Source organism: Triturus cristatus, chromosome 11 (assembly GCF_964204655.1).
Source record: "Triturus cristatus chromosome 11, aTriCri1.1, whole genome shotgun sequence".
NCBI lineage: Eukaryota > Metazoa > Chordata > Amphibia > Caudata > Salamandridae > Triturus > Triturus cristatus.
Window position 1 is genome coordinate 622,466,026 of NC_140594.1, and position 144,179 is coordinate 622,610,204.

General features: G+C 45.7%; 1 protein-coding gene across 5 annotated transcripts; it reads left to right on the forward strand.

Moving 5' to 3' along the window:
- The first annotated feature begins 12,370 nt into the window (after window positions 1-12,370).
- CHMP7 (charged multivesicular body protein 7) lies at window positions 12,371-108,175 on the forward strand. Of its 5 annotated transcripts, none has more exons than XM_085634026.1 (11): window positions 12,371-12,525; window positions 18,630-18,916; window positions 36,316-36,487; window positions 43,924-44,109; window positions 55,537-55,670; window positions 66,142-66,190; window positions 69,894-70,013; window positions 71,248-71,346; window positions 71,716-71,776; window positions 73,102-73,287; window positions 105,883-108,175. In XM_085634026.1, the coding sequence occupies exons 1-11, from the start codon at window positions 12,421-12,423 to the stop codon at window positions 105,942-105,944; spliced, it is 1,461 nt and encodes a 486-aa protein (XP_085490152.1). In that variant the 5' UTR covers window positions 12,371-12,420; the 3' UTR covers window positions 105,945-108,175. The 5 variants fall into 5 exon arrangements, with proteins under 5 accessions (XP_085490152.1, XP_085490153.1, XP_085490154.1 ...); XM_085634027.1 differs by having other exon boundaries at window positions 73,102-73,242; XM_085634028.1 differs by having other exon boundaries at window positions 12,394-12,532.
- Window positions 108,176-144,179: the final 36,004 nt, after the last annotated feature.

The window sequence follows — 144,179 nt, forward strand, 5'->3', positions numbered from 1 at the left end:
CCGGGTACTCCCACCCCATGTGGTCAAACTCCGCGTCCTCCTGTCTGCATCCGGGGTAAATGGAGGATGCACTGACGAACATCTGACACACGTCTAGGTGTAAGGTAGGTCTGGTGGAGGTAGTTAACCTGGGTGTATTTAAATCTGGGGTTTCTGGGCCCTCTCTTGGCACACTCTAGGGCAGTCCCCATCGTTTCCTGTGTCTCTCACCCACCTGCTCCTGACTTCAAGGTCCCCTGGGTATTGTGCTGTATAAACCATGCGTCGTATAGTGTGGTGATCGCTCTCTTTCCATGTCCCTGCGACAGTAAGCACTGTAGCGGGCCAGAGACTCTTGATTCCGAACTTACCTGCCCCATCTCTGGAGAAGGGGGCGTGCTGGAGCTCTGTACGGGAGAAATCGCCTCATTTTTATTCAATGTGTAATCTGCTCTTCTCATTTCCCTTTCTCTCAGTCAATACTTTATAACATTTTTGTTAAAATCATAAAAGTACAATCACAGAAAAAAACATCATAAAATACATATTTCTAAGTAAAAAGGGTACCTACCACGTAAATGAAAGAAAGAAGTAATCACTTAGACAGAGCATACAGTACTAGATGCATGACAAGCAGTAAGCAAAATAAAATGAGCCATTACAAAAAGCACATCAAATAGCCGAAGGCCTTCTGAGTCGTTGGAAAGGAACCATGCGGCTTTATATGAGGAAAGAACCACCTGTAGTTATATACGGGACAGGTCTCAGAAGAAGAAATTAGGGTTCTACAATTAGAGGCTGTCTAATTCAGACAATATTCTTTATCTAATCAGCCAATGGCTGTGGATGAGGTCTATTCGAAACAGATAAAGTATGTACTTTTAATCATTAAGAGCCATCGCCATATAAAATCGTATAAAATCCCAAAGGATAAGAACAAGAATTAAGACTAGCAGCCCAATCTCTCAACTGCCAAAGCCCACCACGACCCCCTATTCTGTCACAACCCACTCTGTTGTCATGGAAAGCCTCGCCTGTCACTCCTCGTGTCTGCTGGCTGTGGCCCCTCCCCCTTCTCATCACTGCTCACTACTACTCTTCCCTGGCCACCAGTCCAGCCACTGCCAACCTCTAGTCTCTGCTCCCTGATCTCATCACTACACCACTATGGTGTCAGGGCCCACCTCTCCAATCAGTGTCACTTCTCTCAATACTGCCTCCCTCCCTGCCTCTGTCCCTCTTTCAAGTGGCAAGTCTTTCGCCATTGCCCGCCTCAGCTGTCACTATCCACCTCCCCCTTCTCTTGTGTCTACCTCGGTCCTCATTGGCCCTCTCGCGCATCACTTCTCCTTTCACTTTAAACCTCTGCCATTCCTGCCTCTCTGCAGTGACCAAACCCCTCTCCCATCACTGCTTTTTATTTTTACCATTGGTGCTCATCTCCCTTGAAAACTGACCTCCCCAGTATCTGTCCATCTCTCCAGTCCCTTTTCCTGTCAGTGTCCATCTCTCTCATCAATGTCTTGCTGCCCAGCTCTGCCCCATTTTTGTGATTGCCTACCTCATCAGCTGTCACTACCCCCTCTCCTATCATTGTTCTCTGCTCCAGTGAGAGCCTACCTCTGCCGCTGCTACCTCTCTCTCCAGAGACTGGTCCTTTCTCTCATCCCTGCCTAAAGGAGAAAGAGGATGCTGCCTCATGCAAACTAGAAGGAGCAAGGGTCTCTGATATCTAAAAAAAAGTTTTGGCCTTGCATGGATGGGTGGAAACAGGGTGGGTAACACATAGCAGACAGATTGATTCCTATATATCAGCAAAAGCTGGCAAGAGCTTTGTGTCCTATTCTTTTTTTTGATAAACAAGTTTTATTGTTTTAATTGACACAACAGAGAAACATTGAGCCTGTCGAACCACCGGCGTACGACCACACCGCCCAAGACTACTCCCTCTCCCCCCCCACCCCCCAGGCACTCCCCCCGCCCCCCCCAAATAGCATGATCATAATACATTGCCCAGCCATTTCCCCCAGACCCTACGATACTTCTTAAGACAGCCCCTCGCCTGGTAGAGAGTCCGCTCCTGTGCCGCGCACCAGTCCACTCCAGCACTCCATTTGGCCAAGCTAGGCGGCTGTGGGCTCTTCCAGGCTGCTGCAATGTCTCGCTTCGCCACCATGAGCGCCGTCATAAGAAATAGTTTCTCTGCGCGCGTGCCGTCTAGGCCATCCGTAATACCCAGTAGGCTGTGGCGAGGGTTATGTGGCACCGCCCACCCCAAAACTTCCGTGAGGTCAGCTTCTATGCCACTCCAGTAGCCACCCAAGTCCGGGCAAGACCACACCATGTGGATAAAGTCCGCCGGAGCAAAGCCGCAACGGGGGCAAGCTGCGTCAACTGAGAGGCCCGCTCGGTGCAGACGAGCCGGTGTGAGATAGGCAGTGTGGAGGTAATAGATTTGAATAAGCCTCAGTTTAGCAGAGGCCGACACCAGCCTGGGGGCCATGAGGACATCTCGCCAGACGATTGTGTCCTATTCTTATATGTGCATGGTGCCAGCCTGAGTTGGGTTTAAGCCATGACCCGTTTGGGATCCATAAGAAGCATGAGAGAAGCAAACCACTGATCAAAATTCGGTCTCCTTTTGCCGAGGAGTAGGTGAAATCTGGGCCATTGAATGTCATTGTGCTTCAAATAAGGAAGACACCTTTCAGTGTTCATCCACTGATTATGTCGCTCCTGAGGTTTACATACAGGTGTAGGCACTATCTCTGCTGGCTTTTGCTGAGGTTGCCAACTTTGATAGCTGTTCTTCTGGCTGCAAGTTTGCTCATTTGGCATCGTATCACAGATGTGGGTGTATCCCAAACTTGCACATGCAACCTTCTAGATTACTAGGCTTTCTGCAACTACCCGAGTTTTCGACATAGGGCCCAGAGTGCCTCTCTGCCCAAATAGTTAGAAGTGTGCTGTGTAAATGTCTATATATTTTATCTCCTGCCTGCATGACTCACGGCATACAGCAGATCTTAACAAGAAGAATATCTGGACATCCAGCCATCAAAAAGAACCTGTAGACAGAACACCCCTCACACATCCAACATCCTATTCTTACTGGCAGGGCTGAACAAGACTTTCTACCTTAAAACGTTGATTGAAAACATGTTGCAGGATATGTCTATACAATTGTAGAGCTGGGCAGGATGGGACCATGTTGTTTGATTTTTGTAAAAATTCTAAATGTTGGCCCAAAGCCATAGTTCTTAGATGAACAGTGCCCAAAGATGTAGACCTAGAGCCATTTACAGTCTTCTTGCATACCCTAGTAGGTTAACAGGACTGCTACTCACTCGCTCCTTGGTGGGTCCCAATGGTATATATCCTAATAGTTCGACAGTGTCTCCAGAGTTTTGTGTTCTGTTTGCTTCGAAAGACACCCTTTGTGGTATGTATGTATGTACGTAAACATTTGTTGAACAGTGTATCCAGGGGTTTATGGTGGACTACATCTATGCACGTGCTATCCTCTCTATGGCGGTCTTAGCCTTAGGATAACAAGTACTCCAAGGGACAGCTGCACATATTCTCACACTGTCAACATTTGAAACACATCTTTGAACCCCACTCCCATGTAGGTCAAACTACATCCAACAATCAATTAAGCATGGACTCTGAAAGGGTGCGAGGAATTTGATACAAATCAGAGCGCTTCGTGGCCCGGTCAGGAGTATAAGGTGTTAAACAAAAACAATTGGTGACACATCTGTTTCCATCTAAGCTGCTATATATTGGAACTCTCTTTCAGCAAGAATATGTGTCACTGTCTACAGCTTGAATTCAGGAGGAGGTTGAAGACCCGGGGCCTAATTACGACTTTGGCGGTGTGGGAACAAGCCGACACGCAAGCAGCCCGCTCCCACACTGCTAAAGCCATACTGACACTGCCAACCAGATTACAAATGTCCTTGTGTCTGGCAGGCGGTGCTTTGGTAGTCCCATGGCGGAGCCCTTAAAAAAAGGCACTACAATAGGAGCGTCAAAGGCCGTTCCTGCATGGCATTGAATGTACAGTCCATGCGGTGCAGGAAAAGGGGTGCCCCCTACACGCACCCCATGGCCCTGAGAATCTTTGTTTTCGCACCACCACAGTTTATATGGTGGCCTCACCGCCATGACTTCCACAGCGGTGAGAAAATGCCTAAAATGCTCGACGGCACCGCCAGCATATTAGAGCCTCGCACCCCCACGCCACCACTGCGGGAACCACGAACCCAGGCAGTTGCGGCGGGCATGTGACGGTCCCCCTGCCCTAATCGTAATATGGCGGGTGGAGCGCCAGTCTGGCAGGGTTCAGCGGTCCGATGGACCGCCAAACTCGTAATCACCCCCTTGGTTTTCATACACCTGAATCTACTGAAGACAGCAGCCCACTAATGCTCTCCTACCCCATCTTCAAGAGAGGCACCGCAGAATACTATCAGGGCCGAACTGGCCGTAGCGGGCACCGGGCAATCCCCCGGTGCGCCGCACAGGTGGGGGCCGGTTTTGGGTCCCTGGGGGCCGTTTTTGTTACAGGGTGGCCCTGTAACAAAATCGGCCGAAAACCGGCCCTGGCTAAGAGCTTGGCGGCACCCCCAAGCCGGTTTTGGTTCCCAGTCCGGCCCTGAATACTATTAACTACAAGGAATTTATCCAACATGCACAGCTAAGTCCAAATGATAAGCCTAAAGCATAAAACACACAAGACAAAAAAGAACGTCATTCCCGATGACAATATCAACCACAGAAACAACTGAAATAACTATAATTATTCAATAATAAACACAAGTAAATAAAAGAAGTATATCCATTCATCATTCAGAGTTTAATACTGTTCAATTCCAATAAAAAGTTCTTATCGCTATCCAAAAATAATTTAAATCATTATTGAAGAATTTTAAACTCTGTACGTCAGCTGTAAATGAGGTGTAGCTAGAATACGCTTAAACTACAAAATATGCATGAATGTTTTTACCCTAAATCACGAAATTGCTGTACAACCAAATTCAATTTTTATTACAGCTTTAAATGCCCATAAGCATCAGACTAAAATGACATTCTATAAAACAAATCCTAATGGAAAAATAATGGCATGAAAAACTGTGCATGTAAGGCATGACAATGTATTATCTATATGTAAATACACGGGAAAAAAATTCTGACCTACTCCACCCAGCGCCTTTCTTCTCAACCAAAGGACACCACACATCCAACTGGTATCCACATTAATTATACATCATTTTTTTTTCTTAAGAGGATTAAATTATTACTCTTACCACCAAACTATCAATACTAATACAATATTTTATTCAGCTATCAGAAATAAATGCATGTATACAACTTTCAACTGAATTTCGTAGGTTGACAGTCTACATTGTTTTACCGTCTTGAATATGCTCTTCATTTGAAATTAAATAAATGAACATTCATCAACCGTACATCTACTTCAACATTACAATGATGTATTGTTGTTCCTGATCAGTTTCATACAGTTACAGCCAACCTGTTTTGTGGTTAAATCCACTTATTTACGGCTTGTGATCTAGACAAGTGTCTCCCAAACTGTGGGTCATGACCCACTGCTGGGTTGTGAGCTGATTTGTTGTGGGTCACTAAAGTCCAGGCAATGAATTAGGATGCATTTAAATTCTATATTTATCGTGTCACATTTGCTGTGCATCAAAGACAGAGAACAAATGTCAAGCTATGTCTTCTGCTGCTTGTGTTTTTTAACAGGGAGACTGGTGTTTACGAGCACCTCTCACTTTGCAGTGAGAAAGAAAAATGAAGTGAATTATGTGACAGTCCTGCTGGGGTTCATGAAGTGTAAAAGGAAATCTGGAACGTCATTTTTCCTAACACACAACAAAATGCAAATACCTGTAAATGAACTGTACGCATAGTATTGTAAATCCTCAGGCAACTTTATTCTTTACTATAGACATAATTATTCAAACTTAATCACAATTAATTAATAATTTAAACATACAAAAAAGGACAGTAAAACAATTATATTCCAGATCTTGTTCCTGTTTTGTGCTTTGTTGGTACATAGTTCATTCTAAACATAAAACATAACTTGTGAAAATATACATTTTATCAATGATACTCCCATATTAATCTAAAGACACAATATTAAACAGATTCGATGATCCAAAAACATGTAAATATCCGTTAGCTGAAGTGTATACAACACTCAAATACTCTACGCACGTTTCGGCACTAGGCCTTTCTCAGGAGAGTCATGTTACTTTAGGACGGGAGATGCATAATATTTGATACCGAATAATCGATGCGACCCATCCGGCGATGATGTAAAAACTATATATCCTCATTTTATACGAATTTAGTATGTTCTCATCTCGTGTCAACCATGTTCAATTTGCGACAGAAAGGTGAAAATTCATCCATACCATATCGTGTCCCGTTAATTCTCTGGGAGTACAAGAGTTACTGAAATTTTTATCATCTATTCCATGTATAGTTACAACCTCATAAGTTCCCAGGCACGTGACAGCCACGCCAGGTTTTTAGATGTCTTAGATGTCTTAGTCTTAGAACGTCCAAGTCCGCCAGCTTACATTGATCGCTACGCATTCAGTAGTTAGGAAAGCAAAATGAAGCACTTTTTTTGTAATTATGAAGTGTGATGCAAACAAAGATTTTAGTAGGATCAGAACAAATCAAGGCACTTTACTTTGTGATGCACAATTAATAAATATTCATTGATGACTGATTTCCACACATTACTTGTGTGCTATATAGTTTCATCATAAAACTGTACATCGGTGCAAAAGTAGAGACCATTTCAATGGAAAATATGCTGTCTGCAAAAAACAATGCGCTACCATGCCATGTTTTATTACATTAAAAAACACACCCGCCTCATTTCCATTAAAGCTAGGTGAATCACAAAAGTTTGTTGCACTAAAAAGTGGGTCGTGGTTCTGAAAGGTTTTGGAAGCACTGATCTAGACTACTGGGCATGTGCTAAATGCAGGTACCAAAACCATTTAAACTGGGACAATAAAATACCTATTTCATTCCTGTCACTGTCCACCTCATCACTCCTCCTTTCTCCAGTCAATGTACCTCTTTTATTACTAACAATCCCTGCACCTTTCCATACTGACCCAACACTCTCATAAAAGTATCCTAAAGGGTTGTAGTGAGAAGAAAAGGGTAATCGGCCCGATATATTACTGTCTTCTCCTGCACTACTGCCCTTTCAAACGCTTGACGAGGAATAATTACTCTCCTATGTTATGTAGGGTGACCAGGCGTCCCGGATTTGCCCGGAAAGTCTCGGTTTTTCACGAGCTGCCCCGGCAAATTTCAAGAAATTAAGCTCATGTCCTGGTTTTTAGAGAGGGTCAGCTGAAAACGCTGGGAGGTATCTTTTTAGGTTTTGCAAAGCAGGGATAGTTAGCTGTTGTTATAAGAAGTACATTTAATTAACAGGCATGCTACTGCCTTTAAAAATAGCATTTTATGTACGTTCTTACTGCCTCTTCTGTAATTCTACAGCAGGACCGGAGGCGAGGATTATGCATTACTTTCTTCACATTTATTAAACAGCAAGTTCAAAGATAAGGAAAAAACATGTCATTGAACTACGACTCCCATAAACCTCGGTTCAGACAGTCTTCAGCTCACTCCGCCACCCCAGTTCAGAGAGTCTTCAGCTCACTCCGCCACCCCAGTTCAGACATCTTTAGCTCACTCCGCCACCTCAATTCAGACAGTCTTTAGCTCACTCCGCCACCCCAGTTCAGACATCTTCAGCTCACTCTGCCACCCCAGTTTAAACATCTTCAGCTCACTCCGCCACCCCAGTTCAGACATCTTCAGCTCACTCCGCCACCCCAGTTCTTGCAAATTATCAACACATTCCTGCAAAACGTGCAAGTACCCCGTTAGTTAAGATCTATTTTTAGAGCATATTTTCCAAAAATATTGACTAAAACAGAGAAGTTTTAAATCCATTTTTTTAAGTGAAGCTAATTATTTATTCCAATGATTTACGTGTCTGGCTTATTAACCAGAATCATATTTCTCAGCAGTAGCAATTTATCAATGTGCATCAGAGAATACAGAGTGCAGCTCAAAGCTGTTTTCAGGCCAATCGGAGCTTAAAAAAAGACCCAAGGCTTACAGGTGGCCTCATACCATGAGGGACACCATATGCGAATATAATCTGGAAATTTAGTGCAATTTATTCACTTGAGGTGAACTAGGTCTAGTACTACCATTTCCAGAATGTATAGAGTTTTTAGGTCGAGCCTAGAGCAGCGCATGCGCTGCTTGCTCGACTTTTAGTAAAGGGGTAAAAAAAAAGTGCTACCAGATGTTGCCATGGCCTAGAGCTTGAGTGCATGTGCGCGAGCACGCACTTTGCATGCCTCTCTCCACACTTCAATTCCCTCCCCCTCCCCCACCACAGATCTCGTCACTCTGCTGGCCTCATTAAATGCATCGCGATCACGAGCACTTTCACTTTCGCACACAACTCCCGGGCTTCTCTTGCGTTTCTTCCCCCACTGTTCTTCCTTTAATTCCGGCTTCTGCGTCAGCTCTTGTTTTCTCTTTCCTACCATTCCCCGTACTTCTCTTCACCTAGTGCTTCTCCCTCTCACCTTGCGTCTCTTTCACTGCTGGTTTCTCTCGTCCTATACTGTTGCTCTTCCCCGCTATTGCCTCACTAAGGTAATAGGTGCCTCGCTGTCTTGTTCGCCCCTCCCCCACCACAGAACGCGTCTTGCGGCCGCCACTTTCGCGCGCACCACTTTTTTTTATTTCTCACTCCCGGGATTGTTTAAACTTCTGTGCAGACTAATGCGAAGTTGGCTCCGGTTTCGCATCCTCTTACCGACAATCAAAGTTTGAAAGCGTGGCTGATTGCTTTTTGAGTGTTTGCTTGAAGGAATAATCTTCCCACCGCCTATGCAGTAAGCTCAGAGGGGGTCTCCTAAATCCTCCCTCGGCGGTGTGCAGGCTAAACTTCTGAAGGTGTAAACATTGATGGAATTTCATTTATGCAGGTGAAGGGAATGGAAACGCTGGACCCATAGACTCTCTCCTGGCTGTGCTGGCGGAATCAATTAGAGGCAGATGGAAGGGGTCGTATGTGTTTAGTTTTAAATGATAAAATTAAAAACAAGCCTTTGACAGCCAGCTTGTCTCTTCATATAAAAGCAATGCAGCCCCCCTCGTTAGCTAATGTTTTTATGCTGATGCCATTTGCGCAATGGCAAAAAAAAAATGCTTGCTTTCTGATGTTGAAATGCATCGGCAAAGAAAGAAATAAAAAAACACAGTGATGTGTATGCATTCCCATGCGTCACCAAGCATGCATGCAGTTATGGCACGAGGCATCCACCATTTTGTTTTTCATTTAAACTGCTGCTCAAAGCTAACCGGTGTTTATCTTGTTTTTCTCTTCCTGTCAGTTACTTCTTTTACACTATTTATTCAACTTGCTGTATGGATCAGAAATAAGCTATTTAGTCTAGAACCAAATGCCAAGCACAGTTTTATTTATTTTTTTGCTAGCAGAATACACGATTTTCTTTTCTACAAAAGAAGACTCGGTCTATGCTGCAGTAAACTAGCCACCGAGGGTAAGGTTACACCTTGAAAACCAACTGACAGCCAACTTTAGGATCTTGGTTACAAAAAATACACCTACGCCACATTTTATCATGTGAGAAAATGTGCACCTTTTGATCTTGCATGTGCCAAAAACATTCAGCAAGGCATGTACCTGACGGCTGAGGCACAGGTGTTATCAAAACACTTCGAGGAGAGTTAGGCCACAACCAGGACATGTTTCCGGGCCTCCACTACTGCAGTGAAGAAGTGAAGTAGCCTTTATAACCTAGTTTGACTGGCTGACCTAGTCTGATGCCAGCTGCCCCCCTTTTTTTCCTATCCTTCTCTAGACCCTTAAACCCCAGAACACCTCTGCTGCTGTTCATGAATGTCTCTTTCAACTTCCTGCTGAAAGCCCCCACTGAAAGACAGATCTGCCTGATAAGGTGATATTTATTTTAACTAGCCGTGTCAGACTCCCCATTTCCTTGCCCCTGCCCTCCCCTTCCAGGCCTCTCAATCAGTGTCCCTGATCAGCACCTTCCTGGCATTGCGCCTTTCCTGTGTTTATTCAAGACTGCTGTCGAGGGAGCTGCTGGTGATAAGGCATAGGTAGGGGATAACTCCACCACGCAAGTCACCCCTGAAGCCAGACTCAAATCCTAGCAAGAATCTGATCTCCATTGGTGTGGACATTTAATTCACTGTCCTTGCACACAGTTGCGTTGCCACAGCCGCACTATTGATTTTCTGCTCCCTGCTGCTGAGGGGGCAAATGTTGTGTTTCAGGGGGGCTATGTTGTATTTCAGGTTTGTATAGTTATGGGCATGGCTGGAGTTTGCAACAGCACCCAAGTTCTTGATCATGCTACCAGTTGGACTATATGGCTGGAAGTTTGCTAGGCTATAAAAAATTTGCCCCACATTTACTATACTTTGCGTGAGCGCTCACACGTCCTACATACCCATGGAACTGAAAATGATAAGTATATGATGCTGTCTTGCCTCACGCCAGTGCCTGTTCAAATCTTTGGAAAATGGGGGGCACAATGTTTCCCAGAGGGTATTGGGATCAGCTAATACAATTGACATTGATCAACTAATATTTTTATTTTTGGATGGCTTATTTGTATGGTTTTGTCCCTTTGCGACAGCAATGCATCAGGGCCTGCTTTCTGATCTTCTCAAATTATTTGAAGGTATATAAATCATGTGCAGTGGTTTCAACATGCCCTTTAAGTGAACAAGTGTCAGTTTCAAGTATGGTATGAGTCTTTATATAGCGCTTGCTACTGCTGAGGAGGCGCTGAAGTGCTTTGCAGACCGGTACCACGCTACGCTGCTGGGTCCAAGTGTCGTGACTAGTTTGTGCCGCGTGATTACAGTTTGTCAAGCGGTTTATCCTGAGACCGCCGTGCAGTTTTGCAGCTTTATCCCACTCTATTATGCAATTCCTTATGTAAGCTGATTATATATTGTTGTAATGTGCTTGAGCAATGGATGCTGCAGTTGACCTCAGCGTGGCTTCTGCAGTTGTCATGCAGTTTGCTACCTAGGGGTCCTATTATCAAGTGTCATGTGCCTGTCACTAAGTCTGCACAATGGATTCAGTATAATCATCACTCAGCACCACCACAGCATCACTCAAGGCCACCACATGACCACTCACCTTCACCACCGCATCACTCAGGAACACCACAGCATCACTCAGTACCACAAAAGCATCACTATGCGCTACCACAGCATCACTCTGCAAAGCCACAGCATCAATCAGCATCGCCACAGCATCAGTCAGCACCACCACAGCATCACTCAGGGCCAGCACAGCATCACTCTGGGTCACCACAGCATCACTCAGGGTCACCACAGCATCACTCAGGGCCAGCACAGCATCACACAACGCCACCGCTGCATAACTCAGGGCCAGCACAGCATCATTCAACCACAGCATCACTCAGTGCTTCTTACACTTTTTAATTGCAACTTCTCAGCATGCTGCACAGCAGCCACACTTCTCTACAGAACAGCTAAAAAACATTGGCAACGTCAATAGCTCTACCTAAAAACGTATAAGGCCCCCCAAAGCATAGCCAATAGGTCTCGCCTTTGGAACATTAAAAGTGTTTGGTTATCCAGCACAATGTCCTTCATTAAATAACATCAAGTGTTGCATGGCTAATCACTTATAAGGCCCCAAAAGCGAGACATATTGGCTATGCCAATGCCTGTGGTTTTAAAGTTCTGGTCACCCTAACGTTATGCCTTATGCTCCGGTCTCTCCTTTGCCCAGGAACACTGCAAGTGTACAAAGGATGTTCTCAGAGGACAAGCGCAACGGACTACGAAAAGAAATCGTAAACAAGCTCAACCCACACAACGGCGATGATACTGTAAGCACATCACTTGTTTTATTTTATTTGTTAATACAGGCAGCAGTAGTTGCTCGCATAATGTACCAACATAAGCCAACGAGTTTCTTAGTTACGCGACGCCCTTCGCATCTCCACGCATCTGAGACCACGGTCCCAAAGGATTATACGCTAGCCTTATTACCCTTGAGAGAGCCAGGGCACAGAGCAGGGCGCATGAGGCAGCTGCTGTGATACGCACGAACAGCCACAATAGGGTGATCCCGAAAAACTCAAATTGAGGAAGATACACACATCTAGCTAAAAGTATTCGTTTTACATAACACATAACCGCTTTCGGGTACAGCCAGGGTTTCTCGTCGCTGTCTTTAGGGCAGGATTCGGTTTCAGGCTCTCAGCAAAGGCTCAAGGAGAGGGTGGCCAATGAGAGGTTCCCTGTCTGCGCATGCGCTGTGGCGCCTCCGTTAACTATGTACACAACGCTTCCGGGAGGGGAGCAGGGAACACAAAAGCAATAGTCTTGGACAGCGAACTTCCCAGACACTTACAGGTACAGGGTATGTGGATGGTTTAATTCCGAGGCTTATTTGGGAATAGCGAGAGAAGGGGCTGTTAGTACGGATGAACAGTCTGGCCACATAGCTCAGTGTGTGGAACTTAGCCCCTGATCGTCCGTGGCTGCAATAGAAAAGGGTCCAGTTTACTATTGGTGGTGCTGCTGCCTAAGTATCACTAATTGCTAGTGATTTCCACATTTGGAGGTCTCACGCTCCTCAGGCTACTGCTGGGTCAAAAACAGCTTCTGGCAGCTGTAGGAGGTGCTGGAAGCCTTCACACAACAGATGCAGCCCCCCAACAAATTGTTCATTTGATGGGAGGAGTAGTTTTAAGGTACGAGCAGTGCGTCTTCTTTTCTTAGGATGATATATGTTCAACATTTAATATGGACATCAGCATATGCTGGTGGGCAATTGTAATCCTGAAACTCATTCTTTTCAGTAACGTTGTTGTACTATATTGCTTTCCTGTGTCCTATTTTTTTCGTGCTCCAGCCTCAGTATGATGCTGCATGAGTTTCTAATACGTCACATGAAGAGTTGCTCTGACAGTTACACCAGTTTAGACCAAAGGCTGAGGAGGGACTTCCTATGCTCCTGGTGGGGTATCCTATAAATATATATATATGCAACCAACAACAGATCCTGATGTTTCCTAAATGTATCCTGATCTGCGAATAAAGAAGCTACCCGTTTTCATTTCACTGTCCAGGCTGATTACTGAGAGCAAGTGAATTGACAACTGTGATGGTGTCAATTCTATGAATTTTACTTTTTTTAAATCATACAAGTATACACGTCCGGTTGATTCCGCCACTGAGCAACAATCCTAAATCGGCGATTGAGCCGTTCAGAAAACGCATCACCAACTGCCGTCATCCCGTTTGAACTTCCGAACCTACAATCGATGCCGCCATCGCAGCAGCACCCCTGAACCTTCCTTATCATTCCCTCACCGAAATTCAATTAGGCTAATAGGCTCTACCTAACAGGCATGTACTTTATGTCCTGATGATGAACCGCCTATTCCCTCTATGGTTAGAAACGCCGTCGACACTTTGATACACCTTATACGAAAAAACTTTCATTTTCTTCATTGTAAAGGTGTTTCTTGCGATTTGTTCCTCATAATACTGTGTATTATTCGTGTGAAACAAACCAATAAGCTTTGCCTGAGCCTTTTGCTGTTCGCCTTTTTCTTTGTACCTCATGGCTAAGTAGGACACAGGCTTGTGTCCCACTTTTTGTATTGTATGTACTAATTTTTCCTAATTGCTAAGAAGTAAATATTAGACCTCTGTCTGGCTGGACAAGTCAACCCAATATAGTAACAAGTCTATATTCATTCCTTGCTTTTAATTTCTTCCTTCTAGGGACCACTGTTGTCTAGACTAATTAGCTCCCAAGGTCCCTGGTCCACTACCTTTGGGTTCCCTTGTTTAAAAATATATTACTTCCCGTGGTAGCATCGCCTGTGTTAATTATTGTTCACTCCTAAGAATTTAAAATCTTGAAAGCTCTGTGCAGGTGCCTCTCATCCTTGACTTGGTCTTTCTCGGTCTTAATTAAGCATAGGGTCTTTCGGGCCCATTGTTATTTTGAGAGGCAGGTTGGCTGCATCATTCTTCTGTGCCACAGCTTTGGGGTGAGTAGGGAGCTAAGGTTATGAATACGTGACTTTTGGGAACAGTTCAGTGTTTGAGGCAGAGGGGGTCTTGGGAGTCACACAATATTCAATTGGCAGATTACTTTTTGGGGGTGATACTCTGTTTTAGTGCACGCTGGTGTGGTATGCTTATGGGGGTTAGAATACTAAGACTCTATGTTTAGTGGGGGCAGTTGTTGTAGGGGTGATCCTTGAATCTATTAAATGTCCATATAATTCAAAGATAAATGCAGAAGTTGTCTTGAGTTTCTATATCATATATTGTTGTAAGCTGAGATAATAGCTAGTTATCATGTTTGCCGTGAAGGATCATGTTCTGATTAAAGTGCTTGCCTCAAAAGTCACTGAAGTACAACTCCTTGTGAGGGCGAGCAGCTGTTCCCAGATGCAAGGACTTCCTTTTACTCAGTTGATCAAAGGCAATACAGTACTCGGGAGAGAGACCAGAGCCAATAGGAAGAAGAAACCTGTATTTGTATCTGCCTGTGTGGTAACAGTAACTGTATGGGCTATCTAAGGGGTCCGATCACCTGTGCCCCAAAGGGCAGTTTATCAAAACATGGAATAACCAGATTTTATTTGGTTTGCCTTTATTGACCCCTCGTGTACTTGCATTTGGGTTAGATCAGCCTGAGGAGTGGGATCAAAGGTCCCCTTCCCGTGAACTTGGAAGGGCTTAGGAATGTTTTAACCAAGGGTTCGTCATTTCCCACAGCACTGAGTCTGAAGAGTGGGCAGGACAGATGCAAGGGATAATAGACTTCAGAACAGTGAGCAGGCACTGGAGCCAGAACCGGAGGCAGGGTCTTGTTGAACAACCTTCCCCTACAACGCTCTCCTGGCATGACCTCATGCCGTAACTGCTCCACTAGTGAGCATGCACACATCGATATGCCTGCTGTCAATGCAGTCTGGAAAAAAATGGACCGCCTGTGCCAGGGCACAAAACAGAGCCCGTTTCGAGACCCCCTTTAAAAAACTGCCGGTGCTTAGCACCGGTGAGACCTGGTCCACCTAAAGCCCTGGGTAGAAGTATTTCCCCGGACATTTATCTTGGACCACACTTTTAGCATCAAATCAAGGTGCTTGCCCGCAGGCAAATGGAAATAAGCACTTTTTCAAGACTGCTAGCCGTCCATGGGACTGAAGAACCTATGACTTCTTGAACCAAGAGTTGGGTCCATTGGCAGCTGTTTCCCCGCACTGGCAGATGTGTCCCTTTTTAGGGATCCCTCCCCCTATGCTGAAGGTACTTTATTCTGTTTGAATTTCTGTGGACATTCGTAGTGAAGAGTGGGTGAACTTTTGAATGACATGCATGTACAGTAAAGGGTTTTGGATCTGAATTACAGTGGCAGTGCTTTTAACTATTGTAAAAAGAACAATTGATGGACAGAATGCTGAACAATGTCATACATTCACCCCAGTTCAGAGATCTGGGCCAAATCCATTGTTTTTTGGCTCCCCGTGCCATTCCAGTTTGAACCCAGCCATATGCAAATATTATGCAAAAATCAGTCTTGACCCTGCACCCAATGAGCACAGTCCAGCCCGAACTGCCAGGCCAGGTCGTCCCTGGACCGGAAACAAACATCCTAGGACCGAAACTGGTTCCCATGAGGCACAGGGTCAAGACTGATTTGCATATGGCCAGGTCTAAACTGGGGTGGCATGGTGAGCAAAAGAATAATGGATTCAACCCAGATCTCTTGACTGGGGGGTGAATGTTTTGATTTGTTTTGCATTCCATTAATCAGTTGTGTGTCTTTTGTGACAATGGTGCAGGCACTGCTTGAGAATACTTCTGGATGCAGTATGTGGGTACTTTTTCAGGAGTTCCAGGGCAGATAGGAGTTACAATCGGAGCCTTTCACACCTGGTGTCCTGAGGCTTAACCGTACCTTAGTTTTGAGCTCAAAATTGAGCAGCAAGTATACCTTGGGTATGCAATGCTCATACTCAGTCTTGTAACTTGAGTTCTTCCTCGAGCCATTCACAGTACGCACCACCATACTAAGCTGAGCAATAGCAGTGATTACTCAGAAATTGGCACAGGCCTTTCCATCAATGTGGGGTTTTCTGCGGCTCAACGTTTCATCTCGCATGTGGAATGTCGGTTGCAGTCTGGATTCTACTAGCGTCCTGATGCTTCTTCAGTAGGACTTGCAGTGTGGTTCTCGTTCACTGGATTTTGCTCCTGAACCTATGGGAGTTGGTGGTTTGCCAACACTGGAGCAAAGAGAGATTCTCGTTTACCACAAATGTAGTGGCCCCGGATTCTGTTAGAGAAATGTTGGTCCACCGGCTGAAAGTTTGTGTCCATCAGTATACCAAAGTTGACAGTCTGTGTGTTTTCCAACAGTCAGCTCTGAGATTAGTTTTGGAGAGTTTCTGTTCTTTTGCTTATACTGCTCAGACTGGACCAGCCATGGTCTTTGTCAACAGGTTTTAGCAGGAAGATTGGAGGGGGGGGGGGTTGGTGGCGGAGCTGGGAGTCTCTTATCAGGAGAGAAACAAAAAAAAAAGGCAGACAAGAGAAAGCGGCTGTCCCATTTAAGTGTCAACCTGTGCTTCAACGTCTTACGATTCAAATTGGCCCAATGTCTCTTCTCCCCCCACTTTCAAAAGTCTAACTCACTACAAAAAATCCCTTGAATGTCAGAGACAAGTCCTCTAGTGCACATCTGCTCTCAGTAGCTCTCTACAAACCCCCTTCTTAGGTATCACTTGGATGTAGGAAAACAAAATGAATTCCACTATGGGTATAGCCTCAAATGTTACACACCCATGATGACCATCCTTTACCCATAAAAGTAATGTGTACACAGGCAACATCTATGTCCTGCTTGGATTGTTAAGGAACCCATTTGCAGGGGGCTGACAAACCAATTTAAAGATGCTGGCAAGGCCAGTAAGAGACTCTCCCTGGCACACACAGATAAAATGACCTGTCCTGCCTCTAAAATCTTTACCATTATCAGTCATCTACATGCCTCTATAATCTTACGATTGTCAGTCATCTACAGCTGAATGAGCTGTTGATATTCATACTCGATAGGGAAGTTGCACTTAGTGGGAACTTCCAGACCATAGAACCTCGATTTGGGTCACAATTCATGTCACAAAGTCTTCCAGCGCCCACACGTATGTTTGTGCTGAAGTGGGAGCCAAGTCTATAGAACTTGCAATGACGACCTCAAGGTGGGATGCATGCTCACCTTTCTCGATCTCATCACTTCTAAGTGAAACAACCAATGGGCCCCTCCGGACTGCAACAAAACTCACCTCATCTAGGACTTTGTTGTATGGCTGTGCCTGTGGTGTTGTAGAGTTGAGTACAATATAATACCAATCACTTGGTACCTTGCTTCTAGCCCCTTTGTAAAGTAGTTAGGCACCTCAGGACGGTGCCGTTGTACAGTCTTCATGGCATGTCAGGATCAACATTACTGAAGTGTTATATGGAATGCATCACTCAAAGGCTCTGAGAGTTCTTCCCTATAGTTGAGTAGTGAACTGAAGGTAACTAGTTTCTATGCATAGGGATCTGTGTGACAAGCAATCTACTTGGCTTGCTTCTCTACATTTGAAAATTCAAGATCCCTGAAGGTGTGCAGGTGTGAATTGTCATGAAGAAACACCGGTATGAAATTCATGTAAATGAGCAAAAGATCCCCTGCATTAGTTATTACTCTTAAAAATACTTCCTCGTTCTTTGATGTGTTAGTTCTCCCATTAGTGTAGCCATCTTAGTCTCAAAAGCGATCAAACCGATTCCTTTGACTTTTTAAATAGCAAAAGGCATAGAGTGGATCTGCATACATTCCATCTCTAGGAGGAGTGGCAACGCTGAATGTTCTCAGGCTCTCCACTTGGACTAGCGTAAGGTGTATTTGAGATCAGATCTTCCATACTTTGATTACTTTGATCAGTGTTTCAGCAGTTGTGATTATTTCAGAGTACTTAACTAAGGTTTATCCTATTAAGTTTGAAAAAAATCTTAAGCAGGAAAACATTTTGATATAATATCATATTCTGTACTAAAAACACTGAAGGGTCTTTTTTTACAGATTGTATCTCTTTCTAGCATAGGGTTGTCTGTTTACCTGATTGCTTGTGTTGTGCTTTGGCTTGAGGTCTTTGACCTGGATTGATTGTCATACAGTGGAATATAGTAATGAACAATAGAAAGCTTATGGCAAGAGAGGCCATAGTCTGGTGCGAGAGAGGACATCTATCATCTTAGCCAATGTAGATTATTTGATAACGCCTCCGTTACACTTTGTGCCTTGGGTTTCGTAAGCATCATACCATACATGGATATGGTGGAGGTGATCTTCGTGGTGGTCTTTGCATGTATGTGGGCCAGGTGTAAGCCCTTCATTCTTTACGTGGTTCTAATTGACACCACTCAACGTCCTCCTTCCACAGTGTGGGGTTCAGCCGCTCCTAAAAGCAACAATGTCAGTCCCAGTGGACTTGCCCCCAGAGTGGGAGGATGATGAGCGGATGGCCTTCCTCTTCTCAGCTTTCAAGCAGAGCCGGGATGTAAACACCACTGAATGGGACAGCAAGATGGCATTCTGGGTGCCGCTGGTGGTCAGCAGCTTACGCCGCAATGGAGCAGTGTCCCTCACCCTGAAAGAGCTGCAGGAAATATTCAAACGCAAGGGCAGCGCCCCCTTGGGGCTGAGTACAGTGCTGGAGGAGATGATTAGGTAAGCGTGCTAAAGCAATGGGTTTTACATTTGTGAATGTATGATGTTTCTTTAGTTTTTTATATATTTTTTCTGATATTTAGATGTTTTCTGAAAATAAACCATATGTGGTAAATATATTGCTATGTGTAGGTTAATGATAAAGCATATCTTTCCATGAGCATGTAAGTAAGAAAACGAATAAACATCAATACCACGACCTAGTAAAACAGTATTATGTTCGATTTGGGGGTGGTATAATCAAGCGAGAGGGAGGAAAAATGAGGACTAGTTCACTTCATGTGGCACGTAAGTAATTATCAATGAGAACTAGCGAAAGGGTGGAAGCTAAATGTTCATATCTGGGAGAAAAAACATGTTTTTTTATGAAGACCCTCGCCCACCAACCTAGTTGGTGGCATGCTATATCATCGGGTCCCACCCAAGGTGCAGAGTGCACCTCCGGTGTGCTTCAACGCCTGACTACAGCGGAGCGGGTTTTTGTGCAGTGCGAGTGCAGTTAAGTGAACGAGTGTAGATTAAAAACTGTCCAGTGGGATCCGGTCGATGTGGACCGTTAGCTGGGAGGTGGTTTAAGTACGGTTTGGTTTCGCCAGGTGCCGTGTATCAGAGCGGGCGTGCTCTGATACGCGGCACCTGGAGAAACCAAACCGTAATTTTTCAAAAACAAATCATCCATTTAGACACTTATATACCCATTTATTCTTCCATCGACCTTGCGATATACATATATAAAACATATGTAATTTTCAGAAAAACACACATTCACTGGATGATGTCATCAGTGATGTCATCAGTGATGTCATGAGTGATGTCACTGACCATGTCATGAGTGATGTAATATGTGACGTCATCAGCAGTGCATTGCGGGCGCGCAAGTTATAGTTAGCTGAACTAACTATAACGGGGGAATTTCAATGGTTTTGTATGAGTGAAACGTCCAGCTTACTATAACGCCCCTGAAACCTATGGTTTCTTCAGTGAATTTCAAAGGTTTTTTAAATGCTAATTTCTAACTATGCCTACAGAGATAGGACATGTGAAGAAAGAAGAAAAAACGCACAGAAAGAAAAAAAAGAAATGCAGAAAGAAGCAACAGAAGTCCTCAAAGACGAAGAAAAGTGCAGGAAGAAGGATAACATGCAGAAAGAACAAACAGAAGAGCAGAAAGAAGCCTTGTTGCAAAATCATCCTGTACCCTCAACTTTTTCAGACGGATACTGGTGGTAACTGAGTCTGACTATCCAGTCCTAGAGCCAGTGCTATGTTAAAAGACACTCAGAATACAGTGAAAACACCTACATACACTAGGGAACACTATGCATTGGGGTCCCCCTGTGATTAGCATGACCTCCTCTGTAAACCCCTAGTATATAATAGGGCAGGGGATTAAAACTACTTCTTAAAACGCGCCACAGGGCGTGTTTACACATGTTACCTCAGGCCCCGTTCCCGCCCTTCCCCACTGTGTAAACACGCCCTGTGGCCGTTTTAAGTTGGGAGATTAAGTCCCCTTGAATCCTGAGGGTCCCTAGGGTCCAACTAGACCACTAGGTACCTCCAGTAAGCGCCACAGAGCTGCGTTGCAGAGAGATGTAAAAAGGGGCACGGCCTGCACCACCTCTCTGCAACGCAGAGCAGTGGTGCTTAATATAAGCACCTGGTGGGCTAGTTGGCCCCCAGGGTCCCTCAGGATTGAAAGGGAATTATTTCCCCAACTTAAAACGCGCCACAGGGCGTGTTTAGACACGTCACCTCAGGCCCCGTCCCCTCCCTTCACCACTGTGTAAACGCGCCCTGTGGCCGTTCTAAGTTGAGAGATTAAGTCCTCTTGAATCCCAAGGGTCCCTAGGGTCAAACTAGCCCACTAGGTACCTCCAGTAAACGCCACAGAGCTGCGTTGCATAGAGGTGTAAAAAGGGCCGTGGCCTCAGAACACCTGTCTGCAACGCAGCTGCCTGGCGCATACTGGAGATACCTTTTGGGCTAGTTGGCCCTCAGGGACCCTCAGTATTGAAGGGGAATTAATTCCCCAACTTACAACTGGCCAGAGGGCGCGTTTGCAGAGTGCTGCAAGGAGGGGGCATGGCCTCCGGCGCGATGCCGGTCTTTTATTTATTTGATTTTTTTAAGAAGGGGGCTGTGTGCCCCCACCCTTCTTTTTCTGAAAAAAATAAAATTGGGAGGGGGCCGCGTGGCCCCCCTCCTAAGGCCTTCATTGGCCCAACCCCTGGGTCATGGCCTTTTAAAAAAAAAAAAATTCTTTAGGCGGGGGGCTGCGTTGCCCCCCTCCTCTGGCCACTTATTGCCCCGGGGACCCCATCCCCCAGGGCCGGCTTTTGTTTTTTATTATTTAAAAAAAATATATATTTATAGAAACACCTAGGACATGCTGGACAAACCGTATGTTCCTATCACCATGACGATTTGTGTGATATTCATTAAAAGGCGACTATGCATACAATGAATCCACGTGGAATGTATTTACACCGCTAGTGAAGCTCTGACGTGTCTGACGCCCTACCGTGCCTAATCCCCGCGCCCCCGCCGGTGGGTACTCTCCAAGTAGACACCCTTGTCGTTTATTTATACAAACATGGGTAGCTATTGACAGGCACATTTAATACACACGCACACCAAGCTATTCAAAGGGGATTCGACAAAAATTCGACCAAACTATGCAAGAAACCCCCCTCACGGTTAATAAAACACACATCCACTGCCAGATGTGTAATACTTTTTATTTTACTCTCTGGAAAGGAGACGAACCTCACTTGAGAGTCACAGCATGCTCCTGGCTGATCCCAATGCTGTGTTACACCCACCAGTGCCCGCCGAGTGCCACACACCTCTGTGTTGTATTCCACCAGCTAGTGCATATGCTATGACACTCTCTAGCTCATGTACACTGTAACACCACCCCGTAAATATGTCATGCCACACTTGCCTTCCCACGGGTTATATTGCGCCATGTAACGTGCCTTCCTCGATGCCTATGTTATAACGCACAGTGCTATGCCATACATATTACAATCTGGGATCCATATCTTTGTCACAGTGCATATGCAACGTTACACTCCCCAGCACATATTTTATATTACAACTTTAGAGACTAGTTAGGTTACACAACACTGCCCTGTGCATATCACACTCCTAGGCGCATATCGCATAGCACGCGCTAGTGCCTGTGCTATCTCGCGCTCTCCAATGAATCTGTCATTGCGCACAATGTTTTGCATATTATATTTCAAGCCCCGGTTCATCTTATATCAAACGTTTTGGTGCATAGTTTATACCGTATACTATATCTAGTTTTCATTTCCAATCGTGCTCTCAGGACTATGTTCTATATAACACTGAGTCCACCTACCCTTTTCACGGGCATTACATTTTGCGATGGGGGGTGGAGGGTCAGGGGGTGTTTCTGCCAAGTGAGCCCGGAGTCACAGTCACAAACGTCCTCGTCTTCCTGAATAAAAGTGAGATTAAGCTGCATACTTGTTCATATTTTAAGTAGTTCGCACAGACACACATTTTAAAAACAATAAAGTTCCTAATACCGAACTTCTCTGAACAGTTAGCTTGCTGCCCCATCCACTTCCTCCCTATCCTCTGTTGTCTGAATCCATGGACTAGCCTCCTCCCTCCTGCCATGCATGGTCTGATGTGCTGCCACTGCCCTCCATTTAGCATGATGTACCAGTCCACTCCTCCTGCCCTCCATTGCCCAATTCTATGGCCCATCATTGACCTCCTGCTTAGCCTCTGTGCTTAGCTTGCTGCCCCTATTCTCCTTCCCCCTGCCCTCCGATGTCTTTGTGCATGCCCCTGCTCCATCCTTATTGCCCACCATGTTCCATGGACCTGCCACTCCTATCTACTCTGAGTGTTCTGTTGAGCTGCCACTCCCCTCCCACCTGCCTAGCATTGTCAGATGACTGTAACCTGTCCCTTTCACCTCCACCCTGCCTGTCCACATGCCATGCCCCTATCCCCTCCTCCTGTCCTCCATGGTCCATTTTACTACCACACCCTTCTGCCCTCCCTGGTCTGTTGTGCTGCAACTGCTCCTCCTGCCTTCCCCGCGCGGTCTGTTGTGAGGCCCCTTCCCCTCAACTCTCTTGTCAGTGCCCAGGCCCTGACCCTCCCTTCTATCCTCCATGGTCCTTTGTGCATGCCCCTGCACCCTCCTTCTTGCCCATCCTAGCCATTGTGCTGCCACTAACCCTCCCACTTGCCATGCATGGTCTTCTGTGCTGCCATGGCCCCTCCCACCTTCCCTTTGTGGTCAGCTAGCTGCCCCTGACCCCCTCCCACCTTCCCTCCATGGTCTGTGTGTATGCCATCATAGTCTCACTGTTGCTCTCCATGGTGTGTCTTGTTTCTAGTGCCCATCCTGTCTGACTTCCATGGTCATCTTGCTGCTCCTGCCCTGCCCCCTTGCCCCCAGCCCTCTGTTTCCATGTGCAGACCCCTATTCCCTCCCTCCTGGCTTGTCTGTTCCATTGTAATGCCCCTGATCCGTCCCTCCTGCCCTTTATGGTCTGTTATGCTGCAGCTTTCTCTCCTGTCTGTCCATTATGGTCAGCTAGCTACCATTGCCTCTTTCCCCTCTGTTCTCTGTTGTCCATGTGCATGGTCCTGTCCCCTCCCTATTGCTTTCTACGGATTGTTGTGCTGCACTCCTGTCCCGCATGCCCTGTGTGGTGTATTGTGCTGCTGCAAACCCTGATGCCTGCCCTGTAGGGTCAGTTTGGTGCACCTCTCCATGTCCCTCCCATCCATTTGAGCTTAAAAACATTGGACGTTTCCCGGCTGAAACGGGTCTGTTGGCATGTATGGTTGTACTACCACTGCCTCTTCCTTCTACCCACAATGGTCTATTATATTGCCACAGCCTCTCTTGCCAGTCCTGTACTGTTGGTTTGTTGCCCCTGGCCCCCTTTCCACTGCCCTCCATAGTCTGTTGTGCTGCCACTGCCCTTCCTGCCTGCCCAGTGTGGTCAAATTGTTATCTCTGCACTCTCCTACCTGCCTTAAATTTTCAGAGTCCGTGCCCCTGGCCTCTGCCTCTCAGCAGTATCCCAATGAACAACTAGATTGCTAACATTCTATAGTTATTACAAAAGTGTGGAACGCCTGAAGTCATCTTGATGTAATCAAAACTGTAATACCTAGAGCATTTCCTTTAGAAATTACATATATGAGAGGGTCTTATTTGCATCAAAATTATGGTTAGTGCTCTAAAAAACTAAAATGAGCACATATTTTCTGAGTTTTCAAATAGCGACCAAGAACTTTTAAATTATTTGTTATCTTTATGTTTTTTTATCCAGTTGACCACTTGATTAAATGTTGCACTTAGGGGAGAGGATGTGCTGTTACTTCCAGAGCTGCAGACGTTGCAACTGGGGAACCAGGTTGGAGTTTCTGCTTCAGCTCAACATTCTGTGATTCTGGTCAAATCACTTAATCTCCCCATGTCTACAACCAAAATGAATTTGATCTTGTGTGATGTAACCAATGCTCATGTAAAACACTCCAATACCTGACAAGTCTGCACTATATAAAACTGCAAATACACAAAAAATAAGTGTTTTGCACACTTCTGTCATTGGGCTACATGTGGGCTACATCTGGGTGATATTTGTGCTGCATTTGGGCTCTTTTGTCTCTGGTGGCCATCTTGGGAGATTTATTTGTTATGAAGTTTCCTAATTTCCCCATTTACTACAGTCCTCAGTAGGAAATGCTTTCAGTTTTTTACTTTGATTCCATCAAGAAGGCATTCACATGTGTCACACATTCGCCATAAATTCAGAATGTTAGCACTCTAGTTGCTCATTAGATCACTGTAGTAAAGCTACTGCTCATCAGGGAAGTCTGCTGCTGGTATTGAAAGTGCATGTTTCAGTCTGCATGTCAGAATTTTTTAATGAAATAGAAGAGGATTTGAGAAGTCACTCAAAATGTGCCCTAATTTTTCTTTCTGCAGCACTAATCATACTTTCTATGGCAAAATGAACCCCCTCATTTTGTTGCTTTTTAAATGAAATGTTTTAAGAGTTACCACTTTATTCCAATCAAGATTGCTTCAGGTGTGCAATACGTTTGTCATAAGTAGGACTGTTAGCGCTCTAGTTGTTTTTAGAACACTCTGGGAAGCTGCAGTAGAACACAAAGGAATCAACTGACAGTCTCTGCCCTTGTTGGATGTACATGTTTTACTGAGAATGTCAGACTTCATTCTCACATGACTGAGAAAGATAATGTGAATTTACAGAAAATATGCTCTCAGTTTAGCTTATAGATCACCTTCCAAACCTCTGTGGGAAAAGCATGAGAAAATAGTTTTCTCTCAAACATGATTCATGATATCACAGCAGAAGGCTTTTTCACATGGTAAAATCACCTTAGAACATACCACAATTCCTAAAATTAGTATGGTACCATCAACAAATGATTTATAATGTAACTAAAGTCTTAAAACCTTCTATTAACTGCAAAGCTTTTTAATGAGGTGCTATCATGTATGTTGGTCCCAAGATGGCTGCCAACACTTCTTGGATGAAGTGCTGACAGCCAATCAGATCTCACGATGAGATGTGTGGTTAGGCTCCGCCCATATATATCTATCTTTTTAACTCTAATTTTCTCAGGAACTACTGAACGAATTTACACCATTTAAGCAAAAGGCACGAGTCTGAACTGAGGACTACGTCTTTGCCAAATTTGGTGTAATTCCATTCAGCAGTTCGGGCTATAGCTGCGTCAACAGGTCCTATGGGAAAATGTATGGGGAAAACGCGTTTTGGGACCCCCCCTTTTTTCTCGGCCCCCGCTTGATGAATCTCCATGAAATTTTCAGGATAGGAGCGGACTGGAGCTGGCCAAAAGTTTGCGCAGATTCGCAAAGATTCGTCAATCGGCACCAACGTTATTCCAAATAGAATGTTGCGGTTTTCCTTTGGAAAATAGGTCCTAACTATAACTACCTACTGGCGACTGCCAGTAGGTAATAGACATATATATATATATATATATATCCACAATTCAAATCTCTGTGAAGAGGGCCCCCACCCTTGCAGGGCGGTCTCTGCTGACGGGAATAGAGAGACCCGTTAAAGCACAGCAGTGCACAAAAGAAAGTAGCGCAAAAGCCCAATTCCGGATAAAATCCATGCGTTTTATATATTCATGAAGGTGGCTGCAAATTGAAGTGCTTACGCATTTCGGCAATCGTGCCTTGTTCACATGTGAGTAGGGTTGCAGTCTGTAGAATCCAGGTGCTTAAATCCGTGATGTCACGTGGCTTGTGACCTACTCCTATAAATACCAGAATGTACCAGTATTGTTAATCATTCTGTAAACTGTGGTGCAATAATTGATAATTCTTGGCTAGCATCACAACACCATAGTTAAAAAAATCGTATTGTTTTCTTTTTACTTTCAGTGCAATCCATTATTTAAAAATTATTGGATAGCCACGTGCATATCATATAAAGTTATATGGTCTAGTAACCCTTGCTCTTCATTGTTGCTGCCACACTATAGTTTCTCTCACCCACAGAGGTGAATGCCTCTCTCATCTCCCTTTGTCAGCACCGTTAATTACAGGGTAAATCCATTCTCTGGAACCACAAATCAAACCTCCATGAAGTTGGGACTAGGTTTCCATAGAAAATAGATATTTTGGTTTGTTAATAATTTTAGTGCCGTTTGATGAAACTTCACAAAACTTTCCAAAAAAGGTTCATCCACCTCAGCTTCTTCCTGGAAAGTTTCAGGGTAATCCGTCAGGCAGATCGATAAAAAGGGAGGTCCCAAAACTTGTTTTCCCCAAAGCAACATTTCCAACAGGAACTTTAATCAGTGGAAAAGAGGATTCCATTTAAGGCTCTGTGCATAATCCAAAAGGCCCTATATAAAGTTGGCCCGACCTTCTTCCAAAATCAGCTCTCCTGGTAGGAACCTTAGATCGAGATCTGCGCAAATGATCACTATCCTAAGAATTAAGAAAGTAAAATGGGGCGGAAGAATGCTCTCGTACTGTGGGGAAAATTATGAAACTCCTTGCCTTACGCTCGCAATCCGTTTTGCAGCAATCCAGAAAAGAATTGAAGACCTGGTTGTTTTCTCAATAGGCTATAGAGCTACAGCAATGGTGTGTCCCCAGGCAGAAGTTTTCCTGGTTTGATCCGTATAGCGCTAAGACACCTTTGGGTGTTGCGTGCTCTATAAAACTATTTCATTCATTCCATTCCATTCATTCATAATCACAGCTGCAGCCCAAATGGCTGAGCGGAATTAGACCAGATCTGTCAGAAAGCTAGATCTTCACTCAGAAAGCATGATATTTGTGATTTGGTGTAAATCTCTTCAGTAATTTTAGACAAATGAAGGGTAAAAATGTATAGATAACTAGAGATGTGGAAGTACCGTGGGACAGGCAGATCAAAAGATAAGATCTGATTGGCTGACTTACATCAACAAAGCTGCTTGGCAATTATTTTAGGACTCAAGGACTCAGTCCCGGTGTCTTGAAAAGTAAAATAACATATATGGATGCAGGGTAGTGGTACCCACACCTCCTTGGTCCTTGTGGGGTTGTTCCAGAAGGGGCCCAAACAGTATTTTTTTCTTTAGCAGTACCATGGTAAAAAGAAAATGAAATGAGACTCCCTGCCTTTTTCAATTAGAATCCTTCAGGGGTGGGGGTACACTATCTTTTTTAAATATCTGGGAATCGAGTATGTGCTAGGGGACCCACCAACAAAAAAAAAACTGAAAGGAAAGACAGCATGAAAGTGGGTTCCCTGTGATGCTGTAAAACAAAAGATAGGCTGTGGGTGACCTGGGCACACAGAATGTACATTAAATAAATTCAAAAATTGAAAATAGTCGCGACTTCGCCATGTATTGCTTAGGACCTCACTTGACATTACATTTTCACCTAACTATAACGTCACTTTAACCTTTTTCAGTAAATTTCTGAGGGATTTTTAATGTAAAAAGTAAGATATTATTACCAGCTCTATCTATAACTTTCTCTTTAACCTTTGTGTTTTTAGAGGACATTTTTATATATATATAATAAATATTGCAATGCCACACTCCTTGTTTCAGAAACTGAAACATGTATATAGATTGTCCATAAATGTTAGAAGCCCACTCTCAGAACAAGGCACACCGGGCATCTATTACTACCATCCTCTTTTAAATGAGAAATTCTCATGGAAGACATATATGATTGATGTAATATTTCTGATAAAGGCCTCGCAGGGCTGAAACTCATTGTGTGAGCTGGTACAGCTAAAAATAAAAGCTTAAACTGGATCTGGAGTGCGTTGCATCATTGTTTTGAGAAAAAAAAAATATATATATATATATATATATATATATATATATATATATATCCAAAAGTTACACGGTAGTCATAGTTACGCTGACTTGTTACGATACAGAACCAAAGAAATTCAGCAGTTATAGTTATGCTTATGTTAAGAAACTAATACTTGTTGCTGTAAGTTACTTAACGGCACAAGTTATTGTTTCTTCAGATAAGTATAACTTTACTGCTGAATTTCGATGGGTTTGTATGGATAAAAAGTCAGCGTGACTATAACTACCCTGTAACCTTAGGTTTTATCAGTGAATTTCAATGTTTTTTTTTCTGGTGGGGGCAAAGTTCACATTGGATCTGCGGATAGTAAATTTCAGCGAGGAAAGACAAACTACATTTTACGGTCATAAGGGGTCCCTCTATGCATCCTCTGGGGTCAGGATACGTAGTTCCTGCCCCCTTCTGTCTGGTTTGCAGTGTATTCCCCCCTCACTCAGTCTATGCAAGGTAACAGAATTGAGGCCACAACATTTCTTTCAAGCTGCGGCCTGCAATAAGGGCCCTGCTTTCACCTCCAGATTTGCGGATAATTCGCGGGTAGATCCGCAAATTATCTGCATCCCAGATATACAAATTTGTTTTCCATTTACTATCTCCATAACTACTGGATGGATTTATACCAAAGCACACAGAGCACGATCTGTGTCCCAAGATCTAGCTTCCTGCCAAATTTGGTGTAATTCTGTCCAACGGTTCATGCTGTAAGCTCGTTCAAAACTCCTATGGGAATCAACATTGAAAAAACTAGTTTTGTGACCCCACTTTTTTCTCGGCCCCTGCTTGACGAACCACCCCGAAACTTACCAGACAGCGCCTTAAGTACATATATATATATATATATATATATATATATATATATATATATTCACTGAAAAAACCATAGGTTTCACACACGTTATAGTTAGGAATTAGCATTTAAAAAAAACTTCCAAATTCACTTAAAAAACCATAGGTTTCACACATGTTATAGTTAGCTGGGCATTTCACTCGAAAAAAAACAATGAAATTCCCCCGTTATAGTTAGTTCAGGCAACTATAACTCACGCGACCGCAATCCACTGCTGATGACGTCAGATATCACATCACTGTATTTAGACACTTATTTACCCATTTATTCTTCCATTTACCTTTAGCTATACATATATTACAAATATTTATTTTACAGAAAGACACATATGTCATCAGTGATGTAATATCTGACATCATCAGCAGTGGATTGCGGTCGCGTGAGTTATAGTTGCCTAAATAAATGTAATGTAATAAATATAGAATGTTAGCAATCTAGTTGCTCATTGAGATACTGTTGAGAGGCAGAGTCCAGGGGCACGGACTCTGAAAATTGAAAGCAGGTAGGAGAGTGCAGATGCAACAATTTGACCACACTGGGCAGGCAGGAAAGGCAGTGGCAGCACAACAGACTATGGAGGGCAGTGGAAAGGGGGGTAGGGGCAACAAAGCAACAATACAGGACTGGCAAGAGAGTCTGTGGCAATATAATAGACCATTGTGGGCAGAAGGAAGAGGCAGTGGTAGTACAACCATACATGCCAACAGACCCGTTTCAGCCAGGAAACGTCCAATGTTTTTAAGCTCAAATGGGCTTTATTTGATCTGTCTCCTGTCTACAATCTCATCTTTTTCAATGTAACTCAAAGGGGAAAATCAATACCCCAGTTTTTTTTTCAAAATCTCCCTCTTACCAAGGTCAAAATGTTCGCAAGTATGGTACATTGGATCATGGCAGGCAGGAGGAATTGGGGTAGGGACATGGACTCGGATAACAGAGGACAGGAGGGACATGGAGAGGTGCACCAAACTGACCCTACAGGGCAGGCATCAGGGTTTGCAGCAGCACAATACACCACACAGCGCATGCGGGACGGGAGTGCAGCACAACAATCCATAGAAAGCAATAGGTAGGGGACAGGACCATGCACATGGACAACAGAGAACAGAGGGGAAAGAGGCAATGGTAGCTAGCTGACCATAATGGACAGACAGGAGAGAAAGCTGCAGCATAACAGACCATAAAGGGCAGGAGGGATGGATCAGGGGCATTACAATGGAACAGACAAGCCAGGAGGGAGGGAATAGGGGTCTGCACATGGAAACAGAGGGCTGGGGGCAAGGGGGCAGGACAGGAGCAGCAAGATGACCATGGAGGTCAGGCAGGTTGGGCACTAGAAACAAGACACACCATGGAGAGCAACAATGAGACTATGATGGCATACACACAGACCATGGAGGGAAGGTGGGAGGGGGTCAGGGGCAGCTAGCTGACCACACAGGGAAGGTGGGAGGGGCCATTGCAGCACAGAAGACCATGCATGGCAAGCGGGAGGGTTAGTGGCAGCACAATGGCTATGATGGGCAAGAAGGAGGGTGCATTGGCATGCACAAAGGACCATGGAGGATAGAAGGGAGGGTCAGGACCTGGGCACAGACAAGAGAGTTCAGGGGAAGGGGCCTCACAACAGACCGCGCGGGGCAGGCAGGAGGAGCAGTTGCAGCACAACAGACCAGGGAGGGCAGAAGGGTGTGGCAGTAAAATAGACCATGGAGGACAGGAGGAAGGGGATAGGGGCATGGCATGTGGACAGGCAGGGTGGAGGTGGCAGGGACAGGTTACAGTCATCTGACAATGCTAGGCAGGTGGGAGGGGAGTGGCAGCTCAACAGAACACTCAGAGTAGATAGGAGTGGCAGGTCCATGAAACATGGTGGGCAAAAAGGATGGAGCAGGGGCATGCACAAAGACATCGGAGGGCAGGGGGAAGGTGAATAGGGGCAGCAAGCTAAGCACAGAGGCTAAGCAGGAGGTCAATGATGAGCCATAGAATTGGGCAATGGAGGGCAGGAGGAGTGGACTGGTACATCATGCTAAATGGAGGGCAGTGGCTGCACATCAGACCATGCATGGCAGGAGGGAGGAGGCTAGTCCATGGATTCAGACAACCGAGGATAGGGAGGAGGTGGATGGGGCAGCAAGCTAACTGTTCAGAGAAGGTGGGTATTAGGAACTTTATTGTTTTCAAAATGTGTGTCTGTGGAACTACTTAAAATATGAACAAGTATGCAGCATAATCTCACTTTTATTCAGGAAGAAGAGGACGTTTGTGACTGTGGCTCCGGGCTCACTTGGCAGAAACACCTCCTGACCCTCCACTCCCCATCGCAAAATGTAATGCCCGTGAAAAGGGTAGGTGGACGCAGTGTTATATAGAACATAGTCCTGAGAGCACGATTGAAAATGAAAACTAGATATAGTATATGGTATAAACTATGCACCAAAAAGTGTGATATAAGATGAACTGGGGCGTGAAATATAATATGCAATACATTGTGCGCAATGACAGATTCATTGGATAGTGCGATATAGCACAGGCACTAGCGCATGCTATGCGATATGCGCCTTGGAGTGTAATATGCACAGGGCAGTGTTGTGTAACCTAACTAGTCTCTAAAGTTGTAATATAAAATATGTGCTGTGGAGTGTAACATTGCATATGCACTGTGACAAAGATATGGATCCCAGATTGTAATATGTATGGCATAGCGCTGTGTGTTATAACATAGGCATTGAGGAAGGTACGTTAGATGGGGCAATATAACCTGTGCGAAGGCAAGTGTGGCATGACATATTCACGGGGTGGTGTTACTGTGCACATGGGCTAGAGAGTGTCATAGCATACGCACTAGCTGGTGGAATACAACACAGAGGTGTGAGGCACTCGGCGGACACTGGTGGGTGTAACACAGCATTGGGCTCAGCCAGGAGCACGCTGTGACTCTCAAGTGAGGTTCGTCTCCTTTCCAGAGAGTAAAATAAAAAGTATTACACATCCGGCGGTGGATGTGTGTTTTATTAACCGTGAGGGGGGTTTCTTGCATAGTTTGGTCGAATTTTTGTCGAATCCCCTTTGAATGGCTTGGTGTGCGTGTATATTAAATGTGCCCGTCAATAGCTACCCATGTTTGTATAAATAAACAACAAGGGTCTCTACTTGGTGAGTACCCACCGGCGGGGGCGCTGAGATTAGGCACGGTAGGGCTTCAGACACGTCAGAGATTCACTAGCGGTGTAAATACATTCCATGTGGATTCATTCTATACATAGTCGCCTTTTAATGAATATCACGCAAATAGTCATGGTGATAGGTACATACGGTTTGTCCAGCATGTCCTAGGTGTTTCTATAAATATATATATATGTTTTTAATAATAAAAAACTAAGGCCGGCCCCGGGGGATAAGGTCCCCGGGGTCATAAGTGGCCTGAGGAGGGGGACAACGCAGCCCCCTCCTAAAGAATAAAAAAAAAAAAAAGGCCATGACCCGGGGGTTGGGGTCCCCGGGCCGATTAAGGCCTTGGGAGGGCCAAATTTATTTTTTTCAACAAAAAAAATGAGGGTGCAGTCCCTGGGGGATGGGGTCCCCAGGACCAGTAAATTAGAAAAAGAAGGGGGGCCACACAGCCCTCCTTCTTCTTAAAAAAATAAATAAAATAAATAAAAGACCGGCATCGTGCCACGCCCCCTCCTTGCAGCACTCTGCAAACGCGCCCCCTGGCCAGTTGTAAGTTGGGGAATTAATTCCCCTTCAATACTGAGGGTCCCTGAGGGCCAACTAGCCCAACAGGTATCTCCAGTATGCGCCAGGGAGCTGCGTTGCAGACAGGTGTTCTGAGGCCACGCCCCTTTTTACACCTCTATGCAACGCAGCTCTGTGGCACTTACTGGAGGTACCTAGTGGGTTAGTTTGACCCTGGGGACCCTTAGGATTCAAGGGGACTTAATCTCTCAACTTAGAACGGCCACAGGGTGTGTTTACACAGTGGGGAAGGGAGGGGACGGGGCCTGAGGTGACATGTGCAAACACGCCCTATGGCACGTTTTAAGTTGGGGAAATAATTCCCTTTCAATCCTGAGGGACCCTGGGGGCCAACTAGCCCACCAGGTGCTTCCAGTAAGCGCCACTACTCTGCGTTGCAGAGAGGTGGTGCAGGCCGTGCCCCTTTTTACACCTCTCTGCAATGGCGCTTACTGGACGTACCTAGTGGGCTATTTTGCCCCTAGGAATCCTCAGGATTCAAGGGGACTTAATCTCCCAACTTAAAAAACGGCCACAGGGCGTGTTTACACAGTGGGGAAGGGAGGGGACGGGGCCTGAGGTGACGTGTGCAAACACGCCCTATGGCGCGTTTTGAGTTGGGGAAATAATTCCCCTTCAATCCTGAGGGCCCCTGGGGGCTAATTAGCCCACCAGGTGCTTCCAGTAAGCGCCACTGAGCTGCGTTGCAGAGAGGTGGTCCAGGCAGTGCCACTTTTTACACCTCTCTGCAACATAGCTCTGTGACACTTACTGGAGGTACCTAGTGGGCTAGTTGGACACTAGGGGAAGTGAGGGGACGGGGCCTGAGGTGACATGTGCAAACACGCCCTGTGGCGCGTTTTAAGAGGTAGTTTTAATCCCCTGCCCTATTATATACTAGGGGCTTACAGAGGAGGTCATGCTGATCACAGGGGGACCCCAACGCGTAGTGTTCCCTAGTGTATGTAGGTGTTTTCACTGTATTCTGAGTGTCTTTTAACATAGCACTGGCTCTAGGACTGGTTAGTCAGACTCAGTTACCACCAGTATCCGTCTGAAAAAGTTGAGGGTACAGGATGATTTTACAACAAGGCTTCTTTCTGCTCTTCTGTTTGTTCTTTCTGCACGTTTTCCTTCTTCCTGCACTTTTCTTCATCTTTGAGGACTTCTGTTGTTTCTTTCTGCATTTCTTTTTTTTCTTTCTGTGCGTTTTTTCTTCTTTCTTCACATGTCCTATCTCTGTAGGCATAGTTAGAAATTAGCATTTAAAAAACCTTTGAAATTCACTGAAAAAACCATAGGTTTCAGGCACGTTATAGTTAGGAATTAGCATTTAAAAAACCTTAGAAATTCACTGAAAAAACCATAGGTTTTTAGGGGCGTTATAGTTAGCTGGACTTTTCACTCGTACAAAACCATTGATATTCCCCCGTTATAGTTAGTTCAGCTAACTATAACTCGCGCGCCCGCAATGCACTGCTGATGACGTCACATATTACATCACTCATGACATGGTCAGTGACATCACTCATGACATCACTGATGACATCATCCTTGTGATAGAGTGGCAGACCTCCTCTCCCCCTAATATAACCTTTGATACACACATTCAAAAATAGAAACTAACATTTTCAAAACAATGGACATACCAATATCAGTTACAACAACCTATTCAGTAATTCTAAGATCCACATACACATCCACTCATTCACCAACAGTCCTATACAGTCACTCATACATGTACTCACTCATCATATGTACTCATACACCTATACATCCTGTTACACAACGCCACTCATCCATAGAGTTACTCACACACATAGTCACTCATGCTAATAAAGAATCAAACATCCTTTTACTTGCATATACAGTTATACACACACCACCACACTTACTTCTACGGAAACTTACACATACTTTGTCTTTTAAACAATCACTTATAGAAACACATACTTATTCATAGTGGAACTCTTTCAATCTCTCACTCTCACATATACTCACTTATATACACCAATAGTCACCTATACTAGTTTAAAACATATGTAGTTACTCATAAAGACACTATTGAGACAGTCATTCACTCACTAACACACCCATGCACACACTCATGCACCCATACAGTCCTGCACACATGTTGTCTTCAACACATACAAACAATGAGTCACTCATTCATGCACCTATGCACTACGTAATACCCCCCACCGAACCATACAGACACTCATACTGATACTCTAAAAACCAAGTAATAACCTACATAGACACTCATGTAGCTACTCACCAACCCATGCAGCCACTTATACACAAAGTGAGAGACTGATACAGATATTTACATATTTAAACACTACTCACTAAGCCATGTATTCACTAAGATACACTTAATCAGTCAGTTATACAATCAATTTTTCAAAAACAAATCATCCATTTAGACACTTATATGCCCATTTATTCTTCCATCGACCTTGAGATATACATATATAAAACCTATGTAATTTTCAGAAAAACACACATTCACTGGATGATGTCATCAGTGATGTCATTTGAGATGTCATAAGTGATGTCATGAGTGATGTAATATGTGACGTCATGAGCAGTGCATTGCGGGCGCGCGAGTTATAGTTAGCTGAACTAACTATAACAGGGGAATTTCAATGGTTTTGTACGAGTGAAAAGTCCAGCTAACTATAACGCCCCTGAAACCTATGGTTTTTTCAGTGATATATATATATATATATATATATATATATATATATATATATATATATATATATATATATATATATATATATTTGCTACAATGCACCAAGATGCGAGTCACTCTTAGGGCGGGTGCCAAGATGCGGCGGTGCCCCGCATAATATGAATGCTCCACAATCCCCTCATTCAGTAGAAGGAAGAACAGCACACGCGGGGCTTAGTTACAGCGATTATTTATTTTCTTATTAAAACCAAAAAGAGCTGGGATGACCTCGGACCCCTTTCTGCATCTTAAGAAACTATGGTTTATAATATTGCCAGCTGGTGCGGAGCTCCTTGGTGATGTGTGTAAGAGATCTCGCCTAACATCTGTGGTGTCCCACTTCATACCAGGGTGTCTCCATCCACTGTTCAGTAACCCCAGTGGTAGACAGTAGAGGCTAGAGATGGGGTTAGCAGGTGGTGCCTGATAGACCAGTTTATTAGTAGGCAGGACACTGTTAAGTTTGGTTACTAAAGAAACAATGACTCAGGTCAATTAAAGTTTCGATAAAGCCTTCATCAGACTATGGAGACTCGTGTTGTAATGCTGGAGTTGCACGAGCTTCCACAGCATCAAATAATTGCTTTGGTTCTCCAGGCTTAGTTTGTCCCAAAGCTTTCTATTTGCTTTGTTACTCATGCCATTGCTTTTCTCTTTTTCACTTGTTCCAGGCGTGGCGAGCTGCAGAAGGAAACGCAGTTTGTGGCTGGGGTGGAAAGTGGCTGGATCTCATGGGGAGTGGGGCTGCTCGTGGTAAAGCCCTTGAAGTGGACATTATCAGCGGTGCTAAGTGGGAGCAAGGTCCCTGCAGATGAGCCCTTTGTCGTTCTTGAACTCATAAAGGTGGGTGCTAATGACCTGTGTTGGTACGTGTCTGGTTTCTCCTCACCCAGCGAGTCCACTAATTTAGTATTTCTTTGCAGGGTGAAACACATGCATTGCCCTATAAAGAGGGTACTTAGTAAATCTTCAGTTCTACCAATTTGCTCTGCATGGCATAAAAAACGTGCGTTAGCCCCTCAAAGGTTAATTGCCCGCCTTCCTCGTATTGTGGTAGGTTACACACTCTGCTAACCGTGACTTTTCTGTTACTGGAATATGGGAGTGATCTAGGTCAGGTAGATGGGATTCTGCAGAGTTGTGTGTTTGGTCTCCGTTTTTCAGGAACAGGTGGTCCTGCAGGCTAGTACTGAGTTAGACTGACAAAAGCTTGATAAAGGTCTTGGCCAGAATAAGTGGCTGCTTCAAGGTAGGGTCCCTTCCCATGTCTTTTATGTGAATTTCTTCCCCTGGCTGCCTTTGTCTTGTTCTTTTACCCATTACCACTCTTCTCTTTTCCCATTCCTGCATTCCTTACCATTTCTTCTTGACTTCCTTTCCTATTGCCTTCGTCTTTGCCTTGTTATCTGGTCTCCCTTTCCCTTGTGTTTACATTTTGCCCTCATCTCTCTCCGTGTGGTCTCACTCCACCTTGTATCCCTTCTACAATCTCTTTTGCTGTCTTTCTTTACATCTGCACTCTAGTCCTCACTTTCTTTTCCCATAGTCACGGTTTCCCTTAATTTTTTTGCCACCTCTTCGTATTACCTAATTTCCCTTCCACATCTTTTCCTGAGCACTTTTGCCTGGTTTCCTTTCTCCTTTACCTGGATTTCCACTAGCACTTTCTTTGTCTCCTACTATTTCTCTGGCTTCCCTTCCTAATGTCAGTGGTCTCTTCACCTTTCTGTGCCTTCCTTGTTCCCATTTCCTGGTTTACCTTTGCTTGGTTTCTTTCCCTGTTTCTCCGACCTCCCTCTGCCTTTTTCCTGATTTCATTCCCCGGTTTTCTCTGGCTTCTTCTCTCACCCTTTCCGTCATCCACATACTTTCTTTGCCTGGTTTAATTCCCTCTCCTTCATCTGTTTTCACCCTCTTTCTCTGGTTTCATTCCCATTACTTCTCCTTAGTTTCAGTCTCTCTCCGTGCCCTGATTTATTCCACTTCTTTCCTTTTGCCCTTTTCTCTGATTTTACCCCCACCACGTTCTCTGGCTCTGTTGTCTGCTTCTAATAGTTCATTTCCATCCCGCTCTTTCCCTTGTTCGATTCCCCTTTTCCTATATTTCCCTCCCGACCCGTTACTTTCAGCCCCAGTTCCTTCACCCTCCCATCACCACTCTTTTAAAATGTGCCACCTCCTTGTCTTAACCCCCTTTCCATTCGCCTAGTTTCCAACCCTGTTTCTCTAGACCAGCTCTCCTTTCTTTGGTTTCATCCGCTGCTTTTTCTAGTACACCCCTTGTCTTTGGTTTCACTCCCTTCCAGTAGTTCTGACCACTTCCTTGGTTTGATTTTCTCCGTTTACTGCTTTCAACCTACTCTTTCCCTCTTCTCCTTTTACTATTTACATTCTACCCTTTCCCTTGGTTCCATCTTTCCCCCAGCACCTGGTTTCATTCATAAGTTTCCATGCATCTCTTGCACGATGCCACACTACCACACCCCCAGCTCTTCTTTTTCCCTGGTAACCTTTTTTAGTGTTTTTCCTCCCAGTCTTTTTCTAGCCCCCACCCCCCCTTTCCCTCAACACCTTTTATGTGCTGTCTGTCATTTGTCTGTGAGACCTGAGTCAGGCAAACGTTATTGGGTAGTGTTCAAGTGAATAGCTTTGTTTGCTCCTGGTGTCCTAGTACTCCTATACTGGTTACTGGATAACCAGTACTCCTTTTGTGCCTGACTATCAATGAGGTGGTGTATGCCAGTTCCTTTTGGAAGTGGTACAGCATAGGGAGTCAGCTAACAAACAAAACATTTAAACGGAACACAAAGTTCAATGTAAAGCCAGTGCAATATATTTAAAACATGTACATCCTAATTTATACAAGGGCAAGGTAGGGCAGTGTGAAAATGAACGTTACTTGCACCCTCTGATGGCGAGATACAACCTCAGCATTATTGTACCTTTCCTTTGCCAAGGCACACCATTTTATAAAATTGAGCCTTTTCGATGTCGTTAAATATATTAAAGCCTACAATAAGTGCCTGGACATGCGGTAGCTGGGGTTTTTCTAAAAAAACTTGAGAAAGAATATTTAGGTGATCGCATTCATCTTTGAATCACCCTAAATTATTTGAAACACGGCTTGTGTCAAATTCTCTTTAATGTGCAGTTACTTTAAACTACCCATCCTGAGACCTGTGTCTCAGTTTCTACGTTGGTTGCGTTCACTACCGCCCCTCTGTCAAGCCTTCGCTAGAACCCTAGCGTGGACCTCAGGCCTTAATGGGGTGAACCTGGAACTGACGAAAATGAAACTATCAAAATAAGACAAAAGAATAGGCCTTTAAAGTTTAAAATCATTTGCTGTTTGTTACTTAAAAAGAGCCAGTATCGTTTTTGCTGAAGGACTCACTAAAGGGTCCTGAAACACCCTAGATCACTGGGAACGGTGTTCACCCAGGGCATTGGGGTAGAAAAGGATGGAATATGGTTAAAGTTCTGCAAACATCTTGCAATAGCTGTGGAAATGTTGGAGTAAGAGACTGTGTTCCATTGATACCAGAATCCACTTTTCAAACCTACAGAAAGGTGGACCCCATAAACCAATATTGTGCAAGCAGATTAACCTTGCTTTTATTTGGAAGTGATGAAAAACAGATAAAGGGCACCATGGCAGCCTAGGTGGTCTTCATCACTAAGAGGAGAGTGAGAGGAAAGAAAGTGTCGGTGTTGGGACAGAAAAGTCCTCTGCATGGTAAAACATGTCTACCTTTATCCTGAGTGTTCAACTATACTGTTGTCTTGTTCTCTAATGCTGATTTTTGTTGTCATAGGCAAACACAGACTATGCGTGTGCGTCATGACATAGGCCTGTCTTGCGGAGTGCAGTTTTGTTGGAAAGCGCTACTCTTATAGTATTAGAAGGCTACTGCCTTCACCAGGGGTTAAGCAGAATAAGCGTGGCAGCATACGGTGAAGTGATCCATAGAAGTAAACAGGTCTTTTTTTATCCTGGGTCACTGCAGCGTGGTCTACATGCGCACTCAACTTTTTAAAGTTCCACTTTTGTGCTCTTTCATTCTACTTGGCCTTCATCAGGTAGATGTAGAGTACTGTGAAGCGTAGGAGTAGTGACTCTGTGCTGTGCCTGGGAAGAGTACAGTACAGGGTTAAAGCGGCACTGTGCAGTATAAGTGTGGTTAGTGCATGTACTAGGTTAGTATGCCAGTGAGGAATACGTTACATGAGAGATGTAGTGAGGTGCAGTACATGCATAATAATGTGAGTGCTTGAGGGAAGTACAATACATGAAGGGTGAAGTGTTGTGCAGCGCTCACATGTGGAGTGTGTGTTGGCAGTGTGTGTTTGCAAATAGCACACCCGTGGTAATGGTAAAATACGTAAAAGCTATAGTACTGAGCAGTGCACGCAGACTGAATGTGTGTGCTGAATGTATGTGTCTGTAGTGGCTCAATGAATGGAGGTAAAAGTACTAGAGAGTATGTGTGCTGTGAAAGCACACTGGGTGCAAGTGTGTCTGCAGTGGTACATTACATGGAGGACCCTGGGTTCCATTGTGGGAAGCCCAGGCCTTACTGTTGAAGACATGAGGAGTAGAAGAATACACCCAGACAGATTTGTGTTTTTCTGCATTCCTGTGAGCTGGTTAGGACACGCACTTGAGGAAAGGAGAAAGAGACTCCCTCCCCCCACACACACACAATAAAAAAGGGTGCTCTTTGATTCAGTGATAGATCACAAGGAAGGGGCTTGAACACATCTCAGGAAGGAGGTGGGGCGGATAATGGAATCACAAAGAGTCATGCTGAGAGTACAGGATTAATCCTTTGATGCACATCTCACTGGCTGATATCCAGGTGTGAACTCGGGTCACTCCCATGAATAGTGATTTGGCACTATCCACTTCAGAGTCCTTCCTGCTGTGACATACAACCTTTTAAGAGGGAAGAAGATAAGGAAAAATGTACACTTCAAAAGAAGCAGAACTCCAACATAAAACTTTAAAGACTCAGTCTCTAAATCACATTTAGTGTCTGGAAAAGGACTATAAAAAGGAGGAGGTTTAGATCCCAAACTTTGTCATCTGCCTTGCAGCCAGATGGGCTGTGTGAGAAGGGGAAGCTTTGCAAGACTTCTGCCTGTGACCAGGACTGAGGGCCAAGGCCAGCTAGCTTTCCTGCTGCTAGAGGGGACATCACTCAAGGAAATAAAGAGCACCTGCCCTGGAGCGCCTGCCTGCTTGCCAAGACCAGTGTGCCCTGTGAGGAAGAGGAGAGCATTGGAGGGAGCAAGGACCAGTGGTAAAACCCATATCTCGAGGACTCGCTGTGTGAGGATTTGACTGTGCACTAATAAGGTTGTTGCCAGTGTGCAGGATTGTTTTTGGCAAACACTGTATGACAGGAGAAGACTGCCATGGACTAAGCTTTTCATGAGCTCTGTTCATGAAGCACTAAGCCAGTACGTCCTTGTTACAGCAACCTCATATTCCAGAGGTGGCCACCATTGAAGTATTTGTGTGACCAGCATGCCGGGGCCCGTGAACACCTTAGCAGCAATCACCATGTGCCAGGAAGGGTCGCCATGGTGTGGGCGATTGAACCAAAGGAGTCTGTTGTGTCCGATGGTACCACCGCAACCCATTATGCCAGAAGGGGAGCTGCCGGTACTAAGTTGCCAAAGATTTCGGGCCATCACCCGGGATTGGGGAGGCTGTGATGGATAGTTCATGACTGTCCCCCAAGGACCTGGAGGACATCGAGGAGGTCGTCGAACCCTCGCTGGGCTCCAGCCGGGAGTCGAAGGATTACATTAAAGCTGGGGAGAAAGTGACTTGCTGCGTCGTCGCAAGCTGCAAGCTGCTCCGATCACTGATGTGAGTGAGCAATGCCGCTCAGGAGAGGGAGAGTGTGCGCCTGCTGCATGTATCGCAATCAGCCAAATCCTCCTAGCTGGATCTGAGCTCACTAGTGCCCATGCTCATTGGACCCGCTACAACATCAAATACTTCTGTCCTGCATGAGTGGGTAAGACTTGAACTGGGCCTGCGGGGCCCTGGGGAATTTGCTGCTGAAGGTGCTGAGGCACCATCGACACTTTTGACTAACTCCCAAGAGTGAAAGGGGAACTCTTAAGTACAGCCTACTAGTGTACATTCCCTGGATGCACTCACAAATGAATGGGGAATAATCCCGACCACATTACACGGAAGAGTGTGAGACTGGAATTAGCCTAACAAGCACTAGTGTCCCAGCCTCAAGGGGACTGTGTTATTTCTTACGAATGTCTTTATACCTCTGCATGTGTAGAGTTAGGAATAAAATATTTCTTTTTTATTTTTTTATACAAAATAAAAGCAAATATTTGACTGGACATTGATTTAGTGACAGTACCATGTGCACTTCTGAGTTAGGGGTTGTGTTCACTCATCTGCATTCACCTATTCCCCCCCCCCCCCACCACCCCAGGAGACTTTGACTTCCAGTCCACAGCTACCACTGAGAATCAAGTGGGGAAGGGGTACTTGGCCCAGATGCTCAGGTTCCATAGTAGGTCAGACCCCGGGACATCAGGAGTAAGAAGCCTTAACCACCATGATTAGGCCTTGTAGCCCCTGCATGTCCCGTGGCCCTCTGAAAGGGGTTCTGACAGTCGCCAACCCTTTCAGGCCATATACTGTTACACTGATGAGTCATGAGTTGTTCGCTAAACTCCTGTGACAGGTGCACACTGGGGGCAGCATGTGGAACTGACAACATATTGATCTCAATTAATTTTAGGTCTTTACACCAGAGTCATGTTTCCCAATCTGTGTGCGAGACGATTTTAGGTGGGTCGCGAATGTTTAAGCAATAAATAAAGATACCTATACATTCTGTATTTATCTGTCACGTTTGCTGTGCTTCAAAGACAGAGGTCAAATGCCAGTCTGTCTTATAACAAATTGCTGCTCATATTTTTTTAATCGGGGATTGGTATTTACAAAGTCGTCTCACTTTGCAGTCAGAGAAAGTAAGGTGTATTCTGTGTCAATCTTGCTGGTGTACAGGGAGTGTGAAAGAAAAGGCTGTAGGATCTAATTGTTTGTAACACACAACAAAATGTAAATGCCTGTAAATGAAATGCACACCTTCAGTAGTTAAGAAAGCAAAAATGAAGCACTTTTTTTTATAATTCTTAAGTGTGAGAAAAACAAATATTTTAACAGAATCAAAACAAATCAAGACACTTTACTTGGTGATGCACAAATGATAGATATTTTCTGAAACACGATTTCCACACATTATCATTTTTGTGCATGATATTTTTAGCTGTAAAACTGAATGTATGTGATATTTATTGGTCATTTCAATGGAAAATATGCTGTCTGTAAATGGCAATGCGCTACCACATGCTGCTTTAGTTACATTAAAAAATCACCTGTCCATTAAAACTAGGTGGGTTGCGAAAGTTTGTTCTAAAAATTGTGTTGTGGTTCTAAAAGGTTTCGGAAGCTCAGCTATAGAGGTTGGTTCTGACCATTGAGGCCGATGGAAAGCAAGGGCAGCAGGCCATTACCGTGTCTTGGGTTGGTATCTCTTTAAGTCTGTTCTCTTAGATAGACCTCTAGCAGCTGATGCTCATTTGTCCTCAGAGTATTGACAGGTGCTCTCTACGCTCAGCACTCTACCTGCCATCTTCTCCAAACGCCAAAGAAGCAGAAGTGGTTTCTTGACCCTAGGCTTGGCCCAGGGCTTGATGGGTACATCAGCTAAAAGCTTAGTGCTTAGCTCATGCTTTCTTTAATACTGCTGCATGTGATCTTCTGCTAAAGTCAAAAGTAAAACTGAAATATTGGTTCGGGATAAGAGTGTGTAACTCAAAGTTGGGACCGCAGAGAGAAAGCCATTGCCTAATCGCACGGGCTGCCACCTTTTTAATTCAATTGGTGGCTCAGTAGATAGAAATGTCCTCATTCCAGTCTTTCTCCACAGCAGACAATGATGCAGAGAGTGAGAACACCAAATGTGATAAAGGTAGAGTAAAATGCTGCATGTATTTTCAGATGCAGTGTGACTTTCTTGTACTTTTGTTTGATTTTTATCCTGGGCCAATACTTAAGGCCTTTAGGAAGACTGAAATTCACCTGGTCCAAGACCATGGTCCCAGTCCCTGGTTTATTTTCCTCTCAATCGACGTTTCTAAACCTTTGATTGTCCTAGTTCGGATATCCAAATCCTCTTAACATTCTCACACCTTGTCTGACTTGCACTAATCATAGACTGTGTCTCCTGCAGGAGAAGGCTGCTGCTTTATTTCACACCTACCAAGAGTCTCAATTGTCTTCGCACCCTATAACATCCCTCCCTGAACTGCGCTCACTCTGCTCCGAAGTCTGCAGGGATGAAACTGTCTTCTGCCTTGCGCTAGTCCAGCTACAAAAGGAGAAAAAGGCATTAGTGGTGGACAAGAATGGAGAAAAGGTAAGGGGAGGAGAAGCTTTGCACTGACATTTTGGGACTTGAGATTTTCTAACAGTTTTTGGGGCTGCATCAAGAAATTGCGTTGAGCCCCAATGGTGGGAGTGACAAATCTATCAAGGGTTGAGTTTCCTATTCCGGGAGTCTGTGTTTATTGCCTCTTTCAGTTTTGTCTACTTTGTATTAACATAGTAGGTAGATTTGATGGCCTTTATGGTTGACTGACCTTGCTCAAGCTGTACAGGCTTTTCAGAGCCCTAGCCTTTTGTGGTATGTCACAAAAATTCTCTGTAAAGCAGCCCACCACTGCCTAAGCTTTCACATGTTTCCAAAAGATGTGTATGTAAATGGAGTGAAGGTCTTGTGCTTAGTTTCCTCATTGATGAGTGTAAGATCTAAAGGCCTTAATCAGGGTTCAGCAGATGCTGGATATCTGCCATAAAGTAGTGGTTATCCAGTGTGCCTATTAAGAATGCATTAATGTCAGTTGCACTCTAAATGTGATAGGTGGGATGTTCCCCACGTTTGGCAGATTTCACAGTCTGTCAAAACTCTTAAGGAAGTCCAAAGTTTCTGATGTATTAGATTGCCAGAAATGATATTTGGTCTGGCTAAGATGGCAGGATGGCTTGTTGAGTTAAGTGCTTCTTGTTAACTTCTGGTGTGATTTACAGGTCCTGCGGTTAAGTCTCTCCAAGAAAAATTGGTTAGAAGAGGAGCACTCCTTAATAAACTCTTATATTTTTAATACTGTTGCTTTTATCCTTGTGGGCGTGCTGCGGGGGCTGACGTGCTGCCTAAACACGCCTTTTCAAAACTCAAAAGTGTATCAAGTATTTCGACTTGGCCTCTGTGCACTTTATCCAGCTTGCTGTTACTATGAAACATCAAATCTAAATATGTTGTATAATAAACAATTTTAAGAACCAAGGCTTTCAAAACATATGACTTCGTACACAAAGTTTGTTGATCAATCTTTTTTTGCCAATTTTATTCGATTGAATTCAAGAGTGCTTATCTTGAGGCTTAATTTCTTTACATATAGACTTTAATGTCCATGAAATCAAATTTCCAAACATGCCCAATGCATATCGGGCCACATTGGCCCTTCCTCAGGGGCTATAATCTGTAAATGATGTAAACAAAGTAAAACAATTTAATATACTGCTTTGCATGTGCAGGGGAACAATAAAGATTCTAATTCAATTCTTAGTTGGTGATTGAAGTAAAACATTGTAACTTGATTCAACAGTTCGTAGTTCATGCAAACAAAATATCGGCTTTTCATGATTGAACAGTTTGATTGTTCGCGATTGTGAATAAACTACCCAGCACCTATATTTCACGAACACCTCGTGAGTGTATTTGACTTAATAACGGCGCTCTCGCTAATAATCTCAACATTACGCACAGGTTGCAGTGCACAAAGGCTAAGAAAAGAGAAGAATCTCACCAGAATGTTTGTCTGTAAACCAATAAATTGAATAATCGTGACTGATGCCTCTGATAAACGCCTACAATAAACAAACAAACGCCATGAGTCTCCTCACCTCACAACTAAAAACAAAAATACAAATCCGAACAACAGACTTCTAATTACCTTAAGTTTCTGCCGAGAATGTTCTCGCCGATATACTTCATCAACCAGACCCAGTGGAGTTAAATCCTGGTTCTGTTTCTCAAAGTTTTCGACCGACATACGCCAAACCTACCAACTTAAACTCATGCGCGAGACTAAAAAACAAAAGAGGACTATTCTCTATTTTTTCAGCCGCCATGTTTGAATGGTGTAGGATACTTCAATAAAGTATCAATGGTGCTGACCTACTTTTAAACCTGTGATGATTGAGTAAACTAAAACGAATTACAGCCAAATTTCTTAAACACGGGAACCTAAAACTACCCAACATGAAACTCACAATAGTTTTAGGAGCTGCCCTGTGAAACCTCGATCTTAAAGGTAAACAGAGAACCAATGAAAACCTACATATAGTCGGTTGTTGCAAATGACTCACCAGTTCCTATTGCCAGAAACTAACCCGAATGCTGGAAAAACAGTGTTATACAAAAACAGTGTGGAAATAAAGATTACAAAAAGTAAAATAAAATACTGTGACTAAACAATGACAGTAAAACACATGAAAAACCAATGATTTAGTTACAATGTTTCATCTCATATATATAAATACCTAATACAGGTTATTGAAATCTATGAATCTTAAATTATTTATGATAAATTCTCTTCTTTCAAGTGGTAAGACGCCTAGGTACCTTCACATATAGTACAGTTACAAAAAGTGGCGGAGGCAAGATGGCGGCTGTAGGTACGGTCGTGTGAGCTCGTAGCTCCGGACTGACCAGAGGCAGAATGATGGCGGACTGACGGCGGCGCCGATTTACATCGCTCAAGCACTGAGATATGCTGAAAACTCACCGAAGGTGCACCGATATGCTCTGGCTGCTTTTACGGCATATTACATCACTGTTGGTGGCAAGGAGGCTTTGGATGCAGGCCTGGGTTATAGGGCGGCCGCGACGTGGTAGCGGTGAGCCCGCAACGATTCTGAGGATGCCGCAGAAGGCTGGGCGTGGCAGAGCCCGCGGAACAGCCGAGAACGAAACAACCAGTGGCGCAGGCGCTAGCAACTCAGCACCGGGAGGAAACATCAAGGGGAAAGCTATGACTCTGGTGGAGAGGAAGACCGAAGGGGGTAAGTGTTCTATCCCCCTCGTGCCTACAATCTTTACCAGTAAATCTAAGAAAAATGCTGTCCCATCACTGGTTAATATTGAAAAAAGCAAAACAGGAGGATTTAATCCTCTCCCACAGAATAGAGATGCAATTTGTGAGCAAACGCCAGAGCATGTAGTCGTGGATAAGTTACAGACTGAATTAATACATACAGATAAATTCAGTGCTAAAACTATTTTTGAAAAACCAATATCAGAAGCATCATTGATTGCTGGAAATGGGGTAACTAAAGTTGGCTCGGAAAAAAGCAAAAGAGATGGAGCACCCGCTAATGGAGACAATATAACGAGCACTCAGATGCCTATCGCTAATCAAGCATTAAAACACCCAGCTAAGGCGCCACAGCATGAGGGTGTTAAAGACTTGGACTCCGGCGATTTTTTTTCTCTCTCTGATTCATCAGATACTACTGATGGGGAGCTTGATTTATCAGAGTGCGAGAGCCCTGTGGCAAAGGCAAACGATTGCCAGGCTAGCGAGTGCCAAGTGGTGGAAAAAAAATGGAATGATGTGATAGATAAAAATCCCCAGACTGTACGGAAAAAGGATAGCCACAGGGGGCCAACCACTCTCGCTACCTCTGAAGATGAATTAGAGAAACTACAATGGGATTAATCATTTACCTCGCAATTCGAAGCGGCTGGTGTCACTGTCATGAGTCCCATAGATGTTGCTGAAAATGTTTCTTTGACAGATATATTCCAAAGTATAAAGGCACACAGGGAAGAAACTAGAGCGGAAGGTCAAAGGGTGCAGGGGGCCTGCCGGAAACTGCAGAACACGGTGAGACGCATAGAACAATCCTGCATGGAGTTCACGGCGCGCTTTACGGAGGCTGAAGCAAGAATTTCCAGTTTAGAAGATGAGCTAGCTGCTCAGAAAATTACTACAGAGACTCTAAGCTCAGCAAAAAATGACACTTTGTGGAAACTAACTGATTTGGAAAATCGCTTGCGCAGAAATAACTTACGTGTGATTGATATTCCGGAGGGGTTGGAAGGGTCTGATGCTCGACAATTTATTATAGATCTGTTTATAGAGGCCTTTCCTACCTTAACCCAATGGGACTGGAAAACAGAGATACTGCGTGCTCACAGATTCCCCTTTATTCAACGAGTTAGACCCAGTCAAACACAAGACGCCCCTCGCCTTAGAGCTATTCTAATTGCTGTTAATAATTTCTTAGCAAGAGAGGCTCTGTATGATCTAGCCCGTCCTGACTGAAAAAAAAATCGGGTAAAGGTATTGAGTTTTTTGTGCGCCCGGATTACTGTCCGCTTACAGTCGAGACTAGATGGCAGTTACGACAGCTTATCACAACAAAGGAGCCCAAGCGTATCTTTTAAATCCCGCCAAATTTAAGATAGTGAGCAAGAATCAAACAAGGTTTTTTACCTCAGAAGCTGCAGCCAAGATATTCTTACTTTCACTATAAATGTTATAAAGATAGGTACTTTTTGGCTTATCTCTGGCACTCTAATTGGGTTCTTAGAGTTTTTCTTTTCTGTTAGATAAAATAACTTGCAATCTGCTAAATGATGCTTTTAAGTGTATAATCATTCTGTCACTGGTGGTTCAGTCTGGGGCAGCTGGGCTCAATTGCATCCTTGGGACCATTGGTCCTAATGCCTCATTGAAGGGGATGGAGGGTTGGGGGGGAATGGGGGCTTAACTGCCCGCCACAGAGGAAGTACCCAACCATGTCATTTGACGCCATAACAAACTTAACGGAAAACAGAGCGACTACTTTGGCAAACACAAATGAGCAAGCTTCGGAGATTTATTCTCTAATACATGAAGCAAAATCTTTTAATGTGCAGAGAAGCACTCTACGGCAACAGCTAAAACAACTGGAATTCTTAACAAGGAGACAATTAAATCAACGCCTACATGCCTCCACATTGGTACAATATCACCGAGCCAAGAGGATCCCCAGGGGGTTAAGACTGTCGATAAAACCAATGTTGTTCAGATTTCACCTTAAAGGATTTCATGGATTGTTGGTACGCAGTCCTCAACAAATGTTCTTTTGACTTAATTTTATTATTAATAGAGGAATTAGAGGAATTAGCTGTAGTGATTAAAGATATCACCGAGGAGATTTCAGTAATTAAAACGGATCTTGAAACAAGGATGGATACAGAAGACTGGAATAAAGTTCTTGAAGATATAGATGTTAAATTGGAAATATATTCAAAGGAAATACAATAAGGGAAGCTCAGGAAATATAAAAGAGACACTCTAGACTACAAACTCAACGAGGTGTATACATGGGCGGAGGTGTATGCTCAAAGGAGAGCTTATTTCAGAAAGAATGTAAATACCTCTTCAGAGGAAAGTGTGGCAACCGAGGGGGATACGCAACTAAATAGATCTCCACCCAGGATTGACAAAACCAAAGATAAGACAAGACAAGATTGGAAGAAACAACTACATCTACTGAAGCCTCAACTTCAAAATCTTTTTTATCTCAAGAAATAGATCCCAGCCAACCCCCAGGAAAACATGGAGGAAAACCAGGAGAAGTCAAAGAAAAAGCAAGATTGAATTTGAGAAGCCAGAAAATAACTTAGTGGTAAACATTTCGACTGTCCAACTCAACTCGAAGCAAATTCAACTTTTAAATAATGTACCAACTTATCACACCACAGCGTTGGAGAACGAAATAGCTTTATTTAAATTCATGAGAATTCTACGACTACGACATTTTTTTGCCACACTACCTGATAATGAAGCAGAAAGGAAAGAATTGGAATTTATAGAATTTAAAAAGAAATCTACATTTCAAGCACCTACATCTCATAAAATATTGGATGCCTTTGAAAACCTAGTCAAAAATGATTTTACTAAAATCAATGTTAAAGCATCAAAGAGAACCAATTTCACTCGACATGATAAAAATATTTTGAACTCTTTAAAATTCGACTCCAGAATAGTGATCCAGAAAGCGGATAAAGGAGGCGCTACAGTAATCATGGACAGGACATTCTATATGTCTAGAGTGAACGAACATGTTTCGGATTCTGAAACTTATTTACGGTTGGATCAAGATCCCATTCAACTAATAACAGTCACTCTTAATAACATTTTAGTGAAAGCTACTGAAATGGGTTGGATAACCCAGACTATCAAAAATTTCTTGACAGTCACTAACCCCAAGAGACCAGGGTTATATATGCTACCCAAAATTCATAAAAATCTACACAATCCACCTCTAAGACCGATCGTTACAGGGTGTGGGACGATTTTTGAACCCATTGGACAATACATCGATTATTTTTTACAACCTTTTGTTCAAAACTGGTCCTCCTATGTAAAAGACACTACACATTTCCTACAGAAACTTCATATGGTTATCATCGACAAAGAGATTTTACTATGCACAATGGATGTGAAAACATTGTACACATCCATCCCCCATGGGGATGGGATGGAAGCAGTTGAATGGGCATTATTAAAACAATCCACAATAGGAGCAGATAAGGTATTTGTTCCTGAAATGCTACACTTCTGTCTTCATCATAGTTATTTTGAATGGGAAAACAACTTTTACTTACAGCTAAAAGGTACTTCAATGGGTTTTGCTGGGGCCCCAGCATATGCAAATACCTATATGGCTATGTTTGAGGACAAGTTCATTAGCACTGATAAAGAATGGACAGATAATCTTCTTTTATATTGTAGATATATCGATTACATTTTCCTTATCTGGGGGAACGACAGGCAATTTCTAGAAATGAAAATCGCACAATTGAACCAGTATGATGAACATCTACAACTCACGAGTACGATTGATAAAAGATCACTATCATATTTGGTTGTTTTGGTAACAGCTGATGAAAATAATATACTTATGGAAGTTTATCATAAGTCCACGGACAAAAATAATGCATTATCATTTAAAAATTTCCATTCGCAGAATTTGAAATATAATTTTCCATATTCCCAGATGCTCAGAGCTAAGAGAATTTGCTCAGAAGAAATTTCACTTAGAAAAAATGTTAACATCCTCAAAGAAAGATATTTGTCTAAAGGTTATTCTGAAAACATTTTAAATGAAACAATTTCTAAAATGTCAACTAAATCACGTGATTCGCTTTTGGAAGTTCAACCAAAGCAAACTACAAACAGACAAGTCTTTGTGTCAACATTTTCCACTTGTTCGAGCCAATTAAAAAAGATAATAAACAAACGATGGGAGATTATAGAACATGAAAGCGATTTGAAAGATTTATTTGGCAATAAACCTATCTTTGCATATAAAAGATCCAGAAATTTGAAAGAAATGCTAAAATATCAACCCATAGCACATACTCAAGAATCCAAAGGAATGAGACGATGTCAGAACTGTGTACATTGTAACAATGTTTTATGCGGAAACACAATACAACATCCTCATACTGGAGAAACCATCAAAGTCAAAATCAATGCAGCCTGCAATTCAAAGAATATTATTTACACCATAAAATGCCCATGTGGATCATTATACATAGGAAAAACGGAACAAAATATTAAAACCCGCATTTCAGAACACAAGAGTACTATTCGTAATAAAAATACCAAAAGCAGTTTATCCGTACATTGGATTCAACATCGCCATACAATTGCTCATTTAAAATTTCAAGTGATTGAAATGATCGACCCCACACCAGGTAGAGATCTTACTAAAATTCTACTTCAGAGAGAAATATTCTGGATTAGAAGACTAGAAACCCAGGATCCCAAAGGGATCAATGAAAGTTGACTTAGGCTGCTTTTTGTAACTGTACTATATGTGAAGGTACCTAGGCGTCTTACCACTTGAAAGATGAGAATTTATCATAAATAATTTAAGATTCATAGATTTCAATGACCTGTATTAGGTTTTTATATGAGATGAAACATTGTAACTAAATCATTGGTTTTTCATGTGTTTTACTGTCATTGTTTAGTCACAGTATTTTACTTTACTTTTTGTAATCTTTATTTCCACACTGTTTTTGTATAACACTGTTTTTCCAGCATTCGGGTTAGTTTCTGGCAATAGGAACTGGTGAGTCATTTGCAACAACCGACTATACGTAGGTTTTCATTGGTTCTCTGTTTATCTTTAAGATCAAGGTTTCACGGGGCAGCTCCTAAAACTATTGTGAGTTTCATGTTGGGTAGTTTTAGGTTCCCGTGTTTAAGACATTCGGCTGTAATTCGTTTTAGTTTACTCAATCATCACAGGTTTAAAAGTAGATCACCAGCATTGATACTTTATTGAAGTATCCTACACCATTCAAACATGGCGGCTGAAAAAATAGAGAATAGTCCTCTTTTGTGTTTTTAGTCTCGCGCATGAGTTTAAGTTGGTAGGTTTGGCGTATGTCGGTCGAAAACTTTGAGAAACAGAACCAGGATTTAACTCCACTGGGTCTGGTCGATGAAGTATATCGGCAAGAACCTTCTCGGCAGAAACTTAAGGTAATTAGAAGTCTGTTGTTCGGATTTGTATTTTTGTTTTTAGTTGTGAGGTGAGGAGACTCATGGCGTTTGTTTGTTTATTGTAGGCGTTTATCAGAGGCATCAGTCACGATTGTTCAATTTATTGGTTTACAGACAAACATTCTGGTGAGATTCTTCTCTTAGCCTATGTGCACTGCAACCTGTGCGTAATGTTGAGATTATTAGCGAGAGTGCCGTAATTAAGTCAATTACACTCACAAGGTGTTCGTGAAATAAAGGTGCAGGGTAGTTTATTCACAATCGCGAACAATCAAACTGTTCAATCATGAAAAGCCGATATTTTGTTTGCATGAACTACGAACTGTTGAATCAAGTTACAATGTTTTACTTCAATCACCAACTAAGAATTGAATTAGAATCTTTATTGTTCCCCTGCACATGCAAAGCAGTATTTTAACCCCTTCCATGCCCATGACGGAACGGTTCCGTCATGAGCATCGGTTGCGCTGTGCTCATGACGGAACCGTTCCGTCATGGGCCCGCCCGCGCTCGAACCCTTCAGCACCGCGGGGGAATTCCCGCAGCGCTGAAGGGGTTAAATTGTTTTACTTTGTTTACATCATTTACAGATTATAGCCCCTGAGGAAGGGCCGATGTGGCCCGAAATGCATTGGGCATGTTTGGAAATTTGATTTCATGGACATTAAAGTCTATATGTAAAGAAATTAAGCCTCAAGATAAGCCCTCTTGAATTCAATCAAATAAAATTGGCAAAAAAAGATTGATCAACAAACTTTGTGTACGAAGTCATATGTTTTGAAAGCCTTGGTTATTAAAATTGTTTATTATACAACATATTTAGATTTGGTGTTTCATAGCAACAGCAAGCTGGATAAAGTGCGCAGAGGCCAAGTCGGAAATACTTGATACATTTTTAAGTCTCTCCAAGGCCAAATACAGCCTTTCATCGTCATGAGACGAACGACTCGAGTGCCATTAAATTGGTTAATAGTAACACAACTCTTATTTACAGTGTTTATAAACAACAAAAACGGTAGCATGTGTAGTATGTAAAAATAAGTTCTTCTTAAACTGATTGGAGTTCCGCTTAAGCTATCCTCCTAGGAACGTATGCGGTCTCCAGTCGAAAATACTCTGGGTTTTGGTGTACACCCCAAGGGCATGAAAATGTAGAGGCTCTTCCGCCTTGCCTCTTCCTCTATGGCGGTACAAAAGGGGGTGGTGATGGACGGAGCATCAGAACCAATCACACACACCCAGTCAACAGATCTGGGTCTGATCCATCACCGTTCTTTAGCCCACTCTGCCACGCCAGTTCAGACATGGCCATATGCAAATCAGTCTGACCCTGTGCCTCATGGGAATAGTCCAGCCCGAACTGCCAAGCCATGCCTTCCCTGGACCGGAAACAAGCTTCCTAGGACTGGTTTCTGGCATTTCAGCCGTCTTCAGCCAGGCCTGCTTGAATCCAGTGGCAAAGTGAGCAAGGGACTCACGTCTGAGCATACCCTGCCAACTTATGGCGAACAAAGCGGTACAAAAGGGGGTGGTGATGGACGGAGCATCAGAGCCAATCAAACACTCACACCCAGTCAACAGATCTGGGTCTGATCCATCACCGTTCTTTAGCCCACTCTGCCACGCCAGTTCAGATATGGCCATATGCAAATCAGTCTGACCCTGTGCCTCATGGGAACAGTCCAGCCCGAAATGCCAAGCCATGCCTTGCCTGGACCGGAAACAAGCTTCCTAGGACCGGTTTCTGGCATTTCAGCCGTCTTCAGCCAGGCTTGCTTGAATCCAGTGGCAAAGTGAGCAAGGGGCTCACGTCTGAGCATACCCTGCCAACTTATGGCGAACAAAGCGGTACAAAAGGGGGTGGTGATGGACGGAGCATCAGAACCAATCAAACACTCACACCCAGTCAACAGATCTGGGTCTGATCCATCACCGTTGTTTCTGCCTGTACTGGGGTGGCAGAGCGGGCTAAAGAACGGTGATGTTATACCCAGATCAGTTGACTGGGGGTGAGTGATTGCAATGTTCAACACTCCGTCCATCATTTCCTTTGGTTCTTCCTCTATGGCAACACACTGTTCTAAATAGTTCTGTGAAGAAATATCTTTTCATTTAAGAATTACTGGTTGTCCTTAAAGATTTACGAGGTCATTTAGGGTTTTGGGAAAGTGGGACATCAATTGAAGTCCTGCTCCACCATGCCTGCAGATTACCTGCATGTCTTGAGATGAGACAAAATCCATCAAATTCTGCCCTTCCCTCCCCCCCCATAATCTACCTACACTTGAAACTGTTTCTACTGACATCCGCTTACTGCACTGTGCACACTCATGTTACTCAACATTTCTGTGGACATGTCCACTACCTGCATTGTAAAAATAAATTGCACATGAAGCTGCCTTCAGAAATCAACTATGCTCAACAACACATCCTTTGTGAAGCAAGCACACTTGTTCTGAAATGTTGAAGTCCCCAGAGAGTAGCGGCTGAAGCACTTCAATCATAGCATCTTCTAAATATTCTTTGACTCGCTCTTCCCCAGAAAGAAAATGTGAGGGCCTGAGACTGCTGGTGAGAAATCCCCCCGCCTCATCTCGCTTGCATCAATATCCTTACAAGCATTGTTGTGAATGTGCTGTCATGTTACATCAATATAATGATGTGGAATCCTGATCAAGGATCATACTCACATTAGCATCCTATTGCTAACATGGGGTGTTGGGAATTCAACTTATTTAACAATAAGAGCTTGACGTGAAATGTTGAGTGAGTCACCCGTATGATTACATCAAGATTATCTAAACAGGAAAACTGATGCATAGGTGTCTAGTATAGGAATTAGACTCCCAGTGCTAGGCCATGTCCTGGGAATGGATTGTCTCATGGGCATGTTCAGTTTGGGGGTTTGTCCTTTGCCAAATCATATACTGTACTACGAGCATGCACACAGGTCCCTATGAGCTTAGGTCAGCCCGGTAGGTGGAGAAAATGCATGTTAGCCATGGAAGGTTGGTGTACGAGGTATTGGAGTGGTGCAGTTTTGCTTTCACTTTTATCCTGAAAGACCTTAATTTAGGACAAGAGTCTTAAGATTAGGGAGAACCTACCATGCCACTGGTGTGGACAGCATGGCGGTTGATGGGGAAAGTAATTATCCTGTGCTGTTAAAATGCATGTCAATTTGTTTGTATGCCTTCTCTCCCTCTTAGATTGTGAAGTTTGCCCGTGGTCTCAAAGAGAAAGTGTCTTCTGTGAGTGATGTGGACATGGGGATCTATCAACTGGTTCAGAGTGAAAAAATGCTTTCTCTCAAAGTGGAGTCACTTTCTGGGGAAGCTGACAGGTAAAACATATGCCTTTTATATTGTCACTGTTGTACGATATGTTCTAACATGGGATCCATGCCGAGGTCTCAGGTGGGTCTTTTAGCCTCAGCTCAAAGTTCCAGTCCACCACTGCACATTCCTGGTGTGGTTTGTATGTCACTACCATGTAGATAATTACAGGTGTCACTACAACGAATCACCTACATCGAAAGTCACTATATCAGAAGTACCAGTTGTAAGAAACTGGCTCTATATATACTGCACCAAAGTGAGGTACAGTGTGTATAGAGTCTAAGAGTCTCCAGAGGTTAAAGTTAGATAGAACCTTACTCTCTAAAGTGGTAGCTTGGTCGAGCAGTAAGGCGGTATCAGAGGACAGTGTAAAGCATTTAATGTACACACTCAATCAGCAAATGGTCTCACACACTCAAGAACTGAACTCTAGGCCAATTATTTTGTATAAAAAGATTTACTGTTTTATTTCTAGAACCAAGCAAGCCGGGTACAGGTAACCATATAAATACTTTGCAGTAGTAATTGACTTGTTTGAACACAGTTCAGAGTTGCAGTATAACTGGTACTGCTTTTGATTACAGGTTTAATAAAGCAGTTTGCAACACATTGCAGGTATAATACATTCAATTGAATGGGCTTTTTAAGTAAAATGCAGTTAATTACTTTTCAGATTACTTTTCTAACCACAGGACTGGATCCTAGATTCAGCCCTGGGACATTTCCTGAAAACAGGTGAGTAAATGCGTTTTGGTTAAAGGTATGATTTTTAAGGAATATTATTGTATTTCAAAAGTTGATACTTAGAAACTTTTTCACATAGAATCACCAATGTTATCCTATGGGAGGAAATTCACTTAGCAGGTAAGTTACTTTTGCGTTACTTTTGTAATCCAGTGCTGGACTCCTAGATTCAGCACTGGGACATCTACTTAAAACAGGTAAGTAATTACATTTTGGTAGTTTGTACGATTGTTAAAGAATATTTTTGTATTTCAAAAGTTGACACTTAGAAACCTTTTCACATAGAATTACCAATGTTAACCTGTGGGAGGAAATTCACTTAACAGGTAAGTTATGTTATCGTTACTTTTTCTTACTCGGTGCTGGATCCTGGATTCAGCACTGGGACATTTCCTGAAAACAGTTGAGAAAATGTGTTTTGGTTAATCAACTGATTTTTAAGGAATATTTGCAGTTTTCAAAAGTCAACACTTAGAAACTTTTTGAAAGAAAAAGTGTCTATGTTATCCTATGAGGAAAAATGAGTTATTGGTTTCAAGGTAAGTAATCGGTCTTTTGAGTTGGGGTTCTGGGGTTAGACTCCGGGGTCTCCCAGGGTCAGTGATGCACTGTTGTTGCACCTTCAGCAGCACTCGGGCGGCCGGGTGCAGAGTGTGGAGGCCCAATGTTATCCTATGGGGGATAGGGGGACTCCGGTTGGTGGCTGCTGGCAAGCAGGCCACAAGCTTGTGGGAGGGTTAAACTCAGGGCACGTTGGGGATCAAGTTGCACCAAAGGGACACCCTCAGCGGCGCTAGGGAAGCCGGGTGCAGGGTGCAGTTTTGAGGTCTGGTGCCCTGTTGAACTCAATGGAGATTCTCCGGGACAAAGAAACACTGCAGGCTCGGGGACAAAGATCCTCCAGGAGTGACCACCACTTCGAGGGCTAAGTTGGGATGTAGAGGGATGATCAGGCACCACTGGGTTGGGCACACAAGGCCGTGGGGCGTCGGGTGCAGGGGTGCCTTTAGACGTCAGATTTTCTTACCCGCTCTGGTCGCGGTAGGGGGGGGGGGGGGGTCTCCTGGATTGAGGCTGCAGGCATCGTCTGGAGGCTTGAGGCAGGTCAGGGGTCGCTGGATCTCGGGGTCATAATCGCCGGGGGGACCTCCTCGTGGTGTTTGTTCACTCAAACACAGGCCGGGCTCAGCGGGTGCAGAGTGTGCTGGAATCCCGGTTTCTGGCTGGCACCAGAAGCTGCAGTTCAAACACGTCCGGTGTTCACGGGAGAAACAGCTTGGAGAGTGAATGCAGGCAGGTCTTCCGGGGTTTTTGAGGTTGCTGGCCGCTGGACACGCCGGGATTTTGCAGGAGCAGGATAGACAGGCCTGTAGGGCTGGGGCCAAGTCAGTGGGCGTCGTCCTCTTGTTAGCTCTGCATGGCTTCTCGTCCTTCTTCTTCTTCTTCTTTTCTTGTGGTTGCTGGATCTGAGGAAGGAAGGTTCAGGGTGCCCCTAAACACTAAATTTAGGGACGTAACAGGTAGGTAAAGGGCAGGGACCAATGGGTCCCTTCCCTGGGGTGGGTAGACCCCCTATTCTGCCACTCTCCAGTGGGAGGGGGGCAGGAGCCTGTCCCTGGTTGGCTGGGTCCCCCATCTTCAAGATGGCGGGGACTCAAGGTTGTGCTTCACCTCACCTCCCCCACCTTAGGGGTGGAGTAGGCAGAGGTGGGCACACCTCTCTTCCTCACTTGTTTTTCCCACCAGTTCTCCTGCCCAAAGTGGGGGGTAGAACCAGTGGGTACCAGTTGCTGAAAGAAGCAAATGGTCTGGAGAGGCTCACAAAGGCGGCATGCCTTTGAAGCTTCTCCTTCGTGAACCCTGCCCATCCTGGGGGAGGAGGCTTGGCATCTCATCCCATGATGTTCATTGTTTCAGGCCCCAGAGAGCAGCAGGCTCTCGACCCAGGGGTCCAGAAACATGTCTGGTGGTAGCAGCCTGTGCAGCCACTCAGTCAGGTCACTGGTAGTTGGTCGTTTTTCAGGGGGCATCTCTAAGATGCCCTCTGTGGTGCCTTTTACATTAAATCCCACACTGGCATCAGTGTGGGCTTAATGTGCTGAGAAGTTTGATACCAAACTTCCCAGTCTTCAGTGCAGCCATTATGGTGATGTGGAGTTCGTAATGACAACCTCCTAGCACCATATACTCTTAATGGCAGCACTGCACTTACAGGGCCCAGGAATGGACCTGGGCACTGTAGGGGTACAGGGCTCATGCACCTGTACCCTCACCACTGGCATAGGGCACCCAGCTAGAGGGGGGACTGATGTATGCCAGGGCAGTGGTTTGTGGGCATGGCACACAGGGATGTGTGCCATGTCGTCTCTTTGTTTTGTTCTGCACCCAGACACTCAGCCTGCAAAGGCAGTGTGTATGTGCCAGGGTACAGGGCCTCTAAGGGTGGCACAATTGGTGCTGCAGCCCTTAGGAGCCTTCTCTGGTCACAGTGCCCTGGGTACATGGGGTACCATTTACCAGGGACCTACCTGTGGCCAGAGCTGTCAATTGAGTTTTGTTTTGGGTAAATAACACAGGCCCTGGGGTCCTGATAGGCAGGGCCCCAGAGTACATCAAGTCAAAGAGCATCAGTAGTCTGGCAACAAAAAAAAAGAGGGCGGTGGGGGGTTACTGCAACAGAAACCCACTTTCTCACACCAGTGGTATTTAATATATTTATGATGCCACTGTGTAGTTATAGTTAGGTCAGAGTTTCTATAGGAAGAGCGTTTTTTGCTAATAACTTTGGTTGGTTCCATTTGCCAAATCTTCACAACAACAAAAAACAAGTCCATTCCACCTCAGCTCCTTACTGGAAAGTTTCGGGTTGATCCTTTTTCCGGGAGACAAGAAAAAGGAGGGGGGGTCCCAAAACATACATTTCCCATGTTAAAATCAATAGGAAATGTTTGAGAAACGATACAGAAAAGAACTGAACTGAATTACTGAAAATCTGTCAAAAAAATTGACTTTTTCTCTGAAAGCCTGCTTTTCATTAATTGGTGCAAATCTGTTCAGATGTTTTCACATTTAAGGAGGTGCTTTGGGTGGTCATGTGAAGGTTAAAACGTTTGTGATATTGTGACTATTGATCCTGCGGGACAGCGTTAAAAAAAAAAAAAAAAAATGGGTCAAGCTGATTGGCCCAGTGAGCATTTTCTCCCTTGGGCCATTTTAGTACAGCAGTACCTAGGCTGGAACTGTGGTCCTGTAAGATTTGATTGGCTAGCCGGAGCTAGAAACCAAATGCTGCAGCCACCATTACAGGACTCCGAGCCCTAAAAACATTTTGTAAAAAGCCCATAAGGGAACAGGGTGGACACACCCTTGACCGCCAACAACATGTGGGGATAGTCCCAAAGGGACCACCTTACGTTAAAAAAAATATATATATATGTAATGATTCTGGCGGCGGGTATATCAATCACAAACGACTAGTACTGTCGTACCCATCGCGCACCCTGCAGTACAGCGGTAATGCAGTTCCTTTAAAAAAAGAAAAAAGTGTATATACCCTGCTCCACAACGGATACAACGGGTATAAAGTGTATAGAGTGTGCGAATACAGTATACCAGCACATACGTATATTCACCCAGTGTCTGAAATTATATCTTAACACATGATACCATAGCTGAGCCTGGTGTAAATTGGCATCTGGGAGCAGAACCATCAAAGGTCAACAAAGCATACAGCTTTCTGTGGTCACCAGACAAGAGGTGCCAATGAGCACAACTTGAAGGGCAACAGGGCATCGTACTGGGTACATGGGAGCAAGTGGTCGGGATGTGGGGGGCTGGGTGCAGCTACACGTTGGGCCCTTCGGCTGCACCGTAGGTGAAAGCAATCCTGTATTGGTGGGGGCAAGAGAAGGAGCCGACTACTTGAACCTTGCTTTGAAGGCGCTGCTGCTGCATCAGTCTCTATACTCTCATAACAACTCACAGTTTCCCATAACATTCTTACATTCTGTAAACACGCCTGATAGACTCACACTTCCAGTGCATTTTGATCACACCATCACCCTCTAAGCACATCCCATGCACTCTGATCATACTCGCTCATCCATTCACATCACACTGCATACATTGTCATCATACTCTGTACACTCATTATTCCTCACACTTCCTCATCACACCACAGAAACACTCATTACACACTATATACTGACACCCCATGCATTTGATCACACAACACACTCTTTCGCCACACATGCTCACCCTTTTAACTTCCCATACCCCATTATACACCTCACACTTTCATAGCACCCCACAGTCTCTTCATACTCAAACATTCCAACACATCCATATTCTCTTTTCACACCCGCAAGCAGAAATACTAAATCACATGCACACATCGCACTTTTTCATGAAACCTGATATCTCCCAAAGTTCCCAATGCACCACTATAACAAATGCATTGTGCTGCCACCTCACTGCCAGTTGTAAATAACATTTACCCACTTATCCCAGCAGCACACTACACTAGTAAGAAGTACGGAGTAACATTCTATCCAGGACACATTTCACGAAATACCCACAATAAGGATGTGGTCAGTCAAGACCACCAATGAATCCAAAGACACCCATCTGCGCGCCATATTTCACAACCTTCTCAGTTGCATAAGTTCACTTCCTTCATCTGTCCTTTCTCACAAATGATGGCAGAAGATTGAAGTACTAGACCCACATGGTCTGTCCACTGTGCTAATCTACGACCAAAGAGAACAGGCTCAGGAAGGCAGCACAAAGCAAGTATCATGAGATTGCACAGTCATTTAGAAAAATACACAAAGGGGACCAACAGACTACACACTTAACCTATAGAGACAAAACACTTTCAGGATCGGGCAGCACAGTTAAACTAGGGGTGTGTGCACATGCAATGAGTGGTTGAGGCTGAAGAATGCGAAACTGGATCTCCCCACAAGAGTAACTACCTAATTGGACAACTCCTCATTAAGGTTTCAAATAGCGCGATGGGCAGCAGAAAATGGTGATTGATGCACTGTGTACAAACAGCATTCATAAAAAAAATGAGGGTGCAGTGGTGTAAAAAGGCTATACCTGTGCGCATGAGCATGTATTGGGCATAAGTTGCTATACCCACACTTATGGGACCAGAATGAACACGGAAGGTGGCCTTGGGCACTTCCGAATGTACCTATGCAATTATGGTTGCACAGGGTATTTGTGCCTATGGATGTACAAATTAAAGCCTTTACTTGCAATTATGAGGCTGCCCTTGGCAGAACAAGCAACATCTGGACATATTATTATGCTTTTATGAGGTGACAGCATATGAGGCAATATCTTCCCTTTTTCGCTGCACTAGGAATGCTGTAAATCAATACATATGGGAATGCCATAGATCTCTGAAACTATAGCTTAATATACGAGACAATACCTGATTACAGGAGGTTGCAGTGGGCATGTTCGAATGTTTCTGTGCATACGAACTTGGAATTGGCACATGAGGCTATATCTGCACGAGAGTCTGACCGGTGCATGGCTGCAAATCATGACCTTTATAAACTACTACTGTATCCATGATATTTGCAGAAGATAGTGAGCATTGCTACAGGCCATACTATGAACAGAACATGAACAAAACTTCTGATCTCTCTTTCCCTTTATAAGCAGCTGATGCTGCGTCCATGCGCAGCGGGCACCCTGCTGGCACACCTAATGCAAGCCCGTCTGCACCAGTCCACGTCCCGAGCAAGGCCAGTGCCAGCCATGCTGCCGGTTTGCAGGACGACTCCACTCGGCGTCTAGCATAATCTATAGAGGAGCTGGTAAATGTTAAACTCTCCACCCCTTCCTCTTCATACAAGCTTCACACTTGTGACACTGAGGCCCACTGCCCTCTCCTTTTTAAATGCGCCGCCTTCAGCTATGTCCTTCCTAATTAGGGGAGTTCACCCTATCCGACTGCATTCCCTCTTCACTGGCCAGTGAACCCCCCGCCACCTTCAGGGCTACCCTGCACTGTCTCAGCAGGTCTGCTTAATTGCAGGTCGCTTCCGAAACATGTGTTTGATATGTGCTGTCTACTCGCGATGAAAAAGCTTGACCTACTGTTTTTAATTGAGACTTGGCTTTCGGAAACCTCTCTTCCTGATATCGGTTTAGCTATCCCACAGGGTTTCTCTATTGAATTTTGCAACAGAATGGATCAGACGGGTGGGGGAATTGCAGTCGTCTGCACTGCCTCTAAACTGTCTGACTGCGATCCTATAGAAGGGCTCACCTTACACATCTCACTTAACCCTTAGTCTTAATCTACAGACCCCCGGTCAGCTCCAGCGAGTCCTTGGCTTGGCTTTCAGATCTTGTGGGTCAACTCTCTATACTGCATTCGACCTTCCTGGTCTTGGGAGACTTCAGCATACACTTAGACAACCCAAATTGTCCTAGTGCATTGCAATTGGTTGACACCCTTGAGGGTTTCAGCTTAGTACAACACATACATGGTCCCACGCACATGGCGGGTCATACTCTGGACTTGATTTTCTCTCATATCTGGCTATCTATGGAAGTACCATGATCTGATCACTTCCTTCTCCCCATCACGATTGTCATGAATCAGTTCCTAGAGATGGTGACCCACAGTAATAGAGTGGCAGATCGTGGCGGCAAATGCCCCAGGCATGGCTAGGCGAAGCCTTCTTGACGACCCCGCTAATGTTAACAGGTCCTGTCAACAATGATCTGGAGCTGATGGACAATTGGCTCTTGGGTGTCCTACATCTTGTTGCCCCAATGAAATCTATGTCCCAGCGTTGTTCAAGACCTTTCGCCCGTGGTTTACGGAAGCCATACGGTAAGAGACGGCCCACAGTAAGCGGCTACAGCGCGTGTGGCGTTCTGCCTATGACAAGGACGCTTAATCAGCATACAAAAAGGTGCTGGCGAGTATTCACAAATCCGCCCGGGGTGCCCAGAAGGAGTTCCCTGCATCTTCCATCGATGCTGCCGCTACAAACTAAGAGCTCTTTTCAGCATTGTTAACTACTTCCTGTCCCCAAGGGTGTTACAAAACTCTCTTACACCCTCGATACATCTGTGTGAGGAGCTTCCGGATATCTTTGCGAACAAAATTAAAGTAATCTGCTACCAGTTTCCTAACCAGGACTTAGCAGTAGACAGTTAGAAGGTACTACCTACTGGCACGGTATTGGAGATTTTGAGCCTATCTCTCCTAAGGACTCGGTGATGCTCTTGGTTAACTGCAAGTCTGGCTCGCCGAAGGACTGCTGCCCACCTGACATTCTGTATGTTATGGTCAGAAACTGAATGCAGGTGAATTGACCGAAATTGATGCATGTGTTAATAAGCCATTTTGCTCTGTGAATGAGCTACTTCTTTCAGTAGGTATCACCAGGAATCTGACTTTTGCCATTGATAAGTAATTCCCCAGAATACAAGCTACCATTTTTGAGAATAAGTTTGAAAAAGTATTTTTGATATTGCGAGGAAAAATTCCCCGTTTAAGTGAATTAGCAATAATTGTCATGATTCTGGCAGTCTGACGGATAGTAGGGTGTCTTTGAAAATTCCCAGGGGCAAGACTAATGAAGAACTCCCAATTTAATGAAAGGCTTTTCAAATTTTTTGCATACTTTCGCTTAAAGCACAGAGGCGGCACGGAAAGAGGTATGATGGTATGACTCTTAAGTACTTGTTTCCTAACAATGCATCCAATTGCTAGGCGTTATTTAATATCGGTTAACAAGTCACATAGCTGTTGTGATAGGATGACATTGGATGTCGCAGATGGGTTCCAGGCCTCAGAGGTGATCTTGAGTAGGTCCTTGGTTGGACCTTTGGCTTTGGATATGAGAGTAGGATTAAACAAACTTTACATTTCTAATTAAGAACTTTTCTATCCTTGGGTTTTTGAGAAAACATAGTTTGTCAGTCTGTTAAGTTCCTATCTTCCAAACCTCTCAAGTGACTTTTGTTTATGGTCAAACTTACATTACTATACTTTTGTTTCACTTGTGACCACCTACTAAAAGTTCATCCAGCCAAACTAAAGCTTCGTAATAGGAGATCCGAGTTGGACCAGCATTTCGTGATTATGGGAGACTTTTTCCTTCTAAACGGTGAGAGCTAATATCCCTTTAGCACTAGCAATAAACTGCTTATAGCCCGAAACTAAGACAGGACTAGGTCAACACCATTAACCGTTCACTAAACAAATGCCAAAACTATGGGCTTGGTCAGTGCTTTATTGAAAGGATGTAGTCGTGCAAGAGTTGTAATCTCATCTCCCAGTGAAAACTTTGTTGCCTACTATTTTTTGTCATTGAGGTGAAAGCCAGAGAAAGAGTAGATAGTTATGATGCATATAATGGGAGTTCTCCAACCTGATTACATATTCCTTTTACTAAAATAAAAGTTCATGTGTTTGTGAAAATGTACATTTGTCACAGCAGATACACACTTTCTTGGGGTCTCTTTGATATGCTTTGGATAGTTGGCAAAATGAGGCTCGTATTGGCCTTGTCAACTATTGTACATTGAATTGTGGGCTCACAAGCATTCGCAATGTATTTGTGAGTACTGCAAATCTCATGTTTTCTGGTTACTTGCTGAATGTAACTAATCATTCTGCGCTCATTCGAATTATATACGAAACCAGACATCATATAAACATTTTCCCCTCAAATGTCCGGATCCTTTTTTAAAGCACACACATGGTTCCCGTGGGTTCTACGGGCATTCTGAAATTTGGTGAAATGTGATTTGAACAAATGGCAGTTTTAACTTTTTTATGGATTGTAATGAAGATTCTTTTTTAAGAAAAATAAAAATGTTTGCATCCAAGAAACACGTTCTAAGCAGTTATATACTTGAGCATGTTGACCGAATTTCATGTGCAAACACCTGTGAGATATATAATATCAAGGCCGTTTTTTCCGCGTCATGACATCAATGAGAGTGAAATAAATAAGACTAATCACACAAGAAACGAGGAGTTTGTGCATTCCTTATCGCCCTGCTGTATTTTGCTCTTTACACACTTGTTCAAGTAGTTTCTATCCATGGCTCCCCTTGTCTAGAGCTCATTTTGTATCTTCAGGAAGTGCATAGACAGGGTGCCGCAGATGCTAGGACCACGAGGGTGTGAAGAGGAAGAGTGGGGAAGAGGGGCTGAGGTTTGGGCTGAGGTTTGGGCTGAGCACCAACAATGGAGGGGCTTGGGCCAGTCAGTGAGGTGTTGGCCCAGCGTGGTAAAGGTGCGGCAGTGGGGCTATGTATTCCTGGCTTAGAGCGGAATTGACTGTGGATTACGAAATTGTGTGTTGTTGCAGGCACTAAGCCTGAAAAAACATGAATTGTGAGACACGGAGGTATGGATACTAGCAATGGCGTAGAGTACACTGGCATTTGGAGGTTACAAAGTGATGCTTGTAATATAGGCCCATATCGCGCTCTCTTCTTCCTTGTTCTTGTAACAAATATCTCTATTTCTCGTGACCATGTCTCAGATCTCTTTGCTTCCACACCTTTCTGATCTTGCCCTGGCTCATTGACATATTCCTGATCAAGCTGGTGCTTTTGCTCACTTCCAATTCCATTTCAAACATTGATTTGCCTCGGATGTGTTGTAACAGGAATTAGCTCAGTGTGACCTGCTGTATGAATCTGCAGTAGACAAACGCCTCACCCTTCTTTTTATTGCAGGCTTAGAGGTGAAGCCAAAAGTGCCCTCAAAGCTGGGAAGAAACCACTTGTAAGTATCCAGTTAAATTTCCTGTCCTCTGATGCTATGGTGTCTACCTCCTCCACCCCCCACTTTTTAGGTCCAGACCTCACCCAAATCTGCTTACCACCACATCCTGTGTATTTACCACATGCCATGTCTGTCTACAACTCCCTATTTGAGTATTTCTCACTTCATGGCCCTTTAACCCATAACTGATATTTATTTATTGATCTTTAATTTTCTATTCACTTCTTCTCAACTATATCAGAAGCAGTACAAATGAAGCACATTTATTTAGTCATTCTGAAGTATGGTGGAAACAAGTAGTTAAATATGATCAAAACAAATCAATACACTAGGTGATGCATTCGCACACATTATCGTTTGTGTGCAGTAAAATCGTTTTTCCGTACAAATGTAATGGTCATTTCAATTAAAAATGTTTTGTCTGTAATGGCAGTGCACTACCACACCATGCATACTCCACACTGCACCACTCCATTCACTTTCACTCTGAGCCACTCCATTCTACAACACCCCACTCTACGACACTCCACTCTACCCCACACACAACACTCCACTCTACGCCCCTCCACTCTGCACCACTTACTCCCCTCCAGTCTACCCCACGCCACTTCAGTCTATCTCATTCCACTCTGCCCAATCTGCCCCCACTCCACTTCGCTACTATCTCCACCAATATACTCCCCTCCCATCTACCCCACCCCAAATTACCCACTCCACCACAATCTACCCCACTTCAGTCTACCCCACTCTAACCCAATCTACCCCACTCTACTCCAGCCTAACCCAATCCACTCCACTAAAATCCAATCTACCCTACTCCACCACAGTCTACCCCACTCCACCCTACCGCAGTCTACCCTACCCCACCCCACTCAACTCTCCACTCAATCTAACCCAGTCAACCCCACTCTACCCAATTCCAACCCAATCTACCACACGCTCCTCAGATCTACCCAACTGTGCTCCAATCTATTCCAGTCTACCTCACTCCAATCTACTCAATCCCCCCTCTCCAATGTACCCAAATCCTACCCACTCCACTCTACCTCACTACAATCCAGTATACCCCACTCCACCCCAATCTACCCCAGCCCAATTTACCCTACTCATTCTAATTTACCCAACTCCACTCAAAACGTCACTGCGATCTATACAACTCCTCTCCACTCTAATCTATCCGCACTCCACTCCAATCTACCCCACTCCGCCAAAATCAATCCCACTCCTATTTTCTATACTCCACTTTAATCTACCACAAGCCACTCTATCCAAATCTACCCCACCTCAATCTGCTACACTCGACTCAAATCTACTCCACTCCAATCTTACCCAGTGTCCCCATCCACCAAACTCCACAATCTACCCCTCACCAATCTACCCCCTCCAGCCCAACCCAACCCAATCTACTCCACTACAACCTACTCCAGTCTAACCCCATTCCACCCCACCCAACCCCACAGCAGTATACCCCACCCTACCTCAAATCCACTCCACTCCAGTCTACCCCACCACACTCATCCCTCTTCAACCTACCCCACTCCAGTCTCCACCACTCCAATCTACCCAATCTATTCCAGTATACCCTACTCTAATCCACCCAATCTCCTCCACTCTACCTTAATCACCCAATGCGTCTACTCCAATCTACCACACTCCACTCTTTCCCAATCTGCCACTCAACTCCAGTCTACCCAACCCCCCCTCCAATCTACCCCACTCCAATCCACACAATCTACCCCACTCCACCCCAATCTGCAACACTCCATTGCACTACACAATCTACCTCACTCCACTCCATCTACCTACCACTTGCCACCCGAATCTACCCCACTCCACCCCATTCCATCCCACTCCAATATACCCTACCCCACCCCAAACGACCCTACTCCAATCTACCCCACTCCAATCCACCCAATCTACCCCACTAAAGTCTACCCCACCCTAACCCAGTCTACCCCACCGCATCCTCCACACCTCTATCCAACTCCACTCTACCCCACTCTACTCCATGCCTATCTATCTCACTCCAATCTACCCCACTCCAATATAACCTACCATAATCCACCCTTATTTATCCCACTTCAGTCTACTCCTCTCCACTCCTGTCTACCCCACTCCAACCTACGCCACTCCAGTTTATCCCACACTAATCTACCCGAATCCACTGCACTCCACTCCACCCCAATCTATCCCACTCCACCCAAATCTACCCCACTACTATCTACTCAGTCTACCCGAATGTACTCCACTCCAACCTACCCCACCCTAATCTACTTCACTCCAATCTAACCCACACCACTCCAGTTTACCCCAGTCTACCCTACTCCAAACTACCCTACTCCATTCCATTCTACCCTACTATAATCCACCCAGTGCCAATCCACCCCACTCCAATTGGCCCCTCTCCACTCTAATCTCCCCAACTCCACTCCAGTCCACTCCACTCTTCTCCAATCTACCCCACTCCACTCGACCTCAATATATCCCACTCCACTCTACCTCAGCCTACCCCACTCCTATTTACCTCACTCCTGCTACCCTTCTCTAATCTACCCCAATCTACTCCACTCTACCCCACTCCACCCCAATCTATGCAACTCAATCTATCCCACTTCTATCTACCCCAATCCACCCCACTCCATTCTACCCTACTCTACCCCACTCCACGCCAATTTACCCCAGTCTACTCCATTCCACTGTAGTCCATTCTACTCCACTCCAATCTACCCCACCCCACGCCACGCCACTAACTTTTACCCAGGCTGAACAGCATCCACACTGGTGCACATAATGGCTAAAACACATTGCCAAAGCTAATAGCTCTCGCAAAGGTGAAAACAGTTGGCTTTGCCAGTGCCTGTCCTGTTTGCCCATCTACCTTTGCTTATTTGCCCTCTCCCTTCTCCTGTTTGTCTCTCCACCTTTGCTTGTTTGCCCTCTCTCCTGCTTGACCTCCCCGTTTGCCCCACTCCCTCTGCCTGTTTGCCCTTCGTCCTCTTTCTGCTTGCCCAACTCTTTGTCTATTTGGCCTATTCCCTTTGCCTGTTTTCCTGACTGCCTTTGTTCGCTCCTCTTCCTTCGTTAGCCCTGAACAATCTCTGTCGGTCATCTGTCCCCTCTCCTGTAGGGCCCACGTGCCCTTGTCATCCGCCCTCTTGTCCATCTGTTCCCCTCCCTCCCTGCCCTTGTGTGCTGGCCCCCTCTGTCCTTGTCTGCTCATCTCCACTGCCCTTGCCTGCCTGTCCTCTCTGTATTTGTTTGGCCGGCCACACCGCACTTGTCAGGCTGTCCCTTCATCTGCCCATCTCCACTGCCCTTGTCTGCCTTTGCCTGTCTGGCTGCCTCCTCCCTATGTCTGCCCATCTCCTCACTGTTCATCTGCCTGTCTCCTCTCCCCTCATCTATCCCCCTCTTCTCCCCTTGTCCGCCTGCCTTTTCTGTTCTTGTCTGTCTGAATCCTCTATCCTCGTCTGTCTGCCTCTTCTACCCTGGTTCTCCTCCTTTCAGCTTGTTTGTCTGCCTCTCTTGATCTTTCTGCCTTCATTCCCCTCGTATCTGCCTCTTCACTCGCCTCCCTTCTGTCTCCTCTCCTCTCCTCTTGTCTGTAAGCATCCCTCTCTCCCTGCCTGGTTACACTTTACCTTCCTTTGTTTTTAGTATCGGAGTGTACATTTATTGCTTTTTGGCTTTGTTTTTAACCCAGGCAATGCGGTGCCTGAAGTCTAAGAAAAGAACAGACCGGCGGATTTCAGAGCTGCACTCTAAGCTGGACACTGTGCAAGGGATCCTGGACCGGATCTACGCGTCCCAGACTGACCGTATGGTGGGTCTTCCCTCCTACACACCATGTCTCCTACCATGTTTTCCGCTCAGAAAGCTAGCACCTCTGTCTTTCATTATGGACATACTTTGAATGTTTGCTCACTCCCTTGACCCCAGCATTGGATCTACTTTTTGTCTGCAGCTAAACTCAGTCAGTGGCATGTTGTTCTGTTTAATCGTTTGTTTGTGGCTCAATCGGTCTCCATCACAGTTTTTGGGCAGCATTAGTGAGGTTATGTTATTTTATTCACATATGGATACCACTAACCACCTTTTTTATGGAATCATAGCACAATCTTAGTATGGGCGTCTTTCGTGTGGATCTATCAATTGAACTAAAGAAACCATTGTTTGTGTCTGTTGATTTGTGGTGTTTAGTAGCTTGTGGTAAGTAGAGATTTTGTTAAATTTCAAAATGTTGTTTGTGAGTTAGTGTTAACTAAATGATTTTAATGTTGAAAGATATTTGTGATTTGTTTGTGTGTAGGTGAGTATGCTGAAGGACTTCCAGTTTTTCTTTTAATTTGTGAGGGGCAGGATGAATCTGTGTTCATTTCTGAACCACAGTGTAGTGTTTTTTTATATTTATGTATCATAATCCAGGTCAGTGTATTACAATGCAATGTTTCACCGTGAGGATGTGTTCTATTTTTGCTAATCTTGTCTGTGTGTTTCTAGGGTGCATGGTGGTGTGATGCCTGGCAGTGCTGTTGATTTGACTGCAGAATGCTGATTATGCCTATGGTGCTGTGGTGTGCACATTATGATGAGAGAGTTTTCTAGCATGTGCTATTGTGTCAGGGTATGACCATTTGTTGGTAAGATTGGAGCAGTGGTATCATGGTATGCGAGGTGTATTGTGTGTTGTAAAGTGCTGCTGTTCTCTGACCAGTATGTATCGCAGCCCTTGGTTTAATCTCCTTGATGGGATGCCATCAAAGTTTTCAAAGTAGCAATATAGCTGAGGTTAGGTATACCTGGCCTAGATCCTTGTGCGTCACAAATTTGGTTCATTTTCAAGTTTTCTTTGCTTTGAGTTTGCCATGAGTTTTTCATTTTGCTTGTTCTCAATTTGGTTGTCCTTCAATGAACTGTCGATTACTTTTTCTTTTTGCTCATCGATTTGCCATTTTGGACCTTGAGAAGATTGTTTAAGAGAAGGAGGAAGGGGTTCCTAAAGTCTTCTCAGTAGGATAATCTAGCACTTTTTGATGGTGTTTTCTTCTTGTCTGCAGGTGATCGACGCGTATCAGGCCGGGGTTGGAGCTCTAAAGCTAGCCATGAAGGATATCACACCGGAGAAGGCAGAGAGCCTAGTGGATCAGATCCAGGAGGTAAGAGATAGTGATGACTAGAGCTAAGAGAGCTGGTGCAACAGATCGAGCAGGTAAAAGATTTAAGAAATATTGAATCTGATTCAGGGGGCAAATATAGTTTATCATAGCCAGCAGGTAATGTGTATGCCATCAGACCCGTGGATTTAATTTGGCCAGATCCAGGTGTGGACAGTGACGTACTGTGATGCGAAAGTGATGCTGTGGATCCTACTGGGGAAGGTCACTTGATCAAACCGTGTCTAAGGTCTGAGTGACTGGCTATCATTGCCCACAGTTTTGCAAGGGGGCATTGACCCTGGAGCTTAGCGAGGGTGTGTACACCAACACGTCTGACCTTTTGTTTTGCTTCTCTTCTTTCTCCTCCAGTTCTGTGACACTCAGGATGAAATCAATCAGACCCTGGCTGGTGTGACACAAGACAACTTGGGTAAGTTCCTATGTTTAGGTCAATAAAACGTGCTCTGGCGTTGCTTATCACTCAGGGTGGTGAAAGGCAGACGTTTTAAAATAGATTTTACATCCGGCACCTGTTAACCTAATAATCTTGATTCAAAACTGTTTGGGGCCATTGTCTATGCCTAAATCTGGTTCTCTGCTGAAAACAATGCTTTATCTATAACTTGATTTTTCTCTTGCCCATGTGGTCTTTGTTCCTCAGGGTAGCATGATAGTCAGAGGTGTAGGTGGCGCCTTTTGAGGTGCAGTGCCTATCATTTTTACTGCACAGGTCTCATCTGCGGAGGTGCAGCCAGGCCTTTATCTGGTAGTGCTGAAAAATGCCTGCACCCATTGTGCATATGTGTTCATTTTTAATGACTTAAATTCTCTACCTGCTTGAAGAATATTATCAGGAAAATTTACTGGTTACTGATAGGTATAGAGACAACCAGTTTCCTGTGAGTCACCCAGTGTAGATCTGCAACTTGCCTCAATTTAACTATATCAAGAAGGCAAAGAGCCTTCCTGGTATATGTGCTCAGGCTTATGTGATGATGTACCTCAGTGGCTTAGGATACGCAGCTCGCTGTCAACCTTTATGAACACACTGAAAAAGTTCCTTTTTGAACAATTTTATTGACACATTTGTTTGAATTTACTTAATTCTAGTCCCTTTTGTACATCTTACTATGATCTATTGTACACGCATCTGTCACACCTCAAAGTCTGGTGCTCATTTAAAAAACGTTTTTGAACTTATAGTACATCAAACTGGAAGGCTTCCCACACCCTCCCATCTTTACTTAATGTTTCCCTCCTATTTTGTACTAAAATCTGTTATTCTTCAAAGTCTTGTTTGCGTTTTAATTCAATGTTTAATTGAATTAAATATAATTGGGTATCATTCCATACCTCCCACCCTATTCATTCCTGCTCTGTGATAGCTGTTCAAACTTCAGTTCATCCCCAAACTCCTTAAATCTTGCTCTCTCTAGGAGGGGACTTACCTGACTTGGTTGTCTTCCCCTCATTTACATCTTTCCATATTCACTTACCCATGGTCATTCTTTTAGTTGAACAGAGTTTCCTTAGTGTGTGTATATACCCTGATCTTCCCTCTTCCAAAAAGTTCACACTTAGCAAGGTCTCTTCCTAACTTGAACATGTTCCTTGATTTTGTCATGTTCAATCTTTGAGCTTCCCTGACATGTTCCTCAGACTTTTCCCTCTTTACCCTTTGTCTTGCACTGTGAGTTTCTCAGGCTTTTAAATGGGGGGAACATCGTCATTGATTGCTGTTTACTCATTTTCCAGACTTTGACAGCGAGGACCTGGAGAGGGAGCTGGACCTCCTACTACAAGATACCACTAGCGGAGCTCTGGACTTGCCAGAGGTTCCACAGAAGCCTATGCCAACCTCAATCAATCCACGCCCTACCATCGGTCAAACAGAAGGTGAGCTGGAGCTGGAACAGGAACTGGCAAGACTTTCACTGGGGGGTAAGTTATTGGGATATTTCACCTCCAGAATGGGTAATGGGGCAGATTGTGGGTCAGTGGTAATATTGTGTGTTGCCTTTAGGATTTCACTGACATGGCATTAATAGCTGTATCTAACAAAACTCTCAAGAACTGGACACCACTAACTCCAAGATTGATGTACCAATCTCCCTAGGTACTCATGGTTGTAGGGTAAGTTGGAAAAGTTTCTCGGCTTGAATCGTGCAAGAGAAGAATGTGGGATCCAATATGTAGTGTACCATAATGTAAATACAGCTAGGAAATATTACAATCTTAAACAAGGATACTGGTCTTGCAGTAATTAGTGTTACAATCCTAAAAAATACAACCTTTATTCTGAGCGCCCTTTTTTTTGTTTTGATTTCAGTAGATTTTTATTTAAAAAAATTTTTAACGGCATATGACATTTAAACATATAACATATTGCATACATATAACATATAACATGTACTCTGCATCGCTTGTTGTTACAGGGCAGCCCACATTGACTGTGTTAATTGTAGTACAGTTTGCCTATTTTGGCTGCCCCCCCCCAACCACTGTCCTCGTATGGGTCAGAGAAAGGAAAGAGAGGGACAGGGAGAGGGACCTTTGCAGAGAGAGAGAGAAGAGATATCGCATATAGGGAGAATTAGCCTAATCGCTATTGTCTAATGAGGGTTGCTAATCTGGTAGTTATACTAGGCCTTTTCAGGGCGGGCCATGAGGGTCTAGATACTTGTCTAGGGATGCCCACATTTTTCTGCAGGGCTGTCTCCACGGTGAGGCTTGTAGGGCCACTGTATCCGCTCCTCTGAGATACGTCACCCAGTTGAGCCATCCCTTAAACGTTGCCTTGGAGGTGCCTTGCCATTTGTTGAGTATCATTTCTACACCTGTTGTTAGTAGGAGATCCAGTAAGTCTCTGTCTTGTTGTGAGTCTGCATCTGTTCTAATGAAGGCAGTTACCAGAGTGGCAAACTTAGTTTTAAGAGTACAACCTAACATGTTGTTTAAAAAGGCGAAGATCTTCTCCCAGAATGTTTTGACTTTGGGACAGTAATATATGAGATGGGCCAGGTCCCCCTTTCCCTTATTACAATTCCAGCACTGGTCATTGGTGTTCAGTCCCAGGGTCGCCAGGCACGCCGGGGTCCAGTAGATTTTGTGTAGTGTCCAGAACTTTGTCTGAGCTAGTACCGGGGATATTTTACTTTGTGTGGGGGAGGACCATAGCATCTGGATCTCATTTTCGCTAAGTGTGTCTCCATGTTGGGACTCCCAGTATTTGCGTGTCTTTTCATTAAGTTTGGTTGAGCTGGGCCGTAGGAGTCTATAGAGGTGTGATACCAGGTGCCCTATTCTATTGAGGTTGGTCATATATTGGATGATTGACGGCTTGGTGTCCGAAAGCTTCGCTTTGGTCAGTGCTGTTTTGATTTTTAAGAAGTTATATAGTTCTATGTCTAAGTTGTGTTTGATTTTTAGCATACTGAAAGTGGTGGGATTCCCTCCCTCTTCGAGTTGGATAGGGTGGGAGATACCTGTTTTCCCCCACGAGTCCATAGAGAGCGGTCTGCCCCTATATTTTATCTTTGTGTTAGCCCACAAAGATTCCCATCTCGAGTTTTTTATGCTGTGTTCCATCTTCTGGTCTACCTTCAGTAGGGCGTTTCTCGTATTTTTTAGTATTGGATTTGCTGCTAGCATATGTTTATTGGGTGTTAGTAGTGCTAAGGTTTCGAGGTCTATTAGTATGGCTCTCTCTAGTCCCAGCCATACTGGTGTGTATTCCTGGTTTGGCAGGATCCAATAACTCCCTTGTTTTGCCAAGAAGGCCGTTTGGAAGGTTTTAAAATCCGCCAGGTTTAACCCCCCCAGTTTTTTCCCCAATCTTAGTTTTTTAAGGCTTATCCTTGCTTTTATGTCTCGCCAGATGAAATTATTCAGCATCTTATCTAATTTGCGATGGAAGTCGTCTGTGAGTATTAGAGGGAGCATATTTGCCAGGTAGTTGACCATTGGGGTGACCATCATCTTTACTGTCTCTATCCTCCCCCACCATGTTATGAATTTGGGTGACCAGCCCTCCAACAGCGTCTTTATCTTGTCCAGCATTAGTTTTTCATTTTGTTCCAGTGTGTTTTTGAGGTCATTCCCAAAGTATATACCCAGGTATTTTACAAAACGAGTCTGCCAGGCAAGGCCCGAATCACCCAGTATGTCTCTTGTGGTGTGTATATTGAGTGGTTTACTTTCTGATTTGTCTTTGTTTAGCTTGTAACCGGAGAGGGATGAGTACTTATCTATGGATTCCATGAGGGCAGTGATAGAGGATTTAGGGCTTTCTGTGACAATGAGAATGTCATCCGCGTATGCGGCTAGTTTGATTGTGAGTTCATTGATGGTGACCGCTTTCATCTCTTCATTGGCCTCGATGTCCCTAATCAGTGGTTCTAGGGCCAGTAGGAACAGTGAGGGGGACAGGGGGCAACCTTGCCTAGTCCCTCGCTGCAGGGTGAAGGGCTCTGAGACAGCCCCATTGACTACAATACGAGCACTGGGTTTTTCGTATAGTGCCATAACTTTCCGCATAAAAGAGTTCCCCAGGTTGAAAGTCCGCATGCACTGCTCCAGGAAGTGCCATGATACCCTATCAAACGCCTTCTCTGCGTCTAGTGTGATGGTCACCGCTGGTTTGTCGGACTTGGCGGCCCTATCTCGCATGTGGCATAAAAGTCTGGTGTTATCGTGTGACATGCGTGTCTTGAGGAAAACAACTTGTGTGTTACTTATCAGTTGTGGTAGTACTTTATTAAGCCTTGTTGCCAGAATTTTTGCGTATATCTTGCAATCAACGTTAATCAGAGAGATCGGCCTGTAGTTTTGGGGCATCTGATTGTTTTTGCCTTCCTTGGGGATAACTATTATATTGGCTTCGGACATGGTATGTGAGACCATCCCTACTCCCTCGTAGTGGTTAAATACTTTTTTCATAGTATGTAGTAAGTGAGTTAAGAAAGTCTTCTAAAAGGTGGCTGTGTATCCATCTGGCCCGGGTGCCTTGTTAACTTTAAGAGACTTAATTGCCATCTCAATTTCAGTTGAGCTTATCTCCTGTCCTAAAGTGTGTGCTTCTTCTGGTGTTATCTTTGGGAGGTTTAGTCTGTTTAGGCACTCGGTGCAACCATTTTCATCCAGCGTTTGATCTTTTTTATAGAGGTCTTGATAGAGTTCACTAAATGTTCGTAGTATTTCCTTATGTCTTGTGTGTGTGATATTTTGTGAGTCTGTGATCGATGAGATGGTATGCTGTCTTTGTCTATATTTTAGGTAAGAGGCCAGGAGCTTTCCTGCTTTATTGGCCTCGCATAGGTTTATTTCTTTAAATTTGTTTATCCACATACCATCTCTTTCGCTCAAAATTCTGTTGAATTCGTATTTCTTCTTTGTGAGTTCTGTAAGTGCACATGCGTTCTTAGAGTCTGAGATATGGATTGCCTCTAATCTTTGGATATCCCTTTCCAGTTGTCCCAACTGTGCCTTCGCGTTTCTGTTAATCTTGGCTTTAATGTCCCTAATTGTCCCCCTAATTGTGGCTTTTAGTGCGTTCCACATGGTTTTAGGATCTGTGTCTGCAGTGTCATTAAAACTAATGTATTCCTTAATGGCCGCCTCTATTTTGATTCTGTTGATCTGATCTGACAAGATATCACTATTGAATCTCCATCTTCGTGGGTGTTCCTCATTGTGACGCCCACACAGCAGTAGGCTAATGCAGGAGTGGTCAGAGACAGTTCTCGTGGCTATGTCTGTGTGTTCTATTAAGTGGGTGTGTGTTCCTGTGATCAGTATGTAATCTATTCTGCTGTATGAGTTGTGTGGGTTGGAAAAACATGTGTAATCTCTTGTGTCCGGGTGTTGTAGCCACCATGGGTCTTTAAGATTAAACCTGGTACCTACATTTTCTAGTACGGTGTGTGCACTTGGGGGTAGTGAGTGGCACTGTGATTGTCTGTCTAGAGTGTAATCTAACGCCATATTGAAGTCACCTGCCATCACTGTTAGGTCATTTTGTGGGAGTGTTTCCAACCTTTTAGAGATGCCCTCCCAAAAGTCGGAATCCTCAGTTTGGCCCGTAGATGTTGAGTACATGTATGTTTTCTTCCCCCCATTTCAAATGCGTCAACAGTGTTCTCCCTTCCTCATCGCTTTGTTGTTTTTCTATACTTATTTTGGAGTTCTTATTTATCAGCGTGATCACGCCCCGTTTCTTTCCTACTGCTGGAGAGCAGGCCATCTGTCCAACCCATCTCGCCCTAATCCGTTCTGCATCGTCAAGGGATAGTCTGGTCTCTTGTAGGAGAAAGATATCTGCTTTAGTTTTAGCTAGGTAATCTAGTATTTTTTTTCTTTTAACTGGGTGGTTAAGACCTTTAACATTTAGGGAGACTATCTTTAGGTTGGACGTTAGTGTTTTCGGACTGTCTATTGTCATTTTGTTATGCTGGGTGTTGGTTGTTTAGCCAAAGTCATTTTCCCTTTCTGTTCGGTATTGCTCCTCCCCTCTATGGGCCATTGGGTGTGTGCTAACTGTGTTGTCCCCCGTTGGTCCCTCGTCATTGCTCCCTCCCAAGACCTAAAGTCGTTTCCTCCCTTGAATGCAAAAGTGTAGGGGGAAAGGTTTAGAAAGGATAGAGTCCAGTGGGTAGAATCAAAGCATGTGTACCTGACATACATTACTAACATGACACAAAAGACACTAAAACCCCCCCTACCCCCTGGTTTCTACACATAGAATTCTGCACGTGCGACAGCAAAAATCTGGCTCCGCTTTCCCCTGGAACACTATGGTTCTGTACGTCAGTGCTTCTATATAGTTACTTTCCCCAGCCTCACTGCTTCTGCATATCTTGTCTAGCACACTATATACCCCTATTGTTCAATACGGGAGTGCACTCATGGTTAGTACATTCACACTTATACATTCCCGTTGAAATGTTCTTAAAAAGGATATCAGTGCTTATAGTGTTCTCTTATATAACTTCTTTGCCACATCAACTGTTTTGTTTGGTTAGCGCGCTCTGTTACATTTGCAAACCTGAAGCCTTCAACTCTTCGCGTTTCAGGTTTCTTTCCTGAGGTTGGTTCGGCCATTCGAGGTAGGTAATGTGAGGTTAAGGTTCTGTCTGAGGTAGATCGTGTGTATTAATATAGAGGTAGGTACAAGATTCAGGGACTGCCAGCATAGACAGTTTTGAGATTTTTACAATCCTTCATTCCACTCTTAGATCTGGTGAAGCTCTCCTCTTGCTCGTGCTTGTTTGAGAGGTTTCCATTTCTTGTTGTGTGGGACCTTGTAGGTATCTTGTCAGTTCTTTGGGATCTTCAAAGACGTGCGTTCTGCCTTTGTCTGTGATTCTGAACTTTGTAGGGCCTATGAATGAGAAGATGATGTTTTCCTTCCTTAAATTGTCTCGCTGGGCCAGAAATCCTTTTCTTCGGTCCACTGTGGGTTTGGAGTAGTCTTGGGTGAGGATTATTTTTTGGCCACTCCACTGTATATTCTGGGTTTTCCTGGCCACTGCGAAGATGGCTTCCGTGTGTTGTAGTCGGAGAGGCTTGCATATAATGGGGCGTGGGATCGCCTCTGTGCCCTGTGCGAGTGCCAGCGAATGGGGTTTGAGGTCTTTACTTCCTCTGTATTTTGCGTGTCATTGCCAAATGTGTAGCGCTTGCTGTAGCTCTATGTCTGGTCCGGCTGTGTCGACGCTTTTCTGCCAGGTCTCTATCTCTTTATTGTGCTTGCCTTTTTTTTTTTTCCTTTTGATCACATGTTCGCCCGCTAGCTCAGTACTGCCATTATTAGAGGAAAAAGAAACCTCGTTTGGTGTTGCCTTCCTTTATCACTGTATGGCGCTGGAGGTGCTTCCCTTATTCTGTACTCGCTGCTTTGATTACCGCTGTGCTTCTTCCCTAACTGTAATGGCTGCTCGCACTGATGGTTTTACTTTAGTTTTTGTGGGTTACGGCTATCTTCGGAGCCTGCGTTGTCGGTGACTTTTTGTTGGTCTTCCCCGCATTTGCAATTGAGCGCACTTTCCAAGGCTGATCACACGCACCTTCTCTGCTGCAATCTACCTAGTGATTCTTTTTCCCCCACCAGCTAGATCTTTTCCAATCCGAGTTGTTTATTAGGCAGTCAGACCTAAGATGGCGGCCCCTTTCTGCGGTTTCAGTTTCGTTCTGAAGTGAGCGGGTGTCCTCCCCACCAGAGTCTCCTACTATTATTACCGATGCCTCGGTGTTCACCATGGGAGGTCTCCAGCACTAACCTTACATAAGCTAGCTGCTGGTCCTCCGGTGTTCGTTGTTGGGCACAGTCAGCAACAGATCCAGCAGCGGTGGCGGGTCTCACTAGCGGGCACCATCTTGGTTTCTTCCTCTTCGCTCCGGGAGATCTTTTCCTCTGTGCTTTTCTCACTTCGCTGATGGGGTTGGGTGTGTGTGCCCGGGTCACTTTATTCCTTGGTATCTCCGACGTCTTTCGGTGTGTTCCTTCCCCTCCAACGATCAGCTCTTACATGTTCTTTTTGCTGCTCGCTCTCCAGGTTTGGCAGAGCGCTGGATTCAGGCGTCTACACCCATTGCCGTCCAAGCCACGCCCCTTCTGAGCGTCCTTAAAAGTCTGCTGATGGTAGAGAGAATGTTTAAAAAAAGACAGTGTCTTCTTAGACAGCAAAGCTGCAGTATGGAGCCAAGAAGGGAAAGGGATGGTGCAAGGGGGACAGAAGAATGATATTACGACATTACCAACTAGAGCCCAACTATGATCCCGCTCGCCAGTATTACATTTAACTTTGCTGTTTACTTGAAGGAAAGGTTCTTTGAGTAAGAACTGGTGGTGCAGGTGCATTAGATTGGGCCTTGCAATTGCTCGTGCTCCATTTTTACCCACTGATATGGGTAGAACGATGGGGTTCTCTTGCTCTCAAAGTAAAGAAGCGTTAAAAGTTTGCTCTAAAGTTCTTTTGGAGTGGACTCTGTATTGCTGAGTCCAGTGCAATTATCCAGGCCCCTGCAGCATAGTGGGAGCACCAACTCTTCATGGCCCCCAAACCTTCTGGGGGCTACCATTCAGCCCAATGCCAATGAATATCTGTGCAATATGGGAGACTCTGGGTACCTCCTCACATTTTGCAGGGGGCCTCATCAATTTTTGTTATGCCGCTGGCTGCGGGGTCCTGATTTTCTTGTGTCATAGTCTCCTACATGGAATGATGAAACTGTAAACCAGAGCTATTGCTGGCACTCATGGGCTGGTTGAAGTGCTCTTTGCTCACAGTTGCAGAGCTTCCTGGGCCTGGATCGAACCTTTCCTTCTTCCGGCTTGGATGAAGCTGTTGATGACAGGGAAGTTCCCAAGTACTCTCAATCACGATGTGCTGTGTAGCTTTCAGAGTAGAGCGTATTTTGCAAATTTAAAACAGAAATTTAAAATCCTGTTTTGGTCAATAAACTCCCTGAAATGAGTGTGTTCTTTTGAAGACTGTGAGGAGGACTAAAATAGTCTATCAATTTTTAGTTCCTGGTGAACTGTACTGTGGGGAATGTGGGCTCCTCTTCTATAATACACCATTCTTAGCTTAAGAAGTGAGTGTTTCTCATGTAAATATGATTCCCCTGCCCTCTTCTGTCTATCTACATATCACAAAATCTATCTTGCGAAAGTGCTCTTAGCTCCTGCATGTGGTCAGGATTGTTCAGCGTTTAACTTCAAATGAGGGAGGATTAGAATTACAAGTTTTATTTCCTTTTAGGGCTTACAAGTTCATATGTTCACTCCATGTTCTGCTGTACAGCACACTCCTGGCATCTACTGTTGAATTTATTGTTGACTTACTTTAAAAAAGTGCTTTCAGTTTCAAAGTGACTAGCGGTTTCTCACATGAAATCCATGGTGCACCAAGATACAGATTCCCCATCCCAAATTTAATTTTTTTTGCCTTTGGGTTCGACATGTTTTGTGTGTTTTGTTAAAAGTTGCACCTTTAGACATATTTAGCAGCAGACAGGAAGCCGAAGGTAGATGCTTTGGCATCGAGCACAGCCACCAACAGCAATTAAGAAGCATTTGTGTTGAGGTGCTTGGGACCACCATGTATGAGAATGACTAGTTTTGAGGGAGGTCATGCAAAACACTATAATTAAGTTTTGTCCAGCTTGCAATATACAAGTTTCCGTGTTCTGATCTACCATGTCTTCTGAGAGACCACGACGAAATACACTTTTTGACACTCAAACCTTTTCATTGCAGTAACTATTGTTCGGCACCACAGTGCTAGAAGATGGACTCTAACAGCCATAAAGCAATGCCAAAACTACCCATTCACTAACAGACATGGCTGCAGTAAAATTTCAAAGTGTTCAAGTCTAACCGTTTTGGGGGGCCCAATCCCATAGCTCGCTGGCCCAACAGGAACGGAGCACTGTAACTATCTCTCCACAGACTAACTTTGGAGACAATGGTTCTCCAGGGCCTCCAGTGAAGACTGCACTAGGACTAATATAAGATCTTGGACTTCAGACCTTGACACAGAGGATCAATTAGCAACACCTTCAAACTTTTTTTTTTTTTAAGAAGAAACCTTTATTACACATTAAAGAGATACAAACAAGGGCCTACAACCACAAGGGCCGGCCGCTAGAAAGCTCGGGAGCCAGCAAGGCAACTCCATACATTCAAATAAGTCAGAAGCAAGAGCTCCCGAAAGTTCGAAAGCACATATAACAGGCCGCGGCCATAGTCCAAGGGCAATCGAAAGGAACGGTTTCATATTTTCTAAAAAAAAAAAAGGAAAGAAAAGCCCACAATAACACACAAACAAGGCAATGAGAGTCCGAAATAGCATCGTGCGCTCCCCAGGACCGGGGAAGATCCACATTATCTAGAATAACTCTTGACAGGAGGTGGTAGCGGGGGGCGGCGGAAAAGGGGACAAAGCATGCACAATTACGTAGAATGTGCGGCTAGGGGGACAAAGCGACGTCGACCTCTCGCGGCAGAGGCGGAGCGCAGATATTCCCACGATAGGAATTCCATGGACCCCACACCTTAGTCCACCTCCCAGGCTTGCCTCTCGCCACATACACCGTCTTCTCCCTGAACATACACCAATCCATATTCTCCTTCCATACCGAAATCGTAGGCGGCCTCGGGGAACCCCACAACTGTGCGATATTGCGCTTAGCCACCATGTACCCCAGAGTCACCCACTGTGTCTGCGCCGCGTTATAGTCATTTGGTTCCCAGACATTCAGCAAACACCTCCTGGCCTCTGGTAACAAAGCGACATGCGTGACTTCCTCCATTACAGTATGTACCCCATTCCAAAATCGTACAACCTCCGAACATTCCCATAGGATATGAAGAAAGGTACCCAAAAAGCCACAGCCACGCTTACACAGTCCATCCCTCGAATAACCCATACGTATCAAACCAGGACCTGTGACATACACTCTATGGAGTATCTTCAGCTGCACAAATCTAAGGCGGGCCGGGATCGCCACCTCTTTCGGGGAGGCCACCGCCGATACCCAATCCTCATCGTCCAGTTCCAATCCGTCGGCCGTCCACGCCTCCCGCAGATGGGTCAGCAAGTCCGTACGATCCTTAATAAGTCTTTTATAAATCAGGGAAATAGTGCTGTCGGGCACATAGCCGTCTAACACCCTATCTTCCAACGGGGAATATTCTGGGATAGCAGCGACATCCGGAAAAACCGAACACAGCGCATGGTGGACCTGTGCATATCGAAAGAACTCCCTATCATTTAATTTGTATTCAGTTTTGAGCATTTCAAACGTTTTAAAGGACCCTTTCGCCCAGAGGTCACCCACCTTACTTATACCAATCATGTCCCATTTCTCAAAGCCTTTCGTTTTCCACAGACAACCCAAACGCTGGGAGGCATACAACGGCGTCGCTCGAGTCAAGCGATCCCTCTTCCCCATCGCAGCATTCGCCGCATGCCACACGCGTACCGCAACTTGCGTTGGTCCTGTCAACCGTGCATCCGGAGTCGCCGAATACAGAGCCCTGTTGTAATCCCCGCCCGGAAGTAATAACTTATCCATCTCGAAGGCCGGATTCAAAGCAGGACCGTATATACCGTGGTTCACCGCCGCCAATTGAGACGCCCAATAGTATCTTTTAATATTGGGGAGGGCAACACCCCCATCGTACCAAGGGAGTGTCAACTTGGCGAGAGCGATCCTCGGTCGCCCGTCCCAAAACAGTTGGCGCTGAAGACCCTCCACCTCACGGAAGTAACGGGCCGGCACGACATCCAGCGTATTTTGTAAAGCGTACAAAAAACGAGGCAGCGACATCATTTTAAACAATGCCGCCCGTCCGAGCGGCGAGAGCGGAAGCCGTCGCCACCTCGCGACGTCGGCCTTCAATCGCTGGAGTGGAGGGAGAAGGTTCCGCTCGTAGCGGACCGCAGGGTCCAGTGATATGAAGATCCCCAAATATTTGAACCCCAATGTAGCAATCTGAATAGGGCACCCCCGCGGCAAGAGGGGGGCCCCGCCCGAGAGGACGTAAACACATGACTTGGCCCAGTTGATAACCAGGCCAGAATTACGACCGAAGGAATTCAATACGTCCACCAATACAATTAGCGACTGTCGAGGAGAGGTGAGATACAGAAGGATGTCATCAGCATAAAGGGAGACACGGTCCTCAAATTCCGGCGTCCATCTAATGCCCCGCAGCGACGGCTCCCAACGCAACCAGGCAGCGAGAGGCTCTAAAGAAAGTGCGAAGAGGAGGGGCGACAACGGACAGCCCTGCCGCGTACCTCTTCCGAGCGCAAAGGGAGCCGACGCTCTACCATTCACCACAACCTGCGCCAATGGGTCAGCGTATAGCAATTTGACCCACCCAATAAATTCAGGGCCAAACCCGAATTTCGCTAACGCAGCCCAAATATACGGCCACTCTAAAGTGTCGAACGCCATGGTAGCGTCCAAAGACGCCAAGATGGCCGGCTCACGCATAAACTCCGCTCTAGCAAGCACGCCATGCAACCGCCTCAGGTTCAGGGCGGTATTACGATGAGGTATAAAACCGGACTGGTCCTGATGAATCAAGTCGCCCACGACCCGAACCAGACGATTGGCCAATACCTTAGCCAGAATTTTGGGTTTGGGTTCCGCGTTCAACAACGAGATAGGCCTGTAGGAGGCACAGCAGTCTCGCGGCTTCCCCTCTTTATGTATCACAACTATGGTGGCGAGACGTTGGTCAAGGGGGAGGGAGCCCGCCGCCCGTGCAGCGAGGAACATGTCACGGAGATATGGTGCTATCTTATCTGGACGCAACTTATATAGTTCAATGGGGAGACCATTGGGACCCATGGCCTTACCAGAAGCGATCGAGCGAATGGCCAGAGCAACCTCATCCGGCGACAACTTCGCCTCCATCAATATGCTATCGGCCTCCGAGAGGGACGGCAATGCAATATCTCTAAGTAACAGATGAGAGTCCTCCTCCGAGCACCCAGAGACCGGAGAGTATACCCCACGGAAGTAATCCGCGAAGCAGTCAACAATTTCCACCGGGTCAGTCACACACACGCCACCCACTCTCTCAACAACCGGCACCACTCTACTCGCTCTCTCCTTCCTGTCCAACCAAGCAATCAACTTTCCGGCCTTATCTCCCACATCATACAGTCGTCCTTGTTGCTCTCTACTCATCCTTTTAGCAGCATCCGTGACCAGCGCTCTATAATCTGACTGTTTAAGGTTGAGAACGTGCAATTTCTCATCCGTGACACCCGGCTCCAAATCCCCCTCCATCTCAGCTATGTCAGTTTCCAGGCGGACCACTTCTTCCCTCCCGCACCTCCTAGCATGGGAAATAAGAGACAAGGCATGCCCCCGGATCACCGTTTTATAACCTTCCCATAGGGAGATAGCAGACGACACTGACCCCACATTATCTTTGAAGTAGTGATCAATGGACTTAACCAGTTCAGCGCGAACATTAGGGTTACGTAAATACCAGGGGTTAATTGGCGCTACTCTTCCCTCCGCCCCAGGAACAACCTCCATCTGCAACAATAGAGGGGAATGGTCAGAAATACCTCGGGCCAAATGACGCACCTCCCCGATCATTCCAGCCTGGAACGCTGGCATAAGTATATAATCAAGTCTCGAGAGACTCCCGTGGGCCCCCGAGTGGAAGGTGTATTGTGCCTGTCCCGGGTGCATCAGTCTCCAGCAATCTATAAGTCCTAAAGTATCTAGAAAGCCAGCCAGCCAGGCTTGGGCTCTAGGGAGATCCCTGGGGGGGTGACGGTCCTCCATACCGGATACAACAGCGTTAAAATCACCCCCTAACACCAGAACCCCCCCAGGGAGTCCCAGGACCAAACGCCCCAAATCCGCAAATGTAGCCGCCTGCAATCCTGGCGGCACATAAACCGCAACGAGCGAAACAGTTCTACCCTCCCATCTCCCCACCAATGCTGCATATCGCCCTCTATCATCGTGGAGCACCTCGTCCACCTCCAACGGGAGAGAGGCCCTGACCAAGATACCCACTCCCCTAGAGCCAGAAGTGAAACCAGAGTGAACAGCTAGGCGATAGCCCCGCCTATTCAGGGCATGGAAGGAGTTCCCAATCAGATGTGTCTCCTGCAGGAAAACAATGTCGGGCGAGATCCGTTTCAAAAACTGCAACACCACTCCGCGCTTGATCCTATCCCCCAGTCCGTTCACATTCCACGAAAGTATTCTCAATCCCTTACCCCCCACCCGCTCCCGTGCATAACCTCACATTGCCTTGTGAAACAAACAAACATTCCCCAACTCCCCCCCTCCCCACCAACCTTCCCGTTACAACTCCCCCCACCCTGCACCCCTGCGTGAGCCCATGTAGCCCCCCCAACTTGCAGTGTGCCTGTCGCCCTAACATTAACTATTGCTACAAAAAGAAAACCCCTGAGGAGGAAAGAGCCTCACTGAGCACCCCACAACCCCCGGGCATTGAAGGATAAGGCGCTGAATAGAAACACCAAACCAAAATATGGAAGTGCCATCACAATAGTCAGTCACCGGGAACCAAAAGTCTACTCCTGTCCAGCCGCGCCCGCTCCGTTCCCCTCGATCTGTCCCTCTCGACGTCGTTGCTGAGGCAGGGTATCAAGCCAATCTCCAACCTCCTCCGGCCGATCAAAGAAGTGCGTCCGATCCTCAAACTCAACCCGCAACCTGGCCGGAAAGAGCATCGCATATTTCAGGTCCATGTCTCTCAGTCGCCGTTTGACACCCATGAACTCCTGTCGCTGCTTTTGGACCAATTGTGTGAAGTCCGGGTAGAAACTTATATGAGTGTTCTCGAACTTCGTCGGCCCACTCACCCTCGAGGCCTGCAGTATAGCGTCCCTGTCCCTGAAATGAAAAATTCTGGCGATGATGGGCCGTGGGGGAGCGCCCGGTTTGGGTTTACCACCCGGAACTCTATGGGCCCGCTCATCCGCAAAGAATTTACTCAAGCCTTTGGGTGCGAGATGGTTGATCACAAGGTCTTCCACAAAGAGGTCAGCAGCAGGAACCTCCGATTTCTCCGGCACCCCGATTATGCGCACATTATTCCGCCGAGCCCTACTTTCAAAATCCTCCAATCGACGGGTAGACAAAGCAGTGGACGTCCGCAGATTACGGACCTCGGCTTGCAGGTCAGACACGTCCGTTACTAGACTCGACGTCGTCAGACCCAAGGATTTGACCTTTTCATTCGTTTGTGAAAGGTACGCTCTGACTAGTTTAACGTCGATCAAAACTGTGTCCAATTTATGGGCCAATGTATCGAATCGCTGGCCGACCGCCGCTTTCATCTCTTCGATGGCACCCATGACGTCCTGCAGTGTTAACTCCGTTGACGATCCCGAGCCATCCTTGGATCTTTCCGGCGACTTATGCGGGCCACCAGGGGAACCTCTCGACTGGGTATAGCGGTCCATGTTGTTAGCTTGGGTATGAGCTCCCCGCCTAGTCGTCCTGGATTTTTGCTTATCTCCGTCCAATCTAGCCGCCATTGTCTGATGAGCGTCAAGGGTGTCGGCCACCAACACGATGAGCGAGCACCGGAGAACCAATCCAGGACGCCTCGGAGACCCCAAAGGGTAGTCCCAGCTAGTGGCCAAGAGCAGGCAGGTTACCCAATCGTCCCACTATAAATGTGTGATGACAATCCAAGGCCCCTCAGGTTCAGCGAGGAGACCCGAAAGTGAAAGTAGGGGGTGCGCACCGGCCCAAGTCCTGCATGCCGTTGTTGTTCACTTTCTGCCCGGGCACCATGCCAACTCGAGTCCGGGGCAAGGTCTGGAGTAGGCCGCCAACTTGGAGTCGATACTATCCCGGCTCCCGATGTCCGATTTGAATTTGGACAGCAGGTATCACCTCCACGTAGGTTCGCCCGTGGAAGCCCGTCGATAAAATCAGGATAAATTCAGGATAGACGTGGGAGGTTGTGGAGGCCCTCGGGAGCCCTGTGCCTACGCGGCCATCTTGGTTGCGCGCTAGGCTCCTCCCATCGATTGTGCAACAACACCTTCAAACTTGATAGGCGACCTCAAATCCACCTACATGATCCCAACATCACCAACACCTCCAACCTCCTTGACAGCATGAAAAACCTCAAAAAATCCCAACTTGTCGGTGACACCACTCATTCCACAGGACATGCGCTTGACCCGATCTTCACCTCCAGCAACTCACCTGGATCGACCATTCAGTCGTTCACTTCAACATCTCCAGCCCCCGCACCCCACCAAATCCCAGCGCTGCCCTCCACAGCTGGAGCAAAATGACAGAGACCTAATGGACAAAAGCCCTCCACAGCTCAAATCCAGCAGCCGCCAACCTGGACCAGGGAATCAAGAACTGGATCACCAACTGAGCAGACACCATTGCCTCCATCAAGAACAACAGACATAGAAGATCATCCAAACAGGCCAGCAGGCACACCCAAGAACTCAGAATAGCAAAGCATGTCAGCACACAATGGTAAAGGAGATGGTGCACCAGCAATGACACCACTGACCGGGCGGCCTTCAAGAACTACCTCTACCACCTGTGGCTGAAAGAAACAAAGCAGAATGCTTTAGCTGTGTGCATCAAAGCCAGCTCCAACTACAGCAAAGAACTCTTCAGCATTATCAAGCAGTTCTCCAGTCCCACAGCAACAGAAAACAACATCACCCCATCACAAGAGCTCTCTGACAATCTTGCCACCTTCTTCCACGACAAGATCTTCATCATCTACAGAAACTTCAACACATAAACCCTCACCCATAGACCTCCCCTACCTCCGCGCCATTACCACCACCAACACAGACCACCGACTGACCACTTGGAACCAACTCAGCACCCAGAACACCACCACAACCATGAACTCCATATACTCAGGAGCGCCCACAGACCCATGCCCTCGCCACCTCTTCTATCGCGGAGGACAAAGAATCGTCCAGGAACTCACCACCCAGGGTCAATACCTCAATAATTACAGCCACCTTCCCGGACGACTGGAAAAATAATAAAATCAAGCCCCTACTGAAGAAGCAATTTACTGACCCCAGTGAACTCCAGAACTACCGGCCCATCTCGCTGCTCCCGTTCCCTGCCTCGGTCCTGGAAAAGAACGGGTAATTCACAAAACACCTTGAATAAAACCACTTACCCAATGCCTCCCAGTCAGGTTTCCAAAGCAACCACAGTACAGAGACCACTCTAATAGCAGCCACAGACATAATCCGAGCCCCCTCGTCCGTGGAGAAAAAGTAGCCCTGATCCTCCTCCGGCCTCTCGGCAGCATTTACCACTGTATTCCACTGCATGCTGATCAAAGGACTACACCATATCAGCATTTAAGGGTATGCTCTCAGATGGATTGTCTCCTTCCTCATGGGAAGAATACAGAGGGCCTGTCTACCATCCTACACTTCCGAACCCAAGGACATCATCTGCGGCATCCCCCAGAGCTCATCCCTCAGCCCCAGCCTCTTCAACACCTACATAACCCCAATTGCCAACATTGTCAGAGCACACGGCTCAACATCCTATCCTACGCGGACGACACCTAACTCATCCTCTCCGAGAACCCAACCACAGATGGATGGCAAGTGTTGCTGACTGAATGAAGAACAACACTGAAAAAACGGAGGTGCAGATCTTAGGTAAAGACACCAACGGCTGGCGGCCATTGAACCTTGGACTTTCACTTACCACTACCGGCCATGCCAGAAACCTCAGCATCATCCTTGACAGCAGGCTCGCCATGGAATCATAGGTCAACACTGTATCCTACACCTTCTTCCACACACTGTGCATGCTATAGAATATCTTCAAATGGCTCCCTCTGCAGACAAGGCGAACCATGACACAGGGCCTCATCACCAGCTGACTAGACTACAGCAACGGGCTCTACTCGGGAATCACCGTACACCTCCTACAGAGACATCAGACCATACAAAACGCTGCGGCCAGAATCCTCCTCAACCTCCCAAGATGAACCCACATCACACTGCACCTGGGACAACTCTACTGGTTCCCTATACAGAAGAGATGCCAATTCAAGCTGCTAACCCACGCACACAAAGCCCTTCACAACCAAAGACCCACCTACATCAGCCAACGCCTTAACTTCCACCAACCACCTAAAAGACTGATCTCCGCCTGCCTCTCACACGCCCTGCATACACAGAAACGGAGGACGCTCTTTCTCCCACCTCGCAGCAAAGACCTGGAACGGCCTTCCCCTTTATCTTCAGACCACCCCCTTTCTCCCGGAATTCCGAAAGCCACTCAATACTTGACTGTTCGAATAAGCCATCTGGACCTGCTAGCGCCTGGATACCCCATCGGGTGATATGCCTAGCTATGCAATCCATTGATTGATTGACTCTGTTGGCATGCATGCTTAGGACCATTACTCTAGGTATTGGCTTCAAAATGAGTTTTGATTCCACACCAAGAAATGGCATAGAGAAGATCACCAGACCTTGATGGAGGATCCACCTTGTAAGAAATCTTGACCTTCTCAATTGACACAGAGTAATAGTGCCGACACAGATTGGCACTAAAGAACAACCCTTGACACTGGGACATCTCGGACCCACCCTTGACAAGGAAGTAGGTTTCAAAATCCACAAGGTCCTCGAGTATTGATACAGCTTTCATGCATGGGCTAAAGTTAGTAATGTTCCTAGGACACCACAACCGGACATATGGCAGCATACCATTCATACACATCCTGATTGAGGCCATAATATAGCGCAGCCCAGGGAATCCGGGCATTCACAATCCCAAATAAGAGGAAGGTAACCACAACTGACCAATACCATTTCCACCCCATCATTCACATTCAGACTTGGAGGTAGATATTTCTGCAGACCCAATCCCCCAATCAAAACGAAGGACACAATGAAGATGAAATGTGACAGACAGGATTATATGGCAGACTTTCATGAAACAACATATTAGAAAGATACTAAGCGAAGGCCTCTCCACCAGACAACAGCTAACCATATAATATTGAGGGCTGCACAAACAACATAGTGATCACTACAAGTATACGGGTAGGATTTCCTCATTGCGACACTCTAATACATACATAGATAGATCTAATCATATCTGTCTATGCCAAGGATGATGCTCAAATGTCCAGCTGATAATTTCATGGACCCTGTTAAGAGTGGTTGTGCCACAGTTTACGAAGAGGTTCAAGTCATAGCCCCGAAATTCTCAGCTTATTTGTTGACAAGTGCCTACAGACTCAGTCATCATCCACACAGCCAGGAGGAGGGCACAGGTGATATTGCACAGAATATAGACACTGCGGGTAAGCAAGTGGCAGTTGACGTCACAATACAGTGGCACTGCTATCAAGGCATGATGGTCCCAGTGGAAGGAAATCAAAGATCTCTTGCAATATCTGCTTCACTCATCACAAATGAGCACAGGGAATTGTGTGAGAAGGCAACATGATTTCTAATGCCAACAGCAGATTTGAATTGGATGCAACAGACACACCCCCAAGGGAGGTGAATACCAGTCTTCTCTTCTATTGCCATGTTTCGCTGCAAATTGCAGGCTTTCTCCCTTAGGTGCAGTTGCACCTCATCGCTTTAAAGTTCGATGATGACCATCTGTTTTGGCCCAAGTAGACAAGATACTACAAAAACAAGCATTTACAATGCAATAGGTCTCGCAATAGCGAGATTTTGAGCTATTGGCATTGTAAATGGAAATGCCTTTTATAATATTAAAAGGCATTGTAATTTACAATGCCAGTAGGTCAAACTTTAGCAAAAGCAAGACCTATTGTATTGTAGAGCGCAGTGTCCGTGAAGCGGACGCAGTGCTCACCAATAAAGTAAACAAAAAAAAAATGAAACAGAGCGCAGTGTCCCTGAAGTAAGCGTCGCGCTCAACATTATAGTTAAAAAAAAAAAAAAAAGAAAATGGAGTGCAATGTCCTTAAAGCAAGCTTCGTGTTATTCTAAAAAGTATTCATAATTTTCTAAAAAGCTTTGTCATTGTGCCGTGAGTGCTGTGGGGGTAGGGGCAGTCGCTTTTGAAGTTAGAGCGGCATATCTCTCTATACGAAAAGCGGTGGGCGCACTGCAAATACAGAAATGCAGCTGCCATTGTTTGTCGGTACCAAGGAGGGACTAACAAGCCTACTTACGAATCAGAAGCCAACATTTATGAAGGACAATGACCCAAGCCAATGACAAATATGGGTGTAGAGTGGGCGGAGCTTCTAGTGCATACTCCAATGCAGCATGCTTTGCAGAGCGAGCAGGGCATGCACGCTGCGGCTGCCCTTATGCCCGACCTAAAAACGTCCTGCCACAGCCTGAGCTGACCGGACCCTCCTCCCTGGCATCATGATAGAGAGACATCAGAATAGTGAGACAGGGTCTGTCCTGTCCACATGGGGACTTTACTGACCTGAGTGGCGGAAGTGCAATTGGCTCCATTCTGGTGCAAGTCGCGGAAGATGGAACTGTGTCATTGTCGGCGCCCATTCATGATTCTCCGAGTCCCGCGGCATTCAGAATGAGAAGCCGCCAAAAGCAGGAAAGGTCCATGACAGTAGAGGTGGGTAAAAAAACAGCAACATTCAGGGAAGGTGTCACCCTAGGAAATGAGTTTGTCTCCTAGCACGGAAAGTGAAAAGACCTTTGAGATTTCAAGGTGACGATTCAAGGACTGTGAGCTCTAAATTAGAATGGAAGATACCAACAGGAAGGTTATTTTAAGATGTATTTGTGCAGATGAGAATAGAAATAACAAATTTCATATATTTGGGATAATAGCATGTACCAATAGAGATAACATTGTCAGTGTTTCCCTTGCCCACTCTAACTGAAGGGTTGTGTTAGCCATTTGACAATATATTTCCTCCTTTGAGGTTGCAGGTTGGAGAGTAAGGAATCTCTAAGGTGAATGTGTTCCTTATCACACATGGATTTAGCATTGCATGCTGCCTGGGGCGTAGCCTCCACTGGTGCAGGAGGTGCAGTGGCACCATGGCCAACAGAACCCTGAGCAGTGGTATATTTTTCGCTTCTGACACTAGCCAGGGACCCATCACCATTCTTTCACTAGGGACCATGACACACTAGCTACGCGACCGCACACGTTGTCCGCTTTCACCTCATATTTTAGCAGCATCAGATTGATAAAGGAGTTTTTACATGATTTGTCTCCATGTTCATCTATGAGGAGTTTCAGCCTGCCCCATGTCTGTTCAGTTCCTCCATCTCTAGCCACGGCCCTGTTCTTGGTACCATGTCAGTGGAAAGGACTGGGAGCACTGGGTGCACGATCACACTATCGAGTGCAGGATGTTGCCCTTCAAAAACATGAATTCCAGGAGATTATTGACGTATTATATAAATACAAGTACACATTTAGCATCCTTAACTCTACATACATGTTCCATGACTATATATAAATGTAATCATGGTATGTAAATGTGAAGTTAGGAATATTAGATCTATATTTACCTATTTATGCTTAACCTGGTGATAAAAATCGAAAGTCGATGTCATGCACTAATTATTTTTGCCGTGTGCTATTTTCTCGCTGGATGTTTATGACATCGCATACATACATCAATTTGGACACAAGCATCATTTGTAACCATTGTGTCAAAGGATACTGAATGTTAACAATCAACATGTTGCATGCAAATGGCCATACTGCATTATAGGCTGTTTATATATAGAATGTACAATGGGTTTGAATAATTTGGGAACATTTGAAATATTGGAAATAAGAATGGCCTTTTCAACTTTTTGCTGTCAATAAAAAATACCAATGTATATTTTTGCGTGCAAGCATTAAAGACGTATTTTTGTTGCATCCGGTGTTTTTGTAGAGTGACACTAGGCACCTTGTGGTGGCCTCGGGGCCCTTTGGGCTATGGGTACAAGTGAGAGTGAATGACGAGTTGCTTTAAAGTCCGTGTCAAAGGTAGTAGTGGGGAGCCAATATCGGTAACATGGAGATTACCAATGTAGCCAACTGGACAACCAGACATAGCCAGAGCAGTAGACCTGTGAGTCTTACGGAGAAACCTAGTAGGCCTTCAACACGTGTTTCTATTTTAAGGAAATCCGAGCACTATACTTGTCCGCCACGCTCGACTGCTGGTGGAGTTGCCGGGCATCAGTGTACCTGAATTAGGAGAGAGGTTTCCAGTTGCCTAGGCTCCGCCCACAGCACGCGGGCCCGCCCCTTTCCCCAGGACTTCAGATTTGGTCACTGGCCGACGGGCTAAAGTCTGAAAAATGATTTCGTCGTGGAGTGGAGTGGAGTGGAGTGGAGTGGAGTGGAGTGGAGTGGAGTGGAGTGTGAGCCTGAACATAGACCCTAGGCAGCTGGGCTAGTCATCACCGTCAGAGCCAATGGTGCAAGCTTGCACTGCACACTCATCCTCACCAAACTCCCACGCTGATATCAGATGCGAATACTACCCAGATGAGGTTGCACTAGCACAAACATGTGACCCACCCACTGCAGTCACTCCACGTATCCCCCGCGTTGCACCTGGTTGCAGAGCGTTATGTGCACGTCAGCACATTTCCCAAACCCGCTTTCAGCGCAGTAGACATTTGCCTACCCACACCGGTCCCACGCAAAATGCCCGTTTAAAAAAGCACCGAGACGAGACACGTGAATTGCCTAACAATCAATGTTTAAGCCAATAACTCGTTGTTGTGGATAGAGTTTCAACCTTGAGAGTGACTGGGAATGAATGGTATGAATGTGTAGCCGGCACACAAGGAGCTCCCTGTTAACAAACCCCTTCGGCCTGGCACTTCAGTCTGCAGGATAACGTAACCCTGCGCACTACTTTCGCAACCCCAAACCAAGGCATCCTCACCGATCACCGTCCTTTCCGCCAAAATGTCACACTCATGGCTGCACCTGGATTCTGCATGTGCTGTTAAAATGCAACCAATTAACACACAGATTAACACAGTTAACACAGTTGCTTAGCAGACGTTGTTTAGCGCAAACTGATCCCATTTGTACAGAAACACACATTATGTCGCGTGTGACATTCGCAAAACAAAATGACAGCTGGCGCCAGGTGTGCTGGTTATTAGTGCGCACAGTTGTGCACGTGAAACCTATTCTAGTAGTTTCTGCGCGCGCTGTTACACTGAAGAGACGCGGTTTCCTCAGTGGTGGCTGGATTAGTACACTCCGACCTGCCGTGGTTCTTTTTACAGTATTAGCAGGACTCCATGTCATCTGGACAGGCTGTCGTCGAACATTTAATTGGACATGTGTAAGGAAGCGTCTCACGTTTGGTCCTAGTACTTATAAACTAAACGGGTACCTTTGTGGAAAAGAACCATTGTGTTAAAGTGCTTTTAACCCGAAAGTCAGCTGCTGCCAATACCTTTTAGTCAACTCTGAGTACAGCATGTGTGTGATGGGGCTGCATTATATAAATGGAAACCACGCTCTTACGTGAGGCAAGCACTAGATGACCCGTGGTATCAACCACATATTTTCACACATCAGACAGTCGACGTAACCCCGTGGGGGGCTGTGGGGCGCGTAAAAACAGAATGACTAATTCCCTCTCACTGACTGAGAGCTCGAGCCTCTGAGAATACCATTTCAAGTGTCTCTCGCCCACAGACTGTGATGCAACGGCAGTCACAGCCGGGATGCGGGTCTTCTCAGAGGAATCTGTCATGAATATTAAGGTGCAGTTTTAATGAGATGGGACGTGGGTGATGGAATTATCTATGCGTAAAGGGACTCACCGTAAACCCCTTGGCCAGCGACACCTTCCAGGAGCACCGTCAGCAGGCCCAAGACACAGTACACTAAATCCATCTTCCCGTTGGCATGCACATATCCCAGGGACGCGGCAGTGGCTTCCAGGAGCTGCTGGCTGACCTAGTGCGGCCGGGTCCCGGGTACCATCCCAGCGCATCGGCCAACCACGGGCAACGCCGTCCTTACAGGGAACAGGTGAGGGACTCTGGGGTCGTTGTATGTAGGTATATAGAGACAAGCGCTCGCCAGGCAGCCACGGCAGAACAAGGAAAGAACGCACGCAAAAAACAAGCGCTCGCCAGTCAGCCACTGTTTATTTTTGTATCGCGCTTTCACTTTAAAGTGCGACGCAAAAATAAACATGCGGCCTGCTTTCCTTCTGTCGTAAGCGATCTCTTGTCTTTATGGGGCCATGTGTTTGAAACACATGGCCCCATAAAAATAAGAAACCTTTTGCGACGCACTGAAGGCAGACAAGCCAGTCCAATTGGGACGGCTCAAAAAGCCAAAACATTAAATCTCGCCAGCGAGACTGCGCATGTGCGCAGCCCACGCCAGCCGAGACCTAAAAAAGATATGGTTGTTTTACATATCAGCCTTTTGCTGGCCACAAATGCTGTTCCCCACAAAAGGCAGCACTGGCAGTTCAACACACCCATAAAAAGAGCAGTCCTTTCAGCCTGCAGGTTAGTAACAGTACAAGCAAGGTGTGTGCACTCAAGCATACTACTACAGTGATGATAGATACCCAAGTATCGGAAGCCACCAAATGTCACCTTGGCTTCACATCCCTTGGGTTGTCACGTACGCCCTCGCGGAGAACAAACTATGTTGAGTCGCGCAATAGCTAACAGTCGCAGCCTCCGTAGTCAGGTCTCTGTATTCCCGCAGCTTAAGGTCCAGCTCATGCTTTACGTCCGCTGTGGAGTCAGCACATAATTGAGCCTCTAAAGCAAGGATATCGTTCTCGACCGCCACCCATATTACTTTTTGGTGCCCTACCGTCATTGAGAGTACTCCACCCTTAACAACCGTCTTAAACGCTTCTCAGGGGTTCTGAGAGGAGTCCACTAAGAGTCCATTTCTTTGAAATAATTCTCTGTGGCCTTCTTCAGGCCTATCCTAACTTTAGGGATCTTAAGATATCTTGGGTTTAACGTGATACCTCTGTCGGTTCCCTGTTTGCCAACACGATATATTGACCATATGGGGAGAGTGGTTGGATATCCTTCTGGCCAAGTTTTGCATCTCCCAAAATCCGGAGACTCTGTGGCCCAAAGTAAGCAGGAGGTCGATATGGGTGAGACTCCCATGCACCCCTGAGTGAAATGTAAACTTCTGAGCAGTGGGGCTATGAGTGTATCATGTATCTATCATCCCCATTGATTCGCAAAAGTCCGTCAGTTGTGTGCGGGAAGGGATCACGTGGTGTGGAGGTAAACGGTCAGATAAATCACACATGGTCATATCAAAATCCCCTCCTACCAGGAGTTTACTCCCAGGTAGTTCAAGGATGAGTCTACCCAAGTCTGGGAGAGTGACATTGTGTAAGGCTTGAGGGATATACACTGAATGGGTATTAATTGTTTCCCCCTTCCATATCCCACTGAGGGCTACATATCTACCAAGGTGGTCAGCCCAGGAGTGCTTCATTGTCGGTGGCAATTGTTTCTTAGGTAGAATGCCTACCCCTCTAGAGCTTGTCATAAAACCTGCGTGAATCACGATCTTATAGCCCCAGCGGTCTAGGGCTTTGCAAGTCTTGCCCATCAAAAGTGTTTCCTGTAGGAGAACCACCTCAGGTGAGTGTTGTTTAATGTATTGTAGCACTACCCCTCTCTTTATTTTGTTGCTCAGTCTGTTCACATTCCAGGACAGGATGTGGATATCAGAGACTGTTCGCACCCTCATTCCAGGAGTCTCGCGTGATCAGCCCATCCACATCTACGTAATACAGAGTGGGTACTACGTTACCATATATGTGAAGCTCTGTCATTGATAACAATTGTCATTAAGAACAATAACATAACATTCAATACAACCGATTCCCTTCCCACTATCCCCTCCAAACTGTAAAAAACCCCACCCTGCCTCCCTGCACAACGAATTCAGAACTGTCTGCCCCCAAATTCTGCAGAATGCCCATCGCCCCACCCCAACATGAGACCAGTGAAGGAACTGTGGACCACCCAGCAAACGTTCCGTTTGGTCTCTCCTATGGCTAATACCGAAGAGCGCATCTCAATCTTACAGCAGTGCTAAACAAGTGTATAGAAATCTGAACAATTTCAGTCTCGTAGCATTTGTATATGTCACCCATGTCCATAGGTTCTCTAGTACCCGAGTACAGTAGCCTTGGCTCTGTGCTTTCACTGTGATCTGTGCCATATGCAGCACCAAATCACCGTATGCAATGTCCCATAGTTGCCAAATATTTGCAAACAGTGTTTAGCGGTCTGTTCATGGATCGCGTTCAGGGGATGCTCTTGTCTCCTCTTGATGCGTGTCCCGGGTCTGTTGCCCCGATGAATCTTTTGAGCTGTGGTGCCATCTTCCAAGCCGGTTCGCAGCTCCCTGCTTGCCGATGGTTCTCCAGCTGTCCAACCACTCCCACGCCTCCTCAGGAGTATCAAAGAACCACGCTTTCCCCTCCACTTCCCCTCATAATTTAGCTGGGATGAGCATTGCATATTTAATGGCCTTGTCACTCAAACACTTTTTTGACCGCGAGAATGTTGCGTCACTGTCTGTGCACCTTAAGTGTAAAGTCCGGTAAAAAAGCTATCCGCACATTTTCATAAGTCACTGGAGATGCACTGCAAGCTGTCTGTAGTATCATGCCCCGGTCTCTTGAAATTGAAAATTCGGGCAATGATAGGTCACGAGGCTGCTCCCGGCCGTGGGCGTCCTCCTGGGATCCGGTTGGCCTGTTCCCCTGGAAAAAAAATTAGAAAGGTCATGAGGCTGTAGCTCCTTAGTTACTAAATCTTCAACAAAGAGGTCTAGCCCAGGCCCTTTGCGCGTTCCGAGATCCCCGGTATGCGTATGTTGTTGCGCCGTGCTCTACCTTCAAAGTCTTCCAGTCTGGTTTCCATTGCAGCATTGTCCTCTCATAGATTATTAACTTGACTTTGGAGGGTCTTCGTGTCAATGCCAACAGAGTTGGTAGTGTCTTCGATCGCCTTCACTCAGGAGTTCACATTACGTAGATCCACCCTCATCAGAGACACCTCAGTTGTGACCAAATCCATTCATGTTTTCAGTGGAGACTTAATACTCTGGATCGCTGCAATAATAACCTGTCGTGTCAAGGATTCCCCTCCCGACTGAGGAGGCCCCATAGGCGACATCTGCTCATGAGCCTTACCACCAGCCCCCCCTCCATCCTCGGATAAGATGAAGTTTTCCAGTTTGGTTTGATGGGCTCCTCTCTGGCCCTTACCGTCTGTCATGGTTTCTTAAGGTGGCGGAGAATGGGCCCTGTATAATATGAGCGGACGGGGGAGGAGGAGGGTCCTCACTGTTGCCTGCCTGTGGGGCAAAGGTACACCACACGGCCTGTCGGTTTTCCCACCCTGCCAAAGTCAGGCTCCTTCCTCCACATAAAGGGGGCTCCACTATAGGATCAGGAGCATCTTCTTCCTATACTCAACATCCACCAGGAGGCAGGGGGGAGGCAGTCCAGGAGGGTCCGGGTGCAGGCGCTCAATCCAAGGCCAGCGTTATTAGTTGCAGCTACCCAGGCACTCTGTCAGTATTATGGGGCAGAGGCTCCAATGGAATCAGTGCCTTGTGGGTGAGTGGCACTGTGTTGCACTTACCAGTGCTTTCCGGAATCTTGGCAGACAGATCCGGATCCCCCCCAGTGAAGCCCTAGAGGGACCGGGAGCTCTGGAAGCACCCGTTTTTTTAGGCCACCTCATATTGCAGCAGACCCACCTGGGTCCCCGCAGCCAGTTTCTGCTCTTCCATCGGCCCGCAGCTGTCACCCGATCGACAGTGGGTAGTGCAGGGGTGGAGGACACACCTTGGGAGCGCTGCTCCGCTCCGTCAAGACTCACTCACCGCTCCAGTTGCACGGCCCAAGGCTGTTCGGGCGAAGACACGAGCGCCGCTGCCTCGCAGGTAGTGTCCCGGCAGCCGCAAGCAATGTGAGGGCAGCGCCGCAGGCTGCCGGCCAGCCTGCAACGGCTCCAAGCCCTACGCTGACATTTCCTGCACTGCTGGGTTCATTCTGTTCTCCTCTGCAACGCTATTAAACCACCATCATTCGATCACTGCGAGGGGACAGATCAATGACAGATTAATCTTGGAGATTCCGACCGAATATCGGAGCTGCTTCACCAAGTTGCCATCTCCGTTGCCGGCTGGCCACACCCCCTCACCCCCCCCACCAACATTGCCATTTCTAAGACATTTTGGCAACATGGATTATGTAGCGTACCGCTCTTTATTGCAGATTCCTAAAGAGTTACTTTTTGCTTTGTTCGCCATAAGTTGGCAGGGTATGCTCAGACGTGAGTCCCTTGCTCACTTTGCCACTGGATTCAAGCAAGCCTGGCTGAAGTCGGCTGAAATGCCAGAAACCGGTCTAGGAAGCTTGTTTCCGGTCCAGGGAAGACATGGCTTGGCAGTTCGGGCTGGACTGTTCCCATGAGGCACAGGGTCAGACTGATTTGCATATGGCCATGTCTGAACTGGGGTGGCAGAGTGGGCTAAAGAACGGTGATGGATTAAACCCAGATCAGTTGACTGGGGGTGAGTGCTTGCAATGTTCAACACTCCGTCCATCATTTCCTTTTGTTTTTGCTAAAGAGTTACCATGGCTTTGTGTTACATTCTCCTGGCATTTGCCTGCCACTGATGGCTATGCAATGCCACTACACAGGCATTCTTTAAGCACTCTGCCTGCTTTTGAGAGATATTCAAATTTGACAAAAAAAGACTTAAAATCTTTGTCAGGACAGAATCCTTTCTCTCATTAAATATCTGAAAATGTACTTGTTTGAGAAATATTTTTACACTAATTGGTCCATTACTTTTGCATGTTGTAACTTTGAGGTCTGGTATTCTAACGAATCTTGTTCAATGTGGTATATAGTCCTACACTTCTTGTACAGCGATCGGAAGCATACAGTTTGCCATGCGTTATAAATAGTTCAATAAATAAATAAAGCTCACTTGGTTGAACCATTTGCTGCCTGATACTTAAGTCTTCCTCCACTTTATTCATTTCTTGTTTGAAATGTACTCACAGTTATGTGAGCGCTGGGATGTAGAAGTAGGATAAAGTGAACTTAATATTGACTCATACTCTTGCGGGTGCATAGTACATGATTTTTGTTACAGCAGCTGTGAGAAGCTGTCTCTGGTCCCGACAGGTTGGTGGGTGCCAAAGGTTGGGAATGTGTGGGCCTACAGACTATGAGGAACAGAGTCTCTAAATTCATCATTTTCCCCTCCTCTTCGCTGTTTACTTGGAGCTCTTTGTGCAGTGAGTGAGATATCACCACAGGATCAGGGGACTTCCTCTAGGCATAGATGAACACCGGATTAGCTTAAATGCAGACAACATAATGGCCATGCTGGACAACCCCCTGAAAGCTTGGCCTATTTTCTAAAAGAACTAGAAGTGTTTGGGGAGGTGTCTGGATTCCGAATGAACCTCCACAAGTCCCAGGGGCTCTACATCTCTGTTCCCCCTCCTATAGTCGAGGTCTTGAAACAGACCTATACGATCTGCTGGGTGACCGAGTCCATCCCATAACTGGAAGTTCAACTATGCGCGACACTGGAGAGAACAAACATCCTAAATTGCAAAGAGCTGGCAAAACGAGTACTCACCAAGCTGAAACAATGGCGGTATTATCCGCTATCACTGCTGGGCCACGTCGCAGCCTTAAAGATGGCCTCCCTGCCTAGAATACTTTTCCTATTCCAGGCTTTGCTCTTGGCTCCCCCGGCAGGCACGATCTCGACCCTGCAGACCGCACTCCATCACTTTATCTGGACGGGCAAACGGCCCAGGATGTACAAAGAGTAAAGCTGGCTTTTCCCAGCGGAGGGTGGACTCTGATGCCTTGCTTGCTCCGGTATTTTCAGGCAGCCCAGCTCCGATATTTAGTTGAATGGTCCTGAGCGGAGTCAGAGAAACACTGGCTGTTCATGGATAGGGCTCTAGCAGGGACCTCGTTGGAGAAGGTTCCTTTCCTCCTGCGTGCACATCGTGCACCCAGTCTCTAAATCTCTCCAGTCATGAGCACCCTGCTGAAGGTGTGGCGCTGGTACGCTCGCAGAGGAAGATTGATCACCTTTTCTTCTCCCCTAACCCCGGTCGTCGACAATCCTGCTTTCACGCCTGGCACCGGGTCGTCCTTTCGGGTGTGGAGAGAAGCAATTTGCAGAGCGGCGGGGCACTTCTTTGACCTGGAGGACCCCATTCCCTATGGCACTCTAAAGAAGGACTACTCCATCCCTGAGGATGAACGGTTCCGATACCTCCAGATTAGACACTGGCTAGTGCACCCATCAGTTCGAGTGTGAGCAGAGCGACCACTGACACCATATGAGAAGTGTCTCCTAGGCAAACGCTCAGACAAATGACTCATCTCGGAACTATACGCCTTCCTCAGACCCGCAACGACTGAGGACAAATGCCCAGCCCAGAGGCGCACAGAAGGACTGGCACGACATATTCCTCAGAGTGAGGCATACCACCTAAAACTCATTGAGCACCGAAACAGCTATAAACATCACCTCATATTGGTAGCTAACCCCAGTGAGGCTTCACCGGGGTAACCCAGCCCATAGTGACAACTGCTAGTGTCAGTGCGGGGTGAAGGGCATGCTCACCCACATACTATGGGAGTGCCCAAAGATGATAATGTTCTGGAACTCGGTCCTCGACGATATCCGTTCCCACTTCTCCACTCAGCTCGTTAGATTTCCATTGTACACTCTGCTCATCAGACCATTATATCACTTTGGGGGTCCACTAACACACCTGGGGTGGCTACAATGCTTGTGGGGCATCCTGGGGATGGATAAACTCACCCTTACGCTCACATCCTGGGGCAACACATTCAGAATTACCTGGCGACCTTTTATAGCCCTGTTATCCCATGAATTTAGAGAGCTGTCCTGCCCTCGCTACTTGTGATTACTAAGACTCACTGATCCAGACTCAGACGAAGCGGTGGATGGCATTTACGGAGCGACTCATAATCAGAAACCTCGACACCGCACATCACACAGCTATTGGTACTAGGGAAGGGTGGGAGGGAGTTTTTAGGGGGGGGGGGGTTCTCTTTTTCACTTCTTTTCTTTTGATTCAAAAGTTGCACTCTGCACTGGCGTCACGGAGGGGCTACCTCTAGCACCAAGAATTGTTACTATTTTGAGCAAAGCTGTGACAATAAACAGATTTAAACCATAAATTCAAAATTTCAATCTTCTTTGTTAATAAGGTTTTGCTGCTACTATATTTTTAACAGAATTGTGCCTTTGGCGTTCAGCTCCCAAAGAAAGAAAGAACGAAGGAAGGCGTATCATTCAGTGACATGCTGTCAGTCTTCTCATTAGATTTGTACATAGATGCTTTGGAACAGAGGATCATTCTTCACTTTTCTCACCCCTGTTTTCTAGTCCTATTTGTCTTTCTCCTACTCTTAGCCTGCCCCCTATAGCCCCTCTCCTAAGCATCCTTGTTTCGTTCCTCCCCTGTTCCTGTACTTTCGTGCCCCAATTCTCGTCCTTTCTTCACACCCTCTGTGACTTCTCCCCTTATGTGCAGCAAACTGTTTTCCCCCTCAACCTCTCTCCTCCCTGTTTTATGTGTATTGTTCTCCTGAAAGGACCCCTGTCTTGTCCTCTGCATGCAAGGCTCCCATCAGACCCTCCTCTGAGTTTCTTCTGTTCAGTTCTCCCCAGAGAGCTCCCAATGGAGTTTGGAATCTGCAGAATGATGACCTGACCTTCTTAAAGCACCTAGAATGCAAAACTGATGAAGGGGGTGCACATTTAGGGGATGCACTGTTGTAAATATGTATGGTCCCTAAAATGATGAGAAACTCCCTGTTAGGAAATTGCCCTTTCTGCAGGGTCACCCCAGATGTTTTTGCCTTTTTGCTGGCTATAGAACTCTGTACACGTTACCCCTGCTAACCAATTGTAGAGTACTGTTGCTTCTCATTTCAACATGGTAAACATTGCATAGCCCTAATTGGTATATTTAACTTACCTATATGTCTCTCTAGTACATATTACCAAGGGTTATGCAGGGCCTGGAAGTTAAATGTCACAAGTGGACTGCAGCAGTCATTGTGCCATCCAGTAGAGTAACAAAGTAAACATGACTGCTGGCCTTTCACTAGTAGCCTGGCTGTGCAGTTTTTATCTGAAAATTCGACCAACCAAAATAACCCCTTTTGACAGGCTTAAACCTTCCCTTTAAATATTTTTAAGTCACTCCTAAGTAGACCTTATTGCCCATTAGGCAGGGTGCATGGCATTTAAATGTAGGATAAGTAAATGTTTAATGTTGAACATGTTCTTACAGTTAAAGTGCCCTAAACACTTATTCACTGGAACAGGGTTGGCTGTTCCATAGGAAAGCATTTAGACACAATATTCAGTTTAATAAATGTTATCTCCACCCAGAAAACGTCTATAAATGTAAGTTTTTGGACTTTTTGAAATAATTATTACAAGTCCAATTCACTGGTGAAGTCTGGTTAGTAATAAATATTTTGAAAAGATGACTTTTAAAAAGTTAGCTTGGCCCTGCCTGAAGTTCCTGGAAGATAAATCAAAATGTTGCTCTCCTGCCCCTGCCAGTGAGTAATTACCATTTGAATAGGCATGAATGAGGTGTGAACTTGCTCCCCGGAGCAAACAGGCTGACCTGAATGGGCAGAGATGACGCATTTAACATCCTGCCTAATAAATCTGCTGGGGTTTGTCATATGACACTTGGAACGCCCCTCATAGAGGCCTCCCCTGTCACAGGCAAATGTCAGCTGACACGCGGGCAGGGCTCTTTTTTTTGTCCCACTGACTAGACCTGCCCGAGAGCATTAGATTTGTAGTCTTGTGGGGAAAGGAACCTAAAGTCACATGGTAAAATCTTTTTCCAGGAAAGACCTTTTATCTAACGTATCCGGCCGGCGCTCCATCACAGTTGGCATCAAATTGCGCCTATGTCCTGTTCTGTCACGACCTTTGGGTATCAGTGGCACTTTGTGCTTCTTAGCGCTATTTCTGTTTAAAACCTTAAAAATTGCTTGTATTGGATGTTTGTCATTTAGGCGTCATTTTGTTTATTTTACAATATTTTTTTGGGGGGGATTTTTGCATTTCGATTTTATTTCTGTTTTAGTACTGCATAAATACATTACACGTTGCCTCTAAGGTAAGTCTGTCCACTCTGTGCCACAGCTGTCAGGCGCTCAGGTTAATTTATTGAGTTTGAGGGTTCACCCTGAAAAGGATTGTGATTATAATTCGAGGTGGGTAGTCATTCACCCCAAATAATAATCCCATTTCCTACAGTTATCATTTGGCATTTAATAACCCAGTTTCTTACATCCCCCCCTTAATTTCAGTTGTCCTTTGGAGAATTTTACAGTTGAAAGCTTAGCCTCTGTTGACTTTTACTGAAAGTCTCAGTAGGGTATGATCAACTCCTAGTCCTTTTCTCCCTCTTTTCCCCTCCTCAAATGTCCATCCTTCCCAACACTCGCACACAAACCACCTACAGTTCCTTGTTATCCTCTGCCCACTTTACTAAAACTGTTTCTAGACTTTCCTTACTGGTTTTAGATGCTGTGCTGGATGGGAATATTATGTGCCTATCGAAGTCTATTTAATGTTGTTCACCAAAGATTATCCAATCTCTCTATATTCTCAATGAATGTGTGACGTCTCGCCTACTTCCAGGCCTCACAAGTTAAAGATTTTGATACTGTGTGTTTGTTCCAAAGGGATGTTTAAAGGGTCATGTCACTTTCAAAATAAGGCACATCTGAGCTTGTTCCTACAAATGAGATTTAAAAGCAATCAGGCCTCAAAATAAGCTACAAAGTACCACAGTTTCTCCTCCATAGGTTCTTCCTATCCCTCTTCTCTTCTATAGCAGTGTCTCACTTCTCCATTGGTTGCCCCTGCAGCACAGGTCAGCATTTCTCAATGTTCTCTGTTATTTCCTTTCAGATTCAGTGTCAAGAACAAGGACTCCACTCTCTGGGCCAAAAGTGATGGAGCCTGCGCAGTGAACCATGTGCCCTGATCCAGGTGGCCGTTCACCCTCAACCAGTAACTGCCGTCACCCTGTGTCTGGAGTCATCAAATGCCCTGGCCCAGTGCCTGGAATGCCCCATGACCTGATTCAGTGTCTAGGGGATACCGTGTGACCTGGTTGAAAAGCTGCACTGATGCTTCATGATGATTCAGTGGCTCATGGTATTCTGCCCTGATTTGCGGATGGAGTTGGCATGTACCCTTGTCCAGTTCTTGAATTACCTTGTGCCCTGGCCAGTACCTAAAATGGCCATGAGCCATCGTCCAGTAGCTAACGTGAACCTATGCATCTGGACTAGTTTAAGAGTACTGACATGCCTCGAGTACATCTCCCAAGGACAGAGGTTCCATGGCCCTGTAGGATTTGGCTGCAGGGTCCCAAAGACCCCTAATTTGATGCATGCAGCTCAACTGTACCACAGAACCCCCAAAAACATCCAGTCTAGTCTTACTGGAGGGACGTTCTCACTGCGTCCTTCACACATATGCCCCGAATGTGGCGGCAAGTTGCATTGGGGCACATTGGCAGCCCATAACAGTTTGGGGGTATAGGAGAGACCAGTTCATTGCGATTAGCTCTGCGTTGTGCTTACAGAAGTTGAAGGGCAGGTCTGTTTGTACGACCAAACATATTGTTCCACTACATACTCAGCAGTTTGTGATCTGTATTAAACTTAAAACTGCTTTGAATCAATGTCTGTTTAAACACAAACTAAGACACAGGGGAAGGAGAAGACTTGATAAAAAAAATTACATGGAGTGTCTTTAGGGGTCAGAGAGTTCCCTTGAATTGCTGACTTTAAAATCAGTGCCTTATTCAGGAGTTATTTTCCTTTCTATTGTCTTATTTATGGCTGCTGCTAAGGTGATCCTGTTGTCACCAGGTACTTCTCTCTGCTCTCTGATTTGTGTGTGATGTGGCAGGGCCCAACGCCTGTTTCACATATGGCAGGTGGTGTATCTGGGTGACTGCTGTCTGTGTGCCTTTGCCTGCTGCCCAGGATCATTGTGATGTCACAGAGGGCCATGCCTGCTGCACATGGTAGCTGTGGGCTTACTGGGTGTTTGTGCCTGCCCTGTGGATGAACATGATCTCTCAGTCTACAAATGCCTGCGACAGACATTGGTGGTGAGGTCTCTGGCTACGGTTATCTGTTCCTGATGCATATGGTACATGTGATGCCGCTGGCTGCTATAGTTGTTGTTAGGGCTCAACCTGCCATACAGGGAAGTTGTAAAGTCGTTGGGTGCCTTTTCCTGCTCTTGAGGTCCTTTTTGATCTTGCTAGCTGCACATGCTTGCTGCAGAGGTTGTTAGTGTTCTATCTGGAAGTGCCTCTGATGCACATGCTTGGGAAGATGCTTGTGATGTTACTGGGTGCTTGACGCATGTGTCGTTGTGCAGCATGTATTGGCGATGTCCCAAGTGGTCGGTGCTTGGTGCAGTGTGTACTGGACATCATCCGTCAGGGCGCCTGCCGCTTAGGGAGCCAGTGAAGTTGAGGTACAGAGGAGGTACAGAGGAGGTAGAGCCATGCAGATCTGCTCTGTCCACCTCAGTTTGGTTGCTGGGAGCTACAGTGGGCCTGGGTGACCTTATAATTTTGTCAGGCTCCACTCATAATACAAAAGAGCTCTTTTCCCAAGACACTGCAATAAAAGAAGCAAAAGCGTAAACATTCGGAACAGTTATTCCACCCTTTCCTGTTTGTTTTTCGAAACTAGACAGCATTATTTGATTATATAGACTACTGTAATTCAGTCGGTGGCATACATTTTTCATTCTGCATTAAAGCATTAGTTTATTTAAATATTTGCAAAATGGACCTGGTAAATTATTGCAACTGTTGATTTCATGTAATAAAACACCTGGAATGGTGTGCGTGGGCTTACTGCAGGGACTGCTCCAAAACATAATTCAGCTAGGAAGATCCACTCGTCTGGCTATTTCTCATCTAGATTTTTCTCAACACTTTTGGTAATGGTTTTCTAATTGGTATGTAAACTGTATGTTCTCAGAGATATTGTTGACATTTTGTGCATGGTATAATGTAAGCAATACAATGTTTTTTTTTTAGTACAAAAGGGTTTTCGGGCTACATAAATCGCCATAATTCACGGATAGCGGCTAAGCCCATGTGCTACATATCATTTCAAAGTTGGAATCTCGGATGAAACAGAAAATATAAATTTTACATGGAACAAAAGTCTTTGTATTAATTTACCTCCTATAAGTCTATCATTTTAATGGTGTGGTAAACACAGTCCTACCGGTAATCTTTGCTGTGTTCTAGAATTGTGCTGGCAAAGTTAAATGCTTCTCTACCGAAGGAAATACATTCCAGGTCTTATTCTAGTGGTAGTCGAGCTCTGCACCAACATATCCCAAAATAATCACATCAACAGGCATGTAAGCTATTAAGAACAAATGCTTCCTATGACATCAGAATTCAAATCTTTATACAATTGTTATTCCTTCTATTTCACCGGAGGTTATTTCTTCAGACACTTGCGTGTAGCTTGTTGTTGGCTAACCATCGGCAGCCTGTCACAGTTTTATATCCACCAGTAAACTGTTTGTCCTGAAAATGGCCAGGGCAAAAATTATGCCCCATGTGAAAAAAGTTTTCCTTAGAAGAGAACATAGGCACCAACGAGAAAACCTTTATGAAACGTGTAAAATATATCTATATGAGAAATAGACAGACCCTAGTTATGTTGAAATCTATGAAGTGCTATCTATAGATTTAGCGACAACCATCATTTTACTAACTGTACACACGCTAATCTATTTTATAGACAAAATAATAGCTGTGATTAGGTGCCATCTTAACTATCATTAATGCTGAATGAGGGTCGAATGCTAGACATGAAAACATTACGCACAGCTCCAGTTAGACATCTGTAAATGTATTAACATAAATTCTGTTAATAAATAATACTAAATATTCTTCATGACTTAAGGTGAAAGGTGCAAAAAATCCTACCTAATATGTAAACAATCCATTCACATGTTAGTGACATGAGATTTCCAAGTGGAAGCTGTAGCAGGCCCTCCACTCATAGCACCTTGGTGAGGGCCTGCCAACAAAGGCTTCACTCCCACGCATTTTCTATCCCTACAGACGTCCTATGAGCTCAGACTTATTCCAACTCATGCATTCATGGCACGGAGACCCGGCAACACACTAAAAAGAAAAAAGACCAGATCTAGATCCGCATCTTATTAAGATGTTGCTTCAAACTGAAGGAATGTTTATGATCAAGGATGTACCAGATGTTTGTATGCGTTCTGGTAATGAACAATTTTGTCCTAACACATGCTGCAGTTCATGAGTTTTTTTCCAGTATTTATCTTACCATAATACTGAAATTGGTACTAAAGGGCAGGGACCATTGGAAGTTAAAGTATTTTTGTACTGCGCATCAATCCCAAAATTGCTTCAGAGGCTAGAGCAGAGCACCAGAAGGCAGCCCTGCTCCCCAAATGCTTCAGACGTCCGCACCACTCCAAAATCACTGCAGAGAGATGCACCCCTCACACATGCAGCAGAAAGCTGACCCACTCACAGAATAACTAGATCACACAAGAGAGTAGTAGTACTCACCAGATAACACAAGACAACCTCCACTGAGCCAACACCATTACACTGGTATCAGTCAACACAATAGAGTTGCCCCACTCATCAAATAATACAAAAGACTGGTCCCACTCACCACATAGCACTTCAGAGTAGCCTGCTCACCAATTACCACAAGAGTACACCATTGTTCATCAAATCACACCTGAGAGCTGCATGCATGGCTCACCAAAAAACAACCCAAAGCAGACCCTCGCACAGACGCCACCAGAGGACAGCGTCACACTCTAAATATCATTGCATTCCTTGCCATATTAAACCAGAATAGCACTGTTCCCCAAATAACACCACAAAGCAGCACTGCTCACCAAATAACACTAAAGTGCAGGACCGTTCACCGTGCATGGCCTTCAGGCAGTAGTACTTGCTAATTGCAAAAACAGCAATTGATGGACAGAATGCAGAACAATCTCATACATTCACCCCAGTACAGAGATCTGGGCCTACATCCATCCTTTTTTTGCTCACCATGCCGTTCCAGTTTGAACCCAGCCATTTGCAAATCAGTCTTGACCCTGTGCCTCATGGGAACAGTCCAGCCCGAACTGCCAAGCCAGGTCCTCCCTGGACTGGAAACAAGCATCCTAGTACTTGCTAATGCAGACTTGTGCATCAAAGATCTTTGAATCAACTCCTAGAGCAGCACTGCTGAACAAATCGCAGCAAAGAAGTGGGCCAGCTCGACAAGAGACATGAAATAGCAGCACCTCTCATAAAATCACTGTAGCAGTTACCCTTGCCAAGTGAAAAATACAGCAACACCAGTGACTAACCGCACAACTGACCAAAAACCTTTAAAGACCAGCACTGTTAACCAACTCGTACAGGAATAGCAATGCTCTCCAAATCACAAAAGAGAAGCACAGCAGACCATATCTCAGCGGAAAGCATCACTGTTGCCACATCAGACTAGAACACCCATCATAACCACACACGTCATAACAGCTCCACTGACCGAAATATCAGAGCCACCCTGCCCAGTAAATCACATAAAGTATCCCAAGTTACTAAAATCAATGGTTGAAAAGTATATCAGCCTGGCACTGCGATCCAGTGATATTATTTTTCTCAGTCAAGGTGATTGATTCTAGATTCTTGTGCCATTTGTTTGTGGTGGATGTACTCACTGTTCAGCTTTAAAATGCTTATCAAATTGGAGAAAACTCTCATCTTTAAATGTTTTTCCATCTTTGCCTAAGATGAATCTTACTGAGCAGACAATGGAACTTCCAGAAAATAGAAACCCCAGTGCATACTGGGGGGTATATCCCATTAAAAACTTTCTGCAGATATATATGTAAAGTGGTGAAAAGGCTCAGATATAATAATATTAAATTGTATTGCACTACAGATATTTTTGATTCAGTGGGTTGCATGAAGAAAATAAAAAATGTGACCTAATTTCATTAAAGTTAATTGTTGTTCCTGCTTGACACACGGTTCCAGGGAAAGTGAAAGCACAGGTGCACCTATGTGAATTCATGAGAAAACAGAAATTGTTCACTGTTAGAGACACATACATGGCAAATTGGACATCTTTTAAATCGCTTAGTGAGTCGCGAGTGAGGCTGGGAAGCCTTACCAACTCCTGCAGTGATTGAGAATGAATGAATGACTAATACTTTAAAAGCACAACAGTTACCTATGAAGGTATCTTGGCACTGGAAGACCATCAGCCAGAATATAAAGGACAACAACTTGCTACTGCCAGAGAAAGATCTTTACAGAGAGAAGAGCTGTGTTTTAGTAGCTTTCTGAATTGTAGGTAAGACATCGGATGACACAAGGAGGGTGGTAATGTGTTACAGGGCTGAGCAGTGAGATGACTGAAAACTCAACCCACTAATCTCTGTCGCTGTGGATTACTATTGGTGACCAAATTGGCTGAAGCGGATTCTAGCAAGTGTGGGGGAACATACCATTTAAACCTCTGTTGAAGATAGGCAGGGTTTGTGTTTGCTAAAGCTCACAAACATCGGCAAAGGGCTTTGAAAAGACGTCTCTTGCCTATAGACTACCTGTTAAGTTTAAGGTGCTGAGATACTTTGCAGAATTTCCTTGGCCCCAACAAGCTTCTGCATTTTGGACTATCTGTGAATGCGGGATCTGAGCTTTAGGTAGACCAAGAACTAAGAATTTACAGTAGTCAAGTCTGGATCCAATGGAGGCTTGTGTAACAGTTTTCCGCAGCCCATCTGAAATAATAGCGAGGATCATTTTCAAACCTTTTAAGAAACCAAAACAGGTGGAACCGATTTTTGAAATTGTGCATATTCTTCCACAGTAACGAATTCTTTAAATCATTCAGCGGTAGTCGATACCCCCAAAAGTTTATTAGCTGCTGTGTCCTGGAGAACGTGGGCCTAACAGCTTCAGTGTTCCTGAGGAAGTGGATCTAACAGCTCTTGTGTCTGAGGAAGCGAATCTAACAGCTGCTGTACCCCTTGGGGGGTCATCTATTAGCTGCTGTGTCCTAGAGAATGTGGGTTTATCCACTGCTGTGGCCCAAAGCAGGCAAGTCTAACAGCTATTATATTACCGAAAAAGAGGGTCTAACATGTGTCTATGGGGATAGGTTCTCAAAAGTGACTGACTTGCGGACTCTGAGGTGATACTTACCAGATTTTTTATGCTGAAATCGTGGTAAATTTTATCACACGTATACTTTTAAGACAATACTTCCCACTTTGTAAATACCCCATTTGACTGCAAGTTTTTCGACTATGTTTATTGTGTTTTCGTTGGGAATTGATATTCCCGCATCGATTTCAATGCACAAGCGCGTTAAAGAGAGTAGACAAACATTTGTAACAAACGAAATCAACAAGGCTCACAGATAGCTGAAAAAGGTTTTCTGTAGCCATAAATATAAAGAACACCAATTTCGCCGGAGTATGTGCTTTTGGCATAACGGATTTGTTGTGCATGGGTCTCGCACCTATTTGCGCTGCACCCATTCTGACCGGGCACTTGTACAGCTGTGAGACAGTGTGTATATCCATATATATATGGACGTTATGGTTATTCCAAGTAATTGTAACTCGTTCCCTAAAGTAACTGTAACTCTTGATCCAGCCATGTATAGTATTGTTATCAATTATGACATTTCAAATGTTGCAGTGATGTTATCAATATTGTCATAGAACATGTCATCAGTGATGTAAAATCTGAAGTTTTGAGCAGTGCATGGCGAGGGTTAGAATTAAAGTTACTTTAGGGCACAAGTTATAGTTACCTGAGACAACTATAAATTAAGAATTTTAATGTTTTGTTTGTTTAAAATGGTATGTTTTAACTAACATTTTTACTAAGCTTTAATGTCCTTTTAACCTTTGTGTTTTTTCAGTTTATTTCTAAGGATTTTTTTTAATGTAAACTAAGATATTCTGACAATTCCTAACTACAACATAACTTTCCCTTTGGTTTTTCCGTGAAGTTCTATTTTTTTTTTTTTAACGTAATGTAAGATGTATAACACCGTGAATGGTATTGGGCGCAGAGCACGGCCTGTGGCGAGGGCCTGTACCCAAGCCTCCCACGGTAACCCACCAACCTGCGAGCAACCCCGCCACACACGGCTTTCAATGTTATGTTGCAATATAAAGGGTGTCATCTTAAGTAAGGCAGATCTACTGGCTTTATCAAAGGGTCATAATAGCAAAATATAAAAAAACAGCTGGTCTTTTAGCTTCATCAAATGGTCAGCACATCAAAATATAAAGTGGGCCTATTGGTTTTGTGAAAAAGTTGCCAATAACTATAATCACATGTATATTTCATAAATTCACACATTGCAATGTTTAATAATAGGGATTGTCACAAAATATTTTCAATAAAGCATTATTTAATAGAAAACATAAAAAATGTCTTCAAATCTTTTTTTAAAACATTTTTCAGACCACAAAGTGCAGCCATAGAACCAACCACAATACGCCCCTGCAGTCCAGCTGAAGAGCATACAACTCCAGCTTGGAGTGCCTTAAAAAGCATATGGTAAGCTCTCCTGGGGTCATGGATTCAATGACCCAGGAGACTTTCTGTGTTTTTCTTTTAATGCTACTGGGGGCTGCAATGCTCCCTGCAGCCCTCCACATCATTATAAAAAATGCTTGCGGGTGCTACTGCTCCTTCTGGGTTAGAAAAAATACCTCATGTGTAACGCATTCAATTATATCTTTACATAAAAATGACTTAAAGTTTACTTAGCTGATCATTTTAGTTTCTTTCAATTTATTAGATTCAAAGGATCCTGCCACTCATTTGTTGTTCTTTAAAAAAATGTTTGGTTGTCCCAGTCCCACCCGGGACGCTCAAACTTTGTGTTTTATATTTTAGGACTGCGAGGGGGAGCCATAAACCTACCCCGCGCCCCTACCTCCTCCTCAGCAAGCACCTGATGGGAGCAAGCCATTTACTTTTTTTACCGTGGGTGCCAACCTGTGGCACCCACATAGTTGGGGTCTGCGGGGGAAGCCCCTGCTGGATTCCCAGCTAGCACCCATCATGGTTTGCTCCTGCACAGGTGGGAGTAACATTTTGCTGTGCTCCTGTCAGATGAGAGCAAAGTTGTGTTCCCTGCCCAGAGAGTGCGGGCAAGGAATAAAGTTTACATGGGATGGGTCTCGGGACACTGCTTTGATTGTACCATGGGGATGAGGTCTCCAGGGCCATTCTATGGCTCGGTGAGGGGGTACGGCTGCCCCCCCCCCCCCCCCCCCAAAAAAAGTGGCTCCTGAGGATGGGATCCCTGGGCCCTCTGAGACACTTGAAGGTAGGCCTCGTGGTCTCATCCCAATAATTACTGATTCACCCTGGAGAATGGGGTCTCTGGGGTTTTACATAGGCACGAGGAGGGAGGTGGTTGCCCCATTCCCCAAAATATCATTTTGGGCCCAGGGATGGGGTCCCCAGGCCCTTTGTAAGGCTTGGGGAGAGGGGGCCTTATGTCCCCCTCTGAATAGATTGCCACATGGGCCATGGGGGATAGGTCCTCCAGACAGCTCGGGAAATACTAAATTGCACTGATCACCGAAACCAGGCCCTGGCCCACCCTGAGTTTACTTTTGAAAAGGGCGGAAGTCTGACCATTTTATTATTAGCTACACAGATCCACCACAATCCAATAAAACAATTACGTTTTTGGTCCCATGTTTTATGTTGCCCCCCGCCCGTCCCTCTTTACCAGGCCAAGGGCGGCACGGTATCCCTGCCCTGCCCCTGCATGTTTTTTATAACCTTTTTGTAAGACAGAGCACTGAATCCAGAGTCCTAAAATGGCTGCCGCCCCATCTTTATTAATGGGGTGGCCGCCAGTCAGATAATATCATTTGATCTGTTAGGTCCGCGGATTCTCCACGGCATGGAATATTCAAATGTTTTAACCTTACTTTCTTAACACCTACTGAATGGATTTACATCAAATCACAAAATGCACCCTTTCTAGATCAAGATCTAGCATTTTGCCAAATGTGATGTAATTTTTACAGAAGTGTCCAATTTTCCTTTGGGTGCCATTTGATGGATCTTAATAAAAACTTCCCAGAAAAAGTTTATTCACCTCAGCTCCTTCCTGGAAGGTTTGTGGTGATCTGTCAAGCATAGGCCGAGAAAAGGGGGGGGGGGGGCGCAAAATGCTCTTTCCCCATGTAATTTCCATAGAGATAATTGGATAACTCAAGTCTTAAAGACACAAATCCATCGATGCCTCACCGACCACCAGTTCTTTAACACTGTGCTGTCCTGATTGATGCCCAACCACAGTGTAGAAACAGCACTCCTCACTATCCCAGATGACATCCACATGATCCATGACAAAATAGATGCAGCAGTCCTTATTCTCCAGGACTTCTCTGCAGTATTTGACACTATCTCACACCACATCCTCATCAGGCGCCTGAACGAGCTTGGCATCATGGGCCTGCTCTCCGCTGGATCTGCTCTTTCTTAATGGATACAAGCTGTCAGCCTGGCACATTAATAACTAATAAAAAGAAGGGGAACACCAGGGACCTAAAATATTAGTGGGGCTTACTCCTTTTCCACCACATAAATATAATGAACAAAGACAGATCATATTTGAGGTCTAAAAGATCAGGCAGTCAGTTTAGTGAGAATTCATCATTCTTTTTTTCAAGTTACAAGCTGTCCAACACGTGTTTCACGACAACACCGTCGATTTTTCAGCACCTCTACAGTAACTTTAAAATGGAAACAATTTAAAAAAATGTATTTTAAGTATTAAAACAAACAGTGAAAACAGCCAGATTAAATAGAAGAGAATAAAGAGTAACCTACAAACAAAACAGAAAAAACAAATATCATTAGAATCCTAGGTGAGTATCTCTGAATAAATGTGCTTTCTAAATGTAGGTATCAAAGTTGTAGCGTCATTTGAAGATACTTTCAACCCATTTGAAGGAGCCTCGCCATAAAAATAAGATATTATATGAAAAACAGAAAAGAACCAAAAGAGACGAGTATGTCCCTGAAAGATGTATACTGTTCTGTACCATTATTGTCTAATCATATTCAGATCCAGTATCTATTGAGCGTGAAGTGACACAAAATGAAAAGATGATTAATTTGAAGCCCCTTACCGGTGAGATTGAAGACAACTCAGTGTATTAGGACTGGAAAGACCATATGAAACCTCTACAGAGCAGCATGGGACCACATTTTGGGAACAAGAAACACAACTTATTTACCCATCTGCATCTTTTAAGAGAATTTCAAAAACAGAATACACATAAGAGAATGATATGCAGTACCCAATGTAATTACAGGTTACAATTATGAGCTATTTGTAATTCATTTCTTTGGTTCACATCATATGGGCACACATTGATAAAGACGTAATTTCAGGTCTGTAAAGAAAGTGAAGAGTTTACTGTTGAATGTCATGACTAACACACTCCACCTTATAATAGAAATAGCTTAATGCACCTTATACTCACTGAATCTACTGATCAGTTTCGTAAACGTGTTGTGAGGTTGAAATAATATTCCACTTTATTATTTTTGTTCTTCAATTTCACAACTGAAATGTAAGTAAATGATTAGAGGCTTAGGTTTAAGTAAGGGACCAAGATAATATTGGACTAGCAAGGATCTTAAGGTAGGCACAATTCATCTAAATGCTGCATAGTATTTTAAAGTTAACCTACACTACTATTTAGAATTGTACTGGCTGCGCAATGCGAGACTGGCAGTTGCCAGCTTATGTTCTGTTGCTTTTTTTGTTTTTTTGTTTTTGCTGAAAACTCAATAAATAAATTTACAACAAAAAAAAAAGAATTGTACACGCTGAAATGCCGCTACAAATACTCATGCTCTCTTTCAAAGAAATTACAACTGACCATTATAGGTTCTTCGCTAGTAGTCAGCTCTGGGCGCTCATTAAGTGCGCATCTCTTAAAAAAGGAAGGTAAGGCAGCACCTTAAGCTTAACCGGGATAGTGCATTGAAGAGAAAAGAGAAGAAGCAATGATAACCAACTTGGGCATGACAGGCTGGCGTGCAAGTGCTTGAGTTGCAGTGTTTAAAACTTCCCTATTTTTGGTCACTGTGAGGAAGAGCCAATCCCGCCCCCCCCCCCCCCCTTGAAAAAACCTAATCCATCCCACGGATCCCAACCTAGCTCCCATGACCCATTTGAAGTCCTCGCCGCAACTTAGGGGAGAGTTGCGGCTGTACCCGGTATGTGGAAAAGGGGAGAAGGTAGCCTTGGGGAATTGTACGGGGCGGAAAAGGGAAACGTGAGAAGAACATAGAAAGGGGGGGCACAAGAGAGGTTCAAGACGAGTGATGTGTAGGGACTAAAGAGAGTCCCTGACTTACTATGATGGCCAATAACTAATCCCAAAAGAGATACAGGTGAACTTTAAGGTAAGAGAGTGAAAAGACATACGTATATATGAAGAGTACAAGAAGAGAGGACTTAGGTGGTAGCTAAAGGGAAGCTATAGAAAGGATTCAACGAAAAGTGAAAGAAAGTTCTTGTAGAACAAACTACACAAATTTAATTATATGCATGTATTTATTTTCTTTCTCTTCTTTTACCCAAGCCCTCACAATGTTTTCCCCCTATCAGAGGGTTAGAATTCACAAAGGATTACAAAGCACTAACCCAAAGTAAAAACAGGTTTCTAACTCTTATATACACCTGGGTGTGGTGATGGTTTCTGTCACTGTTAAACCTACCAGACAGACCATTTTACTTACCTCTATTTCCTTGTGTTCTCTCCTGACAACCCGGGGACGATGTACCACTGGAGACCGGATTTGGAAACTAAGTGAAGAAAGAGAAAAAGAGTTTCACCAATGAATGGAGAAGCCCTGATAAACCTGGAACAATACCCAAAACCAATATGTTATTTTCTTTGTGTTTTAGCCATCATTGATTTGTTGCATTGTCCTCTCAAAATGTAAATGCCAAAATTAAGAAACCCATACGGCCTCCCAGATTTATTTTCGGCCCAACTCTCACAAACCTAGTGTCAGAAGTGGGATCAGAGTGGATGGAGGCTATTGTGTATTGACTGGCGGAAGGCCAGGAAAAACTGGAAGGGATTATGGAGTGCTTTCTGGCTGTTGCAGAAGACAGGGAGAAATTACATAGGGTCCACAATAGGAAGGTTGGCAGATGTACTCAACCAACAGAGACCTCAAACAGCAGCCCTCCTCTCGATGATAATGCAAAAATACGTTGCTGGAGAAGATCCGGACTTCTTTTTCGCAAATTTCGAACGGATGGCAAGGTCAGCGTCCTGGCCTGTCGACAAATGGGGTCAATATCTCGGACCACTCCTCTCTGTGGAACTTCAGGCTGCCTACCAAGCAGCCAACCCCCTTGGTCTTACGCCTTATGAGGAGGTTAAGAAAAGCATCCTTGAAAGATAGAAGTAGATGATGAAACATCTCGGATCCAGTTACGGCAGATAAAAGAGGGAGCACAAGAAACACCAAGAGCCTTGTACTTCTGAGTGAAAGACCTGGCTGACCGATGGTTGAAACCCTCCTCTTCGACTAAGGAAGAAATAGTAGAGAAGATGTGTTTGGAACAGTAGGAGTGAGTGAGGAGTGAGTCTGCTCACCCTAGTCACCGGCACACTCTTCCCCCGCAGCTCCGCGCCATCGTCACTGCCTCTGAGCCCCTGCCTCCTCCCTTGAGGGGTTCGAGGCTACTGCTGCCTGGCTCCTGCCCGAGACGTGACTGTGCCTCTGCTCCCGCTGTAATTTCTCCTTTTTATTTATTGTTGCTCCATTTTCACTGCTGCTGTTTTTCTCCTCCCTGCCCCCCTCCACCTTGTGTGTACCCCGGGTGCCCCTTGTCGTCCTCTGTAGTTTCCCCTGACTGCTGCTGCCGCCCCTGCGGCCCCTCCCCCCTGCTCACGCTTCGTCCCTCCCCCCTACCCTATTTAATGGCAGCTGCTGCGCGGTCGCGCCGCTGTCATGCCTAAGGCAAGCCCGTCTGCGTCCAGACCGCGGCCAGCGCCAGGAACCCTGGATCTCCAGGACCCCACCGAAATGACACCGCCGCCCTGCACGCACTCAACCCCGGAAGACTCACCGACTGCCAAGGATTCTCACCAATCACCACCCACAGACAGTTCTCCTGCAGACACTGCCGAAGACCTTTCACCATCAACAACGCCCCCTCGACCGCCAAAGACCCCACTGATGCACGCATTACCAAAACCTTGACATGCATCCTCCTCAACGTACACTCCCTACACAGACACACCATAGAGATCTGGGACCTGATCAACACCCTCTCGCCCGACGTAGCCTTCTTCACGGAAACCTGGACCAATGCCACCTCCGGCCCCAACATCGCCCTCGCCATCCCCGACGGATATAAGATCCAGAGAAAGGACCGCCCCCACCGCCCTGGAGGAGGACTCATCATCGCACACAAGACCCCCCTCCGGCTCTCCACCTCCAGCATGAGCGACTCCCACTCCAACACAGAACACCTCTACTTCCAAATCCAGACCAGCCCAAGGACCACGCTACGCGGCACCCTCGCCTACAGACCCCCGGTACCTCGCACTCAGTTCGCATCTACCATCGCCGAGCTCGTCGCACCCCATGCCATTGCCTCTACAGACTACATCCTACTCTGGGACCTGAACTTCCACCTCAACAACCGCATCGACCCCGATTCCACCACCCTCCTCAAAAACCTCGCCAACCTCCTCCTGAAGCAGCTTGCCAACACTCCCACTCACAGAGCAGGACACACCCTCTACCCCATCTTCGCAGGAGGTACAATCATCTGCTTCTGCCACACCACCCAACACCCCTGGACAGACCACCACTGCGTACACTTCACGTTCAACACCTCCACCGCACCCAAGCCCGCCCCGTGCCCACCACAAAGGAACTGGAGCAAGATTACAGAGGAGCACCTCAACATCACCCTCCTCCTTGACCCTCCCTGCGCCACGGCCAACGTCAACTCCGCAGCCAAAGAACTCCACTGCTGGATCTCCTGCTGCCACAAGTTCGCACCCCTCCACCACCCCAACAAACAACGCCCCCTGAAGGCCGCCTGGTTCACCACTGAACTACTAGAAGCCAGGCGCTCCTGCAGACGCCTCGAGAAAGCCTGGCGAAACAGGAAAACCAAGGAAGCCCGGAACAACCACAGAAGCGCCCTGAAGGAATACCACCAGTGCATAAGAGACACCAAACGGACCTTCATCAGGAACCAAATCCACACCAACGCAACCAACACCAAAGAACTGTTCAACATCATACAGCATTTCACCAAACCCCCCAGCGAAGCTACGGATGTCACACCTTCCCAGAAACTCTGCAACAAGCTCAGCTCCTACTTCCATCTGAAGATCAAGAACCTCTGCGACAACTTCAGCGAACAGCCGCCGGACCACACCCCCCCACTTCTGCTGCCAAGCCAACCGTCATGACCTGGAACACCGCCTCCGTCGAACACATCACAGCGACTATGAAGAAAGTCCACTCGGAAGCTCCCACGGACCCCAGCCCACCGCACATCTACCACAGGGCCGCCGCTGCGATTGCACCCGAACTTGGGCAGACCATCAACGCTTTACTCGAATCCGGCACTTTCCCAGGCGACTGGAAGCGGGCAGAAGTGAAACGCCTCCTCAAGAAATCCACGGCCGACCCGAAAAACTACCGACCCATCTCTCTCCTCTCCTTCACTGCCAAAGTCACTGAGAGACTCGTGAACGCCCAGCTGACCTACTTCATCGAAGAGAACGCCATCCTAAATGCCTCCCAGTCGGGATTCCGCAGCAACCACAGCATCGAGACCGCCACTGATGACATCCGCATGCTACTCGACCAGGGACACACTGCGGCCCTCATCCTACTAGATCTCCCCACAGCTTTCGACACCGTCTCACATCGCACTCTTGCAGCCAGACTTCAGGACGCCGGGATACAAGGAACCGCCCTCAACTAGATCCAATCCTTTCTCTCCGGCAGAACCCAGAGGATCGGACTGCCCCCCTTCCTCTCCGAACCCACAGAGATCAACTGCGGAGTACCCCAAGGATCATTCCTCAGCCCCACACTTTTCAACATTCACATGGCCCCCCTCGCCACCATCGTCAGACCGCATGGGCTCAGCATAGTATCCTACGCCAACTACACCCAGCTCATCCTCTCCCTCACGAAGAACCCAGAAGACACCAGACTCTGCTTCCAGGAAGGAATGAAGGAAGTCGCAGCCTGGATGAAGGATAGCTGTCTGAAGCTCAACTCGGAGAAGATGGAAGTCCTCATTCCGGACCCTCCACCTCCGCCCGGGACAACACCTGGTGGCCCTCTGCCCTCGGTAGCCCTCCCGCCCCTACCAACCACACACAGAACCTCGGCATCATCCTCGACTCATCCCTCACCATGACCCACCAGATAAACTCCGTCGCCTCCACCTGTTTCAACTGCCTTCGCACCTTCCGCAAGACCTACAAATGGATTCTCCACGAACGCAGGAGGACTGTCACCCACATGCTCATCACCAGCAGGCTGGACTACGGCAACGCCCTCTACGCCGGAATCAATAGAACTCTCCTACACACCATCCAGAACACCGCTGCCAGACTCTTCCTTGGGACACCAAGACACGAACACATGACCCAACACCTGCAAGACCTCCACTGGCTCACCGTCGAGAAGAGAGTCCCCTTCAAACTGCTCACCCTCGCCTACAAATCCCTCCACAACATCGGTTCGAAATACTTCAACGAGAGAGTCTCCTTCCACGTACCCAAGAGGAACCTCCGCTCCGCCGACCTCGCCCTGGCAGAGACCCCCCGCATCCGCAGAAGCTGAGCAGGCATAAGAGCCTTCTCCTACATCACAGCCAAGACCTGGAACCAGCTCCCGGTGAACATCAGACGCTCCTCGACCCTGCATCTGTTCAGGAAGAACCTCAAGACCTGGCTCTTCGACTGAAACCGGAGCTGCACCCCCTCCCCCCCAGCATCTTGAGAACCTCACGGTTGAGTAGCGCGCTTTAAAAAAAACATTGATTGATTGATTTCTTTCTTTCCTACAACGTCCTATACAACGATGTGTCCGACAACATTCACAAGTCACCTTGGAAAAATCTGTGGAAATAGCTAGTGCCTACTACTGGGCACAGGAGATACAAAAGGGCAGAGAAGAGACCAATTGGAAACCTTCGGGAGGGGTCCCGACCAAGGGCCAAAAGAGTTTACCTCCAAAAAAGCCAGAATCTCTTATTCTGATGCCAGGTCCTGTAACCCCCTCCGTCCGCCCTCCTACCCCTCCCGGTCCCCAAGGTTTTTACTGTGGATTATTTGGACATATTGCCCGTACCTGCCCCCAAAAGGAGGAACCAATGGGTGTGGGTATAAGAAAAGTATTGTATGGCACACATGAAGGTTCAAGTCCTCGTTATCATCACCAGGTTACTGTCAATGGAGAAACCAGGGAAGCTCTAATAGACACCTGATGTATACAGAGTGTCATGCAACCCCAAGCGGTCCCTGGGGGAGTGAGAGCCGTGAACGATATGGTAAATATCCAGTGTGTACATGGGGACAACAAAAGATATCCTACTACCGAAGTACAGATCCAATATAAAGCTACAATTAAACCAGTTCCCATGAGGGTGGGGACTGATACAAGAGTTACTGGAGCCCCTGCTATTGGGAAGAGACTATCAACACATGGACAGTCTATTGCGGGAAACCTGGAAAGAGGGAGATGAATGGAGGAAGACAGACCCTTTTTCTCAAGTACAAGACGATGGGTGGCCAATAGGCAAACCCCAAAATGCTGCAGACCGAGGAAGGCAGAGAAGAAAGAATCGAATCATGTAGCCCTAGTTCAAGCTAATAAAGAGAATATATGGGAAACCGATCAAGGGTTTCGAAGAGCTCGGAGTGAAGACCTGTCTCTAAGAGAAACTGGGAACAGAGCCTCTCCCATAGAAGACCCTGACCAAGTATGTCCCCAGTTCTTTATAAACAATGGTCTACTGTACAGAAAAGGGGGGAGGGATCATAACCCACAATTGTTAGTACCTAGCTCGTATAGAGAAAAGGTATTATTTTTGGCCCATAGTCATTTGCTGGGGGGTCATTTTGGAGGGGGAAAAAACAGAAAATGCTATTCTAGAGAAGTTCTATTGGCCAGGAATCTATGAACAGATTAGAAGATGCTGTAGAGAATGTCCAATTTGTCAAACAAATTGCCGAAGTCTACCTTCTAGATTCCAATTACCCTATAATAGAAAAACCCTTCTCAAGTGGAGGCATGGATATAATTGGTCCCCTCCTTCCTTCCCATAGCGGATGTCGATATGTCCTTGTCCTGGTTGACTATGCGACCAGGTTCCCTGAGGCAGTGGCCCTGCGACAGCCCAATGCTATTCAAATAGCTAAGGCTATGATTAAAATTGTCTCTCGCGTAGGGTTCCCACGGAAGATTGTGACTGATAAGGGCACACCCTTTGTTTCAAAACTACTAAAACAGGTTTGCTAACAGTTAAATATTAAACAAATAAGGACATCTGCTTATCACCCACAAACAAACGGGTATGTGGAGAGATATAATGCCACACTAAAAACAATACTAAAGAAATTGTTAGAATTAGAAACGCGTAAATGGGAGGACATGTTACCCCTGTCCCTTTTTGCTATTCGATGTAAACAGCAAAAAAAGCACTGGATGATGCCCCTTTGAATTATTATATGGGAGACAACCTCGTACCTTGTTAGATATGCTCAAGGAGGAGTGGGAAGAGGAAATGGAGACAGGAAAACCCTTACCTGAGTATGTCTTTACCTTGACGAACCAATTAGGTCAGATCCGCGAAATTGTAAAAACACATTTAGAACAAGCCCAGGCCGCCCAAAAGATCCAGTACGACAAAAAAAAAACAAAGAAAGGACCCTTGCGGTAGGGGTGTTTGGTCTTGCTTATGTTGACTTCCTCTGATCATAAGCTACTGGGACAATGGCAAGGTCCATTTCGGGTGATAGAACAAACAACCCCGGTCACCTACCGGCTAGAGATGGATCCGGAAAAGAAAACAAATACTCAGATTTTCCATATTAATCTGTTAAAGAAGTGGGAAGGAGCTACACCTGCTTTATTAAGTATCAATGAGGGCCCCTCACCTTTGTATCTGCAGAGTATAGACCCGGATTTACCAGGTCACCAGAAACAAGAAGTAAACTCATGTTTACAACCTTTCCAATCGGTATTTTCTCTAATTCCGGGAGAACATCAATCATAGAACACTCATTTCAGACCCTTCAAGGAAAAACAATCAAACTACGCCCCTATAGAATACCAGAGTCCCGGCGAGAAGCTGTTGAAAATGAAATTCAACAGATGTTTAACATAGGGGTTATAGAACCTTCCACCAGAGAATGGAATTCCCCAATCGTTCTCGTACCCAAACCTGATGGGTCTATCAGATTTTGCATTGACTTTCGTGAGGTTAACAAAATATCTCAATTCGATTTGTACCCATTTCCTCGAGTGGATGAGATGATAGAAAGGTTGGATGAGGCACAATATATCCGCACACTCGACCTGTGCAAGGGTTATTGGCAGGTGCCACTAAGGGAGCAAGATAAGAAAAAACTGCATTTTCTACACCAGGGGGTTGTATCAATTCACCGTACTACTCTTTGGTCTACATGGGGCCCCAGCAACCTTCCAAAGACTCAAGAATACAATACTAAGACCATGTAGCACATTTGCAGCCGCCTATATAGATGATGTTGTTATTCATAGTTCGTCTTAGGAACAACATTTAATATATCTGACTAAAGTAATTCAAGCTCTATAGGAAGGAGGACTAACCATTAATCCAACCAAAAGTCACATAGCTGAAAAATCGGTGAAATATCTGGGGTACCTTCTAGGGGAAGGCTGTATAAAAACCCCAACATGAAAAGGTCGCAGCCATAACAGACCTACTCTTTCCCAAAACAAAGAAGGACCTGAGAGCCTGGGTGTCTTACGTTATTACAGATGATTTATCCTGAACTTTTCACAAATAGCAGCCCCTATGATGGATTTGTTACAGAAAGACAGAAAAAACGAAAAAGAACTAAAGAATCCTTAACCTGCGACCCTACACGCCTTCCATCAACTAAAACGCACCCTCCCATCTGAACCAGTCCTTCTCAGCCCAAATTACAATAAACCATTCATCCTGCAAACAGATGCGTCGGAGCAAGATTTAGGAGCAGTTCTCTCCCAAACAGATAAAGAAGGAAACGAAAGACCAGTAATATATATCAGTCGAAAGTTATTTCCACGAGAAAAACACTATGCGGTACTAGAAAAGGAGGCATTGGCCATTAAATGGGCTATCGAGTCCCTGCGATATTATCTCAAAGGTAGAGAATTCATATTATACACAGATCATGCTCCATTAGAGTGGCTATCCCCGTAACAAAGGACACAATGACCGAGTGTTACGATGGTTTTTAGCATTACAACCATACAGATTCAGCACACATCATAGAAAAGGGAAAAACCACCTTAACGCTGATTATCTGTCCCAATATCCAGGAGAAGTCTCTCTTGCGAACAATAAAGTTGGGGTGGGGGGATGTGAGGAAGAGCCAATCTCTGCCCCACCTGAAAACAACCTAATCCATCCCACGGATCCCAACCCAGCTCCCATGACCCATTTGAACTTACCTTTTCCTCCCCAGCCCGATGAGCCGCTCCATGGGTCTGATGCTTATAGAGAGAAGAAGGAAAGGGTTAAGGTGAATGACGGAGAGACGCGGTCAAGGAAGGAAGGTGGAGTCATAGATACGAGAGGCCAATCACCAATGAGGACAGATCCCCGGATCCAGGGCAAAGAGAGGAGGAAGGCGAAATCTGGAAGACTCCATAAAAGAAGGAGGAGCCGAGAACCAGGGACATAAAGGAAAGGAGGACGAAGACGCCGGTCCCCAGGAAGGAGACGGATGTCCAGTTTCAGCGGTCAAGAAGTGGAGGCCAACACCAGAGGCAGATGAGGCTCCAGAAAGGTGGAGCGAAGAGTGGTGGTCGCCCTGGGACGCCTGAAGTCCCCGCCGCAACTCAGGTTAAAGTTGCGGCTGTACCCGGTACGTGGAAAAGGGGAGACGGTAGCCTTGGGGGGTTGTACGGGGCGGAAAAGGGAAATGTGGGGAAAACGCAGAAAAGGGGCGGGAAGCACAAGAGAGGTTCAAGACGAGTGATGTGTAGGGACTAAATAGAGTCCCTGACTTACTATGATGACCAATAACTAATCCCAAGAGAGTAACAGGTGAACTTTAAGGGAAGAGAGTGAAAATATATATGTATATTTGAAGAGTAAAAAAAGAGAGGACTAAGGCGGTAGCTAAATGGAAGCTATAGAAAGGATTCAAGAAAAACTGAAAGAAAGTCGTTATAATTAGTTTGAAGAAACAAGAGAATAAACGACACAAATTTAGTTATATTCATGTATTTTTTTCTTCTCTTCTTTTACACAAGCCCTCCCCATTTCCCCCCCTATCAGAGGGTTAGAATTCACAAAGGATTAAAAAGCACTAACCCAAAGTAAAAACAGGTTTCTAACTTTTATATACAACTGGGTGTGGTGATGGTCTCTGTCACTATTAAACCAACCAGACAGACCATTTTACTTACCTCTATTTCCTTGTGTTCTCTCCTGACAACCCGGGGACGACGTACCACTGGAGACCGGATTTGGAACCAAAGAGAAGAAAGAGACATAGAGTTTCACCAATGAATGGAGAAGCCCTGAAAAAACAGGAACAATAACCAGAACCAAGATGTTATTTTTTTTTGTGTTTTATCCATCATTTCTTTGTTGCATTGTCCTCTCAAAATAAAAACTCCAAAATTAAGAAACACATACGGCCTCCCAGATACATTTTCCGCCCATCCCTCACAGTCACGTACTGATCACACCTGCTGAGAAAGCTAGAATGCTCATTTTAACTTCTGGCATTCCTTAATGGCCACCATTTTTACTGGACGATCGCGTAATCGTAACTAACACTTATTGCTAAAATTGATGCCTAATTTCCATAAATAATAACCGTTGACGGGTGATTACAGTTTCCGCCTGAGTTAGCATGTATCCGTGTTAATTAATATTCAAGATAATAATGTAATCTTCACCTTTCTCCATGGAAGCCCACAAACTCATCTGTGGAGTGCCTCAAGGTTCAACAGTCTCCCCCACCCCGCATAGATTATCCCTTTTGCTAATGTCATCCGTGCACGTGGCATCAACATCCTCGCCTAGGCCAATGACATACAACTCATACTCTCCCTCTCGCACAAGACCTCCAACACAAAAAGCAAGTTCACTGCCTGCATGATCAAAGTCACTAACTGAATGAAAACCAACAGTCTCAAAATCAACAACGAAAAGACAGAAATAGTGGTCTTTGACAAGTACACCTCACCATGGGACTCCTACTGGTGGCTGGCCAAACTTGGACCCGCTCCCAGCTCCCAGGAACCAGAATATTCATTGCACAAGTCAACGCTGTCATTGCATCCTGCTTTCTCACCCTGAAGATGCTGAGGAAGATCTTCAAATGGCTCCCAAGCAACACTGGAAAAACTGTCATTCGCGCCCTAGTCACTAGCAAGTTGGACTACAGGAACAGCCTTTACGCAGAGATCACCAAGCAGATCACTAGAAGACTACGAACCATTCAGAATTCAGCAGCCAGACTCATCCTTAACCTTCCACACAGAACTCACATCACATCACACCTCAGGGGGCTCCACTGTGCCTAATACACAAACGTGCTCATTTCATATTCTTCATGCACACATTTGAAGCACTACACAACTTAGGCCCCTCATACCTGAACAGCCTCATCTCCTACAACTGACCACCCAGACACCTCCACTTCGCAGGACTCCTGCTTGCACAGATCCCATGCATACACAGAACCAGATCAGGAAGGATGGCTGTTCTCTTACATTGCTCCTAAAGTGTGGAATGGCCTCCCTCTACACATCAATGCCCTCTCCTCTCTTCTTGAATTCTGCAGGAAGCTGAAGGCCTATTTTTTTTAATAAACCAACCTACCATAGGCAGGCCTAGGCTAATACACCTGCCCAGCACCAGGATGCCCTCACGGGTAATAATGCACTTTACAAAACAGAAAACAATTCTGAACAGAATTCCAGCAAATGTAGCAGAAATCTAGATCTTTACTCAGAAAGCTTGCTTTTTGTGATTTGGTGTAAATCAGTATAGTAGTTTTGAAGACATTAAGGGTAAAAAATACATATAGGTCCCTTGTGTATCCCCTGGAATCCCTTGGGAGTCCTGCAAGATCGGGAACTTAAAAAAGTAACGTGTTGGTATTGGTTGAGCAAGCTCTTTCTACCGTCTGTCATTTTGCTCCTGCGGAAACCATATAGGTCGGGGGGGGGGGGGGGGGGGGAGCGAGCGAGCTCTCTGACTGATGGGCCGCAACTTCTGAATGAAATGTTGTAGCTGACATTACAGGTCACGGAGACTCTATCCCTGTGTTCTGCATGTGTTTACCAAATTTCATATAAGGGGGGCAAGATAGGGGCACCATGTCCCCCTGGGCCCCACCACCCCAAGCCCAGAGTTAAAAAAGACACATTTGGGGGGTTCCTACAAGCACCCTCTCCGCCAAACTCAAACTCCAGCCCTTCGTTTTAGGTGCTGATCAGCATCGGCAGAGATTATAAGGTATAGCTATATATTGTCTGCATAGATGTAATACAAGTCAAGTCAAGTCAAGTCACAAAACTTATATAGCGCACTACATACCCATAGGGTTTCAAGGCGCTTAGGAAGGGGAGGAGGATTACCTTTCAAATATCCAGGTTTTAAGTTGCTTTCTGAATGCTAGGTGGTTCTGGGTGAGGCGAAGGTATGCGGGGAGAGAGTTCCATGTTTTAGCAGCCAGGTAAGAAAAGGATCTGCCTCCCATGGTGGTCTTGTTGATGCGAGGGATAGTGGCGAGGGCTTGGCTGGAAGAGCGTAGTTGGCGGGAGGGGGTGTAAAAGGACAGACGTGAGTTGAGGCATTCTGGTCCGATGTCGTAGAGTGATTTGTGTGCGTGGGTAAGCAGTCTGAAAGTGATCCTCTTATTGACGGGTAGCCAGTGGAGGTCTTTGAGGTGACCAGAGATGTGTTCGTTGCGTGGGATGTCTAATATGATTCTGGCTGAGGCGTTTTGGATTCGTTGGAGTTTCTTCTGGAGTTTTGTGGTAGTACCTGCGTAGAGGGTGTTTCCGTAGTCCAGTCGGCTCGTGACCAGAGCGTGGGTGACAGTTTTCCTTGTTTCGGTGGGGATCCAGCGAAATGTTTTTCTGAGCATGCGAAGAATGTTGAAGCAGGAAGAGGATACGGCGCTGACTTGTCTGTTCATTGAGAGTGAGGAATCCAGGATGACGCCTAGGTTCCGTGCGTGGTCCGTCGGGATGGGTGCTTTTCCGAGGGCTTCCGGCCACCAGGAGTCGTCCCATGAAGAGGGGGACGTACCTAGAATGAGTACTTCAGTTTTGTCTGAGTTCAGTTTCAGACGGCTGTGTTTCATCCATTCGGCAACTTCTTTCATTCCTTCGTGTAGGTTAGTTTTGGCGGTGCTGGGGTCATTGGTGAGAGAAAGGATAAGTTGGGTGTCATCCGCGTAAGAGATGATGTTGAGGTTGTGATGGCGTGCGATGGCCGCGAGGGGGCTCATGTATACGTTGAAGAGGGTGGGACTGAGTGAGGATCCTTGTGGTACGCCGCAGATGACTTCATAGGCCTCGGACTTGAATGGTGGAAGGCGGACTCTCTGGGTTCTTCCGGTGAGGAACGAGGTGATCCAATCAAGTGCTTTTCCTTGGATCCCGATGTTTCTGAGGCGCTGTAAAAGGGTGCTGTGGCAGACTGTGTCGAATGCTGCAGAGAGGTCAAGGAGGATGAGGGCGACTGTGTCTCCATTGTCCAGTAGAGTTCGAATGTCGTCTGTTGCTGCGATGAGGGCGGTCTCAGTGCTGTGTTTTGCTCGGAAGCCAGATTGTGAGGGGTCGAGGGATTTGTTGGCTTCGAGGAAGGCGGCGAGCTGGTTGTTGACAGCTTTCTCGATGACTTTGGCCGGAAATGGAAGAAGCGAGATGGGGCGGTAATTTTTGAGTTCGGTGGGGTCTGCTGTGGGTTTTTTCAGGAGGGCAGTGAGTTCAGCGTGTTTCCAGTCTTCTGGGAAGGTAGCGGAGTTGAAGGAGCAGTTGATGACGTCTCGGAGGTGCGGTGCTATGACGGAGTCTGCTTTGTTGAAGACGTGGTGAGGGCATGGGTCTGTGGGGGATCCTGAGTGGATGGAATTCATCAGGCGGATGGTGTCCTCAGTGGAGATTGGGTTCCAGGCGTTAAGGGTGTTCACGGGGGGAAGGTGTACAGCAGATGGTGGGGTGGGTTGGTTTCCGGGTTGGTTGTCAAAGCTGTTGTGGATGTCTGCAATCTTGTTGTGGAAAAATGAGGCTAGGGAGTCGCAGAGGGTTTGAGAGGGGGTGATGTCGTTGGAGTTGGCCGAGGGATTGGAGAATTCCTTGACGATGTTGAAAAGTTCCTTGCTGTTGTGGGCGTTGTTGTCAAGTCGATCCTTGAATGCTGTTTTCTTGGCTTTTCGGATTAGTTGGTGGTGAGTACGGGTGGCGTTTTTGAAGGCGTCCTTGGTGCTGGTGGTAGGGTCTTTTTTCCAGGCCTTTTCGAGGGAGCGGCAGAGTTTCTTGGATTTCTTAAGCTCATCGTTGAACCATGAGGCCTTCTTGTTGCCGGGTTTGTTTTGACGTTTTTTCAGTGGAGCTAAGGTATCAGCGGTGTTGGATAGCCATAGGGTGAGGTTGGCGGCGGCTTCGTTAACGTTAGAAGAGAGGGCTGGGGTGTTTTGAAGGAGTAATGCGGAGATTTGGTCCGTGGTGATTTTGTTCCAGTTTCTTTGCAGAGTTGGTTGGAGGTGGTTGGTGGGTTTGGGCTTGTTGTAGGTGAAGTGGACGCAGCTGTGGTCAGTCCAGATGAGATCCGTAGTGTGGCTGAAGGAGACATGATTGCTGGAGGTGAAGATGGGGTCGAGTGTGTGACCTGCGATGTGGGTGGGGGAAGTGACCAGTTGTTTAAGTCCGAGGTTGGCGAGGTTGTCCACGAGGGTGGCGGTGTTGTGGTCGTTGATCTTTTCGAGGTGAAAGTTTAGGTCTCCCAGAAGGATGTATTCTTTGGAGGGGAGCGCGTGTGGGGTGATGAAGTCCGTGATGTCTTCACTGAATTTTGCGCGGGGTCCTGGTGGCCTGTAGAGGAGTGTGCCTCTGAGTGTGGTCTTGGGGTCGGTGTGGATCTGGAAGTGAAGGTGTTCGGAGTTGGCGAGGTTGGCGTCGGAGCTGGTTGAGATGCGGATGGATTTCTTATGGACGATGGCGATTCCTCCTCCTGTGTGGCTGGTACGGTCTTTGCGAGTGATCTTATAGTCTTCAGGGATGGCAATGGTGATGTCTGGTGCGGAGGAAGCGTTCATCCATGTTTCCGTAAGGAAGGCGATGTCCGGAGAAGTGGTGTCTAGTAGATTCCATAGGTCGATGGCGTGCCTGTGGACCGATCGGGTGTTGAGCAAGATGCATTGTAGGTGGTTGGGGTCGGGTATCTGTGGTGTGGTCGTAGTGGAGATGTTGTTGGTGCCGCTGAATTTGCAGGAGAAGCAGGAGAAAGGACCGTGAGTTTGTCCAGGGGCGGCTTGGACGCAGTTGGGGGCGCGACCGGGGTTAAGGGCTAGGAGGGAGGCGGCATCGTAGGTAATGCGGGGGGGCTGGGCAGCGCGAGGGGCAGGGGGTCTGGCGCTGGGCGCGGTCCAGGCGCGGACGGGCGTAGACGGGCTTACCTTTGGCGCACCTTCGGCGCGGGTTGGGCGCGGACGCTGCGCGCGGGAACAACTGTCATATATGGATAGTGGAGGGGGAGGGGCGAGGGCGGCTCAGCTGGGAGGCGTGGCGGGCTCAAGGGAACAACAACAACAGTAACAGAGCCAAAATGGAGGGGAGGGCAGAGCAGGGCGCCGATAGCACACGATGTCAATTACACAATGCAGGAAAGTAATGGAGCGACCAAGCAAGCATCCGGTGAAGCAGTGACCAGGCGGTGGGAAATGATAATGATTCCTGGCGCTGTTTAAATAAATAATTAAATGCTCACACGCTCTAAAATCTTTTCGCTATGCAAATATAAAGTACCGCAACTCTGAAACGCTGAAACGCTATGGCGCTATTACAATCAATGAATCACTCAGCTTTGTAGCACAATACCGCCTTTCAGCAGCAAGCAGGCAGGGGAGCGACCACTCGAGGCAGGAGCAAGGATACCTGTGAGAAGTTGGCCTGGTATATGCTGTCCACTAGTTATAGTGGGCACCTTGCACCAGTCCAAACAACCCCTTATTGATGATAGGTTAAAGACAACCTTTATTGAAAGCTATCCTAGTGGTAGCTATGGAGAGCAGCCTTTAGGCTGAGTCTTGAAGGAATGTAAAGCAGCTTGTTTTACCAGTCTATAATCTCTTGAATGGCTAAATGAAAGGAAACCACACCAGGTATATATATAAAATATATGTATTTATTACTAAATACACCCTACTAATCTCTTTATGAGGCTAGAGGTCAAATATTACAGTAAAGTAGCACAAATACACGTTAGGCCCTAGGGGCGAGCCAAACCATATATTAAAATAGTGGTATAAGAACCACGACTTCACTAGAAACAAGGCCTAGAGCATGTAGAATTGCTGGGACCCCAAGGAACCACCCAAGTAAGTGACACAGGTGATCCATGGGGGCTGTGTGCAGTGTGAGAACAAAGCAGCGAGCTCCCAGTTGTTACACGCTCCTCTACCTGTACTATTCTAAAGCCCTCCTCACACACTACCATTCCCAGAATGCATCATTAAGGTAGTTAGCCTTGTGTACCACCCCTATACCTCTCTGAGAGAAATCATTGGTCGACAAGATCACATGGGATGAGAGATTGTTTAAATGGAAGCACCGCCTTGCTATCAGCGCTTGGCTTACGAAGCTTTTGTGTTTGTAAACCTCGCTGGATTCTCTTTTCCCTGGATATCGTCTGGATATCACCTCGATACCTTGTTGCCTTGGACCTTGCCTGAATAGCGTAGCGTGACCCTGTCTCCCTGGATCTCTGGGGAATACCGCCTCGGTATTCACTGAGGAAGGTCCTGCTTTGCTCTAAGGACGCCGACAACAGTAAGCGCCGAGTGGGACTGGAGCCCCTCCCCTCTCGTGAGCGCCGGCGAAGCGCGCTTGCTGCTGACTGCAAGCTCACCGCTCATCACCATCTTCCGTACCTGGTTCTTCTTCGCTGCTAGGATTCTTCAGAGCGGAAAGTCCTTTGACGCACGGAGTCTTCGCCAGCTGCTGTCACGGGTACGTTACACGCGCTGATCGTGTGTTCCTTTTTTTTTGGTTTTGAACTTTGTGAACTTTATCTTGGGACCTGTTGCAACCTCGTTTTTCGCCTTCCAGCTCACAGCGGATATTAATCACCCTGAGGCTTCTCCTACCGAAGCGTGACTCAATTGACTGTGTAGAAATAGCACAGTGTTTGCCCTTTACTTTCTGAACAACGTCCAAGAAGTATTGGAGGACTTTTTTGTGCTTTTTGCCTTCCTTAAAGCTACAAGTACCTTGTTTTTTGCCATATTGAATCTTCGAACTTTATTGATATATATCCAGTTAGTCTTTGCCTACAGTACGCTGGAGAAAGAGTCTACGGCTGTCGCAAAAGTAGGCATCATCCTGTTCTGCTCTCGAGGAGGTTTGGGGAGGTACACACTCTTTATAGAATCAGCATCGGTGTACATTCTGTGTAGTATAACTCACTTGGGGTAACCGTGTCTTTTGTCTTCTCTCCCCGTTTATTGTTTTGTATCTCCTGCAGCACTGCCTTTTCCTTCCCTGCACCTTCGCTGTGAGCGAGTTTCGCCTCCCTGGTGGGTTTCCCTGACGCCCTTCTTCCTGGTCCCGGATCTTCCTTGGAGTACTATTCATCTTCCAGTTAGTTAAACTTCCTGTAGATGTTTATACTCTAGGGGAGATTGGAGATCCTGTTCATCGCTCCCGTGGATGTTGGCAATCGTATTGGGCCTGCACAAGTAAGATTGGCACAAGAGTGACACCAGTTAGCTTCTATGGGGAAAGTCGTGGTTAGATTTTTAAAGATAATGGACACTTAGAGATGGACTAGAACCAAACTCTTTGGGACTTAGACAGTTCTAGGGTCAACACCCACGGGAGCACTGGAGTACGCGAGTTACCTCACCCAGGGAAGCCGGTGCATAGGTGTCAAATGGTGTCGGGTCGCATCGTCGTTTTCAATGGAAGCTGGCGAAGAAGTGCTGCTGCCAGGAAGATGCGAAGTGTCCGAAGAGATCCAAGCCTGGATCAAAGATGTGAAGAACTTGAAAGTAGAGGGGACAGAGTCTGGGTCACTTGCCAGTGACCAGGGGCACGATAGACGAATGCCCACCGATGTCGGGTGTTTCAGGTGAAGAAGGTGAAGCTTAACTCTTCAGCCACGAGGACCAGGAGGTGTCGAGAACAACCAGGAGCTGGATTCGAGCTGTCCCACGAAGGATGTCGAGTGCTGCAGCATTGGTGCCTGGATTGGACACAACAAGCCTTGGCAACAGCAACCCACGCAGAAAGGAGAAAGATGCTTCGGTGCGGACCAGCAAGGTCCGATGGACTCCCCCAGCAAGGAGGAGTGAGGGCACGTCTGGAGCAACCAGGGAAGCCCAAAGAAAGTCAAGAGTTACCTTCACAGGGACCCACCAGTCGACCGACCAGGGATCGCAAAGGGACCTCGAGAGGAATCACAAAATGGCTGCCCACAGGTCACTCGAGGTGACTAGGCCAACAATCTTCAGTGGATTCTCTGCTCGGGGTCTGGGCTACAAGTAACCCAATGCACAGCCTCAGGAGACGTCGAGAAGCTGATGCACTTGCAAATGTGCACGGTGTCCAGGGGTTCCGGTTTCATGGTACCCACGAGGGCTACGAATCTCAGCTTTGCTGGGGACCTGGTTCGGCCTCTGGGAAGTCTGGAAATCCACCTCTGGTGTTGCAAAGTCTTTGGCATCCGGCGGGAGCTTCGGAGATGCAGACCGGACAGATGCATCTTTGGTGCCTGCCAAGCAGGGGAGTAACTCCTTTACTCCAAGGGAGTCATCTGGCGTTGAACAGATCGTCGAAGTTCCAGGATTCAGTTTCAGAGTTTCGTCCAGGGATATCTAAGGATACATAACAGAGCGATGTAGCTCATCGCTATCGATTAGGCAGACCAGCCCCAGCAACCGGTGCGCACAGCATCTAGCTGCTGTCCGCCACGAGCGCGGCGTGCACGTTTTCACGTCTGCACGCTCTACTCGTATAAGAATCTTCCGACATCCTGGGCTGCCATTGACACTGCGTCGGCATTACAGGATGGATGCCCGTATGCCTACGTCTAGCATTGAATTACCCGTGCTTAAAATTCCCCAGGTGAGCAACTATAGCCATACCCTTACGTAATCCTCTGATGCATTTGTCCTCTGATGATCGGCAAGATGGCGGCGGGCGGGAGCAAGAATCGCCCGATGGTGAACTCAAGACCATGCTGGCCTCGATGGAGAAAGGCCTGCAATCCTCACTAACGGTTTTGGGTACAAAGATTGATTCCCTTTCCTATCGTATGGACCGGATGTCCGAAAGAATGGACAAACACGCTGAGCGATATGGCGGAACAACACATCACCGAAGTGGAAGAGGCGCAAACCGAAATGGATACCGGCCACAAATGTTTGAATAGGGTACTACAAGGGCTACAGGATAAGACCGAAGATTTGGAAGCGAGGTCTCAGAGAAGCAACCTGCGAATTACTGGCCTACCGGAATTGACCTCTACCGGAAACATGGAGCAGTTCATCGAAAAATTGCTGGTATCGCTTCTAGGCTCAGACACATTCTCGCCCATGTTCGTGGTTGAACGGGCGCATCGCTCTCTGGGCCCGCGTCCAGCCCCCGGAACCCCGCTGAGGCCCATCATAGCTAAGTTGCTGAACTACCGCGACAGGGACGCCGCGCTGCGAGTAGCACGGGAGAAGCAGACTTTGCAATATGAGGGGGCCACGCTCGCTTTATTCCCGGACTTCACCGTGAAGGTGCAGGAGGCGCGTCGCCAGTTCCTGCCACTCAAGAAACAACTTAGGGACCGCAACATTGACTATGCAATGCTATATCCGGCCCGCCTGCGCGTCAATCACCAGGGCAAATCACACTTTTTTACTGATCCCAAGCTGCTGCAGAAAGCCATGAAAGACTGGAACAGGGGACTACGGCGCAGCCCGGATAAGGATGCTTCACCTGGGGCTGTTGGAGGTTCACTGGAGGAGCAGGACTGATAATTGCACGACCGCCATACAGATAAGACTTGGGTCTATGAAGTAAATGCTGGTGCAACTTTCGCTTGTGGGAAGATTTAATGTTAGGGAGGTGCTGGGAGACGCATTAGTGGGGGTGGGGGGGGCTTCAGTTTTTCAGTTTTTTGCAGATACACTGCCCTGACCCTAGCACTTCCAGTTATTTTGTGCTTTATTGCTTTGGTTGTAGGAAGAACCTGGTAGCTTATTTGATCCCACAGCTTTACTTTATATGGGACACATGTGCCTTTTGTTAATGTTTAATATGAACTTGTTGGAGTGCTGGGGGGCTGTCAACTGTCACCCAGTCGGTAGACTGTATATTGCTGGCAACCTCCGCCTACGAGTGAAACACACACACTTGGGTAATGAAGCTTTCCGATGGGAGGTATAGTGGCTCCCTTGTTCAGAGCCACACTAAGTATGTTTTGTTTCATGTAGGTTTTTGGGTATTTTTGCGTCAAGTCCTGGTTGGGGTGGTCTTGATGTGGGAGGTGGGGGAGGGTTGTTGAGACTCAGATGTTGTACAGTGCATGTAGATGGCCAGTTACACTTGCCACGCAGCGTCACGACGCAATTCGCTATTGAGCTATTGTGACACAGACTGATTCCGAAGTACGTGGCCAAAGGGGTGGTCGGGACTCCGGGGTGGACACGCTACGAGCCCTTACATGGAACATCAGGGGGCTGAATGATTACCGGAAAGTTCGTAAAGTCCTTTCATATTTATCGCGGCATGCTATAGATGTGGCTCTTCTGCAGGAAACACATCTCCCACTTGGTTCCCCCATGTTGCACAGTAGGGGCCTACACGGCTACATCCATGCAGCCGGGTTCACTACTCACCCACGCGGTGTCCTTACATGGGTCAACCCCAAGTCGACACTTACTTTGGACTCACTGTACACTGACACTGAGGGCAGGTATGTCATTACTAGATGTTTTGGGAAAGGCATGGATCTTTTGATTGGGAATATATATGGCCCCAATTTTGATAATCCCGAGTTTTTTACAGCACTGGCGAATAGAGTGGGTGGCCACTGTGAGGGCATCCAGCTATGGGGTGGCGACCTCAATCTGGTTCGGAACCCTTGCTGAGATAGATTGGGTAGGCCCAAGAGACATGTCATAGCCGCTGCCAGGGAGGTTGAATGTGCGTTAATTAGGTTTGACTTAAGGGACGTGTGGCGTCTGAAATACCAGGAATTAGGTGGCTATACACACTATTCTGCATATCATAACTTACATACTCGCATTGATTATTGGCTAGCAGCCCGTACTCTCTGTGACAAGGTCCACTCATGCCAGGTGTTGCCACGTACGCTCTCTGACCACTCGCCAATTCTGTTGACGATAGACACACCCAGCAGGCTTATTCCACCGTTCATGTGGCGGTTCCCCCCCTATTCCCTACTTGATACTGTGTTTAAGGAAGAACTAGCTGAAGCTATTGAGACCTATTTTGATAAGAATGTTGGCTCTGTGGAGGACTATCAGGTAGTATGGGAAGCCTTTAAAGTCTACATTATAGGGATTACTATATCAAAGCACTCGGGGGTTCTCCGCTCTATACGGAACCGACTGAAGGACTTGGAGGGTAAGATTAAGATTCTGGAGCGCCATCTGTTGATAGCTGCAGATGACTCGGTTACGTGCGAACTTGCAGAGTAGCTGGGAGAATATCATGCATCGACTGACGACGAGGTTAAGCATATGGGCAAATATGCCACAGCCAGGGTGTATGGTGAAGGTGAGCGACCAGGGTCAGTTTTGGCGCACATGCTTCGGAAACGCAGGGAAGCAGTGCAAACGGTGGAGGTTTGATCAGCAGGAGGTTTCAGATGTGGCAGATAGATTTCGACAATATTATACAGAATTATATGCCTCCAGGCAAGGAGCCACTGACGAAGATATTATTGATTATTTTTCATACATACAACTCCCGTGGCTCTCCAATACACACCGTGAGTTCCTCATAAGACCCATTGAGAAAGATGAAATTCTTCTCGCTTTAACCAGCATGAGAGCAGGGAATGCTCCAGGGTCAGACGGTCTCACAGTCTCATTCTATAGGGCATTTTTAGTTTTGTTGCTCCCACAATTGACTGCACTTTTCGACGACATGTGTGTTACGGGCAATATGCCGCCCTCCATGTCTGAAGCAGTGATTGTTGCACTTCTCAAGCCAGGTAAGTCTTCTGAGAACTATGCATCGTACCACCCTTTGTCCCTGCTTAACGTGGACACGAAGATATTTGCGAAAATCCTGGCTAATTGTCTAGTCCCCTTAGTTCCCCTTTTGGTTGCTCCGGAGCAAGCAGGGTTTGTACCGGGTAGAAACCTAACTTACAATTTACGCACGGTCTTCGGTGCGTTACAACACATCAAGCCTGAAACACCAGCAGTGGCAGTCTTCCTAGATATTGAGAAGGCGTTTGATTCTGTGGAGTGGCTGTTCATGACGCATGTTCTGACCAGGATGGGAGTGAGCCCAGTTTTCTTACAATTAGTTGGCACCCTTTATAGTAAACCCACGGCCAGAATAAAAATAGGTAACATAGTGACTGACTCCATACGCATTTCACAGGGCACGAGACAAGGCTGCCCCTTGTCTCCGCTGTTATACGCTTTAGTGGCAGAACCTTTTGCCTGTACGCTCCGGGAATACCATCAACATCGGGAATATGTTTTCCACTCTACAAAATTATTGTATCCACGTATGCTGATGATACGCTCTTGTATGTCAGGCACCCGGAGTCAAATCTCTCGGCGGTCCTTCGCGAAGTGGTATGCTTTGTAGTTCTTTCCGGTCTACACGTGAACTGGCCAAAGTCCATTGTCTTTCCGTTGACCCGAACACCCCACAGTTCGACCTAGACTATCTCCTGCAGTGGTCCACAGATGCGGTATGATACCTGGGTATTCGAATCCACATGTTTTCCGACATAGTCTTTAGAGAAAATTATGGGAAGACCTTTAGTAAACTGGGGGACGACGTTGAAAGATGGATAAAACTACCGTTGTCCCTTCTTGGCAGAATATCCATCATGAAAAAGGTGGTGCTGCCGCGTCTACTGTTTCTATTCACAAATATGCCGCGTGTCTTTTTCGATCGTCTCACCACGTTGATGGTCCGGTTGGCGTGGGCAGGTAATCAGCCGAGGGTAAAGTGGCAGATATTGGTATTGCCTTATTCTATGGGTGGCCTGGGCGCGCCTGGTTTAAATTTGTATTATAGGGCCGCACAAGCTGCGCAAGCATATCATTGGGTACATGGTGCCCCAGACTTACCGCACCTTGTATAGAATCGGTGGTAGCGAGCCCGCTTCCACTCCCTGTAATGTTGTTTCAGGCTTCCGACCGCCAGACGTGCATCTTAGACTCTCTTAATGACACTACCCATGCCTGGCACTATTTACTGCACTTATAGGCAGGTGCGATACTTTACTCCCTGGCTACGCAGATAGACTGGTGCACATGGCTACCACCCTGTAGGGAGAGAGGAGTCACACAGGCGCTTCACACACTGAGCATACATGCAGTAGAGGAGCTGTTTGACAACGGGGTGGCCAAGAGGTGGGAGAACATCAAACCCGCAGATCAGGAACCTTCCATATTGACGAAATTTCAGTTCCACAGAACGAGGCACGCATTGAGGGAACTATTGGGTGACGAATACCTAGAACCATCTGAACTTCTTGCTTTAACACTTATCCTTCAGGCGAAATCCCCAAAGCGAGTAGTTGCGACCATTTATAATTCTTCCATGGCATACAGAGCGAACGACTACACCAAAGCGCGCCTGGCGTGGCAGCGAGATTTAAACGTGGATATAACAGACACTATTTGGACTTATTGCTGCACCAGTACAAAGCGGATCTCGTTTAACAGCAGACACTGATACATTTTAAATACCTAAATAGGGTATATTATACGACGGAAAGGCTACACAGGTATGGACTGAGGGACAACGCGCTATGTGAACGCTGCTGTGCGCCATTAGCTGACTTCCTCCATCTGGCCTGGACATGCCCAGGCATAGCGGTCTTTTGGGTAAAGGTTTTTCAGGAAATAGGACAGATCACGAAGCTGGTTCTTGATCCAGATCCCTTGCTCGCCCTACTAAGCTACTGTGAGTTAATTCCTAAAACCGTACGTAGACTGGTGGATATGGGAATGCTGGCGGCTAAACACAAGTAGCTATAACCTGGGCGCGAGGCCCTCTACCTACAATCACCCAGTGGAAGAACGACATGACACATTCTGCAGTACACAAACTGAGCTTTTTAGTGAACTGCTCTCGCCAAGCAATAGGCCCAAAAGCATTTGGGAGCTATATAATACATATCAACACACCATCACAGGTAGTGTAAATGACACCCCTGCTCACACACACAGTTAGCGTGCTCAATATGGGGGGGGGAGTCCTTGCTTGTTCTGTGTGCCTGATTGAGCCCCACTCACAGTTAGGCCTCATTTCAGGGGACTGGGTCACCAATGTGCCACGTGTACAGAGGAAAGTAATTGTGAAAGTTATGATTTTCCTTTTGTGTATTGTGTACCGGCTAAAAGTTTTTTTGTCGACAATTTACATCATTTGACATAAGTCTATATGTATGCACTGTGTTATAACTTCTTGCAATGCTGAGTCTCGAAGTTGTTCGTTCGTAGAAAATTAATAAAATAAAATATATTTTAAAAACAAAATCCTCTGATGAAATTTTTGGGGATGCGCGTCGCTCCAGTCCCATAACAGGCAACGAGTGTTGCCAGCTGCTCCTGTTTAATTGCCCAATAACGGATTCCTCTGGGGTACAGGCTTAATACGCGTTACTAGAGTGTCACGATAGACACTAAGCGTTGTTACATGCTCCCGTTGGCCATGCTCGAACATTAGCACAGGAGTTGTTTAGCGTCACGCCGCACTAAGCGCATTAATTTCATTACGATGGTACAACAGCGTTCACTCGCTAGCTAGGAATGTGGATTAACTTATGATTGTATGGTTTCTAAGTGCTACCATAGGCATACGGGCCTCACCTTGATACATATGTGCCTTCCAGTGCCCGCTTTAAATTTAAGTTTCACTTTGACTCTTTGTCACGCGCTCCTTCTGGAGCAGGCAAGCGGCACTCACCCTCTAGTCACCGGGACACCGGCATCCCCTTGACACTTGAGCAGCGAAACAGGCCTTAATCGGCTAGTTAGAGATGTGCCTCTTTTTATCTTTCAATCACCTCATGGAAGGGACGTTGTACCTTTTTGCCACATCCATCCCCAGGGTGGGCTTATTTTATTTTATTTATGTGACGCTAGCACATCTAATAGGCATATAAATCACACGCCTTTCTACCTTGTAGAGTAGACAATCACCGCCTGGGCCTAATTGATTCCACCCCCAGGTTCCGTTCCAGGATTCATTCTGGTCCATTTAGGGTGAGTTCCATCACCCTATAACACTTTCAATTCGTATCTCTGCCAAATTAAATAACACACCTAACACCCCCTTTCTTAATTTTAGGCTGCAAACCCCCCCCCCCTTCTGTCCTGATGAAGGCCCGCTTTTGACTACCGAATGGAGCATAGTTTGGGTTGAAACGTCGACGACCACATAAGGCCCAGATAGACAAAGGCTCTGCACAACTAAAGAATAAATCCATCAACCAGCAGAGTCATTGTATTCCCTAATTATCTGGCCGATCATCCACATGTACATAATTTTCACCACCATGTATATATTGCGCACCACTGAGCACTCATGTCACTTGATCACCTCTTACTTGTAACATTTCACCTGTGTTTACAGTCGTGATTATATGTATAAAATATATATGAATGATATAATTCTGATAAAACATATGCAAGTAGACAGCAATTTGAGTCTTGTGCCTTATTGTCTGTGAAGTTGTTTTTGGTGTCTAGGTTTTTGAGATACGAATGTTATAATAGAAATAACATATGCAACACTTAGTGCCCTAGCGGAAGTAACGGATAACCCGACAGAACCATTTTTGTGTATTGCGACATACCCAGGTTCTGAGGGACACAGAGTCACCCCATTTTTGTCAGTCCACCTACAAGGTGGTCCAGGTACACAACCTGACTCTGCCCTATCTGGCACTTAGTAGCATTGATAGGCTTGCTTTTTGCAGGGCCTCCAAAACATTCCTCAGGTGGACCAGGTGATCCTCCCAGGTGGAGCTAAAGACAGCAATATCATCTAGATCAGCGTTTCCCAAACTGTGGGCTGCGGACCCCCAGGGGTCCATGACACATTCCCAGGGGGTCTGCGGACTGGATTGTATTAAATATTGAAGCGCCCATGCGCTACTACGGCTCCAAGCACTGAATGACAGCGCAGGGGCAGCAGGACCAAAAAAAATCGGGCCAATCACCATTTCAGCTTTAGGGTGGAAGCTGAAGGGTGATTGGCTTATTATTTCATAGGCGCGCACGCTCGCACGGCAGTGCATCTTCCCTCGCGTTTCTGGCCAACCCAGGAGCATTTTGCCGCCCAACGCCTGCTTTCGGCTAACAACACCAGCATTCCGGCATCTCGGACCACTTGAGGAGCACGTGAGTGTTTATTTTTAATTAATTTACAATTTACAGCTAGTGGGCAAGGCCAGGGGAATTAGGACGCCGTGTTTATTGAGGCCGGGTGTAATTACCCATACATGCCAACATTTCAGGAGAGCAAAGTGGGAGATTCTGTAAAAAAAAATCAGGAGAATGGGGCCTTGAATCGGGTTACTGTCATGTATGGGCCCTGGAAGTGTGCTGCTGCAGGATCGGACATTTAAAACGCAAATGCACGTGCTTTTCTTACCTTTCAGAAGCATGGAGCGCCAGGGCCAGCTTTAGGGCGTTGCGACCGGTGCCACCGCACCGAGTGCTGGCGTCCTGGGGGCGCCGTGTTTGAACGTTTATTACGCTTTTGAAGCACCTGCTGCAGCGTTTCTTTTCCCCGGCAATTACCAGGCCTCACATAAATGTCACAATAACTCCAGTGATTAATTATCGTCCGAGAGAGATCAGCATTTTGCATAGTTGAGGTTTTGACTTATGTGAAGTTAGTGCAGAGGGTTAATATGCCTGCTGCAAAGAACGTGTACCAAGTGATTACAGAGTGCGTATGATGTACAGATCAGCAGGTTACTGCTTTCAAAAGAATCCTCCTTTTGTTACTTGCAATTTATAACATAAAGTCCTAATACACAATAGTGAGCTATTTACTTTCATCCCAGAACTGCATACACACTGAAAAGAATACATTGTTAGAACATTGATTAATGTTGCAAAAAGGATTAATTTGGCTAGAAATTGATTCTTATTATTAAAGAGAACTCCCAACTATGCTGTTTCTTTTTCGACTCTGAGTTTGTGCTTCTCCACACCAAGCACTCTTAAACTATACTGCCTACCAGTCTGGATGACATGTGACTCCTACACTTTTAGTCTTTTGGCTTATGTAACATTTCCTATAACACGTATGATTGATTGTCTCTGTGTAATGTGTGTGTGATGCAAAGTGCCCGGACACCCTGCACTGGTATGAGTGGCGCTATATAACTAATTCAATGCATCTGAGAGAGTGTGGTTAT

Coding starts and splice junctions, on each gene's coding strand:
- CHMP7 (XM_085634026.1), top strand. CDS start 12,421: ATGCGCTGTGGCGCCTCCGTTAACTATGTACACAACGCTTCCGGGAGG. Junction 55,671..66,141: donor CTTTCTGGGGAAGCTGACAG/GTAAAACATATG, acceptor TTTTTATTGCAG/GCTTAGAGGTGAAGCCAAAA. Junction 71,777..73,101: donor TGTGACACAAGACAACTTGG/GTAAGTTCCTAT, acceptor CTCATTTTCCAG/ACTTTGACAGCGAGGACCTG.